The 109,049-nt window shown below is 40.1% G+C and overlaps 11 protein-coding genes and 1 long non-coding RNA gene across 17 annotated transcripts; 6 read left to right on the top strand and 6 right to left on the bottom strand.

Annotated features, from left to right (window-relative positions):
- Positions 1-16,761: 16,761 nt before the first annotated feature.
- Positions 16,762-42,195, bottom strand: kif16bb (kinesin family member 16Bb). Of its 2 annotated transcripts, XM_028603064.1 has the most exons (19): positions 41,988-42,195; positions 41,855-41,918; positions 41,662-41,772; positions 41,439-41,555; positions 40,521-40,615; positions 38,005-38,117; positions 37,781-37,923; positions 37,267-37,444; positions 36,733-36,861; positions 36,019-36,194; positions 35,000-35,065; positions 29,145-29,264; positions 28,947-28,998; positions 28,706-28,843; positions 27,283-27,365; positions 24,892-24,980; positions 21,113-21,283; positions 20,218-20,300; positions 19,534-19,658 (listed from the first exon to the last, which is right to left on the bottom strand). In XM_028603064.1, the coding sequence occupies exons 1-19, from the start codon at positions 42,032-42,034 to the stop codon at positions 19,624-19,626; spliced, it is 2,010 nt and encodes a 669-aa protein (XP_028458865.1). In that variant the 5' UTR covers positions 42,035-42,195; the 3' UTR covers positions 19,534-19,623. The 2 variants fall into 2 exon arrangements, with proteins under 2 accessions (XP_028458864.1, XP_028458865.1); XM_028603063.1 differs by lacking the exons at positions 24,892-24,980; positions 27,283-27,365; positions 28,706-28,843; ... (11 more) ...; positions 41,855-41,918; positions 41,988-42,195 and having other exon boundaries at positions 16,762-19,658; positions 21,113-21,188.
- A 480-nt stretch (positions 42,196-42,675) lies between these two features.
- mad2l1bp (MAD2L1 binding protein) lies at positions 42,676-45,427 on the top strand. The gene is made up of 3 exons (XM_028603066.1): positions 42,676-43,188; positions 44,037-44,317; positions 44,406-45,427. The coding sequence occupies exons 1-3, from the start codon at positions 42,714-42,716 to the stop codon at positions 44,931-44,933; spliced, it is 1,284 nt and encodes a 427-aa protein (XP_028458867.1). The 5' UTR covers positions 42,676-42,713; the 3' UTR covers positions 44,934-45,427.
- Positions 45,411-48,486, bottom strand: ephx5 (epoxide hydrolase 5). Its single transcript, XM_028603065.1, has 10 exons — positions 48,371-48,486; positions 48,209-48,273; positions 47,878-48,094; positions 47,596-47,776; positions 47,261-47,470; positions 47,048-47,177; positions 46,378-46,589; positions 46,109-46,217; positions 45,881-46,006; positions 45,411-45,768 (listed from the first exon to the last, which is right to left on the bottom strand). The coding sequence occupies exons 2-10, from the start codon at positions 48,229-48,231 to the stop codon at positions 45,567-45,569; spliced, it is 1,410 nt and encodes a 469-aa protein (XP_028458866.1). The 5' UTR covers positions 48,232-48,273; positions 48,371-48,486; the 3' UTR covers positions 45,411-45,566.
- Positions 48,487-49,889: 1,403 nt separating this feature from the next.
- On the top strand, positions 49,890-52,376 carry cst3 (cystatin C (amyloid angiopathy and cerebral hemorrhage)). The gene is made up of 3 exons (XM_028603974.1): positions 49,890-50,177; positions 50,968-51,078; positions 52,006-52,376. The coding sequence occupies exons 1-3, from the start codon at positions 49,977-49,979 to the stop codon at positions 52,078-52,080; spliced, it is 387 nt and encodes a 128-aa protein (XP_028459775.1). The 5' UTR covers positions 49,890-49,976; the 3' UTR covers positions 52,081-52,376.
- Positions 52,377-53,630: 1,254 nt separating this feature from the next.
- LOC114572369 (glycine N-acyltransferase-like protein 3) lies at positions 53,631-56,256 on the top strand. Its single transcript, XM_028603973.1, has 5 exons — positions 53,631-54,389; positions 54,499-54,606; positions 54,707-54,827; positions 55,539-55,671; positions 55,773-56,256. The coding sequence occupies exons 1-5, from the start codon at positions 54,315-54,317 to the stop codon at positions 56,170-56,172; spliced, it is 837 nt and encodes a 278-aa protein (XP_028459774.1). The 5' UTR covers positions 53,631-54,314; the 3' UTR covers positions 56,173-56,256.
- A 1,146-nt stretch (positions 56,257-57,402) lies between these two features.
- si:dkey-76k16.6 (glycine N-acyltransferase) lies at positions 57,403-59,505 on the top strand. The gene is made up of 5 exons (XM_028603891.1): positions 57,403-57,579; positions 57,776-57,886; positions 57,997-58,105; positions 58,800-58,926; positions 59,054-59,505. Exons 1-5 carry the CDS (start codon positions 57,487-57,489, stop codon positions 59,454-59,456), a joined length of 843 nt encoding a protein of 280 aa, XP_028459692.1. The 5' UTR covers positions 57,403-57,486; the 3' UTR covers positions 59,457-59,505.
- A 391-nt stretch (positions 59,506-59,896) lies between these two features.
- Positions 59,897-62,360, bottom strand: mgme1 (mitochondrial genome maintenance exonuclease 1). Its single transcript, XM_028603454.1, has 5 exons — positions 61,602-62,360; positions 61,269-61,488; positions 61,031-61,163; positions 60,531-60,661; positions 59,897-60,201 (listed from the first exon to the last, which is right to left on the bottom strand). The coding sequence occupies exons 1-5, from the start codon at positions 62,131-62,133 to the stop codon at positions 60,162-60,164; spliced, it is 1,056 nt and encodes a 351-aa protein (XP_028459255.1). The 5' UTR covers positions 62,134-62,360; the 3' UTR covers positions 59,897-60,161.
- Positions 62,361-62,669: 309 nt separating this feature from the next.
- snx5 (sorting nexin 5) lies at positions 62,670-70,227 on the top strand. The gene is made up of 13 exons (XM_028603451.1): positions 62,670-62,865; positions 64,373-64,477; positions 64,979-65,089; positions 65,315-65,436; positions 65,573-65,696; positions 66,070-66,165; positions 66,276-66,381; positions 66,496-66,571; positions 66,714-66,753; positions 66,865-66,951; positions 67,479-67,638; positions 67,738-67,823; positions 68,869-70,227. Exons 1-13 carry the CDS (start codon positions 62,830-62,832, stop codon positions 68,917-68,919), a joined length of 1,200 nt encoding a protein of 399 aa, XP_028459252.1. The 5' UTR covers positions 62,670-62,829; the 3' UTR covers positions 68,920-70,227.
- Positions 70,228-73,040: 2,813 nt separating this feature from the next.
- Positions 73,041-88,004, top strand: rrbp1a (ribosome binding protein 1a). Of its 4 annotated transcripts, none has more exons than XM_028603708.1 (27): positions 73,041-73,296; positions 75,749-76,646; positions 78,361-78,515; positions 78,668-78,790; positions 79,869-80,021; positions 80,242-80,360; positions 80,578-80,731; positions 81,560-81,698; positions 81,856-82,037; positions 82,135-82,169; positions 82,267-82,342; positions 82,466-82,503; positions 82,636-82,717; positions 82,812-82,852; positions 82,949-83,027; positions 83,119-83,208; positions 83,320-83,406; positions 83,492-83,581; positions 83,665-83,757; positions 83,867-83,917; positions 84,027-84,107; positions 84,654-84,737; positions 84,986-85,063; positions 85,723-85,806; positions 85,923-86,021; positions 87,249-87,392; positions 87,491-88,004. In XM_028603708.1, exons 2-27 carry the CDS (start codon positions 75,767-75,769, stop codon positions 87,527-87,529), a joined length of 3,276 nt encoding a protein of 1,091 aa, XP_028459509.1. In that variant the 5' UTR covers positions 73,041-73,296; positions 75,749-75,766; the 3' UTR covers positions 87,530-88,004. The 4 variants fall into 4 exon arrangements, with proteins under 4 accessions (XP_028459509.1, XP_028459510.1, XP_028459511.1 ...); XM_028603709.1 differs by having other exon boundaries at positions 82,815-82,852; positions 83,116-83,208; XM_028603707.1 differs by having other exon boundaries at positions 73,042-73,296; positions 83,116-83,208.
- A 2,780-nt stretch (positions 88,005-90,784) lies between these two features.
- Positions 90,785-93,334, bottom strand: cfl1l (cofilin 1 (non-muscle), like). The gene is made up of 4 exons (XM_028603485.1): positions 93,226-93,334; positions 91,929-92,212; positions 91,647-91,723; positions 90,785-91,513 (listed from the first exon to the last, which is right to left on the bottom strand). The coding sequence occupies exons 1-4, from the start codon at positions 93,226-93,228 to the stop codon at positions 91,392-91,394; spliced, it is 486 nt and encodes a 161-aa protein (XP_028459286.1). The 5' UTR covers positions 93,229-93,334; the 3' UTR covers positions 90,785-91,391.
- Positions 93,335-95,755: 2,421 nt separating this feature from the next.
- On the bottom strand, positions 95,756-97,288 carry LOC114572651 (uncharacterized). 2 transcript variants are annotated; one of them, XR_003694790.1, is made up of 4 exons: positions 97,144-97,288; positions 96,943-97,028; positions 96,115-96,189; positions 95,756-95,948 (listed from the first exon to the last, which is right to left on the bottom strand). It is a non-coding gene; the product is annotated as an uncharacterized LOC114572651 (long non-coding RNA). The 2 variants fall into 2 exon arrangements; XR_003694791.1 differs by having other exon boundaries at positions 96,943-97,060.
- Positions 97,289-99,279: 1,991 nt separating this feature from the next.
- Positions 99,280-105,066, bottom strand: LOC114572526 (calpain-2 catalytic subunit). Its single transcript, XM_028604197.1, has 21 exons — positions 104,830-105,066; positions 104,227-104,296; positions 103,882-104,000; positions 103,490-103,623; positions 103,221-103,389; positions 103,009-103,092; positions 102,835-102,920; positions 102,661-102,735; positions 102,350-102,510; positions 102,099-102,268; positions 101,985-101,996; positions 101,608-101,819; positions 101,354-101,390; positions 101,053-101,118; positions 100,892-100,946; positions 100,724-100,788; positions 100,509-100,577; positions 100,316-100,394; positions 99,585-99,701; positions 99,410-99,468; positions 99,280-99,326 (listed from the first exon to the last, which is right to left on the bottom strand). Exons 1-21 carry the CDS (start codon positions 105,064-105,066, stop codon positions 99,303-99,305), a joined length of 2,100 nt encoding a protein of 699 aa, XP_028459998.1. The 3' UTR covers positions 99,280-99,302.
- Between the last annotated feature and the right edge of the window lie 3,983 nt (positions 105,067-109,049).

Genomic DNA, 109,049 nt, shown 5'->3' on the forward strand with positions numbered 1-109,049 from the left:
CCCTTGGTGTGCATATTGTATGTGTATTTATTAATTCACAGATAAGGGTGGAGAGCGCTGCTCCTTCCCACCAGGATTCATTATTTTCTGTTCCGAACTCCTGCTGGTTATGTTAATGTATCATGAATTTCCATAACAAAATAGGCATCAAGGTAGGCAGGAAAATCACTTCAACACAGCATGCAATTTAAATGTGCCATTTCACAACCAATCATTCAGCGATGAAGACACGCTAGTCATCTCAGGGCAAGGGGAGGGTAAAGGACAACATGTAGGGATATTTTCAATATTTCCAGTCATTGTTGGCTGACATCAGTCCCTCTGTTTTGTCCTCTGTATGCCCTTCCCTATCAATAAAGTGAATAAATACATATAGCAATATATTCCTCAAAAACATAACTCATTAAAACCGGATTTTCAGTTATTGTTCCCTGAGAAAAAAGTTCAGAATGCATGACATTGGACAGTTTATTTTCATGATGCATACCTGTGTGAACTCCGTTAATGAATACGATTCATTTAGCATCATTGTCAAATTGCCTGAGCCTGGCAGAGAGGTGCTGACAATTCAAACGAGCTGATAGAGATGATTAAAATGACACCAAACACCACTCTTTAAGCTTTCCTGTCACAGAACGCCACAGCTTCTCTGCGAGATGCAACTCACTAAACACCTCATACTGCAATATACAGGGAGATTTTCTCATTCACTGTTAATTGGCTCATTTACTCCTGTGCTCAGTGAAGAAAAAAAAAAGACAGCAGAGATTAAGCAAACTTGGCAAACAAAGTTTTGGAGCATGTCTGAGGCGAGCTGTCTGGATTGGAACAGACGCCGCCATTAATGGAGAGAGGCTCGAGCGTCTGTAGACAGTCAATGCCACCCGTCCCTCTTGTCTCCAGGCTAAACGCCTCTTGTCACAGCTGACAACTTCTGCAATTGATTAAGTCAGTCTTGCTGACAGGAAGATACAAGGTCACAATTATGATGAATGTTCTGTTCTTTTGATATTATGGGGACTTAGTGAAAAAAAAAAGACTTTGATTCTGTTTTGTTGAGCTTATAATAATTAGACTGGGTCAGTCAGCAAGCTATAATACTGTTGTTCTGAGTAAACTCGAAAATTCGTTCCTGCGAGATTCACTTGGATAAATCTCAAACACGTCACTGAAGATTGCAAGAACTTTTTCTCACCGGCTGTAGCAAAAGGAATGAAAATTCAATTTCTGTGGTCGAATCAGTTTATTCATCACGCCATTCCACTGTGCATCTATCAGTTCACCAATCTATTAATGTAGCCTGTCAGATGTGAGTTTAGGTCCTTCTCACCTTCAGTGTCTGCGCGCCTCAATATCTCCCATCTCTCCAGCTCTTCACGGTTCAATACTCTCTGCTCTAATATATATGACCGATCCTTTCAGAAGCCAATTCAGAAGCTAACCACCACATTCCGGACTTCTATCGGGCGCTGATAACGTGAGGTTTGACCATCTGTCAGCGCTGTGACTGTTGGCTATAAACTTCACGCTCTGTCTTTTTATTAATCTGTTTCTCAGAAGAGATGCAGCCAGCGCCTGAAAGCCACAGGCGAAATCAGAGATGGGAGAGAAATCAATTACTGCCTTTGCCTCTGCCTAAAACAAGCCATGTCGGAGACCTTCTACAAAAGGAGGACAAGAGGGGCCGATGGCCCCTCAGACTCCCAAACCTCAGGAGGCTGGGCGGAGAGCATCCTGTCACGAGCTCTGACACGCAGCCATCACTGCCAGCAGCGCAAAATAGGCCCCTGTCACACCTCAAAATGGGATCCAGCCATTTCATGTGCAATCAGGCCTACATCAGTGATTGATGGCTACATAGTGGAATGAGAGGGAAGACAGCAGAGAGGTAGCTAAGGCAGAAAAGTGAAACCATTTTGAGTGTTTACCTTCCAAAGCCCATGCAATTTAGAATCCCTAAAAGTATGATGGTGAATCAAAACTTTTTGTGAAGTATTATAGTAGGGATGCTGACACAAGAAAAATGAAAATGGTTGGTCTTTCTGATCATATGTTTAATAATTTAAGGTACAATACTTTTATCTTGATAGAAGATTATATGTCACAATTATATGTCACAACCATAGCCTATTTCTCTATCTGATGGCCAGTTATTTGGTTTCGTCTCAAACGTTGAGAGCAAGGTTTGACATTTATCAGCAAGTTAGTGCTTTTTCGTGCGATACAGAATTTCTCGTGTGATTCTCGGTTTTGCATTATATAAAACCTTATGTTCATGGTATGCATCTCTTAGGTCCCTGAACTGCAGGTGAGGTAGTTGAAATAACCTAAAAGCCATTAGAGAGTGAAAACAACTTCAATAATAACCTTCCTTGCTGAAATAATTTTTTTTAAACTCAATAAATGACTTTGGACTGTCACTTTTTACTTAAAGACTTTTCCATATCATATTTCCATGAACGATAGTGAATACAAATTAATGAATTTAAAGCCAGAATGCAAAACCATTTCAGTCATACAAGAAATCCATGTTGAAAAAGTGAATACCCTTATTCCACAGTTACTAGCCAGCCCTGATTGTTTCAGACATTTTGAATGATACCTAATTCCTCCTGCCACCTTCTACCTCTATGAATCCAGAATGTGTTTTGAGGGGGTGAGAAATAAGCAGAGCCAGCATCCAGTCCAGCCACTGAAATATGAACTCAATAACACACTGCTTTATTTTCTCCAGCCGTTTGGTCCAAACCAGCTGGTGAGGCCAGAGACAAAACACAGCATCTGGCAGGAGACTGTGGACCCTTCATCACAGCATGCATCTGTCTGCCTTGGTATGTGTAGATGCAATAGCATGGATGTGCGTGCATGTTCTGCAGAGAGGAGACGTGTCACCAATCGCTGATTCCATCCACGCGCCACGGACAGTGTGCCCATCGGCTTGGCATGATTATGGCCATGAGAGAGGCTCTGATTGTGGGATGCTGGAGCGTGAAGCCACAGGAGGGGAACAGAGAGGGACGTGGCTGGGCCAGAGAGGAGGGATGGAAGAATGGATGGGAAGCCCAGCTGGCGGCTGCTTCTAATTGGGCTGAGCAGGTTTTCATGGCTGACCAGACCCATATGCAGTGCGGATCTAAAGAGAGAGAGGCCCACGAGCAAAGTAGCGGGGCAGGCCAGGCTGTAGGGGTGGAGGAGGGGGGTGTAAGACGGGCAAGAGGCTGGTCACACTCCAGCAGTCACAGCCTCTTTGTGACAGGGGGCAGAGAGGGCCAGCTGTCATCCCCTGACAGGAACACACACACCCCTCCATGTGTAGTGATAACACAGGCTCAGTGAACACACAAAAACAGAAGCATAACAAAAAAATCCACTTATGAAACAACTACTTTAAAGCTCCATTGTGTAATTTTTTGAGTTGATTCTTAGCAAAAACCCCTTTGTTCTTTCACCAATATGTGCTCATTCATGTGTAATTGCCTCCACCAGCTAATCAAAGTATTCTCGTACGCGTAGAATCTGCCATTCAGAATCATTCAGAACACATAGGAGCGAGTCGCTCGAATGACGGCCGCCATGTTGGGCCTCCATCTTTAAAATACATTAGCCAAAGAGGAACATACCTCCGCCTTTCGCGCTTTTACACTCAGTGGCACCGTGACGAATGCCAGGGAGGGGGAGAAGATAACGGAGTCGCCAAGGAAGTTAAAAAAGAGAATTAAAACAACAACGCGACAGGCAAAGCAACAAGACCAAAGTTAATATTGGAGTGGCTTTTCCAAGATGGAAAGAGCTCATAAGGAGCAAGGATTTTAAAAAGGGACGCTGAAGTTGTCTGCTTTCTTCTCAAAAGGTAATTCTGCCTATTTGTGTAAATTCAAAGTTTTATGGTTGCTTGACTAACTATATATGCTAGACCGACGTCTAGGATACTTTTTCTCGCGTCAATGATGAAAAAGGATTGTCTACCTTGTAACATAAACGTAATCATATGTGTTGTGATTTCCAGGGTAGACAACTCACATAATGGAGTCATAACACAGACTAGCTACAGCTAGAACACTGGTGTGTAAACGATGGAGATACTAAGAGCTAATTTCGGTTTAATTGACACTGTTCATACTGCTCAGAGAAATATATTAAAAACACAAACCTCCGTTGCTTCTCTCCTACGCTGTAAACATTACCTTACACTATTAATCTTGTACAATATACAGAATAACGATAGCACTGATACTTTACTAACATTAGCTTGCATATGTTTGGGAACCTGATAGCTGATGTTAGCAATGAAAGGATACCAAAATAACGTAAAACTATTATTACACGTACTTCTTGGAATAATATGGCCACCGTAGGAGTTAAAATGCGCTCGGAATGGGGGGGGCTAGAAAGTAATATTCAGTTGGTTGTCTTATACAATTTCAACGCTAGATGGGAGAAATTTTACACAATGTAGCTTTAATCAAGGCTTCCGGCACTCACTAAGGGAGGAACTGAATTGGCAAAAAAACACAGCATGACAGACAGAAAGGGACCTGATGAGAAAAACCAGGGGGTATGGGTGTATTGAATTATTCCCTCCAGATATTTACTGCATGCCATTAGAAACAATTAGAAGTGATTACAATGGAGGTGAACTGACAAGGGGAGTGTGGATTCTCCACTACCACCCCAGCTACCCCCCACTATGCCTGTTAGCTGGGGGTGTTAGTGCGTGTCGTGCTCAGTGGGTGAATCGATTCACTTCACACTCTCTGCAGCATTAATTAATGATCTGTGCTCTGTATTGTACAGCGACTGGCTGTCAAGCTATACTTTCTTTCCTAACTTCACTCCATCCTTACTCGCCAAGCTCTCCTTAGGCCTCTCCTTTCCTCTTATACGTTACCTTCCCTTTTCATATTACAAAGACATAACACAACAACATGGATGCACTTAAACATAAACGCTGACACAAACAATAAATGTACCAATAAGGATTATAATATTGAAACAGAATATATGTTTTCATGGAACATAAATTCTTGGAGCGCCATTCATAGGCCTTTGTTTTTATTTATTCATTCCCTTTACAACCGAGCAGATGTCTGGAGGGCAGACCACAATTCTGTTTATGGGAAAAGAGAGAGTGAGAAGAGAAAGGTAAGAAGTCAAACCTGATGTACAACCCATGGCTCACTGCTGCCCCCTACTGTATGAACAATAGTACTCTACAAACAATGCACTACACAGATTTACCCTCGCAGAAGCTTTAATACTGTCAGCAGGCAAAAAGTTGTTTTTTTAAATACCTTCTTAGCTTAAGGTCTCAAATTTGATTTCTCTGTGCTCAAATGTGTCAAGACTGTATTTGTGTGTGTGCACAAAATACAACACATATTCTCTGAATGTGTAACATAGTTTTCGGACTTGTACACTTAATGGTGTCATGTTTGTTCTGTTAGTTTGACATTTGCTTTGGGAGTTTTAAAATGTCAATAAAGCCCTGAATAATTTATACTGTAACTCAAGAGGTTTGATTAAGTGAAACACAATATTACATTATATCCATGCCCACTCAAACTGACATATCAGTGTAGGCAGGGAGGGAGAGCGATTGGAGTGACTGCAGGAGTCACTAAACTAAGCCATGAGAAAAAGCAGATCACCTTGAATTTGCATAAACAGCCTTCAAATGGCTGTGCAGAGGGTATAAGTGTTAGCCATCCAAGCCTGAATAACTCCCAGCCGCGGATTAGTATTGGGTTCACCCAGGTCATTTAACACTTAAGACAGTCTCCAGGGAGCCTATTCATGTTGGACAAATTGTTTTGCCTTTACGGCAGCTCTGCGTTGCACAGGGGTGTTAGTGGAGTTCTGAGGAGTAATTTGCCGCCTGTAGTGAGGGACACTTTGCACCCTGTTCCTTCCGTTCACAAAGCGGGGCCATATCAAAAATACTAAATGACAACAGGAACAACACCAGCACCAATTACATGGAAATAGTCCCAGTCTGGGTTAAGGTGCCAAGGATGCCAAAGACACGGGGAATTAATGAGAAAATTCACCCCTTGTTTCATTCTTTTTGCTTAAAGCAGAACAGGCATCTCAGCGCACTCGGATGGAATATGGAACACAGAACTTTGTGAACCAGCATGGAAATGCAAAAACTTTGCAAAGGTGGACATATATTGTCAAGTTATAAAGGGAATCAGAAGGTTATCAAGAAACCTGTGAGTGTGTGTGTGTGTGTGTGTGTGTGTGTGTGTGTGTGTGTGTGTGTGTGTGTGTGTGTGTGTGTGTGTGTTTGTGTCCTAGAGAAAATTGCTTTTATTGGCTAGGACTCAGTTGAGTCTGGCTTTGTGACACTGAAGAAGAGAGCAGGGACAGACATTCCTACAACATGTGTAAACATCCTTCGTGTTCTCCAAATACAGCTATTTACACACATGAAAGACATCTGAGAGGGCAAAGAGAAGCGATCAGACGTGTTATTCTACTTCTCTGCTTTTCAGTGACTCCCATAAGGCTTCAAAGTATTTTTTTGGTCTCACTTGCATCAGGTGAGCCAGCACTACTTCTGGTCCAATGCAGTGATTATTATCCTTGCAGAAAAGCAATTTGAACAAAATGCATCCCCAACTGAATAAGGTATGACTGTAAAATAGATTTGTTGCTAACTAATTATGCATTTCCCATGCAATTTATAACACAGCGATGCCTCCAGTAACACTTAACTTCTGGAGCTTGATTAATGGCACCATGCTGGAAGCCTAGAGGAGGTGTGGAGATGGAGCTCAACATTGCCAGCATCAGCAGTCTGGACTCACTCCTCCTGTCACCGCTCTCGCCCGCTTCCCATAAAAGTAAAATGCAGCAGGTTTGGAAAACAGCCCTGTCCTTTTTGTCAGAGGGCTTGCCGTAAATGTCGTGTTTGTCAGGCCCCAGAGGAGAAAGCTGTGCTGATAGCACCCATCACCACTGCAGCACTTCATCTGCTGGTGCCAGCCAAATGTAGCACGAAGGATTGTTTCTGAGAGCGCTAATTTGTTGCACTGCAAGGTGACAAACTTCAATGAGTTTGATTTCTTTCAGTCCTACTGCACAAATGATTGTGCTATATCAGCAATGCTTTGATAGGGGTGTTGATCAATAGCAATTATGAATGATTACTTTGGGCTTTGGAATTTCAGGCTTTCTTTAGCCACTTTGTAACTCTGATTCCGTTTTGTTTTGTGCTTTGGTACAACATTTCCAACTAATTCACATGCTCAGCGATGGAGGACGGTGCTACAGTACATCAGCATTACAAGGCTTTTTGTCAAGCCAAATGACAAATTACTATTATTACAGTAAATTGCAATTGTGATACAGTACCTCTATTTCTGTTGTTTGCTAATTAAGTAGCTGACTCATCTCTATTGTGAAGATATGGCGTTATGTGTTATAATTACTGGCCTCTATAAGCCATGGCAGAGATTTATCATGGTTGTTGCATTTTGTTGGAGGTTAATAACTTGATGACCCTTAATGATAAATAATACTTTTTTCTTGTATGCAGTTGGAACATCAATCTCAGGTGCATACCTGAGTACACAACGTCTGATTTAAATCCCATTATTGAACAATATCAGTCTATACAACAACACTGCGGTGATTGCTCACTGACGTTCCTTGTCCATCCTATACACAGTAGGTAGTTTACTTTTTGTGACTTTAACAGAATTAACCACATCAGTACAGTTGTATGAATGAAATCAGCGACTCACTTATGAATGATGTGAGGCATTGCCACTTTCCGTTTCCCTGTGTTAATTTGAATTGGACCAGCTGAACGTGAGGCACAAAAGCAGGAATAATAAAGCGCATTCTTGATTTGAAGCCACCACATATTGTGAGCCTGCTTAAGATTCACCTGGTCATACAGACAGTCCTTTGTTAACTTCATGCTTCCATCCTCAGATGTAGAGTAACGATGGGACCTCAGAGAATTGAAGAAGCGAGTGAAAAGAGGACGACTCAGACTATTCTTATGGACAATTTACTAATCTCATTTAACAGTGCTCCACTGACTTTAGCCCCGATTGAATAAGCATTAGCATAGCGGTGGCACAATCATTTGCTTCATAATGAAGTGAGAAGTTGAAACCCAACTGCTACTAAATAAAAAGTGTGCCAGAGTCTTTCTAAATGAACCATGCTGACATGAGGTGCATATACAAGTAGCAACATCATCTATCAACCATACTTATCATCCACTAGTCCCTTCGCCTATTTACAATGAGCTGGCTTTTTGACTGGACCCTCATAAATAACAGGGGCCCGAGGTTTAAAGAACCACAAACCTTTGTTTAAAATAAGCCGGCTGGCTAACACTGGCACATTTAAAGAAATGTTGGTTAATGTGCATTGTCCTCTTAAATAAATCAATCTTCATCTTAAAAATGCTAACATGTTTCAGTTGGTACCAAACACAAAAAGTCACATCCTACAAAAAGAAGTCGAAAACATTTCCCATCGTAGTAAACCAATATAATTCAGTGAACCAAAACATTGTATGGTTCTTCTTTATAGAAAATGCCTTATTTAACTCCTTTATAAGTTTATTTTGTGGAATATGTAGAAGAAGTTCGATTGGTCGATTTCAACACGTAGCTCTGTTGTTTGTAAATTTGGAGCAAGAAAAACAAAAACAATCGGTGCTGCCTACACTGTGTTATCCTCTTGCTAGCGTTAGCTCCCAGGAGCATAGCTGCCAACACTCCCGTTTTTCCCAGGTTTCTCCTGTTTTTTAGCCCTATCTCCCGGACCCTCCCAGTTTGTTATTTCTGCCGGGAAACTCCCGTAATTTGCATCGCCCAAACTCCTTTATAAATAATCGGACCAATATGTTTGTCTAATGTTGACCAGTTGCCAGATCTTGTATGAAACGCATCCTATTCACACAATCCACACACCATATACAATTTTCAACCCGTTTGTCACCTCAACCTGGCAACCTATAACCCAGTTGCGCAGTTGACCTCTGCACAAGCTTCGCGGAAAGTTCAGACCCGAAAGCGAGCCAATAAAAATGGTAGGTGAATGCGGTGTTCCCGCAAAGAAATCGAAATATAGTTGTAAATTTCAACAGTGTTGGGCGCAACAATTTACATGCATCTTACCTAGTCATATCGACAACCTCCACGCTTTTTGTAAGGTGTGTCGCATTGATTCTAATGTAGCACACAGCGGGAAAAATGACATTACCCAGCACATTAAAACACAGTGGGTCTTACAGTACACTTAACAGTGTACATATCCTATCCTAAGTAAGTGCTGTAGTACAACTAGCAGGAGACAAGTTATAATTGAGGTAAGTTTGGAGAAACTACCTTATTTAATCATTAAATTAATAAATGTTTTTGTTTATTTTATGTTAAAAGGCTAAAAAGCACTTTAAAACTTGCCTGGTTTCAGCCTCCTGGGTTCTAACCTGGCAGGAGGATAACACAGTTTAGGCAACACCGATTGTTTTCGTTTTTCTCGCTAGTGACAGCGCTCCAAATTTACAAACACAGGGCTAAGTGAATTCTCCTTTAACAGACCTGTACCCACGAGCAATGTAAAACAGCAATATGGTTGAATATCTTAACTAAACTAAGTCAAAGTTCTGTTAAAGTAATAAGCTCAAAACTTTCATTCGCATCACCCAGAGGAGCCAATCATTTGTTATTGGGTGTTTTTATTTAAAAAACGAAATCCAATGTCTTTGCTCACATACCAATTGTTTTTTAAAAAAAAAGAAGCTTCAAAGTAAATTTTTGACATGAAATAACTTTGTTATGCACACAAGAAATACTACAAAAACTATAGTCAAACTACACCTCACCTTCAAAGACAATCTCAATTAACGTATTTTTTGTGTAGACACCAGAACTGTCATTGGACTGTTAGCAATGGCAGAAAGGCAGCCTCTTATGGAAGTGCCGGGTACAGTCACAATCAACAGATGGTGAGCACTGCCTCTTACCCCCCAGGGCAACAGTAAAATTGAGCTTGTGAAATGTGTCACAATCCATGGTGGTAAATGTCTCGCAGTTCCTACAAATGCTAATGAAGCTCATGTGAGGTCCAAAACTGAGCAGGGGTGGGCACGGAGAGATGGAGTCCAATTTAAAAATGACACTGTGTGACGAACGTATCCTTCTAGAGGCCAGGGAGATTTCTCTGGCTCACGGACAGACATTCACAAATGAGCGCCGCTCAAAGATGCCAGTGACATTCAGGTCGCCATTGTGTCCCGTCTCCTTTGAGACTCATGCCCAACAAGTTCCATCAGAGGCCTGAATAAAACCTGCCATTGCTGGCAAACACTCGCCTTCATTAGATGCGAGTAAAGCGATGAAGTTAATTATGTTCTGCTGCTTTTGAGTGAAATTAATTTTAAACAGTGGGGATGCAGGAACTGGACATTTAAAAGACCTCCACTCAGCTGGAATTGAACTTGAAAAAGTGTCCTTGACATAAAGCCTTCAGAAAGAGAGTGCTGGTGTGACTTTGGTTTTTATCTACTAATGAACATATGCAGAAGCCCTACTGTTTGACATCACACATTGCACTCTCACTTACTACTTCAAACGTTTCATATCTATGCAGAAGAGTTTGTTTTTATTTAAAGAAATTAACAATGTATACCAAAAGTGAATATAAGGTGAATATGTACAGAGCTGATACTTGGGATCTATACTCCCTATACTAACTTAGTAAACTGTACTAACTGTCACCCCAAAACCACATTAGATGCAGAGCCCAACAACCATTATGGAATCTACTATGTTGGGGTCTGTGACCATGAGGGGAATGCACCTTCTACTGAAATGAGATGGATAAATGACAGCGCACATCAGCAGGTAGGCTACTTAGTGTTTACTTGAACAAATCTATGGGTTGGAGCAGATCATCTTTTTATGAAATGTTATGTAGCTTAATAAGCAGAGAATCATTAGTACATGGGTAAGCTTTATATGGTAATTGGTGCAGCAGAGTGTAGCAGTAGCACAGACCAAAGGAGCTCAGCAGTTTATATGTAATTGAGGTATGTGGAGAAAATGTGAATGTACCGGTAATGAGTCAAAAGCCATAATGACTTCACTATGTACTGTACAAGATTATCTTCTACTGGAGACCTCAGCTTGCATCATAGCCAAAACCTCCAAAATCAGCAACAACCTTCAGAGGGAATACAATATGCCACAAAGCTGATTAACACTCAATGACTGTATTCAACATAATTTATTTTAGTGGGCCAGTGGCTCAGTTGTTAGCACTGCTCCAACTCCAATTAGCACCAGCAAGTAGGTAATGCAGACTCTGACCCAGGTTAGATTCCCAATCCAAGCTGGCCCTTTTCATAACTTTTATTCAACATACAATACTATGTCTTTGTTATCACTTTTTTGACATATATATTCTATGACTTTTTTATATGATTTGTTTCACATTCTATACCATGACTTTATCACTATATATTAACTTTTTCGGTATAATACACTTTGACTTTTTAATGGCTTTTTTCGACATATGACTTTATCACTTTTTTATCACTATGAAGTTTTTATCACTTTTTTGACATACTATGCTATGACTGTTGGCGGTGACACAGTGGCTCAGTGATTAGCACTGCTCCAACAGCCAACCAGCAAGTAGTCACTGCAGACACTGACCCAGGCTCAATACCCAGTCCAGGTCGCATGACATTTTTCTATACCTTCATATACCATGACTTTATCATGTTTTTCAACATGCTATACTTTGACTTTTTTTGACGTACCATGCCATTACTTTTTAATGGCTTTTATTGACATACTATGCTAATACTGTTGTCAACATAAATTCTTTGGTGACACATCAGTGGCACAGTTAGCTCCGCAGGCAACCAGCAAGTATTCACTGCAGAGTCTGACCCAGGTTCAATACCCAGTCCAGGCTGGCCCTTTTCGTGCCATTTTTTCAATATATAATACTATGATTTTTTGACATCGTACACTTTGACTTTTTTTCGACATACTTTACTGTGACTTTGTTATCATTTTTTTTTTGACTTATATATAAACTATGAATTTTTCATATACTATTCTATTATTTTTTAAATATTCTATATACTATGACTTTTTTAATCACTTTTTTCGACATACTTTACATGGACGTTTTTCGATATACTATACTATGACTTTTTCACTTTTTTAAACACATATACACACACACACACACACACACACACACACATATATATATATATATATATATATATATATATATATATATATATATATATACACATACATACATACATACACACACACACTAGGACTTTTTTATATACTATACTATGATTGTTTTTAACATTCTATTCTATGACTTTCTCACTATACATTGACTTTTTCGACATACTACACTGACTTTGTAATGGCTTTTTTCGACATATGACTTTATCACTTTTTTCAACATACTATACTATGTCTTTATCTTTTTTTTTTTTTTTTTTTTTTACATACTATGCTATGACTGTTTTCAACTTTTCATTTACTTGGTGGCACAGTGGCTCATGGCTCAGTGGTTAGCACTGCTCCAACAGCCAACCAGCAAGTAGTCACTGCAGACACTGACACAGGCTCAATACCCAGTCCAGGTCACATGAATTTTTTCTATACCTTCATATACCATGACTTTATCATGTTTTTTGACATACTATACATTGACTTTTTCCGATATACTACTACTACTTTTTCCAACATACTATATTATGACTATCACTTTTTTAGACATACTATACTATGAATTTGTTAGCACTTTTATAGACATACCATACTATGACTTATTCATGGCTTTTTTCAATGCAATATGCTATTACTGTTGTCAACATAAATTCATTGATCACTATTTTTATATACTATAACATTGACATATTATAACTTTTTATCACTTTCTTAAACATACTATACTATGACCTTTTTAACACTTTTTTCGACAAACCTTAGTATAACTTTTTAATGGCTTTTTTGACATACTATGCTATTACTGTTTTCAACACATACTCATTGGTGGCACACTAGCTCAGTAGTTAGCACTGCTGCAAACAGACAACCAGCTAGTAATTGCTGCAGGCTCTCACCCAGGTTCAATACCCAGACCAGACTGGCCCTTTTCATGATGATTTTTTTCGACATACAATACTATGACTTTTTTCTACATGCGACAATTTGACTTTATAGGTTTTTTTGATATACATGCTATGACTTTATCACTTTTTCCGACATGCTATACTATGACTTTTTTCGACATACTATACCATGACTTTGTAACTTTTTTTCGACATACTATACTATGACTTTTTTATCACTTTTTGCAACATACTATACTATGACTATTTTTGAACATACTAGACCATGACTATACTACTAGACTATACCAATACTACACCTCTGACGCGGGTTCGATACCCAGTCCAGGCTGGCACTTTTCATGAAGTTTCTTTCCACGTACAATACTATGACTTTTTTGGACATACTACACTTTGTCTTTTTTAATCACTTTTTTCAACATGCTATACTTTGACTTTTTTCGACAAACCATACTATGACTTTTTAATGGCTTTCTTTGACATACTATGCTATTAATGTTTTCAATATAAATTCTTCTGTGGAACATTGCCTCAGTGGTTAGCACTGCTGCCTTCCAATTGACAGGCGACTACTCTACCACTGAGCCATAGCCACCCAAGTTACTTCCATTTAGATGTTCCAAGTCAAATGTTAAACTGCACCATCATTATTATAGGCCCTCTACGTGATTTTCCTGCAATGACAAGTCGAAGAAATGTCTAAAATCACCATAAAGATATAAAGCATCCTGTACTTAACTGTCAGTGTTGAAAATGAAAAAAAGTCACTGAGAACTTTTCTCCTTCATACCAGATGGAGTGAAAGTATCAAGAGAAGCTCATTAACATTGTGGAGAACACTGAAATATCTGGCTACACGCACCTCAAGCTAGCTGTTAACCGTCATTGTTAAAGCACACACGAGCACCAGAGCCTAGAATACACATGTTGGCGAGTAGTTAGCTTGTTGAAGTGAGGCAGTAGTCCCCTGGCATCTCAACAAAGAAAAAACTAAACAAATGTCTGCTTCCAATGTGCATTTGTGGCCTACAGGTGATTCAATACCTTTAGGCAGGTTGTGAAAAAGACAAATCGCTTGTTCACAACGCTGTCCAACAAGGCAGGGCTGTTGGCAGTCGAGCATGCTATAGTAGCAGGAGGTTTTAGTAGTTGGCTGAGTGAGAAGAGATGCTTAAATGCACCTCCAGATTACAAAAGGTGCATTATATGTCATGTGTGAGTGTCGCAATGCACCCGAGTTTTATATTATAGACCCAAGACGAATCTGCAAGAAGGGCTGGACTCAAAGAAAACATTGTAATTACAAATCCGTCTGCTACTTCAGCACCAGGGACAGCGCCACAGATTTACCAGTACACAGCATATTAGGCTACTGATATCTCAGAGCTGTGGTTGGGGCCATAGATTCTAACTTGCACAAACCTCAGTCAGAGAAAAGATCAATGAGTCAGACTATCATATTCAAGTAAACAACCCCTCTGCCCCTACACTCTTTCTACTAGGGGATGGAGAGGAGGGATGGCAGGTTAACAAGGGGCATGCATGTTGGTCATTTTACTAACAAGGGGGATAGCATCCTCCCATCTCGCCTACTGTGCACGGTTGATTCTCTAAGAGACCTATTCAAAAACTACAAAACGTACATAGTGTGTGTGTGAGATATGTAAAACAATATGTAGATAGCTTATCTTCATGAATATGTACAACAATGAATTTACAGATAACCACAAAACATTGTGCATCAGTATTGATTGAAGCTGTTTGTTCAAGTGCAATTAAGTTATAAAATGTTGGTTTTCAAACTGAAAGGTGCATTTTAAAATTAGAGCATTTGCATTTCAGTTATTGGTCCAAGGCACACATTGCTTTTATCCACACAGGGGTTTGTCTTTGCAATATAGGGCAAACTTACCACTAGCATTATAACATTAAAAGGCCACTACCAGGTTAAATTAGGAAGCCAGCTTCTCTGAAAGATGAGTTGTTGGCTTAACAAGATGCTTTTTGGGTTGAGAGTGGTTTTAAGTTTGATTACAAAACTATATTCATTCAGGACCAATTTACAACTAAACAGTAGGTTGTGGATTAGCTTTCAAAACCTCTGAAAAAATAAGTGAATCATTGAATTTTTGTGGATGCTATGGGCAGGCAGAATGATCAGGATTGACAAAAAAATATTATGCCCATCAACAGCTAAGCAACAAGAGAACTGACTGGGCCACGTTCACATGCTTCCAAAGGAGAAGGTAAACAAATTATCCTGTTATGTGCTGTCAATGACGGTGCGTATTAGGGCCGGAGAACCCAGTGGGAAATCACAGAGTTGCAGAGAATGATTAGAGATTCAGAGCCTACGAGTGGGTATGTGGATCTGCTGTCTGAGAGTGAGCACTTCCTCTTAAACAGGCTGTGCCCAAGAAGAGCTTTGGTCTATTTCAGACACAAACCAGCCAGTGAACTAATGGAATAGCAGATCTGCAGTGAAAATAAATCAAAAATAAATTTGAGTTCTTTGAGTTTTGACAGTTGAGAAATAATTTACTGGTAGCATTAAAGATTACCAACAACCCCTTGATTTACATTCCCAAATAATTGTTTCACAAAACGGCATACTGCAGGCATCACATATGGTACTTTGCAGGCAGAATGGTTATTGAGAGGTTAGTCAACTGCCTGAAGAATGAACAAAGTCACCAGCCCATTTAAACAGGACATGGCTAGAACAATCAATGATACTTCTAAATCACTAATAACCACTGGATGGCCTGCTAAACCTTCAGTTTCCAATTTAGGGTTTATCTGCATTTTACGGTTTATATTAAACTAGCCTCATTTTGATTTGTCTGTTTTATTCACAAGGAGGCATGATATTCAATTTGAATGCTAATTAACCATCTTGAGAAAAAGGGAGAAAAACAACCCTTTGCCCTGAGCCTTCATCCTGGCTCTAACCTCACTGCTACGAGGTGTGATGAGTTTCTTCGTTCCAGGAAAAATCTCCATCCCTCATGCTGTAGCAGACAAGAGAACTGATTGCACTATATTGCCCCTGTAATCTTCCATGCTGGATGGGGTCACTCAGTCAAGACAAGGTGCAAAAAAAGTCTTTGGCTCCAACTCTTGAGGTGGGAATCTGACTCAAGTTCTTTCTCAGAGATGTGGCATCAACCTTTTCAAAATTTAAAGCAGTTCTCATATAATGAACAAGTCTTGTCCTGGAGTGAGACTAATTTTGATTGGCAGGGATAAACCCAATGAGCAATTGTGCAGGTAGTATATACGAAGGTCTACTTTGACCTTGGATACTAAGATTTTATGTTAGTGCATTTCCAGTGGTGAGTTCGATAATAACAGTGGAATACAGATACAGTGAGGAAGCAAAGTGAGGCTGAAAGTAAAAAAAAAAAAAAAAAAAAAAAAAAAAAAAAGGAGCTTATGCCAAAGCTAACAAGAGAGGAGGGTAGGAAGAGAAAGAAAGCTTGAAGGAGATGATAGAAAGACAAAATATTGCACACAGCAGTGAAATGCATCGGACTCTGAATTCCTTTGTTTTCCCAAGTTGAAAGCTCAACTATCAGAGCTTATCTGCATTCTAAGTGGTAAACAATTTCAGAGCAGCAGTGGATTTACCTTCCTTTTATTTTAACAAACATATTCACACATATCCATTTCATTAGATCTATTTTGAAATAAAATAACCTTAATTTGATATACATTTATATACACACACCATTTAATAAACATGACTGAGATAACTTAGTGAGATTTGTATTTTAAGATCTTTTAAAAAAAAAAAAAAAAAAAAAAAAAAAAAAAAAAAAAAAAAAAGAAATAGTATGCCCATGAAACAAATGACACAGGTACAAACATGTTTTAATCCTCAATGTTGAACCATCAACCCTTAATTATTTAATTAGGGGGGCTAGTGGTTAAAGAACAATAACAATGCGAGAACAAAGAAATGCAAGGGTTTTAAAGATAAAAGTGCTAAAGCCATGCATTATTAAAATGACAAAAACTTCTAGAGAAACAAATCAATACGGAAACTTCAAACTAGGTCATAGTTTTAACTGTCATTGCCAGTGAAGATGTCATTTGCGTTGTCTGGTTGGGATGCACTTTTGCTCCCTTTGAGTGAGAGTTTTCAAGCTGGGCTGTTCATTACTGGCTGTTCAGTCCTTGATCAGACATTTGACAAGTGATTAATCAGGCAGGCGGCCTCAGAGGAGCAACTGAAAGTTAATTTCCACACTTCTGCATTCGGGGATGAATTTGAAGCTTTTGCAGGCGGGGTAGCTGCCTTTGTCACGCTTTCAGGGTGACCCCTGCCCCCAACGTTTGCCAGGATCACATCCAGTCTGACAACTCCGCGCTTGTCTTCATCATGCACCAGCACGCAGCGCACATCTGAGCGCTGGCGGAGAGTTAAGTCATGGAATTGGGGACAGCGGGACGCTATGGTGACAGAGCGTGGAGTCGGGTGAAAGACAGCATCCTCCTGCACTAGGCCAAGGTGGGTATCCGTAAGAAAAAGCTGGGCCAGAGCCTCAGTGTGGCTACTGGGGCTGATGCACACCCCTACACCTGTGCATAGTAGCAGCTGCACTTCTCCTAGAGTTACTGTTTTTTGATCCAAGTTACAATGAAGAAGGTAAACCAGATCAGCAAGACTTTTCTGAAACTGGCAGCGAACCCTTAAACCAGCATCCAGCAGCAGATCAGGTACACAGGCATTCCAGTCTAGAGACAACTTCATCAAGTCTCCATGGAGCAGTGGGTGCTGAGAGGCCCTGTTGTCCCCAGGGCAGGTGACACCAAGTATGGCGAAGCACAGCTCTTTGGTAAGCTGCTGGCTGTGGGTGTAGACACCCAGGATGCTCTCCTCTGTAGTGCTCATCAAACGCAGACTGTGGCCTGCTAAGCCTATCTGCACCTCTTTCAGCTGCAACAAGGGGAGTTGATGGAACACAGCCAGGAGGCCAGAGTCAGTGGTCAGAGTGTAGAGGCCAGTCTCCGCCAGGATCAGTAGGGCAGGACGGGGCTCAGGTTGGCTGCATTTAGCAACATTCAGCCAATAGAGCGCGACAATCTTCTGGAAAGTGAGCACCGAGGTGGATATGATGGACTGTAAAGTGTCCATCATGTTTGGCAATGGCAGAGTTTGCAGCTTCAAAAGGGAATCAGGAAATTCTATCAGTGTTTGAGTAAAGATTTTGACATTGTTTTTGTCATGCACAGTCCTGGAGTTCTCCAATGCCTGGTCCTTGTCTCCAGGTGCATGGACAACCTCTGGCTCACTGATGCGTTTTACTGGTGAGAGCTCTCCAATCAGCTTGTCTCCAGGTGCATGAGAAACCTTTGGCTCACTGATGAGTTTTGCTGGCAATGGCTCTGTAGGTTTGTCTCCCTGTTTTACATGAATATCAGCCATGTCTTGCTCTTGTGGTAACTTCAGATAACAAATACTCTTATTCCTTGTCGACAAATCTTCTGGGATTAGTGGCATGCTATCTGGCAATTCTTCTGCCCTGCAAAAGGTTTGTGTTAGTGTCGGGACTGGGAGTTGTGTGGCGTCAGGAATAATGCAGCCTTGAATCATCTGAGCTGCCTCCTCAGGCTGAAGGTTTTGAGTTATCTCCATCTGGATGTGCTGTATGAGAGGTAGATCTTTCACCATGGAAAAAATGTGACTATCCTTCAACAAAGAGAAGACCAAGCTCCCTTTAACCATGGAGAAGACCTGGCTGTCCCTCACTACAGACAGAACATTACTTTCCCTGACCAGAGCGACAACATGACTGGACCAGCGGGCCCCAACAGGCTGTAGTCCCTCTTCCCTGACTTGCTGCAATACTGTGGGGGAGCTCCAAAGGAGACGCCCTGCATCCTGGACAATCCAAGAAGCTCTGCTGAGCAAAGAGCCCTGCCCCGAGTGTTGAATTGTGGCTGCTGCCGTCTCGGTCTCACACACTCCCGGGATCTCCTCCAAACTTCCTGATCCATCCATCTCTCCACAGCCAAACTGGCCTTTGAAGGTAGTTTCCTCAGGTGGACAGCAGGCTGCCTGACTGCTGAGAGGCCTTTTGTCGAGCTGAGAACGAGCGCTGGTCTGTGGGAGGACAGACGTGGAGCTTGTTCTTCTGCTGCTCTGCAGGTGGGACATGCTGCCTAATGAGCTCCCACCAGAGCCAGGTCTCTCCTTGCAGCAGTCAGCCACGACGCCTTTGATCTCGTTAGCATTCCCCTCTGGCTTTGTGCCGCATCCATCACCCGGGCCCAGGACACTTGTCTGCTCGAGGCTGGCATCCCCTGACCAAACCTCCTCTTCCTCATAACTTGCAACTCCAGCGCCACTCTGAGCTTTACTCCGAAGCCACTCAGAAGTGAGCCGTGGCCCTGATTTATGACACAAGTGTCTCTCCTGCTCCAGGCCATCCCTGGTGCTTATCCCACCCTGTAGTGTGTCTCCATCCAACTCAGAACTAGTGTGACGGACAGGATATTTTCCAGGTTTGGCCTAGTTTATATTGTGTAAAGTGGAAGAGAAAAGGAGAAATAATGAGGAAATCAAATGTTGAAAGAGTTTAGACAGAGTAATTCAAACTTTCTGTAAAATTGACTACAAAATAAGTACAGTCATTGCTAGGAAGGCACTAAAATAACTTTTTCCACCATCTGTATTTATTATATTTGACTACATAAATACATGGAAAATGGAGTGAAGAATAACAAGGTACATGTATAAACAGAAATACTTCAAAAGTGCTCTCATTGCAATAAGCTTTCACAAAATGAGTGTCATTTAAACCCTATTACACTTTTCTGTAGGGCTTTTAAAGAAAATATGTGCATAATAAACACATCAAGCCAAGGGAAAAAGTATTTCATGCCCCATAAAAATCTGTATTGGGCTTCGTGCACCATTTTAGCTTTATATTTAATGTCTTAGAAACATAAGTCATATTTAATTCCATGAAGAAACTATTCATGGCTTACTAATAACAAATTTACTTCTATTATATTTAATCAAGTGTGATTTGCTGTAACCCTAGAACAAATAAAATGTGAATACATACTGTAGTCTCTATTGTGGCAGAGGTAAGACAGCTGCTTTGGCACTTTGGACTCTGCTGTCTCTGCAGCCAGCGTATCCATCTGGCTGAAAAAGGACAGTGAAGTGACAAGAATAAAATTATAGATTTCATCTTCTATCAAAAAACTAAAAATGTATCTTGATATGAGGAGGCGTGTGCACAATACAGCTGTGTTTTTATGCTTATACATGCTGCCAGGCTTTTTGTTTTCAAAAGCAAATTTAATTATTTGCTGGGGTGGGACACTGGAGACCTCAAACAGTTTGCAGGCAAAAGACAAGACCGCCCCTCCCCTTTACAAAAAACATCCATTAGATTTGAAAAGCAAACCGCCCTAATGGCTCGATGAGATTAGAGCCACTCTACTAACTGTGAAATTAAATAGAATCTGTGCCTGTTGATTTGAGGATTTACATACAATACTCCGCACTCTAGAGGGGGGAGCAGAAACCAAATATACGGCTCAGAATGATTTCTGACAGTAAACAGAGGCTTTGGCTGAGCTTTGTGTGTTGCAGCAGGTTGACGAGGGGGGAAAGCGGGAGCGCTAAAGCATTGACAACATCAATAAGAGGGATCACAGTGCAGGTCCTTGTGACGATTAAAGGATTTTTGCAGATCCTGAGGATCAGTACAGAGGCTGTCCTGTACTCAGCGAGGTTTGTCTACTCACATGAATAAATGGGAGAAACACTGACCTGGGATTCCCAGTCAAAGAAGCTGACAACATTGAAACCCTTGTTTTTCTGTCACACACTTTGCTCACATGCAGAGGTTTACAATGTTCTTGCTGTGAAATGACTGCGAACAAAACTGGTACACAAACAGATTTGTTAACACCACCGTGGAGAGCACAGTTCGCCTCCCCCTTACTCACCCATTGCCAGTCTCTTCCATCTCTGCCCCCGTTGTCTTCTCTTCTGCTCTCTGTTGATGGGGAGCCCCACTGTTATCCTCTGAAAGTCTTTTGATGTCCTGGTTGCATCGGTTCAGGTTTTCTTGGACCTGCTGCCATTCCACCTCCATCTGGTTGAGCTTCTCGTCCATCCTAGTCATCACATCATACATGCACACTTAACCCACAAAGATTTTATGAGAAGTACATCCTATTATACACACCTTTTAACACTTCTCTTACCATATTTTCAAACATTTCCAGTTCATTTTTTGGCTGTTTTAGGAAACTCCAACCCAGATATTTGAAAGAGGAAACTGGGATGTTGACTTAAAAGAACAGCTTGAAGTACAGTGACACAAAAATGAAAAAAAAGAAATCACACCCTTCTGCGCTAGATGAGTTTTTAGGTACAATTGTTCTAGCTGCACTAAAGCTAGTGACAGGAGGTGTTAAGTGGCACAGCAGCTCCGAGAGTGATGGATGTTAACCAGTATAAAAAAAAAAATAAAAAACACAATTTCAGGAGATTCAAGGTCCTAGTAACAGCCTGTCGGTGGGCAGAGGAGGCAAATAGTAAAGTTGCCACTTGGCTGTCTGGCCAGAGATGGAAGAGAGGGTTGTCAGATGAAGGACTTTCAGAGCCAAGGTGGCCATTAAAAGCTGCATGGGTCGCACACCAGCTGGCCCGCTCCATCACTGGGAGCTCTCAGAGTCCAGACTTTCTGGGTTTGAAAGAGCTGCACTTCAACATACAGCCTCTGTTACACAGTCCATTTAATAAAGAATGAATCAAGTGGGCAAACTTTTACAAGTAGGTAAGAAGTGGGTCTTGTGAACGGTCATGAATTCTTACACCAATACAAAGCATGTAAACTTGCCATAACAGACAATAGCCCTTTCCTGTCTCTCCCAGGAGTATTCATCTTATGTTTCCAAACTAAAAGCTCAATTTTAATTATTTTTTGTTGCACCTCAGATGAGAAAAATCTGCATTCAGCTGACATAAATGCACTTTGACATCGCAAGCATTCAAATCCGTGAATAAAAGACCTGGATAAATACAAACATGTGAAGCGTTCCCTTGCTTTAAGGAGCAGGTCTGGCGTTTTCTGCAGTTAGCTTAGTTAACTCTTTAGTGGGAAAGCCTGTGATCCAACTGATGTAGCCTATAATGAGGCAGGTTGCTTTTGTTGCAAAGGAATAACCCCTCAAGCAACAGCAGGTCAGTTCATTGAGATCTCCCGTCACTCCCAGAGCTGAACACCCACTGTTTGAATTCAACAAACTTTAACAGCGAGGGTTATTTCCAAGCTGATTGGGCAAACTTGGAGATAAATTCTGTCCTTGCTACAAGGGAGTTTAAGCTGGACAAACAACACAGATGGAATACATATCTAAGTTAATAGAGAAGAAAAAAAGACTTTCCCCCTCTGCTAATCTTCAGGGCTTGAACAGATGATGGTTCAGCATGCCAGGTGAGGGGAGGTTCAAATATAATATTTTATAGTGCTTTCAGAGGAATCAAATAACCAGTCTATTTGACAATGTGCTGTACTGCCATATTCACCTCTCCGTATTTCTACCCTGTAAAAAAATAAATAAAAGCTTTCTGCTGACAGTTGTCATTCCTGCAGTTGATCTGCCATTACCACCTCCAGACTTCAATCAAGCTGTCCCGAATTTTCCTCCACAACAACTCCTGACTTCCATTCTTCTCCATCTTTTCGCCCACTCTAAACACACACACAGTTTCTGACGCAGACTGATGAAGATAGTTCTGTGGTTGACTAAAAGCTTTGAATTAATCCTCTACATACACAAACACACACGTATTCATTCCTTCACATCCAAGCAGTGTCAGACCAGTGGATTGGGAACACTGTTACAGGTGTTGGGACTGACAGCAGTATGAATCACCTGAGTGGAAGCGAAGCTTTTTGGGGATACTGCACTGTGAGGGAAATTACATGTCAGACAGCACCACATGCTGTAAAACATCAGGGTTATCAGATGGATCATGAGAGACCGGGCCTGTGTCTCAAATTGCTCGCTTCTTCAGTAGGTGGTGAATCACTCGAGAGTGAATTGGATTTTGGGCACTAATTCAATGAACATTGAGACACTGACAGATCAATGGCCTGTCACACAGTTCCAAGGCAGTGGCAGGGTATAAGAACATAAACATAATATTGCTCAGATTTTGGTAGGCTGTAGTATAAGAAAAGTGCTGTTAAGACAGACCAAGCGCATCGCGTCACTCTGAAAGCCACGCCCACCGGAGGGGAAAACGACACTCCGCTCTCCGTTGACTTATAGCGAAGGTGCCTCCTCTTCAATTTCGTCTGCCAGCAAACAGCCAAAATGCTTCAAGGCTGCTGTGTAATGATATTCACTACCGGGTAAATATCCCATGACTCAAGTTTTTATAAGCTGCTGACCTGAAAAACTAAGCTTTTATGAAGACAAAAGTGGATACAGACATGAGGAATCAGCAGGGAGAATGGGAAGACTGTGGGATCCTGACACTAAACTACCGATATGTCCGACGTTAAGTTTGCAGCAAGCATTTTGTTACCAGCTTCAGATCGGCAACTTATAAAAACTGAAGTTATGGGTTCTTTACATTGTTGGTAGTGAATATCACCAGACAGCAGCCTTGAGGCATTTTTCTGTTTGCTAGCAGGCGAAATTAACAAGGAGGCACCTTCATGCAATACAAGTTAATGGAGACCGGAGAGTTCTTTTCCCCTCCGGTGGGGGCGGGACTTAAATCCGCTCTCTCTATGAAATTGTAAATAATAGTGAGGAGCTAGCACTAACAAAAGTTCAGTTTGCACTGTAATATGCACTGTGCGTGCATATTATACAGCTTTTAAATTATCCCGATGGCACGTTTTTACAGAAAAGTCAACTCAATGAACTAACCTGAATCAAATGTTACTGTGCTTGTATTAGTTGCAACTGCGTCTACAGTAGGACTTTCTCAATACAGAGTCCGCAAAATTCAAGTTCGCCGTGCCACTTCAACATAACCGTGTACACCTGTTGTGTAACAAAATAATCTCAAATCAAAAAGGCCTACGAAACAAGCTTTTAAAGAGACCAAAGTTAAGGAAATTCTATACATTATTAAAAAAGCTTTCTGGTAAGAGATGTTTTCCCCAGGAGAAAACATTTTGCCCACATAGCAGGTTTGATACCTCCAAAAACCGAGCATATTTTCAAGTAAGCCTCATTTTTTATACACTGACCACATATTGAAAATTTCAATGAGTGATTTCTGAAGAGAGAAAAAAAAAAAAAAAGAAAATCACAAATCTTAATTTGGCAACAGAATAACCGCTTCAAGACAGTACTTGGCTATATGTGGACTAAGTGAAGCAAAGTGGAATGATGTCAATTCCGATCAGTCAGAATTTGGGGGAGCGGAACTTTAGTGCACTGCAGTAATTTTGGAAATGGGACACAGTGAAGTTCACAACCTACCGAATTAGAGGCCCTTGGGCTGTAGAAGACTTGCCTGCTGTGATTTCCACTGGCTCAGCATGAAGCACCTGACAATGGCTGTTTGCACGTTCCCCCCCTTCTCATCAAAGAAATGCTGCCATGATTTATGGCTTTGAGTTGGTCTATGCGCCCGATGAACGCTGCTCAATAGGCAGGCACATTGTGGAGATTGAGGTGGACGGGGTTCAGTTATGCTTGCGTCACACTGAGTAGAGAGCTATTACACTAACACATGTCTGCATGAGTCTCACCCTGGATTTTGCTGCATCACCTCGGACAGATTCTCAGTCGATTTGGACAGGTCAGTCAAGGGCAAGCTGAAGGCAGACAGCAGCCGGTTCTGCAGACAAACAGAATGAGACAGCACTGTGAAATGTAAATCTGTCGTAGTGTGAGAAAATGAGTGACTGACGACTTTCGGTAGATTTTCAATCGTGCAATCGTTTAATTATTGCATATGCTGTAGGTAAGTGTTCATGACACCGTTTTTCACAAAACATAAGGGTAGATTGAAGAGCTTTGAAGAAATGTAAAAATCGAATATCTGGTAAATAAAACCCCTCTTAATGAGGGTAATCAGAATGAAACTATCACATATTCCTAAAATGAAAGGGTTGTGCATTCTGTGAAAGCTGCTGTAATATACAAACAGGTCCATTCTTATGGTTCTATATAGGTGTCAGTTACAACTTGCCACTACTGAAATACTGTTTAAAAACCACAGTTACAAACTGCATTTACTCTTTTCATTCCATTTGTGTTGTAAGACTGAGCGAATGTGGAACTCATGAGACCATCTCATTTGGAATGACTGTTAAAAAATGAATGGCAAAGACTTCTTCTGGGAACCACAGCAGGGCCTGGATGTCTGATTTACTTGACTGTAATGGTGTGCAATTTTCAATAATGCATAGAGCAGAAAGCTGTCAAAAACCAAAAGTACAGCTGTGTCTATAAAATGGTTGTGTGAATCCATTTTACAACATAAAATATTATAAAGCACAGGAGGAAATAATTAAAAGGGGACTCAAATTGAGTTGCAGGCAAGAACTTTATTATTAAAATACATTGAAGGTCAATATTATAGCAATATTTTTCAGATCCTACAATTATCAATGCTCATTCATTGTCGTTTATAAAAAGTATTCACCCCTTTGGACTGTCTGCATTTGCCTTCTGACAAACGTGTCATAAGTTTTTTTCAACCGTGACTTTCACTAAAGTTATGAGTAGTGAAGCACCCAGGCAACAGCATTTGCACTGTATGCACAGGGTCTACCATATCAGCCTTTTTTCAGAGTGTCTACAGGCCTTTTGGTAACCTGCTTCAGTAGTGCTCTTCTCTCAGACTTTTTGAGGATGGTTGTTTACAGTAAGCCGGTTTAGACTGACTAACTTAACTGCACGTTTCTTGTCCTTCCTCTAATTAGGTTGTTTTCAGTAAATTTGGCAAGATTTAGTTTGGAATGTCCCTTTGTCCTCATGATGTAGGTTTTGCTATGGAATTAACAAGCAGTTGTACCTTACAGACATACTGGTGTATTTAACCTCAAGTCATTTGTCATACTTCAACTGTACACAGAGCTCTATTCTGCTGCTCATATTGCTTAGCTTCTAAAGGCAAGTAATGATTTAAGTGTCAAGATTTGTCTTCACATTAGATTCTTTTCTGTTGATCAATGTAAAAAAATCCTAATGTGATTGGATGTTCAACAATAACACATTATGTGAAAAGGGGTGAAGATTTTTCATAGACCCTGTTCATAGACTAGATCTCTAGATGAAAATATATGTTAATTATGTAATGATAATTTGAAGGAGTATTCTATTAGAACACAGTGACACACCACAACAAACATTTAAACTTACCACTTAAGTTTTAACATTTAAAGCCATTGTTAACTAAATTGAAAGTGATTTACTTAATTCTGCCTAGCACGTAAACACTTCCAGGTTTTTATTCTTATACCCACTCACGCAACCCAAACTTCATAATACTTAAATGATTGGAGAGAAACACAGGTTTGCTCAGGAGAAAAAAAGTGTGCATTCACACAAAGCTTCATTAAAAAACACACAAAAGTGAATGAAAGCCAAGATGGAGCTGGTGCAAGCTGGACAAAAAGCAGCCAGTTTTGAAAGCTGACGCACCTGGCATCCTTTCAGGAACAGCTGAGAGCTTCTCTAACTTTGAAAACAATTCCATTTTGTGGAGAGAGATTGTTCATGATGTGCAGGTCTGGCACTTTTTTCGTGAGCCAATTAATCAGAACAAAAAAGTAGAGTTTAATGCTAAACAGGCAAAACAAGCAATAGCTGGAAAGTGGCCAGTAGTTCTTATTCTGGTTAGAAAGAATCTGCATGGATCACAAACTGGTGGTGCTGTTGTGGAGTTTCTGATGTGGAGTGAAGTATGAATTTGAGTGCAACATGAGCAATGTTTGCTGAAGAAGCAGATATTACAGCTGGTAGTTATGGGAAAAAAGTGCATGATGCTGACTTGCTTTCACAAAATTACCAGCAGAGAATGCAGTTGTGGCAGGAACTTTTCTAAAAGAGGCTCCATCAGCTTTACAAAAATAGCAGGATAGTATAAGAACACAACTGGGCTTGTCTATTGTGGTTTTGGGTATGGTCTGTACCTGGCGTTGCTGTCTGAGTTGGGCAGCCTCATTTGGGTGGTAAAACCGGAATATGGTTCCTCCTCCTAGCTGTGTGATGGCACCTAGAGGGAACCAAAGAGGTGGACAAAAAAAAATAAACTCACTTACCAGCTTTAACTACACCATTTGCTGCACCAAGCACTGAATTATGCAACAGAGTGTAAGAAAGACAGAGGTAAAACGTGATGTGTTCCAAGACAGATGCAAGTGACAGTAATGGTGCCGAAAGTCCGGCAGGTAAACTTTGGGAGGTGAGGCCCAATATCTGCAATGCATAAAAAAATAAATAAATAAATAAAAAAAAAAAGGTGAGGAGCAAAAGCCATTGGAATCAGCCTATCATTGTGGGATTGCAGTGAACTGTCTCTACACTGAACTTGGGGAAAAGTTGATAAATGGCACAAAAAGTTCTCCAACATTTTCCTCTGCTGAGGTTAAGTGAATGAATTGCCATGAAGAAAACAATCCCGATGTGATTGGCAGTGACCTAGACCAGAGGAATGATTTACCAGAGAAAATGGTCCAAGGAAACTTGAGAAGTCTTGTAGAATTGAAGTGATATTAGGGTTTATACTGTATATCAGGCTCATACGGCCACATCCACAGACTTTTGAGGTCTCCTCTTCATTCCTCTCCTCCTCTCTCAGCACAGCAAATACTAATCTTGCTAATACTAATGACTTCTGACGAGTGACAAAGCACCTGAGAGGGCAGCCTGTGATGGATTCCAGCTGCTGTTGGGATGGAAAATTACTATCATTTGTTCAAGAAAATAGCTTCAGATGCAGCCGTTTCTGAAGGGGATATTGGCTAAATTGAAATGGTTATAAAAGAGACTAGCATAGCCAGGGCCCTGCACTGCCTGGTTCTGTGTGCAGTTATTATCTCTGGAAAGCAAAGCAGAGTGAGTGAGGAGGCAGTAAGCGTTGAAAGCTCCCAGCCCCGGCAAGCAGGGTCTGCTCAGGGGGGCAGGAGTCTCCGCTCCGCTTGGCTCTGTCCTTTGAAAGGTTAATGCTCTGACCCACTTCAAACCTGTCTGGCCTATCAACTCCATCTGCCAATTAAATGGAGGGCCTGGGGCTTTGTCTGGAGCTTTGTCTGGGGTCCCTTGCCCTTCAAAATGTTTAGTAAGAGAAATGGCATCTGCCCTGTGGAGAGCTGCGCTCACAATCTACTCATGGCCTGAGTGCGCTGCCGCGGGGGTGCCAGGGACATAAAGTGGATTTCATTTGCAGATGTAAGGTAGTGATCTCATATAACTGCATTCAAAATGGATGAGTGTGTTATTACCTCATTGGGAATCTTGGAGAGAAATCATTATTACAGACCTGCTTTGCCCTCCCCCCCCCCAATGTTCATTAAAGAATATCAGGAGCATATTAAGCTTTGCAGAAATGCTTACCCTGAGTCAGCTGGCAGGGATCAGTTACCACAGAGCCATTGACTAAACACAGTGCACCATCCTGAGGGATCAGAGTCACGGTCCCAGCTCGGCTCTCAAGCACACAATGTTCACTGAGGAGCCCAGGCCCACGAAGCACTACAATACAATTAAATATGAAAGCATAAAAACAAATGCGGCTTATTTCGTAACTAATGCTTAACACAGCAACTGGGAATATAGTGCAGTGACTTTGACTCACCAATATCCTGACTGCATGATGCTTCGTCACTCCCGATCAGGGTTCTGCCCTCCTGCAGAGAAGAGTAAAAGGTCAGGATGCAATATGCAAGCTGTTGTTTGGCGATTAACAAAAAGCACTGGATCTTGGCTTGTGATGATTTGAGACAAATAAAAAGAGTAATGTGTGAATTATACGAAGTTCAAATTATTTATTCACTTTCAAATAATACAGGATGATTCCAGTGCTGAGCAGGTCTTCATCAATGACTATCAGATGAGGTAACTGGCAGTCCAGGATCACTCCTCTCCCCTCCTTCCTCAGAGCCACAGTCTTCTCCTGTAGAGAATATACCATGGGGGGGGGAGAAAGACATTCAATAGCCTGTAACTGGAATGGCACACAATATAAAATTAAAATGCTGACAGACATTTAATGGCAACCAGCAGAAAACTGAATTCTTTATGACTGCTCTTCCTTGCCTGAAGGCCAAGCAGAATAGCAGCGTTCCAACAATGTGTCGCCATGAAGCGGTAGAGTGGCTAACGGCAAGAGAGACACCATAAATCATTGAGATTATCGTGGCGAGAGTCAAACTGTACACTGTGTTCAGTGAGCGAAACAGACGCAGTGCCGCCGCCCACACACACATGCACACAAGATGGGTTGTAGACCATGCACCATTGCCTTTGATACATAGCCATCAACACTGCATGCTCCTATAAAAATACTCCCGAGCTTGTAAAGTATGTCAACTTTAGATAACAGCAACAAACTTCTAGTTCTGTGTCATTTACAATGTGTCCGATAGTATTGTATGGAAGGTCAGACTAAAGTGAATTCCTGTGCCTTATAGGCTCACAAGAAGTGAAAAGCAAGCCATGGCTTACACATAAAGCATTTATATTCAATAGAGTATTATTGGTTGAGGAATCTGAATAACTAGAAAAAAAATTGTCATAAGATTATTTAATGGGGACATTTGCATCTCCCCCCCCTCATAAAACACAGCATGTGCCAAATCTCAGAAGCAAATGATGGAAAAAAAACTTTTCAATGACCATATTTCACACATAGGTTATTGATGAATACTGCATTATAGTGACACACAAAGCAACATTGCAGTTGCATCACAACTCAAGTCAGATAGAAATTAATGGCTGTGTAAAAAAAGACAAATCCATTCTGCTTGTCCAGAAACCCCTGATAAATATGGATTGAATGGTGGTACAAAAATGTGATTTAAAAAAAAAAAAAAAAAAAAAAAGCAGAGAAATTGATTTAAAAGCCATTTATAAAGCACAGGACAACCCTTAAACCTCTTATCTGCTTCATAAACCGCTTCACTGCCTCCAACAATTTGCTGTTGGAAATGTAAAAGCGCAAGTCACACCACCTTACAACACAAGTCTGTCAAGGGGGCCATATTCATTTAGTTTTGTATAAAAATGTTATTTAGTTTTTCATTTTTAAGGTGTGAGTTAAGCTTTAGAAAAGTATAGACAGGCTGCAGACAGAACGAGATAGTGAGCAGTTAATTTGCCAATTATTCAACAAGAAATGAAATACTTAGCCTTGGATGACCTGCTGGGTTCAAAAGACACTGAATTAAGCCATAAAGAGAAACTTAACACTCTGGGCAAAGTGTTTAAGGCTGCTAACCTTTTCCTCCCACGGCAATGGCTGTGGTTCAATAACCCAGATTCTACCCAAGCATGAGTGGCCCTATCAGAAGTATTCTTCTGTTAAGCTGGTGGACTAATGCCTCACATTGCAATGGATTATTATAAGTACCTCCCCAAGAGGCAGAGCAGAAAATCTCACATATGGAGGATTCAGAGGCAACACTCTGCATAAACTAGTTCCCCCTTTTTTCAACCTCCTCCATACTCTTTTTTTTTTTTTTTTTTTTTTTTTTTTTTTTTCATATAGATTGGACAGTGAAGTGAGAGACATGTCCACCACCAGCACCACCTCACTCATTGGCAGTTGTGAGATGGGAGAAATCCTTTTTTCCTAATGAAGAAGGAGAGGCATCGACCTCAGCCCCTGTACTTAATTAAAAGGGATTCTTCAGACTTCATTAGAGGTGAAGAGCAGCCTGGCAGATTAATGCACTGTGTCACTTTCCTCAGACAACAGGACAGATGAGACACACACCCACCAAAAAAAGTGTGTTGCTATGGAGGACAAAAAGTCCACTTTCAGATTGAGGAAGCTGGTGAACGTACTGTAATTAACTATGGACTAGACCAGCAGTGATGTTCGGGCAGCATTTAGGCTTCCATTAAAAGCCATCCTCTGTGGTTAGGCAGAATTTAATGGATTTCTCTCAGCACTTTACAGTTCAGGTTCCCGACTCGGTTAATGTGCATTTCAAAACAGTGCCACACTAGGCCAAGCAATGCTTTTCTGACTTCTGATAAGCAGATAACTTACTGAATCCAGGCATAGAGAAAAACATCTACATTAGATTTGCTCTGTTACATTAAAAAGGTTAATTTCCTTGAAAGAGCCATATTTATACCTCAGATTACTGCTCTTTAGAAAAGTTCAAATGAATAACGCGTGAAGCGAAAGGCAATTACATGGCCATGGTTTTCAAAATGGCAAGAAGCCTTATGTTTCTAATGATTGCTTGTATTCCACTATGGTAACTAACAGAAAATAATTGGCGTCTTATTAACAGTCGTTTGTTTCTTAACCGCCCCTTTGTTATTTGTGAATGTGAATCTCAACCATAGAGAAAAGTTGTTCTGGTTGTAATTTGAATGTTTTGTATAATTAGCTTGATATGCACTCAAGCCATCAGCATGTTGCCATGCATGCTGCATGAGCTTAAAAACTAGAGAAGGGATTCAACCTGATAAAAGCTCTGGGCTCCCAATCAGTCAACAAATTATCATGCTGTGTCCCATTGCGAATCCTGTCAGGTAATGGTTCAAATTTCAGCATATATTGTGCAAAATTATTTGTTAAATTCAACTGGACTGTAATTAGTTTATTTTAGGGCCCCAATAGGAGATTTTAGTCCTTGTATGCATGAATGGTACCTATAACACATGTGCTTGCCATGTGTGTTTCAAACATGGATAATAATCCGGCCATGTAATCAAGAAAAAGTCAATCTAGTTTGGAGCCAAACTTTACTGGCATGTGAAGAATCAAAGGTAGGCTGCTGATATGAATATGTAAAGGTCATGAAATGCAATAATGACTAACTATGATGTATAACTGCTGACAGCATGAGGTAAATTGACATTAAACAGAGCCAGGCTCAGAGCATTCAAGGCTTAAGTTGTTTCTTTGTGCTGATTGCAGCATGTTTGGTAAAATACAAAGACCACTAGGATCAAAGAAACACTGCCGTTCATTTTATCTCACTGAAATGGAGTTTCCTCCCACCACTGTTACACAGGACCTGAAAGGCTGGCTGGGGAGCAGCACTCTACTTGTGAAGTAGAGCTACTCACAAATCTGTGTGCACGTACATGCAAGTGCGTGCGTGCGTGCATGTATATACCCCTGAAGTAGAACAACATTTCACTTTACCCTCTTCCTGCCTTTTTTTGTTCTCTCAATCTGTTGCCGTCTCTGTGAGGCTGCTGTGGAATCCATCTCATATTAATTACTTTCTCTTTCCCACATGCCCTGTAACCAATCTAAGAAGCTGACGATGAATAACTTTGCATTCTAAATCTGCTTTGAATACAGAATTCAAAATTCTGTTTACACCGCTCTTGGTCAACTTGTCTCCTTACGGTCCCAGCAAAAAATAAAAAATAAAAAAGAAATTCCATCTAGCTCTCAGCAACTGCATAAACTGAATTAAACACAAGAACTTGAAGAGTTGGAGAAGACTTGCTCTTTATTTAAAAAACTATGTGCTAGAGAAAGAGCATACAACACCATACACTTAAACATGGAGGTTGGATTATATCAGCTGTTCTATTTAAAAAACAAGGCCATTTGTTAAGAAGAAAAATCTACTTCCACAAAACGTGATTAAGCCTTTGTTTGTAAAGTATGTGTGCTGAATTAAATGGCCAACTTCAAACTGGCTGGATGTGCTTCTCTGTACAGAACTGAGCAAAGACACCAGCTCTAACATCTGCAGAATGCAAATGCACAGGAAGACAAATGTCAAATCCATAAAGTCATTCATCAAACACTTAAGAGTTTCGGCAACAACAGGGTGCCTGCCGGTCAACGGTAAAATGGCCTTTTCACTTAGGTGTCACATTATATCATGCATCTCAACAGGTGTTTCTACATGACCGCTCTAAATAAGGCATATTTTTCAGCTCTGCCGGTAGAGATGGGTGATGTTGCATCTGAGCATGAAGCCATCACTGCTCGACCATGTAAACAGATTTACAACACTGCATTTTAATTAATACGCTAGATAGTCAGAAACAAAAAGTGCCATATGTCAATAATCAGGACCTCTTAATTAGGAGCGTCCAACTAAGACAGTTGCTAATGAGTTCCAATACACTGTCATAAATAAAGAGCTGTGGAGCCCCTAAATGTCACCTGCTAACCACCATACAGAGTTAGAATGTTAATTATCAAACACACATATATGGCCCACAGTCATGTGTAGGGTCTTCAAAATCCTTACAATGTCTTCTTTAATGTGTAGCTTTACTCTGGTATTCTGGTGCAGGGTCACTAGTGGATGCTACAAGTCAATAATAGACATCTTTTAAAGGCCAGATCAACACAACAGTTTAAATCTATGCTAAATCAGCTAGTTAGAGAATGTACTGCTAAGTATGTATGACAAGAGAAAAAATGTGATGGGTGAGAAAAGTCACCGCATACTTTTCACGACTGACGCTTCACAGTTCAATGCATAATGCAACAGGCTACTTGGCGGAGTACGATGAGTCCCAAACAGATGACATTTGGTGTTATTTGGGAGGTTGGGCACAAATTCAACAAAGGAAAAGTGTTCAGTGTAAACTCTGGGTTGGCACACAGTGGCATTGTTTTGTTGCAGCTTGGGGGCTTGTAAAAGGATGCTGCCATCCTGTCCCAGCCTCAGAAACCATATTGGGTTGAAGGCATGTCTGTATCTCATTTTCAGACTCCCTAAACACTGTCTCACACACTAACTTCACACTCATTACAAGAACTCAGCTTTTGGATGCAATTCAAACCTAAATAGATGGGAAATGTAATTTAAATGTGGAGGTTGACTCTACTCTGATCAGCCTTTCCACTCCATGAAGTAGCAGTTTACTAGACTTGCAGTGCCACCAGCTGGGAGGATGTCTTTACTGCAAGCACCAACGTCTGTCAAATCTGCTGCTGGGAGTTTGCTGCTTTGAGGATTGTTTGTGTAAAAATTGATAGAGGAAGCCTTCAGACTTTTATGGCCTTCTATTTTACTTGCATATATCCTTCTGTACCAAGCTTGGTGTAATGGCAAATGGCATAATTTTTACATTATTCTTCACCAAATAATACATTGGATTTTGGACTTAAAAATGAATTGCAAATTTGTTATGACATATTGCTAAATTGAAAACAAGGGCACATAAAAACAAGTCAGCAATAAAAACATAGGCAACAAGGGCATCTTACAAACTAGTAGTGTCGGTCTAGCAACAAAGCAAAGAATGTGACAAGGGTATCTCACATTTTATTCTGACCTCGTCTATCAAACTCTGTACTAAAAAGGGAAAAAAAACTTCTAGATGCCAAACAGGATATTGCTGTAGGTCTTTATAGTACCATCTGATTAAAGAATTAAACCAAACAGGATCACAGGAATAAGCAATTATCTCCAGTTACTCTTGGAGTAGTCTTGTTATCCTGTAGCTCATGTCCAAGAATCAAAACATTACTTGGCTTTTGGGAGTCAAACTAACTAATGTTAAATTGGCCCCAGAATATTTGCGCAAAAGCTCAAAAGGAGTGTTGTAAGAATAATTTGTTTAAACTATGTGGTGAATCAAACTCCTATTGCTTTGGCAAATTTAAATTTGGGAATTAGCAGGTGTTTTCTTTACAGAGGAGTACATCAAACCTCCCCCACGTTTTTCAATTGGCAGAGGATGACTCACCCTCGTCTCATTCTGATGCAGCTCCTCCTCTACCTTCATGGAGGAAGATGGCTCCCCACGGGAAACCTGGAGTAGTAGTAAAAAAAAAAAAAAAAAAAAAAAAAAAAAAACCACACAGCCAAACCTACAATGTAACCTTTGAATAAAAGACTGTCAAACATATTGTTGTATCCTTGATGGCCTTCTATGTAGGGATGCACCGAAACCAGATTTTTGGGGTTCGGCCGAATACCAAATCCACTGGTTAAGATTCTGCCGAAACTGAATGCCGATCCTACTCTCATCCTCCGTCCATTAACACAGTAAACACATTAATGAAGTCCACAGCCTCTTAAAAAAAAATGTTGCCATACCTGAAGTTGCTGCATTTTGGCTGCTGTCTGTAGATTCCTTCATGTACAACTCTTATTCTTTCAGAGGTTTCATACCAAATGTTTTAACAGTGGCGATGTGTATTGTTTAGGGTCCTTGCCATCACGAGACATGAACATGTAGGTCGACTTGAATCGCTTTTATTTTTTAATTAAAACGTTTTTTGGGGCATTTCAGCCTTTAATGGAAAGAACAGATAGATATGAAAGGGGAGAGAGAGAGAGGGGGATGACATGCAGGAAATTGTCTCAGGTCGGACTCTAACCCTGGACCTTCTGCATCGAGGTATACACCTCTACATATGTGCGCCTGCTCTACCAACTGAGCTAACCCAGCCACAATTGCCTTCTTTTGACTGAAAGTACAGCCAAACAACACTTTCTGCTCACAAGTTCCTTTTTCACTTTCTCACAGCCTACTGCATTGAACAGTCCACCTACGTAAACACCTTCCTGTAATCAATGGCGGGTATTATGTCGACCAGCGTAGCACGTAGTGCAAGCAATGGCAAGCATAGGGTTCGGTGGAAAAACATTCCAAGGTTCAGCAGAAACTGAACCCCGTCAAAAAACCCCAATATTCGGCTGAATCCGAAGCCTGGATTCGGTGCATCCCTACTTTTATGGGAGTTTGAACACATGCAGGACCTGATTTGCTTCTTGTAATTGCCTTCTGAGCATGGTAACCTCTGCCTGCAGCTCTCTGATGACATCCACGCTGTTGTCTTCATTCACCGTGGGAGAGTTCACTACGGTTTTAGCTCGGCTGGCAAAGCGCAACGTGCTCAGAGTCTCCCCGTAGTTCACATCAGCAGGAGAGACGGCTGCCATGAGGAGGTCACCAGGGAGGAAAGCACACCGGTTGATGAGCAGTGGTGAGATAATAACCAAAAAAAGTATTTTGTGGTTAAAGCTGCAAAGATTAAATCGACTAGTTATCAACAACAATGGGCAACTATTTTGATAATCGATTTGGGTTATTTATGAAACTAAATGTACAACATCTATGATTCCAGCTTAAATTTGAATATTTTCTAGTTTCTTTACTCCTGAGGGTAAACTGAATATCTAAGTTGTGGACAACACAAGACATCATATTGGGCTTTGGAAAACACTGACATTTTTCACAATTTTCTGATATTTTATATAGACCAAACAACTATTCAATTAAATCGGGAAAAGAATCAACTTTTTTTGTCGATTAATCGACAATGAAAATAGTCGTTAGTTGCAGCTCTTTATGTGGTTAACATGATCATTTTCAAGAAAAGGTAAGAATAAAAAAAAAAGGGGTGATGGACACTTTCTGGAAACAGTCTGAAATGTCTTGGTGTCAGCAGAGTTTTGATTTACTGTACATACTTGCTATCATAGTAGTCACAGAGTTTCCACCCAGGCTGTCTTTCAGTAGCCATGTCAGCACAGAGTCTCTGTAAGGAATGTAGATCTGCTGCTTCTTTTTTGTTGACTGTCCTCCCACACTAAGATCAGCTGCGAGGTCACAGAGAGAGAAAACACTGACTCAGAGAAACTGGAGTGTAGTAACATAAAATATTTTAGCCAAAAGCTCTATAGATCCATGGGGCGCAATATTAATCCTCAAAATGTGTTGAGTAGTTTGCACTCACAAGTTTAATGACCGCCATAATTTTCATCACGTCAATTTTTCCTTCAAATTATTAAAACATTTTTTGGAATTAAACTAAACATCAAATTAATATAATAAAAACCCCTATATTGCATTTCGTTTTTGAAAGGGCAGATTGATTCCACAGTGAATAAAAAGAACGCTCTTACATAGAATTCAGCCATTATTCTATTCATTATTGAGCTGACCGGCTCAATACTAGATAAAGATGTGGTGTCATGGTTTGTCATGCTGTAACTGCCATTTACCCAGAGCTGAGATCACACTGCCCAGGGTGCCCAGGGATTTGTTGATGTTGGCACCTTCCTTCAGCCTGGAGCCTGTGGCATTCGTGGCATCAGCTCTCTCGCTGCCTGCCAGGTCCACCAGGTGGATCTTACTCAGCTTCTCACGTGGCAACTCTTCATCAAACCAATCAAACCACACCTGTGGCAGGAAAAAAAAAAAAAAAAAAAAACACATTACTGAGCAATCTGTCTAGTTCAAAAGAGGCACGATCACAGAGGAATACTTTTAGGCGGTATCACGACAAAAGTGCTACTTCAGATGGAAAAAATGAAAAAGCCTTTGAAAATGAGAGAAAAAAAAAAAAAAAAAAAAACATGTTGAAAAGTATCATTCCACTAAACAGATAAACGAGGCTAATTAGAGCTCTTGAGGGATGATCTTTACTAAGACCCAAAGAGTTTGCAGTAAAACTTTTAAACTATGTTTTACCCAACATGAGACACAGCAGCAATAGGCTTAAGCACTGGAGCTCACCTGTGTGAAGCTGATGGTGAAGATGGCGTGGGAGCGGCTGCTAAGGTTATTCATGAACGTGCTGGCTGTGGTGCGGTTGGCATTGCCGAGAATGATCAGGTCCTCCATTTCACTGTGGTTGTGTACCAAGTGCTTGGAAAGATCTACACACAAGTTGTATTAGATTTTCTGCATTTTAGACAAGCTGAGATGGGCGCTGGATGGAGAATAAAAACCCATCTTACTCTCTACATAGGGTCCATCCCTAGGGTGCTCTCTCACTCTCAAGCCTCCATCTGTGGGTGTAGGTCTCTTCTTGAGAAGGTCCTGCACACGTTCATTATAGATCTCTAAATAGCTGGTGCCAAGAGATAAACACAAATGCTAAGTTTGATTCAAGATTGCACACCAGGCCACAAAGGCACAGATTAATGAAGGGTTTCAGTCTTGATATGTGAATGGCACGGCACCAAATGAGAACAAAACAAGTTGCTATTCACGGTCTCGTATCAAAAGAGATGTGCAGTAGGTTTAAAGCCAAACTGCATGTGTTGCTCTGCTTGCACTGGCAATTAATAAACAAACAAACCTATGCAAAAGGAGGTTTTGGCAGAGCACTTCAATCAATACTGGGTGTGTGCAAGAAGCAAAAAGGGACTAGTCTGAGTTGCTAATTCAAAAACAATGCAAGGAGCAATTAGGCTTTACGAGAGTGAGTGATGGAATGGCAGAGCCCATATCCTGTGGATGTAGCCATTCATTTTGTTTTCTGGTACAACACTGAAAACTCAAAGAGGGTCACGATAGTAGATGGTTTCTAAATGACTAGAGGTATAGCTGCCGTTATTACAATAACACAGGAAGGATTATTAAGACAGTTACCTCACCTCCTTACAAATATAAAATATATGTTTTACAATGTAGGGATGAATGTGCAGCTACAGTCATAGGTTTCATTCATGGACAAGGGATGGAGACCACGAGTCTAGGACATCTAATCTAGCTAATAAATCGCAAAACCTCTGTATGTGTGCGTGTGGTCTGTCTTTGAAATTTCTCATGAACCATTTATCCAATCTACTTCACACAATCACTTTGTTTCCTGGGTACCCAATGAACTTGGGATTTGGATTTTGGAGTGTTTGGACAGCATTGGATATTAAAAAAAACTGAATAAAACTAAACTGCCGAGCAACAAAAAGGTTGAGGAAAAATGTACCACTTCTTAACAGAGGCAGCACGTAACCTAATCTCGGCACGTCCTCCACAGCGCTGTGCAGATATCTCGGAGCTGACCGGGCAAAGACAGCAGTGTTCATCAGGCTCACTCTGGGTCTGGTTAATTAAGTGTGCTGCTAACTACTAACACTAAATGTAGTTGAACAACAACTTTATTTGACACACACACACACACACACACACACACACACACACACACACACACACACGAGTCCATAAGGTTTGATTACTCCACATTTTAATTGTGATATTTTGTGATTAAATTCTGAATCTGCAACATTCTCTGTCAGGTAAATGTAGTAGTACAATGTCTTCCTGATGTTGAAGTACACTGTAAGTCAGCTATACAGTGAAGTTGCATATTAAGAGGTTTGGGGTCCTTCTGCAAGTAATTTTGGGGTACAATTTGGTTCTGGAGAATGCTGCAAGCAGCAATACCACAGGTCAAGCAATCTGTTCCAAACAAGCACTGTACTAATAACAGAAAAATTGTTCCACTTCCGGGACTGCTCTGTTGCCTCAGGAAATTCCACCGGATGCATGCTTTTTCCGTTTCCTTGCATAGCGAGACCACATATGCTATCCCAATATTCCCATGTCTTTAACTTTTAATGACTCAAAATCATAAAATCATGCACCTTCCCAAATGTGTTGAGAGTTAGGTTGTGACCGATGAACTAATAAATTAAGTCACACGCTGCTATGCTCACTAAATCTATGATGAGTGTATCAGGAATATCAAACCATTTTTAATAATTATTATATCCTGTCTACTTGAACTAAACATTTGAATCCCATTGTGATTTCATTTTGTCTGCAAGAAAAGGAGATAGTAATACTTTATTTCATGGATAATCACACTTTTTGAAAAGGTGTTTGGAAAGCAATGTGTAACTCACACCTCTGCTGGGTATTTACCCAAAAAAAATACAGTACAAATGTGTTATTTATCAAAAGCATCCTGCTGTCATTTTCAAGCTATTCAACAAGATCAAAGATAATCAGATTACTCCCAATTCTAGAGTTGAATTAAGACCACATAATGTTCAAGCAGCACACATTTTCTTTTTCCTGACTTTAAAAAGGACTGCATTACAGTTAGGTCATACAATTTTCTGAAGCTATAGGACTGTTCTAGCTAAGTAACAACCTACTTGACCATCCTATCTAAATTAATATTAAGACGATACCACTGAACAACAACCAATTCATTTGAAAATGCATTATCTTTGTCATGCTTTGTCACATAATTCTGACAGAATTGTTGCCCTGTGTCACTTCTTTTGGGAGGTCACCATAGAAATAAATAAAAAAAACATTTCTATGGTGGTCACGATGCCTTTGGTTACACTCATTAAATGTAATTCTGTGCAATTTTGACATAATAAAAAGCCATGTTTCGGCATATTTTTGAAACATTGTTTTCTGGCCGTTCACAATTGCATCAACGTTTGAAAGTGTAATGATTGCTGTGCAGAAGAAGATAAGAAGAAGCATAACTATATGTATGATGGTCCCTTACCTGACCTCGGTACGGAATGACACGTCATCACTCTCTCTACGAGAGATCTCGCAGAACAAGCCTTCACAGATCCGTGGGATTAAACCTTTATCTTCCTGGCACATTAAAAAGGAAAATAAATGTTGCATTTAGAGCTTTTAATACAAAATGATAGTGTTACACATAGTGTTAGGCTACTTTTAAATGACAATTTCATTTTACTCCTCTTAATGTGGGTGTCTATACTATATCGTGACCACAACTCAGCACATGCAAAGGCAGCTAAACAATATAAATAACAGCTCATCTGACATGGAGTTGCTGAAGCATAAAAGCAATTCCAATCTGAGCGGCATGCCCTCTTGTTTTAATTATAAAGTAACAAATAGTAAGCATTAAGAGCCATATATAATTATCTGTGATGTTGACAGCAACTTTGCAGATGACCTTGCACAAGTCTCCTGGTAGACAAGCAGAAAACTCACTAATGTGAAATTTCCATTGCTGTGCAAAGCGACGAGCTGTGGGTTGCTGCCCTCATCACATTTTCTGATTAGTGGGGAGACACATGGAGATAAATGAAGAGTCTCCGATGAGGATGCAATCAGTCAGTTTCTAATGTGGGGAGGAGTCAGTGCTCTGTGCACACTACAGTAGGTTAGCACTGCTGGGGTGCTCTGCAATGTTAGCTCTACGGTGTTGTGATCATAATTTAATTTTTATAAAAAAAAAAAAAAATTATAATTTATACTGTTTATTGATCCCCAGTGGGGAAATTACAATTTACATTATTGTGACATCCTGGGGGTGTCCCAGAAGATTAAAGCTCTACTTCACAGGGAAACGCCCTACAGGTGTTTGTAGGATAGCTTACTGCCAAGATAAATTAAAATTGCCACTCTAACCTTAGAAAGACTAAGAAAGCTGAGAAGGCCTTACTGTGTGACCCATCATGGTGTAAGATTTTCCTGAGCCTGTTTGGCCATAAGCAAACACACAGGCATTGAAACCCTCAAATGCAGATTTCAGGACATCACTCCCCAAGTCATGATAAATCTGAAGCAGCAAAGAAAGGGTTAGTTAAAATATCAGGTAATTGTTCTACACTACAATACAGTAATAATAAAAATTGCAAAATGTACAAACAGAAGAATACAGATACCCTCTCCTGGGATATAAATGTGGGTCTTCCTCTGTCAGTTGAATCGTATGAGAAGTCATAACAAAAGGTCTTTCTTCTGTCCTTCAGCTCATACCCTCGAATATGTGAAGGCTACAATTTAAAATAAACAGCCCACTCTTAATAAAAACATAATTAACTGCAGCATAGTGGATGTTATTTAGTACGAAAATACCTTGTCAACAGATGTAGACTTCCCCTTCATGTGAATTATCACCTTCGATGATAACTGCTTTTCTCTGTTGAAAAGTGTGTGAGTGGCATAGGTGTTCATTCCGAGAGAAAATAAAAGCAGTCATTTTACCTACCTTTTGCTCAACGGACGGACTCGGACTGCTACTCGCAATGAAGCCATTTTTTTTTTTTTTTGAATCAAAATCAGGCAGAACACTTACAAAAGACCAGTTCTCTCAGCCTAGTTCTCCTTCTTTGAAAGAGAATTCTGCCGTTAAGGTATCCGCGTGAACATGCTGCGTATTTCACACCCAATTATCACACCTGAGGCCTGTGCTCACTTTCCCGATGCACTACACAAACTAGCCACTGGGCTGTGTTGCAACTTTTTATTTTTTATTTTACTCATTCGCTTTTGTTATGCAGCTCTGGGTTTATATGATTTAATAACATAACTGGATATATATCATATCCACTTACATATCAATCATACAAATGGAAAGAGACTCAACCAAACTTAACACACTTAATTAAACTGGTATTTTCATCACACCTTATGCGCATATTAAACTGTGAACTTTTGCACATCCAGATTCATATTTTGCACATCCTGCACAAAACCGTACCGCCTTAAAACAGTTAGGCTATTGTACATATTTGTCATCGTGTCTTTTACATATTTATTTAGTTATGTTTTTAACTGTTGCAGTACTTTGCTCTATTGTTTATTCCATTTTCATATGTTCATTACATGCACCAAACGCCTTCAACGCCCGCAATAATAAACGCATTTTGATTTAGGATACTTAGCACGAACCAGAGGCACGAACGAACGCACGAGAATTTTCAAAGGGAAAATTATGTTTCGTATTTTTCCATGTAACATGAACACAACATTGATGTCGATCCACGTTTCCCATGATGCAGTGCGGAAAAGAGACCCGGCGGGGACATTCAAAACTATGGCAGAAGACTCGAATATATTTAAACCAACATCAAACTCAGAAAATACGTCCATTATTAACCACGCAGACAATAAAATAACGAGGCGCCTGTCGTTTTCGTCAGAAAAAGATGTTAGCACGCTGGAGGAACCGAATATGACATGTAAAGTCCTAACGTTACAAAGTGTTCCCGACGACTCAAATTCATGCCGACCGTCTGCGGAAGTCGCCGAACAACTCTCACCACAGGCCGTAAACACATGTTTAAAGACGACAAATGTAATAGAATTGAAAGAAGTTTCCTCTGAACATGTACTAAGTTCAAAACAGCATTCTGCGAACAACGCGGACAAAGAAAACACCGATGTGCCCTCGACAACCAGCACTCAAGGTAGGTAACAACCGGTTTGGCTAACGTTAATGTTACCCATCATTTCTAGCACGTTTTTGAGATCCAGCCCGGAGGATGAGTGCAATTAACATTAGTTATTGCATTGTAAACACTGCATTTTCTTTTTAATAGTAGAAAACAAATCCCCCTGGTTGTTGTTAAATGAGTCCTCCTGTTATAATGGTACATGTAGGCTAAGTTTCCAGTTAATATGTTGACACTATTTCTCAAAATACTGCATTTAACATGGACATACTATTCTGAAAAGTATTGATAATATATACGGTATATAGTTATTAGATATATAGTTTTTTTCTCCACTACATTTATTTAATAGCAATAGTTTACAGCTGAACAATTATTCAATTAGCCTAAATGATTAGTCAACAATTTTGATGAAACGATTAGCTAATCGTTTTTAAAGCAAAAGCTTCAACCATTGTCTGACTCCATTGTCTTAATTGTAAGTATTTGTAGCATCTTTCTGTTTATTATTATCATTGTCAACTGAATATCTTTGCATTTTGGAAAAAAATAAGACATTTGAAGATGCTGTCTTGCACTCTGGGAAACTGTAGTGGACAGGATTTACTATTCTTAATCTCTAGTAACTTTACAGACACAGATTTTTCTTATTTTTTGCCTACAAAACATTAATTACAAAGAAAATATAATTAGGCCAAAACTATCCAGCAGTAGATAAAATTAACTGAATGCTTAAGTGCAGGACCTTTTAATGATAACCGAGTATTTGCTACTTATGCCTAAATAATGACAACTAGCTAAAATTGAGCAAGACCGGTCAGTTGCTCATCCTAATGACATTGTTCTGGTCCTTATTTGGACAGATAACACCCAAGAAGAGGACACTTCTGGTCAGAGAAGTTTGCAGGATTCCAGTGTGACTGGCAGTAAACAACATAGTAAGACCGAGGACAATTCTGAGGTGATGAGAAGAGCGCGGGACGAAGGCCGCGTGAACGTGGTTTTCCCTGGACCTGTAACTCAGGAAGGCTGCTGCCGCTTCGTCAGCGAGATCCTCAAGTGCATTCTCTATCAGAGGCAGCAACTACCCATGACGTATGACCAGCTGGTGTACTCCCAGAAGAAGCAGCAAGCCTCCATGCAGGTGAATAGGGAAAATGTGTGTGCACATCAAATGTTCATAAATAAAGAAATGCTGTGGATTTGAGATGCTGAATGTTTTTGCTTTTCAGGATAAAGACATAGTCAGTCGGAGGCTGGTGCAGTCTGCAGACATGGACTGGCGCAAGTGTCAACAGACCCTTCAGGAGCTAGAGGAGGTGCTGCAGCAGCTGGAGGTGCTTTTTTCCCTTAGCAGAGTGCCTCGTGTGCTGCTGCTAATGGGTGGCTCTCTCATCCTCCCCAAAGAGCTGTATGAGATCAACATGGAGGCTCTGGTATTGGCCGGTGGAGATCAATGTCTGCGGGTGTCCTCATGCTTAAGGCAACTCTTCCGCACTCTGTTTGTGGCCGACCTTTTGTCTGACAGCAGACCTGTTCGCTTAATGCCCACCACAGTCTTGGCACTGGCGCACAGGGATTGCGGTGTAGGTTGGTTCCGACCTAAACTACAGTTTAAAGTGCCAACCCGTGTAAAGAACCAAATTATTGCTCTGTCTACTGACCCCAGCACCTGTAAGGAACAAAGGGCACAGGGGTCAGACTGGCAGGATTATGTGTGGTTTCAGGCGCCCATGACTATCAAGGGCTTTGGCAACTGACCCAAAACGTTGGGGAGCACATAGTCTGAAATTGGAGTTTGTATACTACAATTACATTTTAATGGTGGTTCAAGTGCATTTTGAACTTCAATTTTGAATTGAGCTGTCCATGTTTTAATGAATTATGAGTTTAATTGTTTTCTACTTGTGATTAAAAGTATGCCATTTAAAAAAAATAGTTGGTTTATTAACGCAAGCAGTATGGTGTTTTATACCTATATCTTCTGAAATACTGAATGTGTTGTCAAGAAGCTTTGTTGGCATGAACTCTGTTTTGAGAACATTTTGTATCGTTTATATTTAAGAATGTTTTATTTAACTAATTTTTAAGGATCTTAAACACGGAACAACACATGTAATATAGTGCAATATATTTTTTATGAGCATAACTTGAAAAGTTTAATGCATTGTATTGCTTTCTTTAATCCATCTTTGGATACATTTGAGTGCCAGTATCTGTATATACATTTACATTTATTAAAACCTGAAAATTATTTTTTATTATTCAGTGCTGCAATTTTAGAGGCAATCAAGCAATGAGATGCATTGTAGTGTGAAAACAATCTGCATTTGGAATGATCAATCAAAATCAAACACCATGGCAATAATAGGTCTGACAGTGCATCAACAGGTTCAGAACTCCTCCACTTTTTTGACAAACTGGACAATATCGTTGGCTAGCAGCTGGGGCTCCTCAAAGGCAGCAAAGTGACCACCTCGTGGCATGAAAGTGTAGGAGTAGATGTTCCGATACCTAATTTGCGCCCATGTCTTAGGGCAGTGCATCAGCTCCCCAGGGAAGGCGGCAAGTCCAGTGGGCACAAATATCCCTGTCCTAAAACAAAAGAGGAAACTTAAGAGTTCTAACACGATAGGATAATAAGGTGGTCAAATCTGTAACACAAAAGTCGTTATAGTTTTGACAGTATAAGCATTTGGCCACATACTTTGCATCCACTCTATTGTCAGGATTACTCTTAAAGTTCTCTTTGTAGAAGCGCATGGAGGAGACTATGGAGCCTGTGGTCCAGTAGATCATGACATTTGTCAAGAGGTCATCCAGGCTGAATTTCCTGTTCAGATGAAGACAGCAACAATCACATACACCTTGTTGAATCCATCATATCATTTTTTTTTTTTTTAAATAAAAAGCAAAATTGAATTCCCTTTTGTACCTCTCCAGCCCACCATCCACCAGACCTCTGTTCCTTAGATCAGTCCAGGAGGAGAACTTCTCCAGAATGTAGGCCGCCAAGCCTACAGGAGAGTCGTTCACTCCACAGCCTGTACACCCAATTTAAAATATATTAAGAGCTGAAATAAAAGGTACACAGATTATAAAATACTAGGAGCGGGTTGCTTGTTTCATGTGATCTGTCTTTGACCTGTCAATGATGTCAGTAAGATCATCAGAATCTTTTTCTTGGGTTTTGTATGTTCCAACCTGCAGTGTCTGGTTTAGTGGCTTGGATGTGCATGTAGCCGGTTTCCCTCAGGATGTCCCAGACATTTTTCTCAAAGAAGGGGAACAACCGGCGAACATCTTCCCGACTGAAGCCCACCAGGAAGGGCAGATAAGGACCAATCATGAGGGAAAACATCACTTTGAAACCCTTTGTTGATATAAACATGTTTAAGTGGAGACCTTTCACGTACCTGGAAAAGATTACAAAATAAATGTCAATTTTACCTACGGTTATACTGTAGGTCTCACACAAGGGCGTCACTTTGTGTTGACATGGGGGCTTTGATGAAAAAAAACGGCATGATGTCAGAGTAGATAATAGATGGCAACCCAAAAGTGTTGGGAAAGAAGTGACCATTTCAAAAAATGGTGGGGACATGTGCCCAGTGTAAATGACACCTATGGTTTGCAACATTTTAATCTGTATTAAGTGCCAATTTAGAGCTATAAATTGAGGTTTTATCACATGTATTGCTCCAGCATCCAGGAATTTGTAGTGTCAGTAGTATTAGTCACTTGCACACTGCAAGCACTTTCACAATTTAAGTAAGAATGTTACAATGCTCCGTTTTTAAAAAAACAAGTGGGTGGTGGACAATCCACTGCAGTGATTACTTGTGGAATGTAATGGCTTGTTTTGCTGTCTTACTGAGGCTTCATCTGTGCCATGTTGGTGGTGATGAGAGAGCCCCAGTCACCTCCCTGCAGATAGAACTTGGAGAATCCTAAACGCTCCATCAGTTTCAGGAAAATTCGGGCAGCAGCGAGACTGTCGAATCCTGAAAAGATACAGGAAGCACATCTGTAAAACATCTGCTGCTCAAGCTGTAAAACATACATGCGTGTCTTTAGAATGATCTACCTTGTTTATGAGGGGATTCTGAGAAACCATAGCCAGGGATGGACGGGCATATGACCTCAAACGCGACACCATCCTGGTTCTCTGTAAGAAGTGGCAGAATCTTGTAGAACTCATAGAAGGAGCCAGGCCAGCCGTGAACGAGCATAAGTGGCAGAAGCTTCTGATTCTCACGGTGTGGTGGTCGCACGTGGATGAAGTGCACATCCAGTCCTGCATTAAAGCAAACACATTGCCGTGAAAAGAAAAAGTGTGTTGACTGATTATTGGCCAAATTTCCAAATTATTATTCTAAAGCAAAAGAAAACCCTGTTGATTCATTTTGAGGCTGTGAGTACCTTCTATTTTAGTTTTGAAGTGCTGAAACTTGTTAAGCACTGCCACTTGCTTTTTCCAGTCAAACTCGTGTCTCCAATAGGACACCACTTTCTTGAGATATGTGGAATTGAAGCCATACTGGAAGCAGCTATCTTCTAAAGGATCAGTGAAGCGGGTTCTGTCAATGCGCTCATGCAAGTCCTGTTGAATAAAAGCACTGTTGATTACTTCACATAAACATGTTGGCTGTCTTATTATTGGTGCTTTAAATTTGGTAATTGGTGAGGAAAGCTCAAAAGGACCTCAATCTCTTTATCTGAGGTTTGCACTTTAAAGGGATAGATTTTATCATCCTCTGACAGTGGCTTCTCTCCTGCTCCCCACCATCCTTCACCAAGAGGAATACTTTTGACTTGTCTCCTTTTGTGCACTATGTATGCCACCAGTAGTCCCCCTGCTGCCACAGCTGAGCCTATTAGGAGCTGCCGTTGGACGGCATCCAAGCTACAGAAAGTTCCCCTGCAAAGTGAAAACAAATATAGAAAAACTCATTGGAGGTAAGATACAGCTCTAATATTAAGGTACAAATATATCTCGATAAAATCTGAGTATCAGTAGTAAAAGCCTACTTACTTAAAAACCTCAAGTCTTTGCATTGCGCAGTTCCAAAGGTGAGCGGCTGCCCTCTCAGACCCGCACTAGGACAGAGGTAAAACGTGTATTAATTTTCCGCACCGCGCTTCGAAAGTTGTGTACAATAACGTCAAACTGCAACCACCGTACATTTCAACATACCTTATTTGCCTCCTGTTAAGTGTGCCTTCAGACAACGTAAGAATTTCTGCAAATGGGAGGGGCAACTACGGGATTTAGCGGTGTACAAAACACTCGCGATTGTCTGAGTGAAAAAAACATAAAACCCAACAAATCCAAAGTGCCAGATCTCGCGAGAGTTTAGCCCTGAGACAGAAACACGTCTCAAACAAAGTTAATTTTCTCCTGATGTGTCCCTCTGAAAAATGCCACGTTAGTGTTCGAATGTTCTGGAGATATGTGGCTTATGATAAATGGGTCAAATATTTACTTTGGTGACTATGGGGTGAAAGAAGGGCTCATAATCTGTGTTAACGTTCACTTTTCCCATTGGAATCAAAGCATGGACCTGCCGCTAGTCTCCTAAAGAGGTGTGTCAGTGGCGGAGCCCACGTGACACAGTTCCAGGGAGTTGGGGGAGAAGCAGTGGTAGCAAAAACGGTCCTGTCCTGTTAGTAGTGTCATGAGGAGTGTCCCGGGACAGTCAGACACTGTCCTGTGACTCTCAGAGACTGTCCTGTGACTCCCAGACACTGTCCTGTGACTCCATGACTGTCGTGTACACTATCCTGTGACACCCTCACTGTCCTGTAAGTGACTCCATGACTGTCCCGGGACAGTCGGACACTGTCCTGTACACTGTCCTGTACACTGTCCTGTGACACCCAGAGTCTGACTGCCCCGGCCGGGAATGTAGTCACAGGACAGTTTCTGGGAGTACAGGACAGTGTACAGCAGGGATCTTCAACAGGGGGTCTGGGGTCCCTAGGGGGGTCCTCAGAGTCAGTGCAGGGGGGCCTCCAAATTATTGTTCATTTTTGAAAGTTTTTTCAAAAATTAAAAAGTGAAATCCAACATATTATTAGCAAACATAAATCCCCACTGCTAAATGGCCCATAGATAAGGTATAGTCACTAAGGCCATTCACATACACAGTTCGTCCAAAGGGTTAACTGTGCTACATGTATGCTTAACATTTAAACATGATTTATAAAATCATGGCAACATTTAATAGGCTATTTGAATAGCTTAGTATTCTATACAAAAAGGTATAAAGGCTTTACACATTGTTGTAGGCCCAGTTTATTATGCAACTTCATTTTATACAACATATGTAGTAGGGGGTCCCTGCTCCATCTCTGTTTTAGTTAAGGGATCCTTGGCTTAAAAAAACTTTGAGGAACCCTGGTGTACAGGACAGTGTCTGACTGTCCCTGGACAGTCATGGGAGTCACAGGACAGTGACTGTCCTGGGACGCTCCTCAGGACACTACTAACAGGACAGGACAGTTTTTGCTGCCACTCCTGCTGGAGAGGGGCGTCTCGGTTCTGAACCAACATCATGGATGTATTAGATCAAGATGGACAAAGATCCTTTATACTAAACCGTCTCTGACATGGGTGTATTATGAGAACGTTCTGAACCGTCTCTGCCCAATCAGATAGAAGGGGTTGCAGAGATAGTTGATTGGCTGCAAGATGTGCCACTCCCCGTGAACAAAACAAGCGTGACGTCGTTGTTTATATAAGAGGGAGGAAACGTCGAGCTGTTGTTGTTTTGTAATATTAAATCCGGAGTTACAGAAACATGATGTGGAAGATTGTCTTCCCTGTTCTTGCGGCCGTTTTCGCCGTCGGCTTAGGAGGACTTGTAGGGGGGGTTTCCGACGTAGATATCAATAACGAAGATATGCGTAATGCCCTCAACTTCGCCGTCGTCCAACACAACAGGGGCAGCAACGACCTGTACCTCAGCCAAGTGGCAGAAGTGGTCAAGGCTCAGAGACAGGTCAGTGACGTTTCGTTTGCTCTTGTGAATGTCTACAACTTTATTTAACAGACCTTGTGAAATCAAGCTAATCCAGTTTACACGTAGCCTATGCGTCGTGTGATATCAACCATTAACAGTAACGTTAACGTCACAGAGTAGCTAGGCCTTTTACGCCCGTAAATTAATTACCCATTTTTGTATTTCTACTTGTAAATTTGCATTAAGTCATGCCTGTAAGCATATAACTTTAGGTCTACAGTGATTTATAGATGTTTACACCGTGTCGTGTTCATGGATCTTAGTGGAAATTTCGGGATTGTGAAACGACGTCTGTCTGGCCCTTTTTAAATAGGCTAACACCATAATCCAATCAAATCCTATCAAATCCCATCCTGTCCCGTCCAGCTTTAACGGCTGTAAAGTCTGTCTTTTTTCCTTCTTATAGCCTACATCCATGCTCTCTTCACACATTTATTAAGAAGCACCTTTGTTTTGGCTGCAGATCAGTTAATTTGTGGTCATTTTACAGTCGATCATGTTGCGCCTTTCTTGACACTTCAAAGAGGGCTAACATATAGCAGCATCAGATCATTTTGAGTGTTGCTGTGGACTTGATTGATATCTGACTAACACACAATTTCAGTGACGTAATCATTTTAAAATTAGAATTTTATAATAATATGAATATTTGGGGTATGTTAATTTAAATTTAAACTTGGCTAGAATGTAATGGCTTAAATGTAATAAATACAATGCTTGAAGTTTATCATAATCTGTATTACCATGACCCACACATTTCTTTTTGCAGGTGGTTGCTGGCATGAAGTACATCATAACGGTGAGAATGGCGAAGACCCCATGCAGAAAGGGCAGTGAAAATGAAGTGTGCGGCATCTACCAAGACCAAGAAATGGCTCGGGTAATGACTTTATTTAGAGGCTATAACCTCAGCTTCTGGAAGGAAAAATCCCCATTTGATTTAGCTATTGTGAGTTATTATTAAACGTCATACAGAAGACTTATACTTCTCTCTTCAACAGTAGACCGCAAACTGTCACATTGTGAAACAAATATATATTTTCCCATTTTGAACAATCAAGCTTTGTTTGTTAAAGGAAGATGGAATTAGACAGAGCAGCGTGAAACAAGGGGAACTAGCTAGCAAAGCTGTTAAGCATAGTCATTTTTCACTAGATAGCTAAATTTAACAAATAATTAAACATAGCCTATTAATATGGATATTCCATTTTTTAAATGATCAGGATCCTAAAATAATCCTGATCATTGAACATGGGGAATGGGGGATGACGTCTTTTACAATGCTTTAAGTGAGGACATTAAGTTCATCATGCCCTCTTAAAAACATTAAAAAAATCTTTGTTGATCTTTGACTAGTGCTGGGCGATATGGAGAAAATCAAATATCACGATATTATACCTCAATATCAATACCGCAACGATATTGTAGTGTTGACTACTGGTGCTTTCACAAAATATTTACACAATTAGATTTTTGATAAATAATCTTCAGTAATGTGGATATAATGACTAAGTGGGTAAATGCAAATAATAGAACAGCTAGAACAGTCTGGTGTGTTCATAAAATGACATCACTTTACTGTATTGCAGCCTTTAAAACCAGGAAAAGACAACACTTATGTCATATCACAATATTACGATATCCAAAATCTAAGACGATATCTAGTCTCATATCACGATATCAATATAATATTTATATATTGCCCAGCTCTTTCTTTGACTATGATAATCTCACACATTAAATGCTATGTGCTGTTTTATTTTTGATATATTTATATATATAATGTGTGTAACTTTTTCTTCTTCAGCCTTACCAGTGCACATTTACAGTGTGGAGCCGCCCTTGGCTTAATGAAATCCAGCTGCTGAAGGAGATATGCTAGAAAGAGAACCACGTGGGACATCTTTAGTCTTAGCATTGTTTGCTGAATAACCGTCATACAGAGTCATATGTATTCCTGTATACAAAACAAAAATCGATTTGCTGCATATGCTACTTCACTGCTACATTGAATAACTTTTGAAAGTCTGTGTGTTTCAGACTAACCTATAGAGTAAAGCAATATAAAGATGTATTAACTTTTATCGGCGCTACTAAACCAAGCAAATAACTAATAAGTGTGGTAACCACACACTGTTTTTAAATTAAATGACAATTAAAATAGTATGTGAACTTAAATGAATGTGTCCATGTGGTTAATGCATATAGGTTTAATATTTTATTGAGTAGAGAAAGGTTTTTGTGTATTTTTCAGCATTCCTGTCATCATCTGACATTTGGCCAATAAGAGTGTGAATGCTATGAAATGTATATTTTAGGAAGCAAAAACTTCAGAAGTTATAATTACCCCAGATTTTATTTTTAAAACATGAATTTCTCGTTTTCAAAACGTGGTTTGATAATGTGAATTTCTCCTTCTGTCTTGACATCAGACCCTGCAAGAAAGTGACACAACATAGCTATCTATCTATCTATCTATCTATCTATCTATCTATATATATTATATATATATATATATATATATATATATACACACACAGATACAGTGCTGCTCATAAGTTTTCATACCCATGCTAAAGTTGACTAAAAAGAGGAATAAAAAAATCATCTTTAGGAAATTGATCTTCATGCCTTAATTAAAAAAAATGAGGAAAAATCTAACCTTTTAAGGACACAAATTTTCTTTGTGAATGAATAATGTATTGTACATAAATAAATGTTCTTCCTTAAAATACAGGGGCCATAATTATACATACCCCTATGTTAAATTCCCATAGAGGAAGGCAGATTTTTATTTTTAAAGGCCAGTTATTTCATGCATCCTGATAAAGTTCCCTTGGCCTTTGGAATTAAAATAGCCCCACATAATCACATACCCTTCACCATACCTAGAGATTGGCATGGTTTTATTTCAGTTAGTCTAATAGTTGGTTTGATTTATACACACACACACACACACACACACACTCTCTCTCTACCGGTCAAAAGTTTGGGGGTCACTTAGAAATTTCCATTCCACTCCATTACAGACCGAATACCAGCTGAGATCAGTTGCATTGTTTTTTTTTAATCAGGGCAGCAGTTTTCAGATTACATTATGTGCTTACATAATTGCAAAAGGGTTCTCGACTGTTGTAGAAAGAAGTGGCTGATCTTTAATGCAATATCTACATAGCAAATTATCAGAAACCATTCATGCAATGTTCCAAAGGCACATTCTGTTTACTAATCTGATATCATTTTAAAAGGCTAACTGAGAAAACATTGGAGAACCCTTTTGCAATTATGTAAACACATAATGTAATCTGAAAACTGCTGCCCTGGTTAAAAAAAAAACAACGCAACTGATCTCAGCTGGTATTCTGTCTATAATGGAGTGGAATGGAAATTTCTAAGTGACCCCAAACTTTTGACCAGTATTGTATATATTACCTTGTCCAAAGTCTTTAACATTTTCTGGACGTGTTCACAGATTTTATTTAGATAATTAATAGCAGATGTCTCTACTGCGACAGAACCATGGATGTAGGACCGCACAGTATAATAACGAGTGCACTAGCCTACATGATCACAAATAAAGCGGGATATGGCCTAGTCTTTTTCTGCTTGAGTAGACCCATAGACAGTATATAGAGTAGACCTCTTTGAAGACACGCTCAGCCAGTGTTCTCTCGATTTGGGCTCCCTATCGAGATGTGGTGAGTAAGGATCATAGACTATACACAGTCTATGGTAAGGATATACGTCCTGCACATGCGTGGTAGCATTATTTAGGAGAGTTGGTCTATCGAAATGATCGAAATACGCTACCACCGAAAAATATATTATGATAGAGTAGGCTATTTTACAGTACACTTACCGCTGTTTGTAATTAAAAAGTAAGATGCCATATTACGGAAATAGGGTTACACAAAAACCCTAAGGTAGCATTTTTCGACAAGGCAGCATAAATCGTCAGAACACCGGTATGAGACACACAGTAACACATAAGTGACATGCCCTGCATGACCGACCGTCAGTGATTTATAAAGGCGGAGACCGTTTTTATTAGAACAGAGCAGTTTAAACCGGCAGGCAGGATAAAGTGCATCGGTAAAGAGGCTTCACTTCCCAAACATGAAGTTCCTTAACAAAGACGAACTGCAGATCGCTGAAGGAGTTCTGCTAAAACACTTACCCAAGAGTTCTAAGGTAGACGGCTGCAAGCTATTAATATTCACACGTCAAATATTAACTCATGTCAGCATGTAATCGCAGTGTCTTTCTACTCCCTGTAGCTCTAACCTGTTCCTGTTTTTAGGTATATGGTTTCCTATATGCTATTAACAGGAACAAACCAAGCACACTGGAGGTCATCGTTGATACATGGCCTGATTTTAAAGTCATCATTTGCCGACCTGACCCCAATGTGAGTTCACATCCTAATGGAGAATTGGATATGTTGTAGGCCTATACGTCGTGTTTTTGAATATGCCACATGCTTGCTAAATTTAGCGTTAACTTGACAGAACAAGCGCGCCCTGGAGTTCATGAAAAAGGTGACATACTACAGCATGGATGAGCTGAGTTTAAGGAAAATGCTGACAGAAGAGAATGCAATTGACTGGAGCACCTACTTTCTTATTGGAGGTTAGTAAGATCACTGCAGACAGTGTCTGTTAACCGTCAGGCAACACAGGTTAATTGTTGCAGTTTGTAAACCAGTGGTGTGAAGTATATACTGGTAAATACATTTAAACACTGTACTTTCATACTTTCAGTTTTAGGTACATGTACTTATCTTGAGTAGGCCTCTTTACAGGCCATGCCACTTTTACTCCACTAGGCTACTTCTACTCCACTTCAATTCAGAGGTACATATTGAACCTTTTATTTCACTACATTTATATTATTTGACAGCTGTAGTTACTATTAATACGATTTTACACAACATATAGTAGCCTATGACACGCTTATAACATATCTTGCATTATTATGAAATACTCAACAGTAGCTACTATACTTGAACCCCACTTAGACAGTAAAATGCTAGTTAGACATATATGAATCAATGACAATAATCTAAATAACATACATTCTATAAGTTTGATACTCATCTGGACTATTTTTTGCTTTGAGTACTTTTACTTTTGATACTTAAGAGTACATTTAGGTTAGTTATATATGTTTTACTATTTTCAATGCAAGACTTCTTAACTTGTACTAGTGTACTTTTGCAATGTGGTGTTGCTATTTCTACTGAGAGATGAAAGTGAATGCTTTCTCCACTACTGGTCTAACCATAGACTGTATTGGGTGCAACAGAATTGTATTAACATGTGAATAATTTTTGTCCAACAGGATTTGACATTTCCCATACCTCCATGCTCAAAGAAGTGGCTTCTGACAGAGAAGTCAACAACAGATGCTATACTGCGGTGCATCTTCTGTATCTGCCAGACAGCAGCCATCTGCTCACACCAGCAGCTGGCAGGTAGAGTCACATAATTAAAATGTACTTTATCTGTAAAAAGTCAAATAATAATAATAATATTGTTTTCTACGCTCAGATTGTCACAATCTGCTTCTCCACAGTGAGTTTGAATCAAGGATTTCATCGCTTAACCTTTCCCATGTTGACTTGGTGAATAAAACCTGGAAGTTTGGAGGGAACGAGCAGGCTTACAGAAACATTCAAAACCTCATCAGCAACTTCCCGTCATGCTGCATCACTGACGGCCAGGGCCAGCCGGTGTCCTGGATTCTTGTGTATGATTACTGTGCTTTGGGCTTATTGTACACTCTGCCAGAGCATAGAGGGAGAGGCTACGCCAAAGTCCTGGTCAGCACCATGGCCAAGAGACTCCACGCTGAGAGCTACCCGGTGTACTGCTTCGTAGAGGAGGAGAACACAGCCTCCTACATGCTCTTTAAAAAACTGGGCTTCATTGAGGATCCCTCATACAGGGCGGCATGGTTTGAGTTCAACTTTTGATTTTGTAACCATTACTCAACAAGCGTTTGTATAAAAATAACTTTCAATGTTTCCTTTGAGAATGTGATTAAAATGTAAAGTTTACACATGGTGTAGGCTCTCCAAAGCATTGCATCAAAACCTGGTTATAATGGTGGTATAAAGGAAAATGGCATTACTGACCCAAATAATAATGTCACCTTATCATAACACATTAATATAAAATATGTGATTTGCTCTCTGTTTGCAGTTATAGAAAATAATGTACATCCAATATATTTACCATAGAGGCTACCTCATTTTATACACACCGATGCAATTATTAGTAACCACGGTTCTCCAAAATAAAGACATTTAGTTGTTTTATTCAGGTTTCACATTACTGTTGTTGCGTTCTGAATTTCTGAGAAAGGAGAGGCTTGGGTCCAAATGAAGATTTAACAAAATGATTTAATAATTAAATTCTCAGCATGAGAAAAACAAGTTTTACGCTGCAGCGGGCTGAAATAGCTGTCTCTCCTAACGGGTCCACATCTATCACATATCATTTGTTTCTCTAACGTAATGAGCGTTTGAGGTTACTCCCGGACATAGATCAAAGATGTAACTTCTTTTCAAACTACAGGAATTAACATTCTTTTGTTCTAATCAAGTCTGCACGACAACAGGGGTTTGGCTCCAAGACGGATAAACAAAAGGTTTCTTCCTGCCGTGAGACAAAGAGTATGCTAAGTGACAGACATGATCTAATTTATCTTGAGAAACTTTAGGAATCAGTATAAAACAGAAAGCTATTAATTAGGTCTAACAGTAGTGGTACAATCCTTTTCGCCTTACCCAGCTGCAGCGTAGGCCTACATTAAATACATCAAAACATAAAACTACATTGATATCAAAAATCAGCATTGTTTAATCTTAAATGAGTCATTCTGCATAATGAGTACTTTAACTTTCAGCAGGCTACTTTAAGTATATTTTGATGCTAATACTCTTGTACTTTTTCTTGATTTTGAACTTCATACAGTCATTGCTTTGAATGCAGGACTTTTACTTGTAGCAGACTATTTTTTTTTTTTTTTTACAATGTAATAATTAAGTAATCGGAATAGAGAACATGGAAGTGATTCCCCCCCTATACCCATACCTGCGTATCACGTAGCTTAGACTACACCACTGCAATACCCCCTCCCCACCCCACTACTCAAGCGTGTCGAAAGTGCGAATCGGAAGTCCATTTCAGCCTGAAAAAAAAATTTGCATGGATTCACAGGAACGCTGCGCTCCCAATCCTATCCTAACAACTTTGGTACGGGTTTCTTGATATCCCAGACTGGAATGATTTCACCAGAAATGACGATGGAACTGACCGGAGAGCAGCTGAAAGTGACTGAGACCCAGCTGAAAAGATATTTACCTCGGTCACAACAGGTGTGTTCAGTCCCGTTATGATATCTACTATATACATAACATTAACTTATAATACAATCTATAGCCTATTGAAAGTCGATGACTACCGGTAATAGGCTATTATTATTGTGTTTGCTTGACAACGTAGTTTACTATATTCACTGCCTAACTGATCCAATCAATCTTTGGATTACAATGTAACTATTTCCTTTTTAAGGTTTATGGTTTTCTGGTCCTCAGAAACAGAGTCAGATCAGACTCTGTGAGGGTTTTAGTGGACAGATGGCCAGAGTTCAACGTCATTGTCTGCAAACCACAATACGAACAGGTAACTACTTATCTATGTGTACTAATATGCATATATACATACATGTATGTATACATACATGCATTTCTGCATACAGTCTATTTACATAGGCCCTATCTCTCTTCCTACAGAAGGGTGATCACTTCAAAGACACACTGGTTTTTGCTAAAGATGAAGCTGTTCTCGAAGAAACCATTAGGAAGTCCTCTGTTATTGACTGGACCCAGTACCTTTGTCTTGGTAAGCACTTTTGTTCTTTTCATTGTCTCTAGTGGCCCTATGATTGTTGAAAAACGGTCATGGCATTAATGCACTGATCTTTACAGTCTTAAAATTACACTGTATAGTAACTGTATTTTTATTTGATTTAGGAAAGTCCTATTAAATGATAATTGACATAACAATGGAGAGGTTACAAAACCCAGGCACCTGATATTATTTTTAATGTGATTTTTGCACTGCTGTCTTTTGGGTATAAATTTAGCTTTGGGTTTTATCTTTTCTTTTGTGTTTAGAGTCCTCCCATTATTATGGCATATCGTACCACCATTTTATGTCATATTCCTACACCACAAAAAGGGCAAAGTACAGTAGCGTAGTGCCATCTACCATCTAAATGATTATACAGCCAGAGAGCCATCATCGAGCAAAGTGCTCAACAAGTATGTAGGTTAATAAGAAAGGAGAAGTTCTAAGATGACTATGTAAAAACATACTTAACGGCTTTTTCCAAAATATCAGAGCAACTTTGTGATGTTTTACATCTGCCAAACACATCTATATTTGCACGTTTGTGCTTTTGAAAACAAGGTTGAAATCTTACTTTCTTACCTTTAATCCTGTTTAAATAATACATTTTCAAGTGAAAAGAAATACAAATACAAAATGTATCCACACATTTTTTTTTTATTGGCTTTTTTTTCTTCATATCAAGGAATCAATCTTCGCCACTTGGAGATATTCAAAGCAGTGGCATCAGAAAAAGACGTGTCCAGCAGCAAACTGGCAGTGTGCCATATGATGATACTGGAGGATGTATCCAACCTTCCCTCTATAGACAGGTAGAGCCCAGCTATCCAGTGATATCTTCAGTGTCTAGTGTGTGACTAAATCATTATCTTAGGTTTAGTAGTTCATCAATAAAGCAGGAATCTGCTCTGAAAAGCCTTCTGTTCTGTTCTGCATCAGCTCCGGGATCTCACTTAGCTCTCTGGATGAATCGCACGTCAGCTTGGTGAATCAGATGTGGAAGTTTGGAAAGAACGAGGGCGCTGCCAGAATGATCCGGAACATGATAGCAAACTTCCCCTCCTGCTGCGTGCTAGATGCAGAAGGAACGCCTGTGTCCTGGATCCTGACCTATGCGTCATGTGCAATGGGCATATTGTACACTCTGCCAGAGCACAGAGGGAAAAGCTACGCCAAAGTCCTGGTCAGCACCATGGCCAAGAGACTCCACGCTCAGGGCTACCCGGTGTACTGCTTCATAGAGGAGGAGAACGACGTCTCCTACATGCTCTTTAAAAAACTGGGCTTCATTGAGGACCCCTCATACAGGGAAGCCTGGTTTGGATTCAATGATTCTTTTTAAAAGTAACACGCCGACTTATTGGGAATTTAGTTTATTCACCGTAACCCCCAGAGTTAGACAAGTCCATACATACCCTTCTCATCTCCGTGCGTGCTGTAAGGCTGTCTGACGGCTCCAGCGGCATCAGGCCAGCACAGAACATCAGGTGAATGGTTCCAGCAATCCTACTACTCCGAATAAGTGACAAAATAACGCCAACATATTCCTATTTACATGTTGTGATTTATAGAGTCACAGCGTGTACAAAAAACAACGTAACATGAGACACAGCCATCTTCTAACTGTAAACAAACCGGGAACTATATTCTCAGGCGGAAGAATATAGTACTTGGGCGGAGTGATATGCTTGCAGCAAGCCTGTCTGAGAATATAGTTCCCGGTTTGTTTACTGTTAGAAGTAAACAAGACGAGAAGGGTATGTATCGACTTGTCTTACTCTGGGGGTTACGGTGAATAAGCTTAATTCCCATTAAGTCGGCGTGTTCCTTTAAATACCTCAAAGAAGATGCCCCATAAAAGTTGCTCTCAGCATTGAAAATGGGAAAGATTACATAAAAATGCTAGTCAGAAATCAAGGTTAAAAGGCGTATGTTTTTACCCTCCTACTGCATGGGAGCATGTTATATTTTCAGTTTAGCTTCAGTTGCCTTAAACTGAAATGACCTCCTTCATGGACATGGCCTTAAAGATCTCACTTCACACATCTCATCTATTTTCCACAAAAACACTTGATGCAGGACTGGATCTAAAATGAAAGGAAGAAAAACTTTCAGTAGTTATCATCCAGATAGCTGTGGTGCTAGGTGTAAATCGAATTAAACTTAGGTAGAGCTTCAGGTAATGCCGATGCACATTATTGAATATTTTTTATATTAATAATTTGGTCTATAAAATTTCAAATATAATGAGAAACTGCCACCACAAGTAACTGCTGCCCAAAGTGATTTTTAAGATCAGGTTAATAAAAACATAATCAAACCGTATTAATGCATTTATTTCTGAATAAAATCCATGATCTTTTCTACACGAATGGAAAATTGAATTGAGAGATTGAAAAAAGGCTTACTGCTTTACCTTTGTTCTGTGAACTTTTCAAGTCGAACCAACCAAGTTTTCCAGTACTCCAACATCAGCTCTGAGCTCAACTGATGAGCATGGGCAGGTGAGCCGTCCTTGTAGGCTACTACAATGAGTCCATTTTCAACCTGCAATGAGGAGATATCAGTGGGTATGAGGTTGTTCTTTTGTGTGACACAGTGTAGCACACACACAGTCAAAATTAAATGTTTGTAACGTTCTATATTCTATCTTTTTGTATCTATATTTCTTACTACGTCCACTACGCTCACAGCCAACAGCCTTAAACTGACACTCTTATCGGATACTCTTTAGCAATGAGCACAACACCCTTAAACTGACATTCTTATCTGACACATGCAGCTTTAAGCATTAACTGTCAGTATTTAATGCTATTAGTTCTACATAATTTCACTTCAGGCTGAGAGACAGTTCTGTCAATCTGGGTGAAAAGCAGAGAATTAAAAGAAAACCAAAGCGATAACTCAGTAGATCACCTGGTATTTGTAGTTTCCATCGTTGTTCAAAGCCCCGGCGTAGGCTGCCACCTGAATAGGATTGTCATATGTGTTGCTCAGGAATGGTTTGGGCTTCTCTGAAGTCTTCCAGTCAATAACACATAGTACACCCCTGCAGACAAGAAAGTGGGCTGTGAGTGCAGTGGAGGTAGTAAGAAATATCAAGTCTAATATGGAAAAAGTAGACTCTACTTTTTCTGCAAGTCAGGATATTTACCTGTAGCGAGCAACACAATCCACAATTCCCAGATAGTTCAGCGTGCCGTGTTGCACAGTGCTTTCAGTAGCTCTCACTGCACTGACGTCCTCCAGTACGTGAGAGATGCTCTCCATGTATCCCTGTACCTCAGGTGGATACTCTTTGTTCTTCCATGTTGCACCTGACGTCAGGATGTCCTCCACAGCTGAATGGAAAAGCTTCCCTTGCCTAAATAAATCTGATTAGAGTTCAACAACTTTTGGTCACTTCCCAGTTTCTACAAACCCCGCATCTACGTTGACACACCACACATCATTTAATAGCAGCTTACGTTGATGTTACAAAACTTACTCTGACTGTATTCTTTAAAGCCTTCCTCTCCAAGCTCTGCGATCATCTTCCTCTTCCACCTCTCCAGGTAGAAGATCTGCTCTTGGGAAAGAGTCTGCTGAAGAATGCGCGTCACACTCGGTACTAATGATCTGCCCTGGCCCCGGTTTAACAAAATCCGGGCTGGAGGTCCTGTCTCTGGCTCCTCTGTTTCTACACTCTCTTCGCAGCGTAAGAAGGGATGAAGGGTTTTGGGTTCCCTCATTTCTGGTCTTGAGGAAGGCGTTTGAGCTTTGACAACAGGTCCAAAGATGTGCTCATCCTCCGTTAGCAGGGTCTCAGGGGTTTGGGAACTGACCCTGGATGACATTACAGACTTTACAAGGGAAGAGTATCGCTCACAGTCCACTGAGCTGTACGGGCTGTGTCTCTTTGGGGATGTTAGGCAATAGCAAGCAGAGAAATCCCTCACAGTGAGGGAGGTGCATTGATGGACAATGGTGCCTCCAGCGCACACCACGCGTTTAAGAATGTACATTGTGACCACTTTCATACAACAAGCTCATAGAAGGCAATGACTTATTCGCTAACCAACGGCCTACGTACAGCTGTTTCAGTGTTGTAACAGCAACGTTACAACGAAGATGTTTGCCTTCATTTGGGCGACGGTACTTGCCCCAACATGTCCCAAAGTAACTCGTCGTCCAAACGAACACAACTGTTTCTCTATTACTTCCGTAACTAGGAAGTGTAGTTCCGGGTATGACTGCATTTGTACCGGTAGAAACTACATTACCCATAATGTGCAGTGTATCATTGAAATACATCCGTGTGGTTATTGAGCCGGAGGTACTCATTTTAGTTACTTTCTTTCACTTGTTATGCTTATTACGCCTCATCTGTCCGTTGCGTAATGATAACAAAATGTAACATTGCTGTTTGTATAAAGAAGTTATCGTAGAGCCTTTCTATGAAACCACATGCATATAAACGTGGTATGAGTGATTTGGATCAAATCCAATCGTCGCATTTGTACATTCGAAGTTGTCCAATTAAATGTATTTAAAGGCGGGATTTAAGCTGTCATCAGCAGGATGGGGCATGTGATGGGGGCGATATTGGAAAGAAAAAAAAAACGGTTTGACAGTTCAGGCAGCTAACCAGTAAGCAGAGGGAGAGCTTCCTGCATATAGTTTTGTTATTTGGGTTGTTGGCCTGTTCTTGCCCTTCTGCCGATTTCAGTCCCATCATGACATCCACCATAGACGAAAGTAATAAAGAAAAGGTAAGTTAAATGGGTCTTGGAATGTAAATTGCACAAACATTCAGACCTGGCAACGTTAGCATTCAGGTAGCTAACGTTAAGTTATTGCGGCTAACTTGTGTTGTTTTCTGTCTACATAGCTAGCTAGCCTCTGGCTAAAGCTAGCGAGCGTTTTATCGATAAAGCTATCAAGAAGTGGGTAGCGTCCATTGGTGTTAAACTGCATTTAAATGCAAGGGGGAAAGTGCTGTTTGCTAATTTTACCTAACATACTGAAAGTGTTAAAACATGCAACGGTTAACATGTATTGTTCATTACAACACGTAACGTAAAAGTGACATAACGTTTGTCTGTACGGCATTCATGTATCTCTTCTACTGTGTTTTGACTTTTTTGCACATCTGTGCAGCACACTGTGATAACTCTGTGGAGTTGTAGTGAGCTAAAACGGTTAGCATTCGGACAGGTGTCTTAATAACTTTATCATGGCCTTCTTGATTTCATTTAGCAGGTTTTGTTTTTGAAAAGTGTTAATTCAACTTAATAGTCAATTTGGAGGGTGTAACGTTAGCTTGTGGTGCTGTTGTATTGTGTAATATGGAGATGTTCCTCCCATTTATATCAATAATATAAGGTAGGACTACAAATTCCACCATAAAATGACCGCAAAGTGGAATCAACACCTCTAAAACAGTTAAAAACAAAACTGAACATTATATCCTTTGTGATGTTGGGTGTACCTATTAAACTAGCAACTGAGTGCAAGGTATGTTCATCAGCAAGATAGTGTAAATAGTAGACTATGTTTCCTCTTATGTCATACTATGACAGATCAATAAGGGTATGGAACCAGGCCTTCAGCAAAAGCAGGATTAGAGTCTGTGCCTACTATAAGATCCAAAACTAACTATGCCTCCAGACCTTTTACCTAACACCACCCAGACACTTCAAGCTCTAAACTCATGGAATAATGATTTTGAAGTGGCATTATGCAAGTTTTTGTAATGTAATGAGCTCTGTGGATTAAGACCCCTGTATATCTAGCTTCCAATTTAAGTTTGTCCTCCTCACAGTGAAGTTGTAGCCAGTCAGGATTGGTATCAGATGGAGGGTGATGGCTTTGGGCTCTCAACATTGTAGCTGTTAACAGAACATTCCTCTGAACTTTTTTTAAATTGCCAAGCTAGGAACGACTGCAGACACTGAGGATTTGTATTGCTGTGTTACTAGCTAAGATTTTTTCTGATACTGTTAAATATGTTAAATCTAAATATTGCTAATTCTCAGTACCTCACAGAAGCGCCAGAGAGACAACACTGTCACATGAAATCAAAATAGATTAAATCAAATGGCATTTATGATTTAGTCCAGAATGATGAGCAGACAAGAGAGTTGCTGGATATTTCTTCAAAGTGTCCACAAACAAAGAAAAATGGCATTTGTACAGGGCAAGTGATATTTTTGTGTGTACCATAAGATCACCCAGCTAAATTTTTTGGGATAAGCTTGGTGTTTTCTATCTCCTTAGATGCGCTCTGTGTCTGTGGATCTAAACCATGATGCATCTCTTCTCATTGACATTCCTGATGCACTCTGTGAAAGGGACAAAGTCAAGTTTACTGTCCATACAAAGGTAAAAAAAAAGTTTTGGACCCCAATTAGGGCTGGGTTAAAATAATCGATTCTCCAATTAATATTCATCTTTGAGTGATCTGATATTAATTAATAAACCCAAAATCAATCTTTCAATATGCCTTATCTATGACTGTCATGTTAGTCCTGTTAAGTAAAAAGTACTTTAAACAAACTTTTTTTTTTGTAAACATTAACCTGGTGCATTATAAAAAAGATTTGAGGGGTTGCTTCTTGCTTGTACAATTTAAAGCTCTCTGAGAATCACTTTTATATCTAAGCTAAATTGGTATTATAACTGAAATTTCCCTAACCAAATTGATATTGAATTGAACCGTAAATGTAATCCGATCAGGAATCGATTCGGGAAATCATTGGCAATACCCAGCCCTAACCCCAACGCATAAACTTACTCCTAACCTTAAACAAATTCTATAAGGGTATTTGCTGATATGTTGACAGTTTTCTTTCCAAAATACTATTAAACAAAGTTTGTTTCCAGACCACACTTAGCTCTTTCCAGAAGCCAGACTTCTCCGTTCCCAGGCAACATGAAGATTTCATCTGGCTACATGACACTCTGGTTGAGACAGAGGACTATGCTGGCCTAATAGTAAGTTGGACTATTTGCAGACATGACTCCTAATTGGGCAGAGGCTGTCTCTATTTGATTTTTTTTTTTTGGCGAAAGTGTACTCAATGAAAAAAGGAGAAATTTAAACACAGACCCACAGATTTATTGTTATTATGTGTAATTCAAGAATCGAATTTCCTCTTGAAAAATATTTTTTACTGTCATGAATCCAAAGTAATTTCTTTCCTGCTTTATCTTTCATAGATTCCTCCAGCGCCCCCAAAGCCTGACTTTGAGAGCCCAAGAGAGAAGATGCACAAACTGGGGGAAGGTGAAGCCACTATGACCAAGGAGGAGTACACTAAAATGAAGCAAGAGCTGGAGGCGTGAGTGTGACACTCAAACAAAACGCCATTGATTGCTTTGTATTCTTTAGACAGGTTCATGTAAGAAACTTTACAAAAGTCAGTGACATATTGTTATTCAAACACTTCTTCTTGCTGTGTCTGTTTTTCTTTTCAGTGAGTACCTGGCTGTGTTCAAGAAAACTGTTCAAGTGCATGAAGTCTTCCTGCAGAGATTGTCCTCTCACCCCAATTTAAGCAAAGACAGAAACTTCCAGATTTTCTTAGAGTATGACCAGGATGTGAGTTCCCCATAATGCTGACTTCCTTTTCCCGAGTTGTCAGTTGGAAAAGAGGAAGTCGGCTTTACTGGACACTTGTGACACATGGCTTACATCCTGCTGTGATCAGCAGTTATGCCTATGTGTGTAGTCTTTGTCAGTCAGTGGCTGTGGTGTTCGTTAACGGAACTTAGTTAAAATCTTTATATACCTATGTACTAGTCTGATAAATAGCACAGGCCACATTTGTGTGTGGAACATATTGTGACACATTATGATACAAAAACAATATGCAATCACAAACCTTACTTCAGTCCTTACTCAGTTCCCACAACAACATATAATAAGCTTTAATAGATTTAACATGTACCCTTTCTAAACTCTGTCATTTTAGCTCACTGTGAGAAGAAAGAACGCCAAGGAAATGTTTGGAGGATTCTTTAAAAACATGGTGAAGTCCGCTGATGAGGTCCTTATCTCAGGAATAAAGGTGAGGCTCATGCATAATCTGCTTACATTACATGCATGGCAGCATTACAGACAGTGTCCTAGTAGCCGTATCCCCAATTACCTTTGCATGTGTGTTTGTGTCCTACACAGGAAGTGGATGACTTTTTTGAGCAGGAGAAGACATTCCTGCTTGACTACTACAGCAAGATAAAAGATTCCACTGCCAAAGCAGAGAAAATGACTCGCTCACACAAAAGTATGACAAGGGTTTTTACATTACCGCATTAACGTTGATTTTGAGATGAGTAGAACAAATGAATTTGTATTTTGGAATTTGTTTCGTTTTGATTGCTAATTTCGGTTGTTGCAGATATTGCGGATGATTACATTCACATCTCTGCCACTCTGAACAGCCTCTCTGCTGATGATAGCACAGCAAATAAAAAGTGAGTTCAACAAATCAGTGCCTGTATGGTTGATTTTCATAAGCTGGATTGTGATCATATTTGCATGCTAATTGTATGAAATCATATTAGCATAAGACGTCGTTGCAGACTTTTCCATGTTATGGCTTGACTTTTTTATTAGGCTTCTGGAGAAGTTGTCTGACCTGTTTGAGAAGCTCAGAGTAAGTAGAACTTCAGTTACCAACAAACTTGAGACACCTTTTGTAAATATTAGTTCTGATTTATACATACATTGTGGTAGCTACCTTATGTCTTTATTTGTGTCCGTGCAGAAAGTGGAGGGAAGAGTAGCGTCTGACCAGGAGCTGAAACTCACAGAGTTGCTGAGATATTACATGAGAGACATTCAGGCCGCCAAGGTGAGACATGTTTACCTTCTGCCTTCACACAAGATACACAGATTCACTACATTTCTGAAGTTCACATGTTGCTGCATTTCAAACACTTTATGCGACCTATTGAATTAACAAACACTCTGTGCTATTTTTCACTGATCAGGGCTTCAGCATCAATCCTCATTGTCCTTTTATAAGTAAATCTGAATGAAGATTTATGGGTAAAGGCAAGGCAGCCATTTTCCATTCAACGTGGGATTAGAGATTCATCATAAGGACTAATTTAGTATTTATTTAAATTGAAATTATTGCATTTGAGGAGCAGTAAGAAACTATCTTATACACAACAGAAGTGCATGTATTTCTCGGGAACAATCATTTTCTGTTCTGCACGTCTTCTGTTAAAATCTGTCTTTTTCAAACATGAAATTTTAGATATTTGGATTGCTTGATATTTTTCAAATGAAGGCAAGTTCTCTCTCTCTCTCTCTCTCTCTCTCTCTCTCTCTCTCTCTCTCTCTCTCTCTCTCTCTCTCTCTCTCACATGTCAGGACCTTCTGTACAGGCGAGCCCGGGCTTTAGTTGACTACGAGAACTCTAACAAGGCTTTGGATAAGGCTCGTCTGAAGAGCAAGGATGTTCCCCAGGCAGAGGAGCACCAGCAGCAGTGCCTGCAGAAATTTGACAAGCTCTCAGAGTCTGGGAAGAAAGGTTTGTGCATTCTTGCAGAAAAGATGCAGGCTCATTCTGTACCTGTTTTTTGTGTGTGCATAGATGCATCTTTTTAACTGGACACTGTTATCCTCATAGAACTCACCAGTTTCAAGGGAAGGCGTGTTGTGGCCTTCAGGAAGAACCTCATCGAGATGGCTGAGCTGGAGATAAAACATGCCAAGGTGAGCAGCACAATACAGCTGACCCCTTTTTACACTGATGAAAAATACACTCATAAAATGCCTATAGGCATATACACTTTGTGTCTATAATGTTATTTAAATTAAGTTTGAATACACCGCCATTTATTAATCTCACATGCACCTGCAATCTACATCATCAGCAGTAATATCTTAATCATCATCAAATATCATCATCAAATGTAATACATATAAAAAAAATAATATAATCATTAATGTGAAATGTATAATAAAATTGAGAATGCAAAAGCAGTTGTTGTCTATCTGGTCAGCACTGGTTTAGTTTGGATTCAACAGTTAGTCATTTGTAGAAAACGGAACATTTCAGTGACATGGTGAGGTTTGAGACCCAACATAATGCTGCCAGTGTGTGACTGGAAGTTGTAAACATTGGATAATTTAGAAATAAAGTTTAACACACCGCCCAGTTTCTTCTTGGTGCAAATCATTATTTACACTTCTGTATACTGAGCAAATAAACTTATCCTTGAATGCCCCAAGAGGCGTAATTATAAATAACCAAAATAAAGGGCTTTTAAATTAATAAAGATGTACAAATGTATTTGATCCTTTTCACTGCCCCTATTATCCAAATCCCTCTATACCTGATTATAGTATTATTCAGGTTTATAACCACTGTCTTTGCAGCTTCATTTCAGTGAGTCTGTTCTGTGTGATTTTTGCTCACCTTTTTGTTAATGCACTTTAGAACCTTTTTTGTGGAGTTCTCTGTGTCAAGGTGATGGTGTTTAGAGTGCACAGCATCCCCCCTTCTTTTCAAATCACCCAGCAGGCTTATTTGGTTTACTTTAAAATTAGGCTAACGATTTGTTCAGGTTTCCAAAAGTAAGAGATGTTGTCTACACTTGCAAATACATTAGATAGGATACTCAAAAACCTAATACTGGGATACAAGTGTGTGCATTTAAATGTCTTATTTGGTGAGGTATTGGCTGTCCTCATGACTTAGAACAGAACGGGCTCCATTCTTCAGGAGTATTAACACAGTTTTCTCCTGTCTCCACAGAACAATGTGTCTCTATTGCAGGGATGTATTGACCTGCTCAAGAGCATCTGACAAGTATTCAAGTCTGTTTTACAATCACTAAGTGACCGTCATACAAAAATGGAAACCTGGCTTCCCTGGGACCTTGCATGAACATGAATCCAAGCCCTATCTCTGCTCCCATGGGTCTGCTGCCACTTTGAAACCCTGCACGAGACCAAGTGTCTTGTAAGCAGAATGTCTTCATGTTTACACAGTCCCCGTCCTCTGGTCCGTGGTCCATCCTTTTCCATTATTTATGGAAGTCTAACCCGATGTGAATGCCTCCAGAGAATTAGGCTGCCAACATTCAGGTCTTCCATTCTTTGCAGCACCAATAGAGGTGATTAGCTTTTATTTTCCTAATTTCTTGTTTTTTCAATTTTTACATTATGCACATAGTACAAATCTTGCCTTTATGATCATATTTTTGCCTCCATACATTCTGACTCTAAGCTCTTCTCTCATGTACACTTTAAATACTTTTTTTTTTAGATCATTTTTTTTCTTCTTCTTCTCATAACCTAATCTTTATGATTCAAATACTTATTCTGTTGGGGCTTTTTTGTTTGCTAATGGAACAGTTTTACAGAAGCAAAACTAGTGCCTGGAAAAAAAAAACATCCTCATGCTCTGCATTCCTGGCATTAGAGTTCTACCAAACCAACCTTTTTAGTAAGGTAAATTTATGACTGACTTATAAGACAAGACAGATCATCTGCTAGTGTTCCAAAATAGCTGCACTTCACCTCAGATGTTGACAGTTGGATCGGTCCCCACGTTTTTCTTTGTAAGAAGTGACCTCAGATCCCACAGTTATCAAAGATGCACATCAGTTACACAAGATTTAATGAAGAGAGTGGTGAGGAGAATAAGTCAAACCGTAAGCTCTTTGAGCATCTAGCATTTTGTCTGCATTTTGCTGTTATTTGCAATATCCCTGCACTACATGTATCATGTTCTCAACAGCTTCTTCCCCCTAACCAACTCTGCCTATTGACTTTTCAGTGTGTAAATGTTGTTGTGTTTCCTCATTTAGCCCTAAATTCCTCTTTGCAATTGATGGTGTGTGTATCAGACCTGATATATTTACCAGATCCTTTAAACGTTTTTGTTTATTTAAAGCAGTTATAAAAAAGATGCACTAAGAATATGGAAAATAATTTACAATCATGACCAGGCTCAGTGGAGTGTTAAAATGCATTAGTTTTTTAAGAAATTGAATGTATTTCTGATGGATTCCACCTGTGTGAATTCCTTTACATTATGCTTTTCTTACAGAACATTAGCATTTTTATAAATTTGTAATAATGGCATTGAATAAATCCTACTTTCCCATGATTGATCTGTGCCATTCTGTATTTGTTGTGAGGGTTTATAACTTATTTTAAAGCAAAAATACAGTTTTAAAGTGTGCCATATCCTACCACTAGATGGCAGTATCTATCTATCCACTGGATCCTGTTTCCACTCAGTTTGACTGTGTGCTGTGCTCTGTTGAATTTAAACAGCTGTATGCATGTTTGTGTTAAATCCATTGACTACAGTGGATCCTGTGATGGGATGGTGTGGTGTATTAGGGAAGCTTTGAGGAAATGCCAGAACACTCATGGGAATCTCCACCAACAAAATGCACATTTCATGTCTTACTTCATTAATAGCGCTTAGCAACATGACCTAAACAAATAATCTGCAGTAACACTACAGCCCATGTGAAACTCTTTTGATATACATATCTTTATCTATGATGCTTTTTAAGCAATCATTTTTTGCATTACTCAGAGCAGTCAAAGGTTACACCTAAAACAGACGTGGCAAAAGAAAGTTGTAACTAGTACATGCAATCGTGCACAAACAGAATATACTGTACCTCCCCATGATGCATTTGTCAATATTGACATCTCCTGTTTTGTTCAGTTCACGGATTGGATTAAAACACAGACTACTGTAGAGCCAATGAGCTTATAACACATTATCAGTGCAAACAGGTTAGTTTGCCAACAGGGATCGGAGCAAAGGGTTTTAAAGCATGTCATTAAATAATTATTGCTATGATGGATTCAAAGAACAAGACCTCTCTTTGGAATATGAAATTAGTAATACAAGGCCTAGATGTCGGTTTTAAGTTGCCATAGGCTAGGCATATACTTACAGTATAGAGTGCTTATTTCACTTTACAGTTACTGATCTGAGTTTATCAGAGTGAAACCGAAGTATCGGTGCTAAATTTAGTCTTATTCATGTTCCCTTTGTATAGCTGCTGTATTATGATAAAGAATTTCCCCAGTTCTTGCTCTAATAGCAGAAATAAAACTTGTCGGCATTGGTGTAAAGGATTAAATCTGCTTGCTTCAAACTTATTATGCTGATTTTGAGTTACTTTATCTCCCCGTAGGCACGCTTAGATCATTTACATGCTCTAAATGTATGATGAGTACAATTTCGTACATTTTCAGAGCTTTCGGAAACCTTATCAGTGGTTGGATAATAGTAATTAATTCAGCACCATCGTTATGATCCCAAATCTTTCAGAATCCTCAGTCACACACAATCTTATCTAAAGGACCGAGCAAAGAATAGGAAGAAAAGTCATCGGTTCAGATGTACTTTTTCATGCTGTTATGTCACAAAATATAGATGTTTCTGAGTCTTTTGCCACTTGCAGGAGGTCATGGATACATGCCCTGCAAAGAACCGACATCTTACTTAAATTGACTGAGTTTGTGAAAGCACCTGCCTCATGTCCCGCAGTTCTGTACTGTTCAACTGAAAGGTCATGATAAATGCAAACGAAAGCCTTGGAGCAGGACTGGAGGCGTGAGGCATGAAGGCCTCCTCAAATAGAAACCATGTCCTCTGAAGGGACTCCCTTTTAAAAAGTGCACCTGCCAGACTTAGTGACGTAACTGAACTGTCTATGCTTCCTTAATGAAAGAGAACAGGATGTTTCTTCCTGGTACTCATAAGGTAACATTTGCATACAGGCACAGATTATTATAATCCTTTTTATCCATATCTTTCCTCCTGAGTTGCATGGTATACAGTAAATGTAAAGACAGACAGACCAGCTCTGTCACATAATTCTTTCTGATTCTCAGAGTTTTGTAGCACTTAGTTCTATACAATCTGAAGAACAAGTATTTTCTTCCTTCAATAACACAACCCTAAAAAGTTCAAAGGACCAGAGTCCAAACCTTTTCTATGTCAGTGTACCCTGTCCTGCTCAGGCGGTCTGTGGCTTTCATGCACACAATACAAACACAATCTCAAATTCTGACAAATTTGCATGCATAGACCAACAAGACAAGTATTTAATTTCATCACACATGCCTGACGGATCATTTTTATTTTATAGCAGTTTATGCAAGTAAGTACCTGAGGTTGTTGTAGTAATGTGAGGTTCTTTACAATACAGTTGGTTCATTGTTCACATAAATAAAAGTAGAAGTCCTGCTTTCAACAAATGATTTGGGGAGTAAAGTAGTAGTAGAGATTAGTGGCCTAAAAGTCCCAGCAGTACAGGTATTTATGTATCAGAGATAAAGGATAGTTTGGTTGAAACACTCCAAACTCTATTTTAAATTATATAAAGATACCTAACTTTACAAAAATTCCATAAAGTGTCAGGCTGAATTTTGGGGACATTTGTATATATTGAATATTTCAATATGATGGAATGGTGCAACCACAACAAAACATAGGCATTTCTCTCGAAGACCAAAAACAGAACAAGCTGATCTTATACATATGCATAAATGATACAGCCAGACAGTTCAGAAGAATACTATCATTTTAACAGCTATGGGAAAACCAAAGGAGAAAACTGTTTTGCAAACAAAACTAAAACTGTTACTAACTGTAGACCTATAGGCCTACTTTGAGTTCAAAACAAAACAAAAAAATAAAGCAGTGTTCTCTTTGAAACGTATGAAGTATGACGTCTCAAATGGTTAAAATAGGCTACTAAAGAAAAAAAAGTCGGTAGCCTACTTGAAAAGATTTACTTCACCACTATTCTTGAGTAAACGTACTTTGATACTTTCCATTTCAAACCAACGCTTAGTTGACTAGACGAGACTTTTCATGACTATAGAAGACTACAACTCCCAACATGCTCATTTCCGGCTTGAGTGTATTCCAGCCAATGAGAAGCTTTCTTGATTTATGGCAGCTATCTGGGGCATGGGGCCAGCACGTCTAGTCAGCTCGAAGTGCCACGACTTCACAGCGGATCACGGATTCTCCAGCTGAGAGAAGGGGGAGAGCACTGGAAAAAGCTAGTTAGCAAGATAGCTGGAGAAATAGGTGGCTTTCCACAGAAGTCACTTCAATAGACAGTTACAACTCAAAGCTGTTCGCCCTCTCTCCATTCCCTTTGAAGCAAGCAGACGTAGCTACATCATCAACGAGGTAACGTTAAATGTGGGAGTCTTGGAATTTTTTTAATTCATTTGAGCCAGCTAGCTTGGGAAGCTATCTACTGCTAACTTCTGAGCTAACTAGTAGTGCTAAAAGACAGCCGATTAAAGTTATCTAAAACAGTTTTTAGATTTCCCAGCTCATAGCTATTTTGTTAACAGTTTTATTAAACCGTCGTAAACCGACACTTCATACCATTATGTGCAGGACGATAGCCAAGTTCATTGATTCATAGTGTTAGCTACAATACTAGATTGCAATTAATGATTGAAAGCATTTTAAATAAAAATAATTATAGGACTACACACTCGTTTATTTGTTTTAATGTCACTTACAATTGAATGGACCTCATATACGTGTCTTTATTGTTTCATATACATCTTCGAGGCCTTTAGTTGTGTTCTCAGCATTGTTATTTTAGTTTTCGTTTGATATTAAAATGATCTTGTATTATCATGGAAGTTCTTGGAAGTCGATGCGTTTGTGCTAAAGTAACCTTTTAAGTGAGTAACGTTAGGTCTGTGTAAAGTGTGCTCGAATAGTTCTCATCCGTACAGTATGTCTGAAACTAAAAGTAATGAAAGACAGGCACTGTCTTCAAGGGGGGAAAATGTATGCATTTACATATTTTAGCTGACTACTGATCCATGTAGTTAATGCACCCCCTGTAGGTATTCCATTGCCCTTTTTTTTTATTTATAGGCTATATACTGTAGCATGTAACTATTACACAGTAGTAAGTTTCATCTTATTCCTATTGCTTATGGACCTTGAGATGCACTTTTTATTTTCAGAAAGTCACCCTGAGTCCCTTTTTTGAAGTCATGTGTTTTAGTTTAGTCTGAGTGGAGATGTACTGACGTGTGCCAACGGATAAGATAAGGAGGCAGTACAAACTTACCTTTTGCTTCTTTGCTATTAGACCCAGCAATGAACAGGGACTCTGGACTCTGTTTCCATTGTACTAAAGCAGCGCAGTAGTTTTCCTCTGCCATATCACAATGTCGGTTTGTTTTAAAACCCTAAAGCTCCACATTTTGCGTTTATGTATTCTATGTTGTGATAGCATCCATTATATAAACAAGGACATGACTGCGCTGCAAGAATAAATCAAAAGAACGGGTTTTATTGTCCCTAAAGCTATCTACTCTCAGCCAACTTTCCTTCCCTGCAGACTCAACATTCTGGTTTGTGACAAGAGCCTTAAAGGGATAGTTGAAAGATTATTTAAGGGATTGGGTTTTCTTTTCTTTCTTTCTTTTTTTTCAACAGGGCAGGAAATTAACACAAACCACCAGGCAACTGCTGGAAGTGTTTGCAGTTGCTGCTAATGTACTTTTTGTCTGAAATCCTTTTTGCCTCTATGGTTTGGGTTTTGTTCTCTGCCTTAAATTCTTATTTAGGTTGTTTTAAAGTGTAGTTGATTTGTCTTAAGCGCCTTCCACACATCCACATAACTCCATAATAGCACTGATCATTTTAGCATATATCATTTTTGTGTAACAGCTGTTCTGGCAATTTGCCTACACAGGATCTGGTAACCTTTCCATAACTCATTATCGATGGTTGAACGTGAATTATAGCAGGAACATTTACAGAAACAGCAGGCATAATGGTGTTTGTATATGCAAATAAAATAATCTTTATACTATACTACTCTACTATACTTACTCTGCACACTTACTTTGATTTTGTTTCTAAAAACATTTTTTGCTGTGTTTCTGGATGTATAATACAACCAAAATAATGGGTCTTTCTGCTTATGAGTAATATAACCTTTTCATAATGACCATTGTATTTTCTAAAGTGCACAGAAATTAAAACTGTTGTATGTTTAAGGGGAGGACATTCTTAGCCTGGTGCTGATATTTAATTGTAGTTGCTTTGGCTTAGTTTGTTTCAGCGCTCGTACTTAACTCAGAAAGCTCAGTGCTGGTCTTCAAAACGACCCAGTCAGTGTATGAGATTACACTATGAGAGTGAATTTAAGCTGCATGAACACACATGTTTTGCCTAAGGTGGAAGGCTGTATGGCAAATGGGTTCTGAACAGCTGCTATTTGTCACACAGTTTGCTGATAAGATGTGCCGGTCTTCATTAAGTAGCCAGCCTCAAGGCAAAAGTTTAAGGGGATAACAGTGACCCCTTGAGGTCTTTGAAGGGAAAGCTTGTTCTCCAGACATATGCTTATTATTCACAATTCTATCTCATCAAATGCTCTGTTAATACAGCTGCCGTCAGTTCACTTTCATTTTGCCTAGGTACAAAGACATACTTTTGGTGGTACTACAGTTTTGGCTTACCTATGAATTAGTACATGGACTTCTTTTTCCCCTCGTTAGAAATCCCTGGTCTTTGGTTTTCCAGAGCAAGCAGTTTCTTTGGGAAAATAAATTGTTTTTATTTGTTAACTGTATTGACAAGTCTGCCACTCTCTTTTTAGGTCAACTGAAATTCAACAATGGATATCTATGACCCCCAGACCCTTGGGATAATGGTATTTGGTGGATTCATGGTGATCTCTGCTATCGGGATTGCTCTGGTCTCCTCCTTCTCCATGAAGGAGACCTCTTATGAGGAGGCCCTGGCTAAACAACGCAGGGAGTTGGGTAAAATACAGTCTCGCTCTGACAAAAAGAAGAGGGACAAGGTCTCTGAGAAGAAGGGCCGTGGCAAGAAGAAAGACGAAAAGCCCAATGGAAAAATCCCAGAGCCTGAAAAATCGCAAGAGGAAGTTGAAGCTGAGGCAGTCATTGAGCCTGCTGCTGCTCCAGTTGTAGCTGCTGCTCCTGGCCCTGCCCCGGAACCTGTCCCTGCTTTTGAGGTTAAGCCAACTGCAGCCCCAGCCCCAGCAGCCACCCAACCAAAGATTGCTGCTGAACCAAGCCCTGCTCTTTCTGATCCCTCACCTTCACCCTCACCTAAAGAGAAAAAGAAGAAGAAGGTGGCTAAGGTGGAGCCAGCCTCTACCCAAACGGCCCCACTTGTGGCTGCCCCTGCACCAGTCAAGTCCTCCGCTGCCCCTGCATTAACCCAGGCCCCCGTGTCTGCCCCGACTCAAGCAACCGCCCCATCCTCTGCATCTGCCCCACCCAAGACCGCCCCTGCATCAGCTAAGTCTGCCCATGCGCCAACCAAAGCTGCTGCAGCCCCAACCAAAGCTGCTGCAGCCCCAGCCAAGTCTTCACCTGCTCCAGCCAAGACTGCCCCAGTGCTGGAAGCTGTCACTAAAGACGTGCCAGTGATGGCAGTGACCCCAGTGGGATCTCAGCAGGCTCCTGCTGTTGCAGGAAAAGTACAGGAGCCCAAGAAGAAGGCCTCCAAGAAAAAGACTGAGTCTGGTAAGCAGATATGTTTCAGAGATGTAATACATTTATGTTTTGTAATCGTAAACATAGTTATTATCAAAAATTTTTTCCCTCTGTATATTAGGTGCATACATTAACATTAAAAAGGGAATAAACAATAAGGCAAAGACTGCTACAGTCAAGAACATAAATACAGATTAGATATATTACAATATTAAGTATGAAAAAATACACTATCAAAGTAACAAATATGTACATTATAACGGTTTTAGAAAGGGAAAGAAGGAAGGCTATACGGTTTAGTGCAAGTTGTGCAAAACATTTTGATCAGGGCATGTGAAAAAGTGCAGTGTATATAATATGTGCTTTGGTCAGGTGTAATAGTCCAGGATGTGTGTTAATGTAACGTGTAGTGACTGAGGGTGGGGGTTGAGAGTCTGTCAGAGACCCAGTGGGGGTCCCGGGCCAACCGAGTCAGGAAGAAACTGTTCTTGTGGTGTGAGGGTTTTGGTCCTGATGGACCGCAGACTGCTGCCACAGGGGAGGGTATCAAAAGGTTTGTTTCCAGGGTGGGAGGGACTTACTTTAGAAATAATAAAATATGATATCTCATATTAGTTCTATAGTTTTTAAATTGATTATTAAAGCAAACAACCAAAATGTTGAAGTCTACAGATTTTCTCTGAATTCTGTCTGTAGTGGGACGACCAAGGCTGTGAAGGGTATCACCTGACCTGCAGTTCTGAGTGTGGCCACTATGCCAAAATCACAACACGGCTGTATGCTATCTTTAAGTGCTTGGTAACTGTCCCTATTTCAAATTTCATTATTTCTACACTGATTTGTGGGACTTTTTAAACAAATAGTTTTTTCTTTTTATTCTACAAGATGCCTGTTTGGTCTTGGTTAAACCCACTGCCAGATGTCTTTTCCTGGTAAATTGGTCATCGTTTAATCGAAGCACTGTTCGAGGACTGCTGTTTTGCTTGACGTGTGCTTCTGCAAGTCTCTGCAAACTCCACTTTCCCACAAACCCTTCTCTGCATATCAATAATCAAAGCCACCGTAGTCTTATCAATATGTTCTTGTTGTTGTTATACTAGAACCATCATTGTTAAAAGAAATTAGCCTTCTCCTTGGAAGTGGAAATGTTTGTCCAGACAGGAACTACATTAGCCACAACACTGGTGATAATACTCCGACTTGAATGTTTTTCGAGGTGGATTGGGGGCATGCCAGTACAGTTGAGTCGCATGTACATACACCCACAATCTAAGGCAGTAATACCGTGTCAGTACTGATGAACCTCTAGCTGTGTACCCGTGGAAAGTAGGGCCAATGGCAGTAGTGGGTAATGTCTGGCACTCAGCTCTGGAGGGCACAGAGCATGCCAGCTTGTCCAAACACCACTGCCCTGTTTTGTTAGCTGACAAAGGCTCTCAGTGCCCTGACAATGGGTAGGAAGAGGGAGTGGGGTTCTCCCTTGCCTGAGGCTTGTCTCCGCCTGGTGCCACAGTGCCCCATCATTTTGCCATCCCCCAGCTGCCCAGGGCCCCAGACCCAAAGGACAAGTCGCAACCTTGTCCTTTTCTTGAGGCAGTGTGGGAATTTGGACTTCACTGTGACAGCCTAATGAGCTGTAAAACTGTTGGCTTTTTAGTTTTAAACCTGAAATATCCCTGAACTCCTTACCTTTTGCAACTGTTATTGTGTGTGTCATTGACATGTTTTGTGTTTGCCTCTTTAGTGGCAGCAGTGGATTCTGCTGATGCTCCTCTGTACCTGCCCTACAAGGCTCTGGTGTCCACCATCAGTAGCATGGTGTTCAGTGAGGGAGAGGCCCATAGGCTCATCGAGATACTGTCTGAGAAAGTCGGCATCATTCAGGACACCTGGCATATGGTAAAGGACACTGCAGTTAGTTTTGTAGAAAAAGATACCTGTTAATCTTGCTGGGGTGTACATGCACTTCATAGATCACTGAATGCATATGAGACTTGTAGGGAGACCCACTTTTATTTTTGCTGTCTTTCTGTGTATCTATGCGTTTTCAGGCCTCTCAGAAAGGAGACCCAGTGGCCATGCTGAAGAAACAACTGGAGGAGAGGGAGAAACAGCTGGCCTTGGAACAAGAGGATGCAACTGCAGCAAAGAACCGTCTCAGAGAACTCACCAAGGTGAGACATACAAGGGTCTATAGCCATGCTGGCAGCCCTAGGAGACAACAAAATTGTTGGATGGACTAAAATCTTTGCTATTCTTGAATCCTTTTTAGTAGTGAGGCAAAATGTGTAGTTTGGCCTGAAGGTAGAAATGAAGCGAAAAGCCATGTTATTTAAATTGAATGGGTTAATTCTAATACTGACGTTTTGGATTGCAGTCCTCTTTGTCTTTTGTCCTGAAGGTGGCACTAGAGGACAGTTAACAAGTTGACTGCAATACACAGGCCACATCCATTAAGAAGCATTAAAGGTCCCATGACATGGTGCTCTTTGGATGCTTTTATATAGGCCTTAGTGGTCCCCTAATACTGTATCTGAAGTCTCTTTCCTGAAATTCAGCTTTGGTGCCGAACAACAGCCACTAGAGCCAGTCCCACAATGAGCTTTCCTTAGGATGTGCCATTTCTGTGTCTCAAGCTATTGAGGAGGAGAGTGGGAGGGGCAAGGTGGAGGGTGGGGGTGTGGCCTTGACCAACTGGCACTTTTCTCGTTTGAAAGCCATGATGTCTCTCTCTCATGGGTGGGCCAAATTCTCTGGGCGGGCAAAGCAGAGAAAGGGGAGGTAACCTTGCTCCTTATGACCTCATAACAAGCAGATTCCAAAACGGCTCATCTGAGCTTTCATTTTCTCAAAGGCAGAGCAGGATACCCAGGGCTCGGTTTACACCTATCACCATTTCTAGCCACTGGGGGACCATAGACAGGCTGGGGGAACTCATATTAATGTTAAAAAAACTCATAAAGTGAAATTTTCATGCCATGGGACCTTTAAGGTCTAGCTCAATTTCAATGTTTAGTATGTCATGTATTATCGGTGTCAGCCTTTGGGTGGCAGAACATGAAAAGGTTGCACCAATTTTTCTTTTTTTTTTTTTACATTTATAACTTTTGAAATGTTCTTGTCCCAAACCAAGTTTTAAATAAAAATGTCATTATGTTGGCACTAAAGAAAAAGCCAGGGTATCTGAAATCGTTCTTATACATATTACAATTAATGTAAATCCGCCCTCTGACTGTGCTGTCTGTTTTTTAGGAGCTGTCTGCTGAGAAGTCCAAGGTGGCCAGTGTGGAAACGAGGCTGAGTTCCCAGCTGAGTAAGAGGGAGCAAGAAATGATTGCTCTGCAAGCACGTATGCAGGCCAGCTACCAGGACCATGTAGCACAGACCCAGGGCCTCAATGCAAAGGTCAGTTCTCATACACAAATACTACAACTTCTTAATGTCCAATCCAGATGAGTACATTTGAGATTGTCCTTCTGGTGATCTGGCTGCTAATTAGAAGTAAAAATGCAGTTTTTCATTTTTTTAGTTGCCTTGCAAATGATTAAAATCAGCTGTCCAAGGTGTGAGAGTCCAACATGGCTGGTTTATTAAAAATTCAAATATAATTAAAATCATGTTACAGATTGTCAGCCTGCAGGACCAGCTGGAAAAAGGCCCCAATGCCCAGCTAGCCCGTCTACAGCAGGAGAACTCTATTCTCCGTGATGCCCTCAACCAAGCCACCAGTCAGGCTGAGAGCAAGTGAGTGTTACCGTAAATGAGAAGCAGTGATCCATACTGACATGCATTTTACCTCTTTATGCTGATACTAAGTAAAGTAACAATTGTGTACAGCATGTACAAATCCAAAAGCATGTTTGGAGTACCAAGCCAGAAGATTGGCTCTTATTTTTGTGAGGCTTGTGTCCTGACTCTTTCTCCGTGTGCCTCTCCTTCTGTCCTTTTATTCTGTTCTCAGGCAAAATGCGGAGCTGGCCAAGCTGCGTCAGGAATGCACAAAGCTAACCAAGGAACTTGGAGAGAAGACCGAGAGTCTGCATGCTGATGAGATCATCAAGAAAGGGCTGGAGGCCAAGGTCTCCGCTACTGAGAAGCAGCTCTCCCTGCTGCAGGTCGGCTTGGGAACCCCCCATTATCTCTATTAAAAATGACACTGGATGTGATCGAGTTTCCACATGGAATCAAATGTATTCCATCTTTATGATGATTTTTGTTTGAGCAGCCAGTTAGTTACAGAGTCTCTTCAAAATGCAAGCCCAGACCATTCTTACCTATCCCCCAGCCCTCTAACGTTATGGGAAGTTTATCTGCCTGGTAATCACATAGCCCAGGGCTGGACTGAAACGCAGCCATACAATAATGGGGCTGCAGGGAAAACGTTTCTCCGCAATCAGCCTACGCAGTCACTCACTGATGGAATGCTGCCGGTCTGAACTATAACGGGTTATGTGAGTCAGCACTTCCTGACAGTCCATTGTTCATTTAGTTTAATCATTTACTAACATGCGTCCTAACAGTTTAAGGCTTTTAAACGTGTTATGTAATGGTTCAGGCCGTCAGTATACATTAGACATGCTCAAATAATGCAAGATGGTTCTTTTCTAATTTCTTTAACTTAAGATTAGTTTTGCTCCTTTTGTGAAATGCGTTGCTGGACTGTGATCAGCATTCAGTCGTCATCAACAATCTGCTGCTTTAACTGAGTCTATCATAGAAGTGCAGGCTAATCATCTCCAAATCTCACATTTTCTTGTTCCATATCCTCAAGCAAAGTTATGTTCTGATTGTCTAATAAGTGGATTCTGTGAAAATTCTTTTTCTCTGAATGTGTTGCAATATGTTCGAAGAGAAATGCTCTTGTAATGCTGCCACGTAGGATCATTTTGTGTATCTTTGCTGCCCCCTGCTGTTTGACACATCTTGATCAATGTTGTTGTCAGGCCAGCCATGGGGAGAGCGAGCAGGCGTTGCAGAGGAGATTGGAGGAGGTGTGTGAGGAGCTCCGAGTAACACAGAGTAAAAACAACAGCCTGCAGGCCACTCTGGATGATGCCCAGCAGGACAGCAGCAAACTCTCAGGTCAGAGAATGGGGAAACAACATCTAAATAGTTGCTTGATGTTAAGGCTTAGGGGTTAACATAGCATCTTGATAGTAATAAATAAATGAAAATGGGAACCAGTGGCTATATTATAGAATATGGAATAAGTTGTGAGTGCTGTGTTTTGTCCCTGCAGAGTTTCAGGTGCAAATTGGGAGATTGGAGGCTGAAATCGGTGAGCGCTCTGCTCAGGCAGATGCCCTGACTGCCCAGCTGGAGGAGACACAGGCAGAGAAAAGCCAGCTTGTACAGCAGGTGGCCTCCATCAACACACTGCTTGAGGCCAGTCAGACCAAAAAAGAGGAGGATAACAATTGGGTAGGACATACTTTGTCAGGTTGACTTTTCTGAAATAGCCAGATGCTTGACCACACACAGTCACCCCTAAGGATGTTTGTTATATCTGATTTGGCAGGTGAATGCTGCAGAAGTGGAACAGCTAAAGCTCAGGTAAGTGTTTGAGCCTCCTTTCTTCTTCAGAGTCCACATCAGATCCAGAGCCGTTTCATGTATTAATTGAAATGCTATGCCCCCCCCTCCCCTTTAGCCTTCAGGAGAGAGACGACCAGCTGAAAACTCTTCACGAGGAGTTGAAGCAACTGCAGACGAAGCAGGAAGCTTCTGTAAGTGTTGCAAGCATCTGCTGTTAGATCTGTTACCAAAAAGTATTACTTCTCGATTATTTAAGAGAAATTGCTTAACTTGTTGCACTGCTAATGATAAAAAAGAATCTGCTGTTCTAACAGGAGAACACTATCGTTGAGCTGGAGCAAAGGAATAAGAGGTATGATGCTTTTTCTTTTCTATCCATGTATTTGACTCAAGTCTTATGGATTTTCCCCATCTTGGTGTGCTCTCTGCTTATTTGTAGTTTATCCAAATTGTCCAATTGTCTGTGCCTTTTTTATTTTTTTAGTGAGGATATCAGCCTCATCACATCGCTTCAGGATGAACTTAAAAACCTCAAAGAAGAGATGGTGCAACTTAAGAACACACCAGTAAGTGTACCTCTCAACGTGATTCTACTTCTAGAGCTGCCCTGCAGAACATAAGAATTATCTCAGCGACTCATTTGCATGTCCACTCTTTCAGCAGTCCGATAATTCCACAGAGCTGGCACTACTACAGAACAGGTAAATGAGTCTCTGCATATGAACAAAAAGATGAGTCTCACATATGGTTAGCTGCGTTATAGATCTCAGTTTTGACTATTTTGTTTCTTTGGCTAGCCTGGCTGAGAAGGATACCCTTGTCACATCACTACAAGAGGAGCTGAGAGAAGTGAGAGAAAAGACAACCGTTGATGCAGTAAGGCTCTCTATACAAACTAGTGGCTTATCAATTGAGACTGCTTTCCTCTTTATCACCTTACTGATCATGTCCTCCACTCTTTCAGCAGAACGTTACGGCAGAACTGGCAGCTTTTCAAACTGAAGCCAAAGAAACTCTCCAGACCCTCTTCCCACAGATACCCGTAGAGACAGAGCAGGTAGGAAAAGGGGATTTCAGAAGAGGAGTTGCTGAATGATCTTTTATTCTGATGATTGTGGTAAAATAATGTGCACATGAATTATTCATGTCTGCTTTTCTCCTCACTTAGTCCAACTGGTTACAAGTATTTACGCAGAAAGCTCAGGAGGCTCTCAGCCAGCAGAGTCAAGCGTCTCAGTCAAGCACAGCGTTGCCTGTAAGCCACAAGTCTATACACTTCCCATATACTGGTATGAATTGGCCCAGCAGAAGATGTTCTCAATGTCTTTTCTTTGTCTCAGGAGTTGCTCGAGAAACTGAAGGAGGCTGAGGAGAGCCACGGCACACTGCAGGCTGAATGTGAACAGTACAGGACCGTCCTGGCTGAAACAGTAAGTGATTGGGAAACGGAGTTGTGTGAATATGGGCTAAATTTATAAAGTTCCTTTTTAATCTTGTGTCCCTTCTGCTTTAGGAAGGAATGCTGAGAGATCTGCAGAAGAGTGTGGAGGAAGAAGAGCTGGTATGGAAGTCAAAGATGGCTAACTCAGAGGAACAGCTGAGGGTGGTAAGTTATAATGCCTCCTTAAAATCCCTATGACATTGTTTTTACCATGTGTGGGTCCCCTTTCCGTTTTTTGTAACCCCTCCTAATAGTCCTTCTCACACATAACCAGGCTTTGGAGAAGGTCAGCAAGCTGGAGGCAGAAAGCCAAAGTGTAGAACAGGTGAGGATTTGTTTTCCACACTCGGTTTAAATTCCCCCCCATTATTTAAGCTAGCGGGTTAGAAATGTGTGCTGCTACATAAACGGGTTTATTTTGGTTCCCGCTGCAGTTGAAGGAGCAGATGATGCTTCTGGAAGCCCAGCTGGAGAAGCAGTCAGACAACCAGGGGACCTCGGAGGAGATGGAGCAGGTACATGAGCAGGTTCAATCTGCCGATCACAGCAACATCACTGGAACTGCCACTGCTGCTCAAAGAAACCAATGTATTTTTCTGTGCAAGTTCCCCAACTAAGGAGGTGGACTTGCATGTTATTTGCATTTTTAAATGTATTATTTTTTTACATATGTGGTACATGTAAGTCTTTTCATTCATACTCAAAACTCATTTGTATTTTTTGTTATAATATTTCAACATCACAATCAATGAGAGTCTCAAGTCCTTTTTGTTTTCAAATAATATCCAGATTCTGACTTTTCAGGGCACTTTTCAGGGCACTTTTCTACCTATTTATTGATTGAATAATATCATTCAAAAAGTTTTGTTTAATTATTGAAATATTATAGAGATAGTGGTCAATGTAAAGAATTCATACTTGATATAACACTGTGGGGGAGTTCTTTTTAATGAAATCCTAGAAACCCATTTATCATATTTTAAAGTATCAACCTCTTGTGGTGCATTTAAAGCTAAACCTGTCTGACATCTGTTCATTCCTATGCTGTGCTCTGTATTCAGCTGATGCTGCAGCTGTCGGGGTGTCAGAGCCAGCTGGATTTGGCCCAGAAGGAGGCCCAGGCACACAAGGAGGAGCTTGCACAGGTGACTTTACTGGCTTAACCTGCTTTTTTTATCCTCCACACTGAGACATTTACACAGTCCTATAGAACGATGTGACTGAGGTGAGCGGGAGATATGTTATTTATGAGATGCCACATGTCGGGGAATTTGTGGAAATCCCTCTTTAACCTACACAACCAACAAGGTAAGGTGTCTGTGACATGCAACACAAACGGGGACTCGTGGATGGGAGGTTATCCAGGTTAACCAGTGACGGCTTCCTGTTTCAGGTCAGAGAGCAGCTGGGCGAGATCACGATGCGGGCTCAGCGAGAACCGAATGGCCCAGCTGAGGCTCAACCCAGTCAGGTCAGGGTGCAAAAGTCACAGGGGCACCCTTCACTTCCTGTCAGAGTACTGGACAGTGACTAGGACACTTCTCCTAAGATCTCATTTGTTACTGTTTGTCTTTCAATTACTTCTCTAATGAGCCCTGTTTTAATGTAGTAGAAAATCCAAACATAAACTTATTGATTTGTTACTCTGTATTTATTAAGAAATGTTGTTTTGTGATCTGGCTCCACACACATGGTCACACCTATGTCCTAAATCAAGGATGTGGCCACGACACACAGATACTAAAGTAACACGTGACACGGACAAAGTGCCGTATTTCCAGTCTGTCCGGTACTCCTCCAACACGGCGGCGGTTTATGCTAACTGCCGACCACTGTTAGCTTTGTCTGAGTGGACGTAACACTAACCACTGCTTTTTCCTCACCTATTTTTAGCATGCTCTCTCCTCCTTTTGTTATCTAATATTTGCTTGTACGTTTGTGTATGACTTAAGACTTTAGGGTCAACTAACTTGTCACACCGGTCGCTCAGCTTATTTGTGTGGGCGTGTAGTGCTGCTGCTTTGTGACAAGAATGTTTTCATACACACGTATACATTAGCCATTTGTGTGTGTGTGTGTGTGTGTGTGTCTGTGTATTTATTGCGTATGTGCCATTTTTGTCTTCATCAGTTCCAGAACACATTGAGTCAGACAACTGAACAGCTGCACGGGGAGGTGGCTCAGAGACAGCAGCTTTCAGAAGAGTTTGAGCAGGTAGCAGCCATGGTTGATGCACTCTTTTTATTTATTAGTCTTCTCACACCAGAGGGTGACTAAGAAAACATTCAGTGAATAACCTCAGTGTGTTTTTGTGTGTTGTCAACCTCTAGGCCCAGAAGACTATAACAGAACTTCAGGCTCAGTTGGATCTTGTGAATGTTTCTGCAGAGTCACCACAAGCTGAAACGGAAGACGTTGCTCAGCTCAAGGTGCGGTAACAAATGCCAGGCAGAATCCAAACATTGAACTGTGATTATTGCTTTTATTTTTTTTTCTGAATCTCATAACCTGCAGAGTATTTCAGAGAGACGGGCGGTCCTGCTCCTAACAGGAACACGCACACATCAGCTTCTTAGTTTTAATGCTGTGAAAAAGTTGTCCTCTCTAACGGACAAGTTGTCCTCTCTAACGGTGTCATTGAACAGAGCTTGTTGTTTTCTCCAGCAGTATGTCTTTGAAGTCTCTAAACCACTCACCCTCACTAATTTTAAGGAGGCCCAAGTGTTCATTATTAAATAAGACATTGTAAAACAGACTAATATGAATACAAGTATAACCACCAATTTGAGCAAGAAGGAAAAAACTCAGCTCATTCTTATTATTTTGCTTATTATTGCAGGTTGATTTAATTTAATACAGCAGTTTTTATTTCTAAATGTCGTTTCTCAAAATCTGTTTTTACCTCTCATAATTTTTCCCTAGAACAGTTATATTTCATAACGCCACTTGGCTGTTGCATCGGTCTGAATGAATGAATGAATGAACGGCCATTTACTTAACTGGCCATGACCTGTTTGTCATGATTAACAGATAACGACTTTGTGAAGAAAATTGGCAAAATTAAAATAGAAAGTTCATTGGGAAAATGGCACTGTAAAATAAAACACTGGAAATAATTTTTTTAAATGACCTGCAATAAACTCTTATTGTGGAAAAAGCAGGAAGAAGTTACATTTAAAGATGCAGTAGGTAAGACTTATAAAACTAACTTTCTGTCATATTTGCTGAAACTGACCCTATGTTCCAGTAGAGTAAGCAGGTAATAAAAAATAAATAAAATAAAAAATCCAGCTCCTCTGGCACCACCTACAGCCTGTAGTGCGATTTGCAAAAATCTACACCTCCCTGTTCAGATGCACCAATCAGGGCCAGGGGGAGTGTCTGTGTGTCAATCACTGCTCATGCACACACATTCATTCTCCTTTGTGGGGGGAGGGACTGAGAAGTTGTTGAGGTTCAAAATTTTGGGCTGTCCTTCCCAATCCTACCTACAGAACCTTTTAATAATAATAAGATGAGTTTAAAAAGGTTACTGGATTATTTCACAATTTTATGATCACATGATGTAATCTGTATTTATTCCGTGTCTCCATATTGAGTCTCCTTTTTGCCTGGTGCTGAAGTAACATTCGCATCTGCTACATTTGTTTGAACAGGAGCGCCTGGAGAAGGAGAAGAAACTGTCCAAAGACCTGGGCCAGGCAGCCACCAAGCTTCAGCAGCTTCTCAAAGCCACTCAGGAGCAGCTGACCAAAGAGAGAGACACCGTGAGAACACTACAGGAGCACCTGGAGGGCAAGGTGAGACAACTGACATGCTAGGACTACACATGCACACTTATAAGCTCATGTTGTTTTGGTACGCTTGTCAATTTTGACACTACGTTTCTGTTTTCAAGGAAGAACACGTGGAGCTAAAGGAAGGAACGTCCGTCTGAAAGGAAGTTCACTGCAGACACTACGAAAAACTGCCAAATATGCCTTATGATTACCATAGTTATGCATTCCAAAACAATGTCTTTCTCGTACTGTAGATTGCATTGCATTTGTTGCACCTGTAGGAATCAAATGTTTGATATTATGAGCAGTAATATTAGAGGAGATGATCCTGCTACAATCTTTTGAAACCCACATTCCATCAAAAATTCTGGCTATGTCAGAAGTTATTTATCCCCCTGCCTTATATTCCAGTCATTTCCCCATAGTTCAGTGTTAAAAAGGGAAACCGATTGTACGTCAAATGTACATCAACTTGTGCAATTACTTTTGTATGTCTTTTCTATGTGGTTGAATGATGGGAACATGTTATGGTTCAATGTGTCATTACCTTTAGGGCCTGCTTTCCTCTGTAGCTGGCTGCCAATTACACACGTCGAATTTGTATGAATGAATAAACTACAGTGTAGCTCTCTATATAAGTCCCGTTCAGTGTCTGTGTCGCAGTTGCTGTAAAGGTGCAATAAGTGCAGGCAGGAAGCAAAGTTAAAGTTTGCTACTGTGAGTATGTTATATTTTGACATAGTTTCAGATCCGGTGTGACTCAAATAGAAAATCTGCAAGTATGTGCACTGTACATGTGCCTCATGGCACTTAAAACTTAACACAGTTTGCTCAGGATGACTACACTGACGTTAGAAAGCTTTAAAAAAAAAAAACATGCCACCAGGGTAAAAAACTGTTCACAAAAACCTGTTGCAACTCTGCTGTGTAGAGCAGAGGTTTTGATTATTTTTCAGCCAAGGACCCCTTACAAGATAGAGAATATACTGGGGACCCCCCCTCTTGTATATCCCTTGAAATAATTTGACATAGCCGATCTTTTACACATCTATTTTCTAATATGAAAGAAAAACACAAATGTATGTGTTGAAATTATTAGACACTAAACAAGTATTAAACATTTGCATATATATATATATATATATATATATATATATATTGTAAATAAATGTAACTGAAATGAATAAAAACTTTTCCCAGACCCCCTGGCAGAGTGCCACGGACCCATGGGGGTCCCTGGACCTCACTTTGAGAATCACTGTGGTGCGTAGAAGTCTTGCTTTACTAATATTATCAGCAACATCCTCACAGACCATAGGCTGTACCATTGTACTGCAAAGTTAGGGGTTCAAAATGAACTATAGAAGCTCCTATCTTTTAAAAGCATGCCTTTCTTAAAGCCTGTTAATGTGGCATTGCATTGCTTAAAGCTTTACCCACAGTAAGTTTCAGGTTGTGTCAATGCCTACAGACACAAGGAAGTATATTACAAGAGGGAGTTGCGGGTGTCTTCGACAACAGCCATGTATGGTTTTGTTTCAAGCACAATCTCTTGTGTGTCTGTCATCCCGCCCCTCCCAACACACCCACACTGCTCTCTCAAGAAAAAAAAAAGTAGAAAGAGACCAGGGCTGGGTGGGTAGTGAGCAGAACAAGCAACACTAAACCGAAATTGAAACAACTTTATTAAGTGCAACGAGCGGGAACAACCTTAAGTCAGGATACCAACTCTTAATAAATCAATGATACTAACATGTTTCCCCTATTTGGCTTGAATTAAAGCCTAAAAACCACCATGTGTGAGACAACTTAATTAGGCTGATTTTGGTTAGATAGGCATGTCAGGTGGTGTGTCCACACACTGTTGTCATATTGACTTACTATGGTTTACATTTATGTAATGACCAGGATAGCACAAAATTCCGGGCCCTGTAGAAAGGCATTTTCTATGGGCCCCTCCCCGCATCCATAGCTATTCATTCTAGCATCTTTTGGGCCCTCCTCACGTGAGGGCCCTGGGTACTCAGTCCCCTTTTTCCCCCCAGTCCGACGCCCCTGGTAATGACATTCCAACTTGCAGCAGATTACATTTGTATATGAAAAATGCCAGTAGGACATTTGACAGGAACAGATGAAAAGTTGGTCCAGGTGGGGAATATCCAACAAAACAAAAGTTACACATAAATAGAAACAACTGAATAGTTACAAAATAAAAACAATTGTACTGTGAAAATGGTGGCCATTATTAACATTTGTTCACTTTAAGAAAATTGTTATACGCAACACAAAACAGGAAAGGAATAGCTTGCATTTTAGGAAGTAGTCCATCTATTATTAGCTTCCTTTCTGAGAGTAAGAGGAAATGATTGATATCACTTTTATGTCTTTATGGTAAACATGAAGCTACACCCAGCAACCGGCTTAGCTTACCATATAGACTGGACATGGGCAAACAGCTAGATTGGCTCTGTCTGAAGCTAGCAAAATCTAAGCTCTAATAAAAGGTTTCTGGTTTGATTTTTTATCCATACAAAAATCGAAATAATTTGCCGTTATCCGAAGGGTTACTAGAACAGTAACTTCATGGAGCTGCTTGTTAACCAGATTTTGCTAGCTCTGGACAGAGCCAGGTTAGCAGTTTCTAGTCTTTGTGCTAAGCTAACTGGCTGCTGGTTCCAGAGTGTGGTATCAATCTTCTCATCTGACTGTTACCAAGAATGCAATTAAGTGCACCAGTCTTATTTACAACTAAAATCTAAAGCTACAGCGGTTTGTTAAAAACTGTTTTATAGTCCCATATAAGAATAGATTTCCAATATACAAGTTATGATGGACAACATCACACAGTTCTTGGCTTAACTCGAGCTACACCTTTGGGTTAAACCCAGAGTCATCTGGCTAACCCAGTAAATCTGGCCTCCTAAATCCGACAGGCCTCAGGTTTCCTGAAGGGAGGGAGGGAGAATCCTTGTGGCTACTGGTGCATTCCAGTTGAAACTGAAGTTGGAATTGCAAAAACAACTGGAACGCCCCCTGAAGTCAGATTTCCTAATCTGTAGAACCTCACCAACCCCAACATCACAATCTAATATGGCAGAAGCACCAACAGTAGTAAAAGCTGTAGGAATACACTGTTTTAGCATGTGTCCCATATCAGTTGTACACACAGTACGGTCCTATCTGTGGACATGGTACTACAGTGTTTGTATGTGCAAAAGACTGCATAATGCATTGTTAACTGGTATTGCTAACAATTGCTAACCTGGCTAGAGCCCCCCCCCCAGTCGCTTTTCTGACTTGTAAGTGGAATGCAGCAAACTCGGGTATGATGCCATTCCCAGTTCAGACCTCAGAAGTCAACGACGCAGCACACATCCCAACCTCCCATTATAATTAAACAGCACACTTGCACAATCGGTTGCATTTAATTTATTTGACAATACTCAGACAGTGCAACAACTGCATTTTAAGAGAATACATGTTTTCTTGTAAAAGTTGTACGCTTTTCTATATTAGGTGTTCAAAGTGTAACAGTCTAGAAAAACAGATTGTCAAACAAACCCAGTCCTTTTGACCTATTAAACTCTAGTAGGGTGTCAATTAGTATATTTTACAGCATATTGTTGTATACAGTGAAAATACACACAAGGAAGACAAATGGGGTACATTGGAGTATGCTGGGATTCAAACAGTATGTAAATAGAAACAGCAAATTACTGACTTGAGAGATATAAATATTCCAATAGTCAAGTCACAAACAATAGTATCATTAATGTTTGGATATGACAAAGAATTAATACATTTACATCTAAACAAGACTGATTTCATAGCTAAACTGGTGTGACTGGAAAGTTTATTAGAGCACACACACATCAGCACAATTACTTAATTGTTACAGGAATCTAATCCCATCCAAGTTTAGTTGAACCAATCCAAAAAACAAAGTCAATTTGGAAACTTTGCTAATATCCCCTCAAATCCATTTAAATGTTGGCATGTCATGAAATAAATTAATCATTTTCAACCCCTCAGAGGGACGCCCTCAAGTGACTGGACTTTTTTCCCACCTTTTTCAAGTTTTTCAGCAAAACACTCCCTGTTGTTTTCTGCAGGGTCATTAAGCTGCATGTCATGCTTGATACCTGATGAAGACATAAAGGTTACTTATAGTGAGGGAACACCATTTCAACGTGAACTCTAATGTTATTAATGGCTAGGAAATCTAATGTGATAAAACAATTGGGGAAAAAATGAAGAAAAAAAAAATACACTTACCTACGAAGACTTTCGAAAGAGCCGATTTTGAGCTAGAGTATGTCATTCTAGCTTTGATTTGTGCATTGTCAGGACACCTGATGGAAAAATAAAAAAAAAATCATTATCCAAGTGTCCCACACAGGCCGTTCACTTTAACACACAAGAATATGCATCCTCAAATTAAGATCATCTCTTAAATACATGTAAAGATATACCAAGATTATATTGCCAGTCCTTCTCTACAGGATGCAGGTGAAAAAATAAAGTAAATTGTGTTTTAAATCCAATACAATGACCTACCACGTCATAAAGACCAGTTCCTCTTTTTTTGATTCCTGGTTTACGAAGTGGCAGTCATACAGATAGTAGCGGCACTCGTTTTCAGGAAGCAGACTCATGACGAACTTGAAGAAATCATCAATGCCATCCAGATCTTTTGCCCGGTAAAGTTTCTCCACTTGAATGTCGCCATCGATTTTTAAGATCACAAGTCTTATACGTTCCTTCTCGTCAGCATCGGTTTTCACTACTTTCATAAGATTGTAGATGTCCTTCACTTCGTCAGCGACTTTGACTCCAGACGTCTGTTTTGAGAAAACACAAAACATTACATGTCATTATTTTGTAAAAAAAAAAAATAATTTCAAAATGTCGCATTCAAAATGTCTCTAATGTTCCACACATTTTAAAATTATAATGCTTTTAAAAGACAGATCATAAGAGCAACACAAAGACTACAAAAATTTGATTTGGAATGACGATAAATGTAAACCAAAATGTCTTAAGTCGATGCAAATGAATGAATTTCATTCAAATAAAGTGACAAAGCAGCTCTTTTAATCTTGGGATTTAGTAAGTTCAGCACCATGTCTAATTTGTCAGTTAAGTGTACAAATTCTTGTAAAATGGGAGAAGGATAAAAAGGACTGTCTCAGTATGAGCACTTTGGTGAGATTTGGGCCTTGGCTCATATTTGTGCAGACTTTGCTCACTTGTACTTTGGTTTTGAGACAAAGCAGAACTGAAAGATGAAGAAACAGGAAGTTCTGCAAAACTAGACTTGGGAGAGGAGTGTTAACGCTTTTAAAAGCAGTTTAATGTGCATATTTTTCTACCAGCTTTACAGCAGTAACATGCCACGGGTGTAGCTTCTCTATTAAGTTTCAAGGCCTTGGCTCTGTCACATTCCAGTCATTGTGGAACAAGTTAGCACAAGAAAGACCGCCCCAAGGGATTCTCTCAGAACAAGTTTGAAGCACGCACAAAGCTCCCTCCATTTTGGAGGCAAAACCACACCTTGAGCAAGCCCTTTCAAACACTAAACTCTCTCTTCACTCAGCAAACCATTTCCTCAAAGAACCATTTCCTCAAAGAAACATTAAATGAAAAGCATACACTCTAGACAGAACAACAACCCTGTAAAAACAACCAGGCTTCACTGGGTTTACACAGGTTTTGTTAAAATGAGGAAATGGCACTTCAAAGTTTCATCAGCTCTACATTACATGTCCTGTGGGGCTCACAAATCACAAAGAAGCAGTTGTTAACTGCCACAGCGCAAGTCAATCCAGCCAAATTCTTTGTGAAAGCTACTCACCATTTTGCTTGTGATGTGTGAAGGCAGCAGAGAAAAAAATGGCAGCAGCAGTCAAAATGCTGTAGTGTCATAAGGAAGGAAAGCAGGTTGACTCATAGAGGAGGAGCTGGGGTAAATGAGCACACCTCCAAAAGTAGCCCCACCCTCCTCTTCCCAGGTGTGACACAGCTTTAGATGCAACCTCAGCATTTGCATTTAATCATATTACATTTAAAGCTAAAGCCTAACCCTAAATCACAATGGATTTACATGACACATAACAATACAGACATTTTTGTCACCCTTTCTATCACCAGCTTTGGTAGAGGTAGAGATTTACCTTTTTAGGTTAAACCCCAGGTGAGCTTGAGCCAGTCATCGGTGGGAGCGGCACATAATCCTTATATGGAGAACAAAGCTGTTCACATATTTAACACCTCTGTTGTTGAAATGCAGTTCAGTGGCCATATAAGGTAAAATATAAGATGACTGCACAATTATGTGAAAAGGATTCATCCATCTACAAACAAAAAGTAAGATGTTACACCATCAGATTTTAACAGTTAAAGCCAATAGAAGTACAAAAACATGATTGGTTTCAATCCACTTCTACACCAAATAAAGCAAACATTACACATAGATACCACCTGACAGGAGCAATCTGGACGATATGAACTTAAAGAGTAAATTTAGTTTGTCAGCTTGGTTTTCTTGTGTTTTTTTTCTCCAGTCAAGTTTTGTGAAGAGTAATGAGTCAGGGCAGTTTTTATGCAACATTAGACCCAATGCCAGACCTGTTTTTCTCTCTGTTTCAAGGGCCACAGTCACATATAAATGGAGCGTACTTATACATACATGGAAACTGCATCAATTCAAAGAGTAAATAGACAAACAAAAAACAAGTAAAAACTGCATTTAATCAGGGCCTCTTAAAAATATATAATCCCATGTCTGTCTTTAGAATAATAAAATGTAAAACTTCCAGGGGTGTAGCTAGGAATTAGGGGCCCAGGACACGGGAGGGGGCTGGGGGGGGGGACCTTGGCCCCCTGCCGCTTTCCTCTGCCTTTTCCAGTGGTGGACAAGTACAATTTTCAGATACTGGTACTTCTCTGAGTATTTCCATTTTCTGCTGCTTTATACTTCTACTCCACAACTCAGAGGCAAATATTGTACCTTTTACCCAACTGCATTTATTTGCTAACTTAAGTTACAAGGTACTTTGCAGATCCGGCTTAATAATACAAAATATAATCAACGAATAAATGATTATGTATTATTAGGAGTTAGGATAGGACTTTATTGATCCCCTGAGGGAATTCCCCTCTGGGGAAAATTAGCCCCACTTTTAACAGCTGCAACATTAAAGGGATACATGTCAGTCACATATGAAATCTTGTGAGTAAAGATTTTACAATATTTAGGAATCACACACAGACACAAGGGGTTTTCACAGCAATCTTGTGAGGCAAAATGTGTAGTCCAACATTTGCAATGCAATGCTGCTGTTTGTTGTAACGTCATGCTTTTATTGGCGGCACTAAATGAAAAATAGAACTACCAATGACCAAAAAAAAAGTAATAGCAAAAAGTAAAAGTAATTTCCTGTGTAAACTACTGAACTGGCTTGTTGGCAAACAACATAATAATTTCCTTAATATTTTTTTAGATAATACATATTTTAGTAATAAACCCTTCCTCTGCAGTGACTATGTTTAGATACAGAAACTCTGCTTCAGCATCACAGTGGCTTTGCTTCCTCTATGCGAATTAGTGGTTTACAGAGTCAGAGTCCCACCCCACATCCGGACTAGCTTCTGTTACAAAAAGCAGAGTGCCTAATGTCAGCACATGTCATAGCTTGCCTTCTAATCCTTGCATTGCAAGCACTGGAATCTGTGACCTATAGAGAAGTCAAATAGTTACAGCCTGTTTTTGCAAAAGTTTAAGAGTTAAGCTACAGAAAGTGCCCTTTCGGTGGCCTCAGAGTTGTTTTTTTTAGGTTTATCATCATAACTGTGTTAAGGCCTGCCTATCAGAGGTAATGGCAGCTAGCAGCAACTTTTCAAAGCAGTAAAAGAGGAAATACAACCCTAAACCACACGTAGCAGGAAATGGCTGCTGCATAACTCTGTCAGTTGAAAACTACGTGCTGCTGCAAGCACATTGTGACTTTAGACACAACCCAGTCAGTGACGTCAAGGCAGCAAACCCAAATCTACAGTATGAGAACTCTGACATCTACTGGTAAATTACAGATACTGAATGGTTATACGTGATGTCTGACCAACGTCATTTTTACACTTTGGTTTTTGTATATTATAAACAAATGAGATATATAAAATGTTAATTAGTGAGCTTTAGAGGTACTGGTAGGTGGATTTTGGTACCTGTTTTAAATCTTTATGCTAAGCTTAGCTAACTAGCTGCTGGTAATATCTTCATATTTATCGTACAGACATGAACCAAGAAAGCAAAATAGTGATTTGCCCGTTAATATGAACAGACAGGGCAGAAAGATATAATGAACATTATAACATTCGCAGTGATATACTGCATTAAACAGATACTTTTATTGAACATTGAATGAACAGATTCTTATCTGTGGGAGATTGTTGTTTGTGGAAAATCCAACTTATAGGAATCATTTTCTCCATTATCCATTGATTGAAGTTGAACACAAGACCCAGACTGACATTTTCTCAAGGCGAGAATATTGGCGCAGGAAGTCAGAAAATGACACCCTGTGGACAAAACAGTAAGAGGAAAAACAAAAAAAACAAACAAATAGAAACTGTCAGATCCTTTAATTGAATTGCTCTTTTCCTCTCACTGGAGTATCAATAAAATAAGAGTATGTCAGCACTGGGAACCCAGAAGAGAAAGAAAAGTAGTTTCAGCGAGGTTTACCAGAACTCCCCATCCTCAGAACAGTTGGTCAGCCTCGCCCAGTCATCGTCACTCACATATCTCCACTTAGAGGCCCTAGAAAAAAGTGCCAATACATTCTAGCTTAGAAATAGTTTACTACAGGCCTGACCTGACTTGAATGTCACACATTCCACCTACACCTCAAGAATAGACTTGCACAGTCTGTGTAACACCTTTTTACCACAGGATTTACCAGCCGTTTCACAGGGTGTGTAGGTCTCTCTCTCTACGTGCGCAACAGAAATAAAACACACACAAACACACACACACACACACACACACACACACCCACACAGGTTTGTGGCACTATCTTTGTAGAGACATAATGCATTCCCTAGCCCCTTACCCTAACTTTAACCATCACAACTAAATGCCTAACCTTAACCCTTACCCTCACCCTAACCATAACCTAATTCTATCCTTAATCCTAAAACCAAGTCTTAACCCTCAAACAGCCCTTTAAACTTTGTGGGCTCCAGTATTTTGGCCTCACAAAGCTGTCAGGACCCCACAAGTATATTGGACCTCATGAATATAGTTAAACAAGCCCACACACACACACACACACACACACACACACACACACACACACACACACACACACACAAACAAACAAAAGGCGTAATTGGGAAAGCTCATTTATAAGAAGTGGTTGGGAGTAGTTCAGTTATTGTAAAATTGAATTCAAAAATGTTGTGTTGGCTGAATAGTGTCTCTACAGCCTGCATGATCACAACTTAGGACTAATATGAGCATATTCATTGCATTTCCTGCTTTTAAAACTCCCCAGAAGTGCCCACTACTCACTTGTCACTCCAGGCTCCCTTCTACTCCACCTAACCCCGTTGGTTTCTAATCCTAATTAGCTGCACCCTGTCTCCTCTGAATTCCACCTGGCACAGAATAAGGTGTTAATTACTCTCACCTAGAAAAAAAGACACACAAGGGAGACCCTAAAAAAACATTAGAAATATTATAAAAGGGGTAAAACTACCAAGTGAATCATACCTTAGTTAACCAAATTGTAACATCTCAGTACACGGCATACATGACCACTGCAGCTTCACTTGTACCTGGGTGATATGTGTGGTATGCATACAGACATAAACATTTCCTCAGCTGCTCTGCTCCTGTCATCAGGTAGGCAGGGCGCTTTAACGGTTTGCGAAATGTGACAGCTTCTGAGTTGGACGGGCTGTTAATCAGGGATGGAGAGGAAAAACTTGAAAGATGCCAGCGTAGTTCTCCGCAAAGCTTTGGCCATGAGGGACAACATGAGACAAAAACTGTTTGTTGAGAGTTAAGGAGGAGATAGCTGCCAGGAGCCAGCAGTCACCGGAACACAAGTAACAGTAACAGTGTTAGAATCCCTGTGTAAAATCTCATTCAACTCCCAGAGGATTTCAAGCGGTTACATGTTAGTTTAATTTCATTTTGACACATCTACAAAACACACTAGGTGTGCAATGTGTTGCACACACACCTCCTTTGTGCAAAGTTTGGCTATTGGGTTGTCTCTCTTTGCGAGCTGTAAACAGTGTGCTCTTGTGTGCTCAGTCTCACACACACACACACGTATGCAATTTGCCGGACAGGGTGTGGACAGAGGAGACTGATGGAGTTGAAGGAGTGATGTCAGTGCACAGGCGTTCACCAGGAGTTACGAAGTTTGGATTTTATTTCAGTGGTATGATAACTTCCAGAGATCAAACTAAGCAGGATGGTAATGAAGGACATACATAAGTATGTTACTTTATTCACATCTGAATTGAATTTGAATACTGTATAAAGTGTAGCTCTTTGGGTCCTGACACACCGTAGGAGAACAATGACAACTTTATGGATTGCAATCACACTTTATCTATTGCAAGTCTTTTATATGTTCATTATAAAAAACATCATATTGGTTGATAAGAGCAAGAAAAAAAAACTAAATATTTGGTATGTGGACAAGCAGGAACAACCTGACATAACCAAACAGCAGAAATTATCTATTAATTATTAAGTGTGTATTCTATTGAGGGACTTTTCTAATGGAAAACAATATAACAAAAATGTACAATAGCACAAACCTTCATTCAAAATGAGTTGACATTATACTGTCAACAATGCACATAGGGAAGTGTTCCATCTTTAATTTCCAGTTTTAGAAAATATTGTAATAATTTAATCTTTTGGTGTTTGTACTTATTGTAAGTGATGCCCCGAACATTGTAGGAATAAGGATGAGGGCAGAGCCTCAAAGCAGTCATCCTGATTCAGCTGTCCTCTCTCCGGACAGCTTTTTCTCAGCAATTCAAAGTCCTGGTTGAGAGTTGGATCCTATCTTCTGCGATTTCTCTCGGCTGTGCTGAAGTTTAGCTACAATGCCGGACATTTTAAAAGATTAAGACATTCTGTCTTTTTACGACTGTCTCGCATGTGTGTGTGTGTGTGTGTGTTTGTGTGTGTGTGTGTTTAGACAGGCTCTGTGCCGTATGTGCAGCTCCGCTGTCTTCACACCCTTTATTGTTCATGCCAAACTTGCTCTGGCTCACCTGTCTCATTACTCTGCCTCTGGCTTTGATTGGTGGCCCATGATTGGCCCACATGTGGCCCAAATGGATGGATGTTAAAGGTGTGCTAGTCCACAAAAGATTAGATTGGTGGAAATCACAATTATATTTATACCTCATTTTGGTCCTACTAAACACCATAGTTACTGCAATTGCATTACTGCAATAATCTCTCACCAACAATCCTAAACAGTGAAAACTTTCAAAAAAAAAAGATTTCATCTCAGACTATTTTAACCATATGTGTCTAATCCGTGCAAGGTTTTATAAATTATAGTCTGATAGTCCAGAGGCCATAGTTTGTTAGTTTCTTTATTTTCTTTCACAGAAGTTTTGCAACAAACACCAACTAATAAGACAGAATTCTTCCCGCTGCACACAAAAAAGTTTTCAAAAATGGAATAATACATGTGAGTGATACAACATATCTCCATGTAACACATTTTAGCCATTTTCAAGCATTTGGAACTTATAGAGTGCATGTGAACTGTCATTGAGTTTACTTAGTTTGTAAAAAAAAAGAAATCTGATTTTTTTTGTGAATTCAATAAATGTATTGGTAATCCTCCAGCAGGTATCACAAAAGGGCCCTCACTTGTCTTGTCTCCAGAGTCAGTAGATTGCCAGGCACAGCCACTGTAAGAGGAAACAAAATTATAGAGCAAGCTGTCTAAAAAGTGTTGACAAACCAGCAGTTTTTGTTATTGTCTTACACACACCTGTTGCATATCCAGTTCAATCTTCCCTGTGTCAGCTCTCTCCAGAGCCTTAAACATTTCTGGTAGAGAGATAGAAAAAAAGGTTCTGGTAATGTAAACATGCCCCAGCTCTCAGAGTCTACAAATCAATATTATATGTACCGAAGGGATAATGTTGTGTTTTGTGGACACTTACTGAAGAGCATTTCCAGTTTAATGAGACAACCCACAAAACTGTCAAAGTCTATGGCATACTGAGCCTCGGCGTAACGGCTGACAATGGACTGCAGCACAGCACTGTTGACCTGGAAACCTGGGGAAGAAAAATAGTCATCACTTAGCATAATTTTTTAAAAGGTGTCAGATAATAACAGGGTGCTGATGGTAGAGTTAAGTTACACAGCCTTGCCCACGCTTATTTGTTTCTGTGGTTGTAAGTATACATGAATTAAGTAATTATGTGCAGAGAGGGAGTCCTCTAACTGGCTTATCCAGTCTGCCAGTAACTGCCAGGAACTGCCTACACACACACACACACACACACACACACACACACACACACACACACACACACACACACACACACACACACACACACACACACACACACACACACACACACACACAGGTACCAGTGGGGCTCAGTGTTCAACTACAACCCACAGGTAAAGTACTGTTTTTACAAACAATAGTGGCATACTAATAACTAATAAAAGTATTCAGGCAACATATCTAAATAGCTCATTTTGATTCTTATCAGGAAAGCAAATGTTATGCATACATTTCAAGCCATAAAACTTAAACTTGCAGAGAAAATGTTAAGGTTATGATAAATAATGTAAAAAAAAAAGGTATTTTCAAACTTATTCATGGCCAGACTGCCATCATTTTAGTGTATGAGGTTCCTCACGTGATAATGTTTGTTACCTGCTTCAGTGGCGGCGCCTCTCATCTCGTGGGAGCTCATCGTGCCAGAGCTGTCTGTGTCATATTTCTTGAAGATCGCCTAGATGACCCAGGCACCCATGTGTTGCGTTAACAGATACAGCCAGGTATAACACCCAAAACTCATTTCCCTCATTACACTTACTTATTTCAAATTGCATAAATGACAACTTACCAGGTATTTCTGGATTTTTCTCCAAAGCAAATGGAATTCCATCAGCCCCAAACTGCCACTTTCATCTTTCTGAGGAATGTTAAGGTTTATAAAAAGCTCATCCTGGATGATGAATTTATTTTTAATTCACATATATTAATTCCACACAGTATATTATAATGCACCCAAATCCCAACATTTTTATGGGAGGACAATTTATTTCTTAAAGAGGATACATCTAGCAGACTGATGATAAGGCGACCTGTCTCAAGGCTGAAGCCATCTGTCTTGATATCAGACCCTGCAATAAAGTAACACAACATAGCTAGCTCTAACTCTTACAGTAAGCCAATGAAAATAAAAAGGCTAATTGTTTACGTATGTAAGAGTTTAAATTTACTCACGGTGAGAGACTTTGTTCAAAATTTCAACCAGTTCAAAGACCGATACCTCCATGTCCTATTTGAAAAATGCACATTATAAATTGTTTTACTACTGGATTTGTAATCCAGGTTTAGAGCTGTTGATGCATTTCTTTTATCCATTAGTTCTCATGTTGACATACATTGCCAGCAATCTGCTTGAAGAGCTTCTTGAAATGAGGATCCACATCTCTCTCAGATACCTCCTCCTGTGAGACGGAGACAGTATGTTACTCATGTCAAATAGAAGAAGCACTGGTTCTTCAAATTTGATTCATTTTTGAAATATTGGTAAAATTTAACACAAAGTATGTTAAACATTAAGCAATAATCGTTTCAAATTGAATGTGACATGCTATTTCATTCAATCTCAGTACTAAGGTGTAAAGAAAAGAATGCCTAACCAATGCAAGAGCAGCTATATCATTCTTTGGATGTTCTTACCTCCTTTATTTGAGTGTCAATGTGCTCCTCCAGTGGACTGAAACAAATAGAAATGCATAGCTTGAACACACTCTGTTGGCGTGCAAGAAAATAACATTAAGTAAATTTTGACTGTGAATTTAAGACTTTTCTGTGACCAAAGAAGGAGCCGGCCTCTGAGCTTTGTCCACTAGATGGCTGTATTACGCCAAAGCTCTGAGGTCTACATTAGCCTGCAGACATCACTCAGTCTGTATGTTACTGTAACACAATACCTGGCTACAGCCTGTTTCTCAGAGAACACCCTGAGAAGGAAGCTGCTATTCTTGTGAGGCTGGAAGGTCGAGGGAATAATGGCATATTCTCCTGGAGGAAGTTTAAAGCGGTTGCACACTTCGCGTGTGTTGACAAAGGAGCCGCTCATGGCCACAGCTTTCTGTCGCAGCAGGACATCTGGACCCAGGCGAACATTGCTTTGGCCTTTGTACTGAAGAGTAACAGGAGAAAAGGCCTTTTATAAATGAAACGTCAAAAAGCCACACAGAAAATCACAATGCAATCAAGCAATACTCGTGAAACTTGTGATGTCTATTTTGCATTTCAAATTTCAAATTTCAGAGAAAGTAAGGCATATAGTAGTTCAAATACAGACCTGATCTGGGACCTGTAAAAAGGAAACAGACAGAAGAAGTATTTAAAAAAAAAAATCAGTCAAATACAGAGCTCTGATTTCATGATAATGAAACATCAAATTATTCTGATGCACCTCATAAATGGCAAAGCCAATGGTCTCCAGGTTGCGGTCGAGCCTCTTCTGCCGTCGCCCATCCTTTTGCATGAGCCCAACCAGAAAGGTACATCCATCCTTCCCATCCACGGGATCATCGTCCACATCCTTCAGGCGCACCACAAACTGAGGGTTGGACGAGAATGTGGCTGGAACACACAAAAGTGTAATTCTTTATATGAAGTGTAACAGAACCTCTTGCTCAGACATACATAGGGTTTCTCTGTTACCTGAGAAATTGCGGCAGCCGCCTGCAGTAGAGCCCACCCTCCACATCCCTTCATACTCGTAGTGGTTCCAGTAGCCCACATCATCACTCGTGAGTGTGTCTGGGGTCAAGTTACAGATCTCCAGCTTGGAGAATTGCTTGATAAAGTCTGAATAGGACATCCTGAGGAGAGAAACACATTTCTCAACAAAGAACGTTGTGTCCATCACTTTTCCTAGTCTGAACCTAAATAGTTGCTTTGGTGATGGTGAAAATATGTAAAATATTACATCTATTCTCATGTAAATGAAAGGTTAAAGCCAATAGATTCACCAGAATTCTCCATCATCAGCCACATGGTTCAAGTTTGATTTCTCATCTTTGCTGACATGGTTCCATTCACTGGACCTAATTGTGATTTAAAAAAGAAAAATCATGATTTTAGGATAATCCTGGAAATAACTAATGGTAGCTGATAGTTAATGGATCTAGAACGTAATTATTTACCCATCACTCCAAGGACCAGTCCACTCCACCTGACCCCATGGGTTCCTGATGCGAACCAGCTGAACCGGTTTGCCTTGGAAATGAACCTGGGAGAGAGCAACAGCAGCCAATGTAATATGCATGAAGTTGAAAAAAATAAACAGCATAATGTTGACAATTTAGATAATCATATACCTCCTCTGCACCAGTGACTGAGTATGCATGTCCCTTGACAAGTTTGAGAGCTGTAACTGCCTCTGTCTCATAGGCGCTGGTGATCTGAAAACACCAAGAACAACATTTCAATCTGATGACATGAGTACTTTACTACCGTTGGTGTGTTGGCTTGCAGGTAAGCATGCAAATCTGTATGAAAATAAGCAAATTAGTATGAAAATGAGACCTACATCAATAGAGCAACCAAGCAGTGAACCCCGGCTCAGGGCCTTCTGCATGATTTGGAAGAGCTTCATTGTTGCTTTGTCTAAGGTGTATACTTCTGCAATCCCTCCTGTGAAATCCTCAAAACCCTCAATAGTGTTTCCTCCTGACAGGGCCTCATAGCTGCCATACAACCTGTCAGACACAGAGGGATGTGACCAGATTTACCAACTATATATTGTAAATTTTCACTGGATTAACGTTTTGATGAAGCAAAAAAAAGAACGATCCATACTTGGCGTAGGCCTTCTCCAGCAGCGCGCTCCAAAACTCTGAGCCTTCCGCTGAGTGAACGAACAGCAGCTTTCCATCTCTAGTGGGTAAACGGTCATCAATCACCACATCCATCCACTCGCCAAACTGCCAGAACTGAGAAGAAAATATTCCCATCAGTAAACTCAACGTCAAATACTTTTATGATGCATGAGCAAGACAATTGTGTGGTCCTTGAATAATATGTTCTGTGCTCCGCATGTCATAGCATTGCAATATAGGGCAACTTAGTACCAAACACAAAAGTACACTGTTTCATTGTTTTTTTTTTACCTATTACCATGAGCAATCATTTTATGGTCGGACGTGGCAGGAAAAAAGTTAAAAGTCAGACAAGAAGTGCATTTGTGTGACCTGGAAGTGAAATATCCCGGCGTAACCTTCAGTAAAACTCTGTTCCTGGGGCACCACGCGAGCCAGGATCTGCTGGTCTAGAGTCAGAGAGGCTATTGCAGCCAGAAGCCAGCAGTCACCTACACAGTGAAATCAGAGACATGCTCTGAGATTGAGCAATATGTGGCATTCACCGCAGTGCAGCGAATGCTGTAAACAGCATGTGCCCACAAACCACCACAAGCGTAATGGCAGAATGGGTGGAGGGGTGCAGACCAGGGATGTTTGTGGTTCCCTTCCAAAAGAATCCAAAACACCCCATCTTCCATCCATCCATCCATCCCTTCATTCTTTCCCCTCACTTACCCAGAGCTCCTTGGCAAATGTCCATCCTTGTGGCTCCATCATCAATGAACTTTGGGTTTGAGCACAGCTCCTATATAGAGCACCAAACAATCACAAACAGTTGAACATTTGAGAGCAGTTTTGAGAACTAAACACACCTAAATGAGACAATAGGAGGAAATGCAGTTCAATGATTTAGATCTGATGACTGTGTTGAAAGTAAAAAATACCCCTATGGATGTAATTCACAAACCCATGATTCAACACATTTAGGTCAGTTCTCTTCCAGAGATTACTACTATGGTGAATAGTAATACAGTATAAGGCATAAGTTTAAACTTCTGTGGCTTTCAAGTGTTCTGATCGCGATGCAAAAAATAAAGAGGTACAGCTACTCTTTTATATATATATATATATATATATATATATATATTGTCTTTTACTTCTGCTTTCCAAAGTCTTAGTTTAAAAGATTAAATATTTGCAATTCAGTAAATGAAAGAAATACAATACTCAATGTCAAGACAGTGACAAGCTCACCAACCATGGGATCATCACTATAGGTTCCTTTTTTGTTTGGTTTGTTTGCATTGCTGTGTGTTTTTTTTCTTAGAGGCTTCCTACCTTTGGCCTTTTCCAAACAACACCCCTGGTTTTGGCTGAGTATGGTCCCAGGTCATTGTAGCCCAATGATGTGCGCTCAGCTGGAAAGCAGTTGTCCTCAAACAGGCGTCCACTCTTCAAACACTGCTCGCGCAGAGTCTCATAATCCTGCTGGGAGAACTTCACTGTTTTCTCGTTTGTGCCGATGCCTTGGTCCCTGTCCTGCTGACGGGCCACTCGATCTGCCGTGGATGTCATCCTCACCTTTTAAGTGTATATAGATGGATATTGGATGGTGATTTCCCTCTCTGTGAGCTGAGTTGGGTTGACCTCTGCAGCCTTTGTCCCAGCCTCCTATATAGCTGCCAAAGGTGAGAGGAGGATGGGGTGGGATCATAGACAGGGAGGGGCCTCCAATGGACAGGTGAGGTGAGCAAAACAGACAGCAGCAACCCTAAACAAATCTACAACGAGATGGCTGTGGCAGCCGAAATACAAACAGAGACACGCCTAGAGGCAACTTGAAGCAACACTGTCATTGCCTCATTTTGATTGTGTGACTGTTTGTGTGTGTGTGTGTCTATGTGTGTGGGGGGGAGGGGGTTGAAATTGTCTCCTACTTCCTGATGGATGAATACAAAAAAATAGAGAAAACAAACGCTTCTCTTGATTAAAAATGGTCTGGAGTATAATAATCAGACATTCTGTAACATTTTAAAATATAAAGTGCTACAAAAACAGAGTTTTTGAAAGGGATTAAATACAGTGCAGACATCTGAGCATTGTGAAAGAGAACTTTAAATGCATGAAGGCAAGCATTAAATTGAGCAAGAATAACAATGGGATGCCGCACAGAGCCTGGGGTATGTCTGCCAGGTCCAGTCTGCTTTAGAGCATATGCATTATGCTCTTATATCATCTTATATCCTTATTCTGTATTCACATCCTTCATGCTAATCCTTCGTCAAACATTTCTCAGTCAGTTGTTGAATACAACACTGTTTGTTTTATAAAAAGCTGATTGATGTGTAAGCTTTAGAAGGACCGCACAATAAGGATGTGCATGGAAGATAGTGAATAGGTAGGGAATCCACCCTTTTTTTAGATTACCTCAGAATGGAAAACAGAAAAGACAAATGCTATAGCTGATGCTTATATGACTCACTAAACTGCAGACCAGTGCTGGGGGTGCAGAGTGGCTGCTGAAGAGATTCTGATCCAGTGTGGATGAAAACGTGATGAGCTGCACCTGTAGTGTGTTTTACTGCTCAAAGGATAGAAACAGACAGAACACAACATAACTAAGAGCATTCTGCAGAAAACTCCTTTGGTTTCACCAGATTACCTGGATTTTACAGTTGAATTAGAAGCTTCTGCAGCCTACCACAAATTAGCCATATTTCCAAGTGTTAAACGTCCACACCCATCGGACATATGAAGTATCCTATTAGATAAAAATTCTGAGGTTATCCACACTGCCCTTAAAGCTCGCTAACTTTATTGTGGTAAGCTGAAAGAAGGGTGGGTCGTACACCACTAAATGTCTTGTTTGTGAACATTGACATGACAAATGAGTGCCAATAATACCCCTATCCCTCCTCTTTTCATGAGACACACAAAAAGGACATAACTTGTTTAATCCATATAAGTATAAAATATAGTGCAATCTAAATTAGTTTTTTACCACTGCCTAAACTTGATTGAATTATCTCTCTCTCTCTCTCTTTTTTGTCTCTTTCTCCCTCTCGGTCTGCCTACAGACATGGTATCACATTTCTATGTTCTTTTGTTATTCCTTTCTTTGACGTGTTTATGGTGGTGTCTTGTCTCACATTCCTCTGTAATGGCTCCAACTCTATTCATATCTTCTGTTATTTCTCTGCTGGGGTAAAGGGTGTAACTTTGGGTTCAACATTGGGGGGGGGGGGTGAGATCTCCACTTTTGAGCAAGATTTAAATTGAATGTCAAACACTTTTTTTCTGCATTCTGGTGAATTTTTCTGCAATAATTTGTGCCTTTTCTTCATCAATGGTGCAAATGTCTTTATTTATGTAAATTAAGTTATAATAGGTTTTTTGGGGGGGTTGCACTGGCCAGTTTTGATTATCCCCCTGTAAATTACGACCATGGCTGGGGTTAACTTTCTGTTGGCTTCTAACTGAAGTTTACCATAGCAGCACATCAAACGATACTGGGCAAAGATTGTTAATTTTTTGAACTCAACTGCCAAACAAATACAACCCCCTTCATAAACTCCGCCCCCCAGATTCACTGACAGATAACTGCTGGCTGGCCTGATATTATCAACTGTTGCCGCCTGTTGCCTGTCCTGTTTGGCTGGAACAGTGTTTTGTGGCTCAAGCACTCCTTTCTGTTTGTTTTCCATTTACACAGCCAGGGCTGAATTTGACAACATGTGTATTGGATTAACATACGACTTACTATACCTTTAACTTTTTTTACATGTCAATTACTATTTGCAGGATTTGCCTTTTGCAGGGCCATAGCCAGGACATTAGAAATACTCAGGTCGCAAGTCCCACCAACGCAGCCACTCTCAGAAAAGTTGAACTAAAACAAGGTCCCAAAATCTGTTTGGTTAATTGGAATTTTTACATCTCATACTGAACTGCTTAATTATAGTTTTTATTTCAAAACATAAAGGTCATGAAAGTCATCTTTACACTGTCAGGAACAAAATTCCGGGGGGAAATGCGAAATCCTTTATTTATTCATTATATCGTTGGCCTCACACATATTGAGTCTAAAAATAAACTCAACTGACTTTGTTCTGAAATGTAGGCCAAGCAGAAAAAACCCTCTTCTTGTTGATTTTCTTGGTTATTGATCTTTTGAGGCAGTCGGCTGACATACTGCACAATAACTGAGTCAGTGATTGATCAGCATTTAAAACATCAGTAACACTTTAATGGAAATATAAAATGAGTTGTATGTCGTATGAGCAATTACAAGCGTTCTCTAAACAGTCCTTTAATGATTTATTTTTCTTTGTATGTTAGTATCTGCTTCACTATGGCTATAATGCAATGCTAGTATTGATATAGTGAATTATTACTGTGCTTTACAAAGAATTAATTATGAATGTATTGTTGTTTTTATCAAACATCTAATGGACATTAGCAATTGTCATTGTGTGAGTAATGTTAGCCTGAATGCAACATTGATTTGACATTTACATTTGCTACCTATTCTGAGTAGATGAGATGAATCAGCTGCTACATATTTAAACAAGGTTGAACATGTAGGAGCACTATTTACTTTTCTTTTTTTACATAAAATGTGTTAAAATGTGTGACATCACATTTAGTTTTGCTCTGTACACCGACTTATTGGATTTGAAATGTAGCTGACTGCCATCTTTAAGATTTCATTTTTGGGTGTTTTACACATTGGACCCATTTTAGAGGACCAAACGTAATTGGGCCTATTCATAAACTTGAATGGCAATAATTGATTTTTTTTGGCACCTTTAGATCAACAAGCCATAAGACATATATTACCTTACTAAGTTGATACTGCAATCTTGTTAACATCACATACTTGTTTAGCAAACAGTTGCCTATTTACACATCAGACATGCACACGCTGAGGAACAATATTATTTATTTTGAGTCCTTTAATTTTCTGTCATGGTGAAAGTCCAATATTCACTCTTCTTTTAGCTGTGTTTTGCTCTCCACCAGGTCCTGTGGGAAATCGCAAGCTTTTTAGCAGCTAAATGTTCCACTAGTCGCTGACTTTGTCTGTCAGGTAGGTAGTGTACAGTGGATTTATTAGCTCCTCATTCTGTTGCTCACCTGCTCTATTCAACCTTTCAACAAAATCCTAAAGTGTCATTCATTACTGAATACAGTGTAAATGAAGCAACACAAACTCCTGTCTGCATTATAACCAAACAAAGGATAGTAACTTTAGCTATATTTGTTACTCCTCGGGCGACCTTTAACATTACTGTTGTTTAATACACATTATCTCTCAAGTGACACACACTTGTTTCAGATTGCAAGAGCTAGGATTGACATAGCCTATAGCCTATAGCCTATACGAGATTTGAACATCACCCAGCTCGTGATAATTATATATATGAATGAGCTTATGATAATTTTTTATAGTGGTCATACTTTATATTGACCTGTGTAGTTTCTATTTCAATGATTTTGTTTTCTGATATTGTTCATGTGCCAACTATTAATTACCTGTTACACTTGTTACTGACTGT

This window comes from Perca flavescens, chromosome 17 (assembly GCF_004354835.1).
Source record: "Perca flavescens isolate YP-PL-M2 chromosome 17, PFLA_1.0, whole genome shotgun sequence".
NCBI lineage: Eukaryota > Metazoa > Chordata > Actinopteri > Perciformes > Percidae > Perca > Perca flavescens.

What these genes read in the sequence shown, in the direction of transcription:
- kif16bb (XM_028603063.1), bottom strand. An exon ending in CTGCCACAATAGAGACTACA is followed by an intron (nt 19,659 to 20,217) that starts GTATGTATTCAC and finishes AATATAAACTAG; the next exon opens with GCCAAACCTGGAAAATATCC.
- mad2l1bp (XM_028603066.1), top strand. Translation starts at nt 42,714, where the DNA reads ATGTTTCGTATTTTTCCATGTAACATGAACACAACATTGATGTCGATC. An exon ending in CTCGACAACCAGCACTCAAG is followed by an intron (nt 43,189 to 44,036) that starts GTAGGTAACAAC and finishes TTATTTGGACAG; the next exon opens with ATAACACCCAAGAAGAGGAC. An exon ending in AGCAGCAAGCCTCCATGCAG is followed by an intron (nt 44,318 to 44,405) that starts GTGAATAGGGAA and finishes TTTGCTTTTCAG; the next exon opens with GATAAAGACATAGTCAGTCG.
- ephx5 (XM_028603065.1), bottom strand. Translation starts at nt 48,231, where the DNA reads ATGCAAAGACTTGAGGTTTTTAA. An exon ending in CCTCAGATAAAGAGATTGAG is followed by an intron (nt 47,777 to 47,877) that starts GTCCTTTTGAGC and finishes TTTATTCAACAG; the next exon opens with GACTTGCATGAGCGCATTGA. An exon ending in GTGGATGGTGGGCTGGAGAG is followed by an intron (nt 46,007 to 46,108) that starts GTACAAAAGGGA and finishes TCATCTGAACAG; the next exon opens with GAAATTCAGCCTGGATGACC.
- cst3 (XM_028603974.1), top strand. Translation starts at nt 49,977, where the DNA reads ATGATGTGGAAGATTGTCTTCCCTGTTCTTGCGGCCGTTTTCGCCGTC. An exon ending in TGGTCAAGGCTCAGAGACAG is followed by an intron (nt 50,178 to 50,967) that starts GTCAGTGACGTT and finishes TTCTTTTTGCAG; the next exon opens with GTGGTTGCTGGCATGAAGTA. An exon ending in AAGACCAAGAAATGGCTCGG is followed by an intron (nt 51,079 to 52,005) that starts GTAATGACTTTA and finishes TTTCTTCTTCAG; the next exon opens with CCTTACCAGTGCACATTTAC.
- LOC114572369 (XM_028603973.1), top strand. Translation starts at nt 54,315, where the DNA reads ATGAAGTTCCTTAACAAAGACGAACTGCAGATCGCTGAAGGAGTTCTG. An exon ending in CACCTACTTTCTTATTGGAG is followed by an intron (nt 54,828 to 55,538) that starts GTTAGTAAGATC and finishes TTTGTCCAACAG; the next exon opens with GATTTGACATTTCCCATACC. An exon ending in CTCACACCAGCAGCTGGCAG is followed by an intron (nt 55,672 to 55,772) that starts GTAGAGTCACAT and finishes GCTTCTCCACAG; the next exon opens with TGAGTTTGAATCAAGGATTT.
- si:dkey-76k16.6 (XM_028603891.1), top strand. Translation starts at nt 57,487, where the DNA reads ATGATTTCACCAGAAATGACGATGGAACTGACCGGAGAGCAGCTGAAA. An exon ending in ATTTACCTCGGTCACAACAG is followed by an intron (nt 57,580 to 57,775) that starts GTGTGTTCAGTC and finishes TTCCTTTTTAAG; the next exon opens with GTTTATGGTTTTCTGGTCCT. An exon ending in GACCCAGTACCTTTGTCTTG is followed by an intron (nt 58,106 to 58,799) that starts GTAAGCACTTTT and finishes CTTCATATCAAG; the next exon opens with GAATCAATCTTCGCCACTTG.
- mgme1 (XM_028603454.1), bottom strand. Translation starts at nt 62,133, where the DNA reads ATGAAAGTGGTCACAATGTACATTCTTAAACGCGTGGTGTGCGCTGGA. An exon ending in ATGGAAACTACAAATACCAG is followed by an intron (nt 60,662 to 61,030) that starts GTGATCTACTGA and finishes TCCTCATTGCAG; the next exon opens with GTTGAAAATGGACTCATTGT. An exon ending in GAAAAGTTCACAGAACAAAG is followed by an intron (nt 60,202 to 60,530) that starts GTAAAGCAGTAA and finishes CTTTCATTTTAG; the next exon opens with ATCCAGTCCTGCATCAAGTG.
- snx5 (XM_028603451.1), top strand. Translation starts at nt 62,830, where the DNA reads ATGACATCCACCATAGACGAAAGTAATAAAGAAAAG. An exon ending in TCTTAGAGTATGACCAGGAT is followed by an intron (nt 65,697 to 66,069) that starts GTGAGTTCCCCA and finishes CTGTCATTTTAG; the next exon opens with CTCACTGTGAGAAGAAAGAA. An exon ending in GATAGCACAGCAAATAAAAA is followed by an intron (nt 66,572 to 66,713) that starts GTGAGTTCAACA and finishes CTTTTTTATTAG; the next exon opens with GCTTCTGGAGAAGTTGTCTG.
- rrbp1a (XM_028603707.1), top strand. Translation starts at nt 75,767, where the DNA reads ATGGATATCTATGACCCCCAGACCCTTGGGATAATGGTATTTGGTGGA. An exon ending in CAAGAAAAAGACTGAGTCTG is followed by an intron (nt 76,647 to 78,360) that starts GTAAGCAGATAT and finishes TTGCCTCTTTAG; the next exon opens with TGGCAGCAGTGGATTCTGCT. An exon ending in AAAGCCAAAGTGTAGAACAG is followed by an intron (nt 83,918 to 84,026) that starts GTGAGGATTTGT and finishes TTCCCGCTGCAG; the next exon opens with TTGAAGGAGCAGATGATGCT.
- cfl1l (XM_028603485.1), bottom strand. An exon ending in GAACTGGTCTTTATGACGTG is followed by an intron (nt 91,724 to 91,928) that starts GTAGGTCATTGT and finishes TTTTTCCATCAG; the next exon opens with GTGTCCTGACAATGCACAAA. An exon ending in TCTTTCGAAAGTCTTCGTAG is followed by an intron (nt 91,514 to 91,646) that starts GTAAGTGTATTT and finishes TGTCTTCATCAG; the next exon opens with GTATCAAGCATGACATGCAG.
- LOC114572526 (XM_028604197.1), bottom strand. Translation starts at nt 105,066, where the DNA reads ATGACATCCACGGCAGATCGAGTGGCCCGTCAGCAGGACAGGGACCAA. An exon ending in TTGTTTGGAAAAGGCCAAAG is followed by an intron (nt 104,297 to 104,829) that starts GTAGGAAGCCTC and finishes TGCTCTATATAG; the next exon opens with GAGCTGTGCTCAAACCCAAA. An exon ending in CATTTGCCAAGGAGCTCTGG is followed by an intron (nt 104,001 to 104,226) that starts GTAAGTGAGGGG and finishes TTCACTGTGTAG; the next exon opens with GTGACTGCTGGCTTCTGGCT.